Below are 144,179 nucleotides of genomic sequence, written 5' to 3'. Positions count from 1 at the left end.
TCAAGGGGGAGAGCCCGGTGAGGCTTCACGAGATGGCCCCCTTTCTAAATAGGTACCCCGATCAGTTGAAGGCAGGTATTATTTTCAATGGTTTTGCGGATGGTTTTAGGATTCCTCCCCCGAGTCACGAGGTTCCTTTTTCGGTTAAGAATTTGCGGTCGGCAATGTTGCATGCCGAGGTTGTTGATGTTAAACTCAAGAAAGAAGTGGAGTTGGGAAGGATGTCGGGGCCGTTTTTGCATCCGCCGACGGAGGGTATGGTGGTTTCCCCTTTGGGGGTGGTGCCTAAAAAAGAGCCGAATAAATTTCGGTTGATTCAGCATTTGTCGTATCCAAAGGGTCGGTCGGTAAATGATGGCATCGCCCAAGAGCTGTGCTCGGTTGAGTATACATCATTCGATGCAGCGGTGCAGTGGGTGAGAAGGCATGGCCCTGGGGCGCTGTTGGCAAAAACGGATATTGAATCGGCCTTCCGTTTGCTTCCGGTGCATCCGGACAGCGTTCCGTTGTTAGGTTGTTTTTGGAATGGTGGTTACTATTTGGATAGATGTTTGCCAATGGGCTGCGCCATTTCTTGTTCATTGTTTGAGACGTTTAGTACTTTCCTGGAGTGGGTGGTTAGGGACGTTTCGGGAGTTCAGTCGGTTATCCATTATTTGGATGATTTTTTGTTTATCGGGCCGCCTGATTCCGCAGTTTGCCGTAATACGTTAACGGCTATGTTTTGGGTCGCAGACCTTTTTGGAGTTCCATTAGCGGCGGATAAGACAGAAGGTCCCAGTACGGTATTGAGTTTTTGGGGAATTTTAATTGACTCCGAGAAAATGGAGTGTCGGTTGCCGGAAGATAAGTTGGCCATGTTGCAGCAGGAGGTTGAAAGAGCTAGAAGGAAGCGGAAGCTGACTTTCAAAGAGTTGCAGTCTCTTTTGGGTAGATTGAATTTTGCATGTCGGATCATACCCATGGGCAGGATATTTTGTCGCAGGTTGTCGGTCGCGACGGCAGGCGTAAAGGAGCCACACCATTTTATTCGCCTGAGCAAGGAACACAAAGATGACTTGCTAGTGTGGCAACGTTTCCTGTGCAACTACAACGGGCGGTCGTTGATTCAGCAGGAGGTCTTAACAAACTTTGATTGCGAGATATATACGGATGCAGCCGGTTCGGCTGGTTACGGGGCCTATTGCGGTGGTCGTTGGTGTGCCGGACGGTGGCCGGGCCAGTGGAGGGAGTTGGGCCTTACCAAAAACCTGGTCTTGTTGGAATTGTTCCCTATCGTGGTCGCGGTTTCCATTTGGGGGGAAATGTTTGCTAACAGGAGGATTCATTTTCATTGCGACAACATGAGCGTCGTGTCAGTGATGAACAGTTTGTCGGCCTCATCTCCCCCTGTGATTAAGTTGGTGAGGGAGTTGGTTTTTCGGTGCTTGGAGCTGAATGCTTGTATTTCGGCGGTGCATGTGCCGGGTGTGCAGAACTCAATAGCAGATGCATTGTCTCGTTTCCAGTGGGACCGTTTTCGGGAATTGGCGCCGGACGCGGAGATCTCGGGAGAGGAATGCCCTTTGCATCTTTGGAGCGTGATTATGGATGAGCGGGCCGGTTGATTCAGGAGTCTGTTACGAGACAAACATAGGCATCATACGAAGCATCTTGGCGAGTATGGCAAAGTTGGGTGTCGGTGTGGGGCCAGTTGGTGTCTGACGAAGATAGGATGTTGGCAGTGTTATTTTTGATCGGGAAGGCGGCCGAAGAAGGTTGGTCGATTTCGAAGGTGAATAAATTTGTTGCTGGATTGGCTTTTGCTTTTAAGTTGCAGGGGTTGGTGGACGCGACGAAACATTTTTTGGTCAGACAGGCACTTAGGGGTTTTAGGAGAGGTAATCAGACGATTGACCGTCGCCGCCCCATTTCGTTTAGCCTTTTAGAACGGTTGGGTGGAGTCTTGGAGATTATTTGTGGTTCGAGTTTTGAGTTGGCGTTGTTTCGTCTCGCTTTTTCCTTAGCATTTTTTGGGGCTATGCGCGTTGGGGAGCTGGTGTCAACGTCCAAAGTTAGAGCAGGGGGTTTGTTGGCGGAGGATGTGGAATTTTGGACGGGGGGTATCGTTTTTTGGATTCGGCGTTCAAAGACTGACCAAATTGGGAGAGGAAAACGTGTGGTGCTGGGGAGGGTTCACGGGTCTCTAATGTGCCCTAGAGGTTGTCTGGAAGCATACTGGCAGTTATGGTCAGGCAGATCCGGCCCTTTGTTGTGTCACGCAGAGGGGTCTTTTTTGTCATGCTTTCAATTCATTGCGGTATTAAGGAGGGGCTTGCGGGAGTTGGGCCTTTCTCCGGAGTTGTTTGGGTCGCATTCATTTCGTATCGGGGCGGCATCAGAAGCGGATAGTTTGGGTTTGGGCGCGGAGGACATTTGCAGAATTGGCAGGTGGACTTCGAATCGGTACTTAAGTTACGTCCGTCATTAATTTAGTAGTGCGGTTATGTTTTTGTATTTGACCCCAGTGTTTTTCTTCATACATTTTGTTGCAGGTGTGTCCCCTTACTTAGCCTGGATCTTCGGACATTCGTTCGTTCACTGGGGGGCGCTGCGGTCCGAGGTCAGGCCGGACGGTAGGCAACTGGGGTTTAGTAGGCGTCAGGTTGTCATTCGGTGGTTGGGATATAGGGGGATGGTGTGGAACAGGGCCCTTCCTGAATTTTCTAAGGCGGTTCGTTTAGACAGACAACCTGACATTTTAGTTGTGCATTTGGGGGGGAACGACTTGGGTGTGCGGCCTGTCAGGGAGTTGATTAGGGTCATACGGTTCGATTTGTTGAGGTTGCAAGTATCATTTCCTGGGGTGTTGATTGTGTGGTCAGATATTGTGCCTAGAAAACGGTGGAGGGGGGCTAGATCTTTGAAAGGTATTAATAGGGCTAGGGTTAAGTTGAATAGGGCAATAGGGGGTTTTGTTTCCAGAAGCGGGGGGATTAGCGTTAGACATTTTGAATTGGAGTCAGGGCTTGGTAACTACTGGATGGAGGACGGAGTTCATTTAAACGCGATTGGAATTGATTTGTGGACTTTGTCATTGCAAGAAGGAGTTGAACGGGCGTTGGTGGCGTTGGGGCACTCACGAGCCTGAGGTGGTCAGGGCTGTTCGTGTGTGGTGGGGGGGTGGGGGTTCTTGGAGTTGACGCTGATTGGTTGGGGGAAGGAATTAGAGCATAATTACAGGCAATTTAAAATGTGGTGGGGTTGGATCTGGCTTTTTGGTATGGGCTCTGGACGGGGTCTTTACCCTGGGAGCTGTTGGTGGTTTTTTCTCTTCCCGGAACGGGATGTACGGTGCCCTCGAGCTGGTTTTCACGGCTGAGGGTAATATGGTGGTCGATCTTCTTTTGTGGGGTTTGCCAGATCTTTTTAGCTCCAAGAACCCTCCCCTCGAATTTATACTGTTGTATTTATGTTTATGTTAATTTTTGTTAATAAAAGTTGGCCGCTGTGGCCAAAATATCCAAAAGAATAATTAGTCATGTTTTTATTCAGGGTAAGGGTTGGGTCGGTGGGCAGGTGTTGGTGGTTAGGTTACATACGTAAGAAGAGACCGTACTCGGCATACGCGGTCAAGATGGGGGCTGGAACAAAGCGTAGCTGGGTGAAGGCCCCCCATGACTGCTTTGAGCCGGGCGGTCTTTTTAAATAATGCTGTGGCTAGGGATAGGAGGATGGCAAGGGGGGGAGGAGTTAGGATAGGGGGAGGTAGGAGGAAAAGTGAGGGAAAACCGCCATTCCTTACCTTACTTCAGGACGAAGAAGGCCCACCCACCCTCCCTTGTTGGCTTGTATTTAGGGGTTTTTTAATGAAAGGGGGGGAGAATTGTTGTGAAGAGTTTATACACTCACTGGCCACTTTATTAGGTACACCTGTCCAACTTCTTGTTAACACTTAATTTCTAATCAGCCAATCACATGGCGGCAACTCAGTGCATTTAGGCATGTAGACATGGTCAAGACAATCTCCTGCAGTTCAAACCGAGCATCAGTATGGGGAAGAAAGGTGATTTGAGTGCCTTTGAACGTGGCATGGTTGTTGGTGCCAGAAGGGCTGGTCTGAGTATTTCAGAAACTGCTGATCTACTGGGATTTTCACGCCCAACCATCTCTAGGGTTTACAGAGAATGGTCCGAAAAAGAAAAAATATCGGATTACGTACCGGTAATGCTCTTTTATAGAGCCCACGACATCACCCACTGAGAGAGGGGATCCGCCCCTGGGAACAGGAAACCTACAGAGAGATAAAAGGGGCGGCCCCCCCTCGCTCCTCAGTTGTTTTACAGAGAATAAGGAGGAACCGCCGCCAGGCTTATTAGTTCAACAGGTTCAGTTATATATACATATTTACAACTTCATAGCCTCTTACTCTATTATATACATCTCCCTACAAGACACCACGTGCAACTAAATAAAGAAAAGGGAGGGAATCGAATGGGTGCTGTCGTGGGCTCTATAAAAGAGCATTACCGGTACGTAATCCGATATTTTCTATTCGCCACGACAGCACCCACTGAGAGATTTACAGAGATTGTAGATTGGGTGGGTTAACTGAGTCAAGAACCGAAACCCCAAAGGTTAGATCAGAAGCAGCAGATAGGTCTAGTCTATAGTGCTTATAGAAGGTATTAGGCGAAGACCAAGTTGCAGCCTTACATATAAGGTGTATTGGCACGTTCGCTCTTTCTGCCCAGGAAGTCGACACGGCCCTAGTGGAGTGTGCTCCGATATGCAGAGGAGGATCTCTTCCCTTAGATTTGTACGCCAAGATTATAGCATCCCGGATCCAGCGCGACAGTGTGCACTTTGTGACTCTGGATCCTTTGTTTTTCCCCTGGAAAGACACAAAGAGAGACCTACTCTCCCTCCAGTCCCTAGTTCTTTCTATATAGGTTAGAATAGCTCTTTTAACGTCTAGGGTATGAAGCCTAGCTTCTTCTGGAGTCGAGTGGTTCTCATAAAAGGTAGGTAACAAGATCTCCTGAGACCTATGAAAACTAGTGGCCACCTTAGGGAGATAACATGGATCTGTTTTTAAAACTATTCTGTCAGAAGTCACTGATAGGAATGGAGGATCTACTGATAAGGCATGGAGATCACTCACCCTTCTGGCAGATACTAATGCCACTAGTAATATCGTTTTTAATGAGATATGCTTCAGAGAGGCTGTCTGAAGAGGCTCAAAAGGGCTTTGTGTCAATGCATCCAGGACTAACGTCAGATCCCACTGAGGAATCTGTGGTACTCTAATAGGTTTTGATCTCTCGCAAGCAGAAATAAACCTAGATATCCATCTATTGCCTGCAATATCAGAATTAAATAGAGCTCCTAGAGCCGAAATTTGGACCTTTAATGTGCTAACCGAGAGTCCCAAGTCCAGACCCTTCTGTAGAAATTCTAATATTGAGAATATAGGAACTTCCGAAGAGAGTTGTGCAGTATGGAATTCAAGAAATTTCTTCCAAATCCTAACATAAATTCTGGTAGTGGAAGGCTTTCTACTCCTCATGAGGGTATTTATTAGCCCCCTAGAGAACCCTCTAAGCTCTAGTAATTGCCTCTCAAATTCCAGACAGTCAAGTTCATTCCTTTCACTTGAGGATGTAGGAACGGCCCCTGAGATAGAAGGTCTTTGGTCTGAGGCAGAATCCAGGGGTCTGAAATTGACATCGCTCTGAGCCACGAAAACCATGGCCTCTTGGGCCAGAATGGGGCTATCAGAAGGACTCTTGCTCCTTCTTCCCTTATCTTTCTTATGACCACTGGCAGTAGATTCCATGGAGGGAATGCATAGGCTAGGTCGAATGCCCATGTTATATGGAGGGCATCGAATATGTCTGGATTGTCCTCTCTGCATAGAGAGGCGAACATCCTCACCTGACGGTTTGCTCGTGTGGAGAACAAGTCTATCTGGGGTACACCCCATTTGGCTGTTATTAACTTGAACACTTTCCTGTTGAGCATCCATTCCCCCTGATGCAGAGTGTGGCGGCTGAGGAAGTCTGCACGAAGATTGTCTATGCCTCTGATATGAACTGCCGACAAGGATAGTAGGTGACCTTCGGCTAGCTCCATGATGTCTGAAGCAACTCCCATAAGATTTTCTGACCGAGTACCTCCTTGACGGTTCAGATAGGCCACTGCGGTTGCGTTGTCGGAGAAGACCCTTGTGTGAGAGCCTCTCAGCTGAGGGAGAAAGTGGAGCAGGGAATAAAATATAGCCTTCAACTCTTTTACATTAGAGGAATTCTCAAGCTCTGCATAAGACCAGAGACCCTGGGCTACCTGATCCTGAAAGTGTGCTCCCCAGCCATCGGGACTAGCGTCCGTGGTAACGTTAGTGGATGAAGTGATAACCCATAAAACTCCCTTAGATAGATTGTCCCAATCTAACCACCATGCAAGGGAGTGTATTACATCTGACGTTAGAACGACTGTGTCATCCAGCTTTCCTTCCCTCCTAATGTCCTCTTGTAATACAAATTTCTGTAGCTGTCTAGTGTGGAATTGCGCCCATTGGACAGCGGGAAGACAGGAAGTCAGGGAACCTAATAAAGACATGGCATTCCTCAATGACATACTACGCTTACTGATGGCTATACTCACTTTATGATTATGGTGGTCTTTTTCTCATCAGGAAGCCTACATATCTGGTCAACTGAGTCCAATAGGAGCCCCAGAAATTTCTGACATGTCACAGGCTGGAGCCTGGATTTTTCCCAGTTTATAATCCAGCCCAGTTTTTGCAAAGAAAATACTACTTCCCCCAACCTCCTCTCACACTGTAGGGAATCTCTACCTACAATCAACAGGTCATCTAGATACGGAATTACTAGTGTGTCCCTTACTCGTAGGAAGGACATTACCTCTGATAGTAATTTGGTAAAAACCCTTGGAGCCATGGATAAACCAAATGGCATAGCCCGGTATTGTAGGTGACAGACCTGCCCCTCTATAACCACTGCTACCCGGAGAAATTTTTGGTGTAACTGGTGTATGGGGAGATGGTAGTAAGCATCCTTAAGATCCAATACTACCATGTAACAATTTGGAAACAAATTTTTAATAGCTGAACGAATAGATTCCATTTTAAATGTTCTGGGTTTTATAAAGGAATTTAATTTTCTCAAATTGATTATGGTTCTGAAAGAGCCGTCCGGCTTAGAAATTAGAAATAAGGGGGAGTAGAAGCCCTTCCCTATCTGGGATGGTGGTACTTTTATTAATACGTGTTTGGATATGAGGGATTTAATTTCCGTTTCAAGGGCCTCCTGCTGAGGCCTAGATTTTAAGGATGTAAGAAGGAAGGAATCCGGAGGTGTTTGGATGAAATCTAAAGCGAGGCCTGAAGAAACTAAATTGATGGCCCACGGATTGACCGTTATTTCCTTCCATTGCTCTGCAAAGTGTAGAAGTCTAGCTCCCACTGGCAGAACCGGGTCAACGGAATTTATCCGCTGGCTTAAAGGGACGTTTATTGAATAGATTTCCTTTTTGTTTGAATTCTTTATTATTATTCCATCGGTCTTTAAAGCCTCCCTTCTTGCCGAATGGTGGCTTCCTGAACGCCCTTCTGTAAGAAGGAATAAAGGGATTAGGGAACCCCTTCTTCCTTTCACCCGCCTTAGTGAGTATTTCGTCTAATACTGTTCCGAAGAGGTACTCACCCTGACAGGGTATGGCACACAATTTAGACCTGGACTGGGCATCTCCTTTCCAGTTTTTTAGCCATAAGGCTCTACGAGCCGTGTTAGTAAGACTGGCCGTTCTGGCCGCTAGACGGAGTGAGTCAATAGAGGCATCAGAAATAAATGCCGCAGCCCCCTTAATTAAAGGAATAGCGGAGCGCAATTTTTCCCTGGATACTCCGGTTTTAATGTTTTGGTCCAGCTGGTCAAGCCAAACTAGCATAGACCTGCTAGTAGAAGTGGCTGCAATTGCAGGTTTAAAGGCCGTTACACAGGCTTCCCATGACTTTTTAAGTATTGTGTCAGATTTCCTGTCCATAGGATCTGATAAGGAACCTGCATCTTCAACTGGCAGGGAAGAACGGCGGGAGGTGGATGCCACCGCCGCATCCACTTTAGGTACTTTGGACCAAGTGGTCAAGTCCTCATCATCAAAGGGGTACCGCCTTTTACACGAGACTGGCACAAACCCCTTTTGTCCTTTACTCCATTCCCGTTTAACCAGGTCCTTGATGGCCTGATTCACTGGAAACACATGGCCTTTTTTCTGTGAAAGACCAGCAAACATAGCGTCCTGAGGTGTCTGAGGTTCCTTAGACTCTGCTACCCCCATAGTACCTCTCACTGACTTAATCAGATTATTTACACTGTCTGTGGGGAAACAGACGTAATCCTCCTCATCCGAGGAGCCTGATTTCTGAGAAACGTCTGAGCTGACCTCCCCACTTTCTGCTGACGTGTCTGCTGCAGGTGAAGGCGCCTTCCTGGTTCTTTTCTCAACATTCACCGCCGGACTACCTCCCAAGGACTGAAGCTCTTCCCTGATCATGAGACGAATCTCCTTCATCCTGACCGAACTCTCCTGCTGCAAGGTGTAATCTATGCAACTCTGACATAATTTTTTAATATAGGAGTCCGGCAGGGGCTCAATACACATCGCACACTGCTTGTGCCTAGATTTCTCCGTCCGCTTACCCTATAAGATAGAAGTAGGAGAACTACCATTAGCCCCCATAAAGCCAGCTACACATTTACCCAGGAGTAAGGTTAAATACCGTCTGCCGGGTTGTACGATCAGCTTTCGGTGCAGAGCGGCCTGACTTTTTCACAGATTTCTCAGCGGAGTCACTTCTCTTTGAGTGTCCACTGCCTTTCTCTTTGGCATCACCACTAGGCAGGATTAAATCCTCCAGTGGGCGCTCGATATCCTCCTGGGACGACATGTTGCGCAACCAGGAGAGCTCTAAACTGCCTTATATAGCACCGCCTGTGCTTCACAGCTGAGAAAGCACTCCCCCCTTTTTTTTTTTTTTTTTTTGTACCTGACCATAGAGGAGATTAGCGATTAGTCCAGGTGTGTGGCCCGCAGTCTCCTTCTCCAGCCGCAGATGCTTGTAGTAATTACCGGCAACCGCAATGGCGCCTATAGCCGAGCCCAGGCTGACCTCGCGACCTCGGAAGTTCCACTAAGCATTTCCGGGACGCCGATGCTACTGCGCATGCGCCGGCGTCCCTGCTACATGCTGGAAGACGCCGCACCTGCAGCCATGTCAGACCTTCAGTATCTCCGCTCCGGAGCACCAGGAGGGGAACCAACCACCGGGGAGACGCCAGCACCACCGCAGCTCCATATTTCTTAGGAGTATATCCTCTTACCTGCCCAGGACCCCGGGCCGGACGAGGTAGGTGCCGCTCCGCATCATTGGTGGCCCATACAACAGTGTCCCAGCAGGGAGACTGTTGACAGCATCAGCAGACGAGGGGTCCACAGGATCATCCCCCGTCTCTGTTCTACCCGCTCTGGAGCCCCTGCCGCTCAGCAGAGTCGTACAGGCGGCAGTCCAGGCGGGTTTTTCCTCTTCATACTCCATAGAGTCTTCTCTGTGGGTTCCCGTCTAGGAACAGGAAACCAACTGAGGAGCGAGGGGGGGCCGCCCCTTTTATCTCTCTGTAGGTTTCCTGTTCCCAGGGGCGGATCCCCTCTCTCAGTGGGTGCTGTCGTGGCGAATAGAAAAAATCCAGTGAGCGGCAGTTCTGTGGGCGGAAATGCCTTGTTGATGCCAGAGGTCAGAGGAGAATGGGCAGACTGGTTCGAGCTGATAGAAAGGCAACAGTGACTCAAATCGCCACCCGTTACAACCAAGGTAGGCCTAAGAGCATCTCTGAACGCACAGTGCGTCGAATTTTAAGGCAGATGGGCTACAGCAGCAGAAGACCACACCGGGTACCACTCCTTTCAGCTAAGAACAGGAAACTGAGGCTACAATTTGCACAAGCTCATCGAAATTGGACAGTAGAAGATTGGAAAAACGTTGCTTGGTCTGATGAGTCTCGATTTCTGCTGCGACATTCGGATGGTAGGGTCAGAATTTGGCGTAAACAACATGAAATCTTTGGGATGTGGTGGAACGGGAGATTCGCATCAGGGATGTGCAGCCGACAAATCTGCGGCAACTGTGTGATGCCATCATGTCAATATGGACCAAAATCTCTGAGGAATGCTTCCAGCACCTTGTTGAATCTATGCCACGAAGAATTGAGGCAGTTCTGAAGGCAAAAGGGGGTCCAACCCGTTACTAGCATGGTGTACCTAATAAAGTGGCCAGTGAGTGTATATCGATATGGCGAGGGAAGTTATGTATGTGTATATGTATGTATATGTGTGTGTATGTATATATATATATATATATATATTTATTTATTTATTTATGTTTAAAAAAAAAAAAAAAAATTGGGATTGCACTTTGTATGCGGGTGTTTGGTTCATTATTTACATGTTATTTGTATTGTCACAGTGGCTGTGGGGGGGTGGGGGTTCTTGGAGTTGACGCTGATTGGTTGGGGGAAGGAATTGGAGCATAATTACAGGCAATTTAAAATGTGGTGGGGTTGGATCTGGCTTTTTGGTATGGGCTCTGGACAGGGTCTTTACCCTGGGAGCTGTTGGTGGTTTTTTCTCTTCCCGGAACGGGATGTACGGTGCCCTCGAGCTGGTTTTCACGGCTGAGGGTAATATGGTGGTCGATCTTCTGTTGTGGGGTTTGCCAGATCTTTTTAGCTCCAAGAACCCTCCCCTCGAATTTATACTGTTGTATTTATGTTTATGTTAATTTTTGTTAATAAAAGTTGGCCGCTGTGGCCAAAATATCCAAAAGAATAATTAGTCATGTTTTTATTCAGGGTAAGGGTTGGGTCGGTGGGCAGGTGTTGGTGGTTAGGTTACATACGTAAGAAGAGACCGTACTCGGCATACGCGGTCATGAGGCTTCCCTTCCACACATGCAGCCCAGGTTTTGGTCTCCTTACTGCTTCAGCTGATAATCAGGAGCTGCTGGGATCTCAGTCTCTCATCTGCTGGTCTGGGAAGCTGACACAGTAAGGCTGCATGAACTTCTCTGTTATTGTGTAGGTATTTTTGTAGTTAGAAACTTATTGTTAGTTAGTGGCCAGACGGCCTTAGACATTTTATTTCATGTTTGGCATGTGTAACATTGTACGGCAAATGTGTACAATAAATACGCCTGGTGCATACCTGTGTGGAACTCGCTAGCCTGCTACTGTCCGATGTGACTCCATAGCCACCTGCTTTGGCCAAAGCAAAGATCCCTGTTGAGCTATATTCCCACAGTATCCATATGACATCCGTATGCAGTGCAATTGTTATCTAATTGTAATGCGATTTTAACATGAGCTTTTACATACAGTAAATTCTCTATCATTAAAAAATAGTTTTCAAATGAAATATTCGTCAAAACACACACACACACACACACACACACACACACACACACACACACACACACACACACACTGCTCAATAAATAAAGGGAACACTAAAATCCCACATCCTAGATATCACTGAATGAAATATCCCAGTTGTAAATCTGTATTCATTACATAGTGGAATGTGTTGAGAACAATAAAACCTACAAATGATCAACGTTAATCACAACTAATATCCCACGGAGGTCAGGAGTTGTAATGATGCTCAAAATCAAAGTGGAAAATGAAGTTACAGGCTGATCCAACTTCAGCAGAAATGCTTCAAGACAAGGAAATGATGCTCAACAGTGTGTTTGGCCTCCACGTGCCTGTATGATCTCCCTACAATGCCTGGGCATGCTCCTGATGAGGCCGTGGATGATTACCTGAGGGATATCCTCCCAGACGTGGACTAAAACATCCGCCAACTCCTGGAAAGTCTGTGGTGCAACGTGACATCTGTGGATGGTGCGATACATGATGTCCCGATGTGTTCAATCGAATTCAGGTCTAGGAAATGGGCGGGCCAGTCCATAGCTTCAATGCCTTCATCTTGCAGGGACTGCTGACACACTCCAGCAACATGAGGTCTGGCATTGTCCTGCATTAGGAGGAACCCAGGGCAAACCGCACCAGCAAATGGCCTCAAAAGGGGTCTGAGGATCTCATCTCGGTAACTAATGGCAGTCAGGCTACCTCTGGCAAGCACATGGAGGGCTGTGCAGCCCTCCAAAGAAATGCCACCCCACACCATTACTGACCCACTGCCAAACCGGTCATGCTGAAGGATGTTGCAGGCAGATCACTCTCCACGGCGTCTCCAGACTCTGTCATGTCTGTCACATGTGCTCAGTTTGAACCTGCTTTCATCCATGAAGAGCACAGGGTGCCAGTGGTGAATTTGCCAATCGTTGTGTTCTGCGGCAAATGCCAAGTATCCTGCAAGGTGTTGGGCTGTGAGCACAACTCCCATCTGTGGACGTCGGGCACTCATGCCAACCTCATGGAGTCTGTTTCTTACCGTTTGTGCAGACACATGCACATTTGTGGCCTGCTGGAGGTTATTTTGCAGGGCTCTGGCAGTGCTCCTCCTTGCACAAAGGCAGAGGTAGTGGTCCTGCTGCTGGGTTGTTCCCCTCCTACGGCCCCCTCCACGTCTCCTGGTGTACTGGCCTGTCTTCTGGTAGTGCCTCTAGCCTCTGGACACTACGCTAACAGACACAGCAAACCTTCTTGCCACAGCTCGCATTGATGTGCCATCCTGGATGAGCTGCACTACCTGAGACACTTGTGTGGGTTGTAGAGTCCATCTCATGCTACCACGAGTGTGAAAGCACAACCAACATTCAAAAATGAACAAAACATCAGCCAGAAAGCATTGGTACTGAGATGTGGTCTGTGGTTCCCACCTGCAGAGCCACTCCTTTATTGAGTGTGTCTTGATAATTGCCAATAATTTCCACCTGCTGTCCATTCCATTTGCACAACAACATGTGAAATTGATTGTCAAACAGTGTTGCCTCCTAAGTGGACAGTTTGATTTCACAGAAGTTTGATTTACTTGGAGTTATATTCTCTTGTTTAAGTGTTCCCTTTATTTTTTTGAGCATTGTATATGATAGAAAGGTTAAAAGCTGGCAAATCATATGCCGAGTACAGTATAATCACAGAGTGACAAGTTAAAATAGAATACATAGAATATATTTATACACATAGAATAGATGTATATATAGAGTACAGAGCAAAAGTTTGGACACACCTTCTCATTTAAAGATTTTCTGTATTTTCATGACTATGAAAATTGTAAATTCACACTGAAGGCATCAAAACTATGAATTAACACATGTGGAATTATATACTTAACAAAAAAGTGTGAAACAACTGAAAATATGTCTTCTATTCTAGGTTCTTCAAAGTACCTACCCTTTGCTTTGATGACTGCTTTGCACACTCTTGGCATTCTCCTGATGAGCTTCAAGAGGTAGTCACCGGAAATGGTCTTCCAACAGTCTTGAAGGAGTTCCCAGAGATGCTTAGCACTTGTTGGCCCTTTTGCCTTCACTCTGCGGTCCAGCTCATCCCAAACCATCTCGATTGGGTTCAGGTCAGGTGACTGTGGAGGCCAAGTCATCTCGCGTAGCACCCCATCACTCTCCTTCCTGGTCAAATAGCCCTTACACAGCCTGGAGGTGTGTTTGGGGTCATTGTCCTGTTGAAAAATAAATGATGGTCCAAGTAAACGCAAACCGGATGGAATAGCATGCCGCTGCAAGATGCTGTGGTAGCCATGCTGGTTCAGTAAGCCTTCAATTTTGAATAAATCTCCAACAGTATAACCAGCAAAGCACCCCCACATCATCACACCTCCTCTTCCATGCTTCACGGTGGGAACCAGGAATGTAGAGTCCATCCGTTCACCTTTGCTGCGTCGCACAAAGACACGGTCGTTGGAACCAATGATCTCAAATTTGGACTCATCAGACCAAAGCACAGATTTCCACTGGTCTAATGTCCATTCCTTGTGTTCTTTAGCCCAAACAAGTCTCTTCTGCTTGTTGCCTGTCCTCAGCAGTGGTTTCCTAGCAGCTATTTTACCATGAAGGCCTGCTGCACAAAGACTCCTCTTAACAGTTGTTGTAGAGATGTGTCTGCTGCTAGAACTCTGTGTGGCATTGACCTGGCCTCTAATCTGAGCTCTGTTAACCTGCGATTTCTGAGGCTGGTGACTCGGATAAACTTATCCTCAGAAGCAGAGTTGACTCTTGGTCTTCCTTTCCTGGGGCGGTCCTCATGTGAGCCAGTTTCTTTGTAGCGCTTGATGGTTTTTTCAACTGCACTTGGGGATGAGCGAAACGGATCGGACAAATTCAAAAATCGCCAACTTTCGGCAAAGTCGAGTTTCATGAAATCCGACCCGATTCTAGTGTGGGATCGGCCATGCGGTCGGTGATCTTCGCGCCAAAGTCGCGTTTCGTATGACGCGTTCAGCGCCATTTTTCAGCCAGTGAAGGAGGACGCAGAGTGTGGGCAGCGTGATGACATAGGTCTCGGTCCCCACCATCTTAGAGAAGGGCATGACAGAGATTGGCTTGCTTTCTGCAGCGTCACAGGGGCTATAAAGGGGCGTGCACGCCGACCGCCATCTTACTTCTGCCAATGTTAGCATAGGGAGAGGTTGCTGCAGCTTCATCAGATGAAGGGACATAGTTAGGGAGGGAAGATTAACCCCGAAACTTCTTGGGCTGTAGCGATTTCCACTTGAATTGTACTACAGTCCTTGTATTTTTTCATATATCTTCCAGCCACTTGCTGCCACTTACATTGCGTTGTTTTATACACTGTACCTGAGTTTAGGTTCAGTCTACCCCCCCCAAAAAGGGAGATTCAAATTCTCACACAGTGGATATATTTCAATCCTGTTAGTTTGTCGTATATCAGCCAGCCACTTGATGCCACTCACATTGCGTTTTTATACACTGGACCGGAGTTTGGGTTTAGTCTCCCCCCAAAAAAGGGAGATTCAAATTCTCACAAAGTGGATATATTTCAGTCCTGTTAGTTTGTCGTATATCAGCCAGCCACTTGCTGCCACTCACATTGCGTTGTTTTATACACTGGGCCTGAGTTTGGGTTCAGTCTCCCCCCAAAAAAGGGAGATTCAAATTCTCACAAAGTGGATATATTTCAGTCCTGTTAGTTTGTCGTATATCAGCCAGCCACTTGCTGCCACTCACATTGCGTTGTTTTATACACTGGGCCTGAGTTTGGGTTCAGTCTCCCCCCAAAAAAGGGAGATTCAAATTCTCACAAAGTGGATATATTTCAGTCCTGTTAGTTTGTCGTATATCAGCCAGCCACTTGCTGCCACTCACATTGCGTTGTTTTATACACTGGGCCTGAGTTTGGGTTCAGTCTCCCCCCAAAAAAGGGAGATTCAAATTCTCACAAAGTGGATATATTTCAGTCCTGTTAGTTTGTCGTATATCAGCCAGCCACTTGCTGCCCCTCACATTGCGTTGTTTTATACACTGGGCCTGAGTTTGGGTTCAGTCTGCCCCCCAAAAAAGGGAGATTTAAATTCTCAACAAGTTTATATACACCATCTACTTTGTTTTACAGTACCATATAACGGTTGTTATTTTGGTTAGATTTTACAAAAAATTAGGAAGTCTGGTGGAAGAGGCCGTGGGCATAGGTTGCCAGCTGGTACTGATGGTGGTGGAGGTGCATCTGGTAGTAGTGGGAAAAGAACAATAGCACCTAAGGCTGGAGGTGTTGAGCCAGCGTCATCATCTGGCAACACAAGGCCTCGAAGGCTCCCTTATCTGGGAGTAGGAAAACCGCTTTTAAAGCCGGAGCAGCAGGAAAAGGTTTTGGCTTTCCTTGCTGACTCAGCCTCTAGCTCTTTCGCCTCCTCTTCAGAAAGTTCCAAATGTAAAAGCAGCGAGTCGTCAGTGGATGCTCCCGGTCAGGAACAAGACATTTCCTTGTGTCCTTCACCCAAACCAAAAGTGAAGGATGCGTCAGGCGACACTACAGGTTACTCCATGGAGCTCTTTACACATACCGTGCCTGGGTTAGAAAGGGAAATTGTTAACTGCCCTTTACAAGATGAATCGGACATGGAGTGCACTGGTGCACAGTCACAGGTAGATTATTATGCTGTTCCATTGACTCAAATCACTACATTGCCCTCGCAGTGTACTGAGCCAGAATCTGACCCTGATGAGAATATGGTGCCCCGTCCCGAACGCTATAGCACCTTACACGGTGACACAGAGGAAGGTGCACATGACATTGAAGAAGAGGTGATGGATGACCCAGTTGTTGACCCAGATTGGCAGCCATTGGGGGAAGAGGGTGCCGCTGCCAGTAGCTCAGAAGCGGAGGAGGATGATCCGCAGCAGCCATCTACATCGCAACAGCTGTCATCTGGCAGGCCCGTATCAGGCCAAAAACGTTTGTCAAAAACAAAAACATTTTTTGGACAGCGTGGCCATCCGGTGAAAGTAGCACAGCGTGCAATGCCTGAAAAGGTATTCCATAGTAGGAAGAGTGTAGTGTGGCAATTTTTTAACCTAGATCCGAATGATCAGTGCAAAGTTATCTGCAAGAAATGCTCAAAGACCTTTAGCAGAGGGAAGAATCTTCAAAATTTAAAGGGACTCTGTCACCTGAATTTGGAGGGAACAATTTTCAGCCATAGAGGCGGGGTTTTCGGGTGTTTGATTCACCCTTTCCTTACCCGCTGGCTGCATGCTGGCTGCAATATTGGATTGAAATTCATTCTCTGTCCTCCGTAGTACATGCCTGCACAAGGCAATTGTGCAGTACATGATAACCCCGCATTATCAAAATGATGACCGATGATGATTACTGGTTGGCCTGCCTCCTGGATCCACGATCTAAAGGAAAATTACAAAATATCATGCCACATGAGAACCTTGAGCAAATATTGGCTACCAAACAAGCAACTCTTGTAGACCATTTGGTTCAAGCATTCCCAGCACACAGCGACGGTGATGGTTCTCACACGAGCCGTAGGGGGCAACATGGCAGAGGTGTTAGAGGTGCACAAATCCAAAGTGGCGTTGGACAGAGGGGTTTTATGACCAGGTTGTGGAGTGATTTCGCAATGACCGCTGACACGACAGGTACTGCTGCATCGATTCAAAGCGACAGGAGACAGCATTTGTCCAGTATGGTTACGAACTACTTTTCCTCCCTTATTGATGTTCTCCATCACAGGTCATTCCCCTTTGATTACTGGCCATCTAAAATAGACACCTGGCCTGAATTGGCAGAATATGCATTACAGGAGCTCGCTTGCCCTGCTGCTAGTGTGCTATCAGAAAGAGTCTTCAGTGCTGCTGGTTCAATACTGACCGAAAAAAGGACACGTCTGGCTATCCGAAATGTTGATGATCTAACCTTCGTTAAAATGAACCAATCATGGGGCAAAATAATTTGAAATCCATCTTCCCCTGCTGACACATAGCTTGCCTGAAAAATGTCTTGCTTTTGGCCTTCTCTTACTGACTTCTCCAATTCCTCCATTTGCAGCTTCTGAATGTCCACCATAGGCCATTTTTATACCTCCATAAATGGGCTGACTCCCCCCACAGGGCTCTGGTCACCACCTGGCGCAAGCACCCGAGTGCCGTTTGCCTGGACAGGTGGGTGTGCCCACTCTTGGGCGACGGCACTGGCACAGGGTCCCTCATAGTACAATGAAGTGTCTCTGACGGTGGTGGAGCACAACCAACGTCAGACACCCCGACGTAATATGAGGGGCCCTGTGCCAGTACCGCCTCCCACGAGAGTGTTCCCCCCAGCTCGAACAGTGCTCTACCACTTGCAATACTTACCTCTCCCTGCTCCACCACTGTGTAGTCTGTGCTGTTAAATCCTTCAATGGCACTACCAATACAAATTTGTAGAAATGATAGATAGTTAAAATATACAGGGGCCCTGGCCTCTATTTAGACCAGTTAATACTTTGCGCCTACTACCACTGTCTGCTACTCAGCAGAGGAGCCCACCCCTGTACCTAGCTATGCCACCTGTTTATTTATTTGTTGGCAGACATTTTGCCCACTTTATTGTTTGGGCCTACTAACTGTGTCTGCCACTCCTTACAGTTGTCCTCCGCTGAACAAAGCAATGCCACCTGTTTAGTCCTGTTACCAATTTTGAACTGCATTTAGGCCACTTTATTATTTGGGCCTACTAACTGTGTCTACCACTCCTTACAGTTGTCCTCCGCTGAAAAAAGCAATGCCGCCTGTTTAGTGCTATTACCACATTTGAACTGCATTTAGCCCACTTTATTATTTGGGCCTATATCTCTGTTTCCTTCTCATCCTGCCCATTGCCAAGCCACTGCTAGATGAGTCTGCTGGTACATTGACCCAGACCACTACATTCCCCTTGTACTCTACACAGCCAGAAACTGACCCTGCTGAAAGTCAGGTTCCCCTTCCCGCATGCTATACCACCTTACACAGGGACAAAGAGGAAGGTGCAGATGAAAGTGCAGGTTCCTTCATCAGGTGGGGGGGCATACTCGTTGGCGACGTCACTGGCACAGGGCCCCTCATAGTACGCAAAAGTGTCTCTGCCAGTGGGAGGCGCCACCCGCCATCAAACACACCGCCGTACTATGAGGGGCCCTGTGCCAGTTCCAACGAGTGGGCCCCCCTGCTTGCTCAGGATCACAGCACTTGCAAAGTTGAAATACTTATGGAGCACCCCCACTGCCGCAGGGCCGAGGGGTACCCGGTACCGGGCCTCTGAGTCTCTGTTCTGGGGGGTTGTCACAGTGGCTAGGCCCGGTCCGTGGCCCTGCCTGTCAGGGGGACGTCCGGTGAAAGAGTGGTGAATGATGGTGTGGTTGTGAAGTGCCGGTCGCAGTAAATAACGAGGACACCAGGTTGCAGTCTCTTTACCTCTTTACTGAAGATCTCTGGGTCCTCAGTCCGGAATCCGGATAACCAGGCTGCGCAAGTCCGGCCGGTCCAATGGCACCTCCAGAGTTCTCTTTGCAGGTGGAAATCTATGCCTTCCCACTAGCGCTATGTGTTGTGGTCCTTCCCTGCTGTGCTTACGGAAAGTCCCCACAACTGTTGTGTCTGTTTCTGATGTTTCCTCACAACTCGATTAGATGATGTTCTGCTAATCCTCCGTCCCTCCCGGTGTTATGGTTGGGACGCACCCGTATGACGGGTAGGCTCGGAGCTCTTCCGGGACCCTAGAGTCGCCCCTCTCCACAAGTTGCCCCCTATGTCTTCTTAGGTGATTGGTGTGAGACAGCCAGTCTATGACTGACTGTCCTGCCGTTGATTTGAAGTATTGCTTGGAGCTAGATATATAAATACTTCCTCGGCGTTCCGGCCACCGGTTGTGCGCCTCAGTAGGATGTTGCCTCGGTCTTACAGCACGACTCCTACTGGTATTCTCCTTGTTGCTTTGATCTCGTTTCTCACTCAGCACAATCTATCTCGCTTCTGATCCTTTCTTAGGGCACCGCCGCTATGCTGAGCAGGCACGGTCCCGTGACGTTCTTCCTTGTTGCCAGGCCTCTGTCAGGGTCCCAAACCTGACAGAGACCCTACCGAATCTTCCCCCACAACACCCGCTGCCACAAGGTGTTGCCTGGTTCCAACCACATAAAGCTCCTGACATTCCTAGTGACAATCCATAGGTCACTCCCACACATAAGGGGGCGGTCTGGCCCATATAATTCAGTGTGGAACGCAAGGACCACTCGGCTGTGGAACGCAAGTGATTACACCCCCATGCATGCGTCACTTCCGCACATGCGCGGTCAAGCGCAGCCGACGCTATTCTATGTGGAACACATAGACCACTCGGCGGTGGAACGCAAGGAGTGACTGCTCTACATAGACGTCACTTCCGCACATGCGTAGTATACCCCGACCTGCGTCTGTAACCGGAAACTACTTTCCGGCCGGATCCTCCATACCACGGCATAAAAGAGCCCGTCTCCTCGTGTCCCCTCCACAGCGGTGGATACCGCGGCACCACAGGACACAGGTATGCACAACCCGGCTTTTATACGTGCCTTGACTATACTAGCATGCACTAATATAGTGCATAGATGTTCATATAGGTGCCTTTATGTATGCCATATCTCAATCCCTGCTAATACATCCTCATATATAGGCCTTGTCCCTACCTTAAGTGGAAACCCTCGCTTCTTATCCATGCTAATAGGTAAGACCATACCAACTCTTTATCACGACTCAAAATCACTTATAGGCGCTTAAAATACCACCATAATCTCTTTCTCACAGGCTTCCATAGCCGTCCTCCTCACCACACATCCCTCTGTACGGTATGTTCTATACTAAATATGTTGCGTTGTGCCATGATTTGTTACAGCTCTCTATAGTAAATATATCATTGTCTGCAATTCTGCCACTACCAATATGGTCTTGTGATATTTGCTTGTATATACTTTTGTTTCCTTTGATATTCCCTCTGCTTTTCTGTTCTATTTTTGTTTATGTTGGTTGTGATATTGTATATTTCTGTATGCAATCTTTTAGTTACTGATGAAGGCCCCGTGTAGGGACCGAAACGTCTTATCACGCATTGGGATCAATAAATTCTATAGTTGCTCACCACAAAGTTGAGTGCTGGGTTTTGTTTAATTTATCACTACGGTTTGGGAACCTACCCATGCACCTTACAGTTGCTGTGCACACGCTTCTTTGTTATCAGACATACCATAGCTCCCCTTAGCGGCGGACCCACAGTACTGCAACGACCAGGACTCTGGGGCGCTGCACTTACCTCTCCCTGCTCCACCGCCGTGACGTATTCCGCGTTTCCTGGGTCCATGAAAATCTTGAGCCAGCCCTACCCCCCACAACTTTAGCCAAATGACCCCCAGTTTTCAATGCCTAACTATTATTATAAAGTAAATTAAGATTGACAAGCTTCAGTAACAAGAATTGATGTTTTTGGCATTAACCCCTTACCGACATCGGACGTACTATACCGTCCGATGTCGGCTCCTCTGCTTTGATGCAGGGCTCCGCGGTGAGCCCACATCAAAGCCGGGACATGTCAGCTGTTTTGAACAGGCGATCTGCCCGCACCTATTAACTAGTTAAATGCCGCTGTCAAACGCAGACAGCGGCATTTAACTACCGCATCCGGCCGGGCGGCCGGAAATGACGCCATCGCCGACCCCCGTCACATGATCGGGGGTCGGCGATGCATCAGGAAGGTAACCATAGAGGTCCTAAAGACCTCTATGGTTACTGATCCTCGGCAGCTGTGAGCGCCACCCTGTGGTCAGCGCTCACAGCACACCTGCAATTCTGCTGTGTAGCAGCGATCTTATGATCGCTGCTACATAGCAGAGCCGATCGCGTTGTGCCTGCTTCTAGCCTCCCATGGAGGCTATTGAAGCATGGCAAAAGTAAAAAAAAAAAAAAAAAGTTAAAAAAATGTGGAAAAAATAAAAAAAACATAAAAGTTTAAATCACCCCCCTTTTGCCCCAATCAAAATAAATCAGTAAAAAAAAATCAAATATACACATATTTGGTATCGCCGCGTTCAGAATCGCCCGATCTATAAAAAAAAAAGCATTAACCTGATCGCTAAACGGCATAACGAGAAAAAAAATCGAAATGCCAGAATTACGTTTTTTTGGTCGCCGTGACATTGCATTAAAATGCAATAACGGGCGATCAAAAGAACATATCTGCACCAAAATGGTATCATTAAAAATGCTGTCTCAGCACGCAAAAAATAAGCCCTCATCCGACCCCAGATCATGAAATATGGAGATGCTACGAGTATCAGAAAATGGCACAATTTTTTTTTTTTAGGAAAATTTGGAATTTTTTTTCACCACTTAGGTAAAAAATAACCTAGTCATGTTAGGTGTCTATGAACTCGTAATGACCTGGAAAATCATAATGGCAGGTCAGTTTTAGCATTTAGTGAACCTAGCAAAAAAGCCAAGCAAAAAACAAGTGTGGGATTGCACTTTTTTTGCAATTTCACCGCACTTGGAATTTTTTTCCCGTTTTCTAGTACACGACATGGTAAAACCAATGATGTCGTTCAAAAGTACAACTCGTCCCGCAAAAAATAAGCCCTCACATGGCCATATTGACGGAAAAATAAAAAAGTTATGGCTCTAGGAAGGTGGGGAGCGAAAAACGAAAACGAAAAAACGGAAAAAGCTCCGGGGTGAAGGGGTTAAAATGGGCACTGTAGGTGTTTTCCTGTCCTCCACTCACTGCCGACTTTGATTCCCCATTGACTTGCATTGTGTCTCGTGTTTCAGTCGGCCCCCGACTTTTCGCAATAATTGGCCGATTTCACCCGACCCGACTTTTCACAAAGTCGGTTATAGCGAAACCCGACTCGATCCTAAAAAAGTAAAAGTCGCTCAACTCTACTTGGGGACATTTCAAAGTTTTCCCAATTTTTCGGACTGACTGACCTTCATTTCTTAAAGTAATGATGGCCACTCGTTTTTCTTTACTTAGCTGATAGTGATAGTGCTGTGCAGAGAGTCTCTGCGCTGCAATACATTTCAATTGCATGTGCGTCCAAGGGGTAGTTTCAACTGAAATAAACGGCTGCCTGCGGCGGCTCCTGTATCGGGCCGCGAACATCAAGGGTTCTACAGCGCCTGCGGCCACATGTACAGTATGGATGCGGAGGGAAGATAAATTTCTCTTTTTTTTCTCTTTTATGTGTATATGAAGAACAGCACAATAGGGCACATACCTAAATATGGGAACCTGGATGGGGACATATCTACAATATTAGGATCTGGATGGGGACATAACTACAATATGAGGAAATAACTACAATATGAATGCACATTTGTTATCAACACATCCATAACGACCCAAGCTTTAAAAACAATAAAATAAACACAGCAAAAATGTTCAAAAGGTATACAGAAAAAAAATGGTATCACTTTGTCCCCCAAATTCAATTTTTTTTATATGCGGCCCAAATACCCAGCTGAGTTTGAGACCCCTGCTCTAGATCATCTGTTAAGAATAATTAAGTAATATATATATATATATATATATATATATATATATATATATATATATATATATATATATATTTTTTTTTTTTTTTTTGTGTACTTTTTCAGCTTTAGCACAATACAGATTGGGTCCTTAGGCCGGAGTCATACTAGCGTATAATACGGATGAGTGCTATGCGATAAAAAAAAAATCACATAGCTCTCGGACCAGTATTAATTTATGAGGAAGCTCACACATTTTCGCACACATTTTCCTCATTTCAGCCCATTGAGCCATTGAATTCAATGGGGAAAAGCAGTGAGAAATATAAAGCCATACGCATTTCATACGGATACATAGATGCGAGGAAATCGCATCATCGCATTGCAAACGGATTACACACGGATGACCATAAGGAGAACACTTGTGTGACTCTCGGAAGAGAGAATCGGACCGATTTTTCATACATTAACCCCTTCCCGACCTGTGACACAGCGTATGCGTCATGAAAGTCGGTGCCTTCCCGACCTGTGACGCATATGCTGTGTCACAGAATGATCGCGTCCCTGCAGATCGGGTGAAGGGGTTAACTCCTATTTTACCCGATCTGCAGGGAGAGGGGGAGTGGTACTTCAGCCCAGGGGGGGTGGCTTCACCCCCCCGTGGCTACGATCGCTCTGATTGGCTGTTGAAAGTGAAACTGCCAATCAGAGCGATTTGTAATATTTCACCTATGAAAATGGTGAAATATTACAATCCAGCCATGGCCGATGCTGCAATAGCATCTGCCATGGCTGGAGACCCCGATCTGCCCCCACCCCAGCCCACCGATCGCCCCCCCCAGTTGTCCTTTTTGCCCCGATCTCCGTTCCGCTCCCCTCCTCCCTCCTGTCGGCTCCCCCGGTCCTCCTGTCCGCTCCCCAGGTCCTCCGATCCCCCCCCCGTGTTCCGGTCCCACCCCCCCATACTTACCTAGCTCCGATGTCCCTCCCGGTGTCCGGCCGTCTGCTTCATGGGCGCCGCCATCTTGGAAAATGGCGGGCGCATGCGCAGTACGCCCGCCGAATCTGCAAGCCGGCAGATTCGTTCCTGCACATTTTGGTCGCTGTGATAAGTTCTATCACAGCGATCAAAATAAAAAAAATAGTAAATAAATCACCCCCTTTATCACCCCCATAGGTAGGGATAATAATAAAATACAGAAAATATAATTATTTTTGTTTTTCCATTAGGGTTAGGGTTAGGGGTAGGGTTAGGGGTAGGGTTAGGGGTAGGGTTGCACTTAGGGTTGCACTTAGGGTTGCACTTAGGGTTGCACTTAGGGCTAGGGTTGCACTTAGGGTTGCACTTAGGGCTAGGGTTGCACTTAGGGTTGCACTTAGGGTTGCACTTAGGGCTAGGGTTGCACTTAGGGTTGCACTTAGGGTTGCACTTAGGGTTGCACTTAGGGCTAGGGTTGCACTTAGGGTTGCACTTAGGGTTGCACTTAGGGCTAGGGTTGCACTTAGGGTTGCACTTAGGGTTGCACTTAGGGCTAGGGTTGCACTTAGGGTTGCACTTAGGGTTGCACTTAGGGCTAGGGTTGCACTTAGGCTTGCACTTAGGGTTGCACATAGGGTTGCACTTAGGGCTAGGGTTGCACTTAGGGTTGCACTTAGGGTTGCACTTAGGGCTAGGGTTGCACTTAGGGTTGCACTTAGGGTTGCACTTAGGGTTGCACTTAGGGCTAGGGTTGCACTTAGGGTTGCACTTAGGGTTGCACTTAGGGTTGCACTTAGGGTTGCACTTAGGGCTAGGGTTGCACTTAGGGTTGCACTTAGGGCTAGGGTTGCACTTAGGGTTGCACTTAGGGTTGCACTTAGGGTTGCACTTAGGGCTAGGGTTGCACTTAGGGTTGCACTTAGGGTTGCACTTAGGGCTAGGGTTGCACTTAGGGCTAGAATTAGGGTTAGAATTAGGGTTAGAATTAGGCTATGTGCACACGGTGCGGATTTGGCTGCGGATCCGCAGCGGATTGGTCGCTGCGGATTCGTATCAGTTTTCCATCACGTTTACAGTACCACGTAAACCTATGGAAAACCAAATCCGCTGTGCCCGTGGTGCAGAAAATACAGCGCGGAAACGCTGCGTTGTATTTTCCGCAGCATGTCAATTCTTTGTGCAATTCCGCAGCGTTTTACACCTGCTCCATAATAGGAATCCGCAAGTGAAATCCACACAAAAAACACTGGAAATCTGCGGTAAATCCGCAGGTAAAGCGCAGTGCGTTTTACCTGCAGATTTTTCAAAAACTGCGGAAAAATCCACACAAATCTGCAACGTGAGCACATAGCCTTAGGGTTGGAATTAGGGGTAAGACTAGGGTTAGGGGTGTGTTGGGGTTAGGGTTGTGGTTAGGGTTGGGATTAGAGTTAGGGGTGTGTTGGGGTTAGTGTTGGAGTTAGAATTGAGGGGTTTCCACTTTTTAGGCACATCAGGGGGTCTCCAAACGCGACACGGCGCCACCATTGATTCCAGCCAATCTTGCGTTGAAAAAGTAAAATGGTGCTCTCTCCCTTCCGAGCCCCGACGTGTGCCCAAACAGTGCTTTACCCCCACATATGGGGTACCAGCGTACTCAGGAGAAACTGATCAACAACTTTTGGGGTCCAATTTCTCTTGTAACCCTTGGGAAAATAAAAAATTGCGGGCTAAAAAATTATTTTTGAGGAAAGAAAAATGATTTTTTATTTTCACGGCTCTGCGTTATAAACTTCTGTGAAGCACTTGGGGGTTCAAAGTGCTCACCACACATCTAGATAAGTTCCCTTGGGGGTTTAGTTTCCAAAATGGGGTCACTTGTGGGGAGTTTCTACTGTTTAGGCACATCAGGGGCTCTGCAAACGCAACGTGACGCCCGCAGAGCATTCCATCAAAGTCTGCATTTCAAAACATCACTACTTCACTTCCAAGTCCCGGCATGTGCCCAAACAGTGCTTTACCCCCACATATGGGGTACCAGCGTACTCAGAAGAAACTGATCAACAACTTTTGGGGTCCAATTTCTCCTGTAACCCTTGGGAAAATAAAAAATTGCGGGCTAAAAAATTATTTTTGAGGAAAGAAAAATGATTTTTTATTTTCACGGCTCTGCGTTATAAACTTCTGTGAAGCACTTAGGGGTTCAAAGTGCTCACCACACATCTAGATAAGTTCCCTTGGGGGTTTAGTTTCCAAAATGGGGTCACTTGTGGGGGGTTTCTACTGTTTAGGCACATCAGGGGCTCTGCAAACGCAACGTGATGCCCGCAGAGCATTCCATCAAAGTCTGCATTTCAAAACATCACTACTTCACTTCCAAGTCCCGGCATGTGCCCAAACAGTGGTTTACCCCCACATATGGGGTATCAGCATACTCAGGAGAAACTGGACAACAAATCTTGGGGTCAAATTTCCCCTGTTACCCTTGGGAAAATAAAAAATTCAGGGCTAAAAAAAAATTTTTGAGAAAAGAAAAAATATTTTTTATTTTCATGGCTCTGCGTTATAAACTTCTGTGAAGCACTTTGGGGTTCAAAGTGCTCACCACACATCTAGATTAGTTCCTTGGGAGGTCTAGTTTCCAAAATGGGGTCACTTATGGGGAAGCTCCAATGTTTAGGCACACAGGGGCTCTCCAAACGCGACATGGTGTCCGCTAATGATTGGAGCTAATTTTCCATTCAAAAAGCCAAATGGCGTGCCTTTCCTTCCAAGCCCTGCCGTGCACCCAAACAGTGGTTTACCCCCACATATGGGGTATCATCGTACTCAGGACAAACTGGACAACAACATTTGGGGTCCAATTTCTCCTGTTACCCTTGGGAAAATAAAAAATTCTGGGCTAAAAATCATTTTTGAGGAAAGAAAAATTATTTTTTATTTTCACGGCTCTGCGTTATAAACTTCTGTGAAGCACTTGTTGGTTTAAAGTGCTCACTATGCATCTAGATAAGTTCCTTGGGGGGTCTAGTTTCCAAAATGGGGTCACTTGTGGGGGAGCTCCAATGTTTAGGCACACAGGGGCTCTCCAAACGCGACATGGTGTCCGCTAACGATTGGAGCTACTTTTCCATTCAAAAAGTCAAATGGCGCGCCTTCCCTTCCGAGCCTTGCCATGCGCCCAAACAGTGGTTTACCCCCACATATGAGGTATCAGCGTACTCAGGAGAAATTGCCCAACAAATTTTAGGATCCATTTTATCCTGTTGCCCATGTGAAAATTAAAAAATTGAGGCTAAAAGAATTTTTTTGTGAAAAAAAAGTACTTTTTCATTTTTACGGATCAATTTGTGAAGCACCTGAGGGTTTAAAGTGCTCACTATGCATCTAGATAAGTTCCTTGGGGGGTCTCCTTTCCAAAATGGGGTCACTTGTGGGGAAGCTCCAATGTTTAGTCACACAGGGGCTCTCCAAACGCGACATGGTGTCCGCTAACGATGGAGATAATTTTTCATTCAAAAAGTCAAATGGCGCTCCTTCCCTTCCGAGACTTACCATGTGCCCAAACAGTGGTTTACCCCCACATGTGAGGTATCAGTGTACTCAGGAGAAATTGCCCAACAAATTTTAGGATCCATTTTATCCTGTTGCCCATGTGAAAATGAAAAAATTGAGGCTAAAATATTTTTTTTGTGAAAAAAAAGTACTTTTTCATTTTTACGGATCAATTTGTGAAGCACCTGGGGGTTTAAAGTGCTCACTATGCTTCTAGATAAGTTCCTTGGGGGGTCTAGTTTCCAAAATGGGGTCACTTGTGGGGGAGCTCCAATGTTTAGGCACACGGGGGCTCTCCAAACGCAACATGGTGTCCGCTAAAGATTGGAGCCAATTTTTCATTCAAAAAGTCAAATGGCGCTCCTTCCCTTCCGAGTTCTGCCGTTCGCCCAAACAGTGGTTTACCCCCACATATGAGGTATCAGCGTACTCAGAACAAATTGGACAACAACTTTCGTGGTCCAGTTTCTCCTTTTACCCTTGGGAAAATAAAAAAATTGTTGCTAAAAGATCATTTTTGTGACTAAAAAGTTAAATGTTCATTTTTTCCTTCCATGTTGCTTCTGCTGCTGTGAAACACCTGAAGGGTTAATAAACTTCTTGAATGTGGTTTTGAGCACCTTGAGGGGTGCAGTTTTTAGAATGGTGTCACTTTTGGGTATTTTCAGCCATATAGAACCCTCAAATTGACTTCAAATGTGAGGTGGTCCCTAAAAAAAATGGTTTTGTAAATTTTGTTGTAAAAATGAGAAATCACTGGTCAAATTTTAACCCTTATAACTTCCTAGCAAAAAAAAATGTTGTTTCCAAAATTGTGCTGATGTAAAGTAAACATGTGGTAAATGTTATTTATTAACTATTTTGTGTCACATAACTCTCTGGTTTAACAGAATAAAAATTAAAAATGTGAAAATTGCAAAATTTTCAAAATTTTCGCCAGATTTCCATTTTTTTCACAAATAAACGCAGAAATTATCGACCTAAATTTACCACTAACATGAAGCCCAATATGTCACGAAAAAACAATCTCAGAATCGCTAGGATCCGTTGAAGCGTTCCCGAGTTATTACCTCATAAAGGGACACTGGTCAGAATTGCAAAAAACGGCAAGGTCATTAAGGCCAAAATAGGCTGGGTCATGAAGGGGTTAAGTGTGACGCCGGCCTCATATTGATATCATCATGAGAATAGAAATAAAGAACCAGCAAGGGATTGTTTGCTGCGTATTTAGGATAGATGCATTGCGTAATTGCAGCTTTATACAGTGTTACAACGTTTTGGTAAAGAATGGTAGTTTTGAACAGGGCGAGCTGACACGCTTCATACCTTCCAAATAATGAGCAGTACACTGAAACATTCATTATCTTTTATTTTATTCTTTGCTTTAATTAAAGCTAACATTAATTATGCTATTGTCAGCTTTGCCTTCTCCATGTTTTGTAATCAAATTTACTCTAACTACTTTTATTGGAGATGTGCCATTTTAAAGGCATCAGATAAATAGCTCTGTAAAAAGACCCCGCTTTGTCTTCTTTGTTATCATGATTAGAGAATACGCAGAAATATTCTCTTGTTAACTGTGGGGTTTTTTTTGCAAATAATTAGGAAGAAATATTATCAAAGGCACATTCAAAAATATAATGAAGCTACAAAAATATGTATTATATTATACTGCTGTGACCACCGCTGGTGCCTAAAACAAATACTCAGGCACCCAATAAAGTCCAGTGGTATATATAGGCAAATGATTAAAGACCCTCATACACATTGGCTAAAAGTAGGCCAAACTTAGCGACTCTTGTGGTATGGTGATCTCACGACTTGTCCCCCAAGATAATAAGGATACGTTGTCTGGAAATCAATTGCCCCACTATCTTGTTTTGAAGGCAGATAAAACTTTTGCCAGAGATTTAGGGTATGTGCACACGTTGCGGATCTTGCTGCGGATCCGCAGCGTATTGGCTGCTGCAGATTCGCAGCAGTTTTCCATGCGATTACAATACCATGTAAACCTATGGAAAACAAAATCCGCAGTGCACGTGCTGCGGAAAAAAACACACGGAAATGTAGCGTTAGTTATTCCGCAGCATGTCAATTCTTTGTGCGGATTCCGCAGCGGTTTACACCTGCTCCATAAGGCTACTTTCACACTAGCGTTAACTGCAATACGTCGCAATGTGTCGTTTTGGCAAAAAAATGCATCCTGCAAAAGTGCTTGCAGGATGCGCTTTTTTACCATTGACTAACATTAGCGACGCATTGACACACGTCGCAACCGTCGTGAAACGGTTGCGCCGTGTTGTGGCGGTCCGCCGGGAGCAAAAAACGTTACATGTAACGTTTTTTGCTCCCGACGGTCCGCTTTTTCCGACTGCGCATGCGCGGCCGGAACTCCGCCCCCACCTCCCCCGCACCTCACAATGGGGCAGCGGATGCGCTGGAAAAATGCATCCGCTGCCCCCGTTGTGCGGCGCAGAGAACGCTAGCGTCGGTAACCTCGGCCCGTCGCTAGTGTGAAAGTAGCCTAATAGGAATCCGCAGGTGAAATCCGCACAAAAACCGCAAAAAAAAGCGGTAAATCCGTGGTAATTTCGCAGTGTGGATTACATGTGGATTTACCAAAATCAGTCCGGAGTAATCCGCAGCGTGTGCACATAGCCTCAAGGCCCTGGCGCACATTAGACTAACACCTGCCGATGATGCTGGAGACCATAAGATTCATGAATGTAGGATTTCAGACTGACAATTGTTCTTTTTGAGACCAGCCACAGACAGAGGCTCCCAGGAGTGCTCGGCAGAGCTCAGTAGCACTTAGCAGAGCCCAGCGCACGTGTGTACAGAGGCGTCTGAAGAGATATAATATATATAGTTATGCATACGAAAAAAAACATTCAAAATGTTTTAAACTCTCTAATTATAGCTGTGGATACATATTGTGCTACTCCCTCCCAAGGCAGAAGATTGCACCTGTATACAGAGACCAAGGCAACCTGACAACAGAAGACTTTCCTGACACGCCGCAGTAAATACTTGTATTACCTATGAAATCAAATAAATTCTGGACCATCTTCAGTTCTATTGCTCCTGTCAGGGCGGCATGGCGCCACAGTCTTACACTGTCCGAGAGCTGAAGTGTCTGACAGACTGTCATGACAAGGGAAATAAGAATACCCAGGTGTTATATATTTATATTTTTCCAGGAGGAATAATAGATGAGCAGCACAACGCGCACACAATGTGATCTGGGCGAATAGATATTTACTGACTGCTCCAAGGCACGGACACAAAGATTTATTTTAAGGGTATGTGTCCACGTTCAGGAAACGCTGCGTTTTTGACGCAGCGCTGAGCCGCAGCGTCACAAAAGCAGCGTCCAGATGTTACAGCATAGTGGAGGGGATTTAATGAAATCCCGTCTCCACTGTGCATTAAAAAAACGCATGCGTTTTTCCCGCGAAAACGCACATGCGGTGCGTTTTTTCAGAACGCAGCATGTTGCTACAATGAGCAAAACAAGCAGTAACACCGCAGGTGACCTGCCAGTGACCTCAGGTGCATTTTTGGTCAGGATTTTACCTGCATAAAATCCTGACCAAAGCCTGAAGCAAACCTGAACGTGGACACATACCCTAAAGGGAACCTGTCACCCCGGTTTTTCATTCGGAGATAAAAATACCGCTACATAGGGCATGAGCTGTGCTTTACAAAAGTGTGTTTTTTCTACCCCGATTCCCCACCTAAGCTGCCGAAATTACTTACCAAAGTCGCTGTTTTCGCTTGTCAATCATGCTGGTCTGGTCATATGGGCGTGGTGACAAAGCTGTTTCTTCCCCCAGATCTTGCTTAGGTTTCCGTTGGTGGCGTAGTGGTTTGCGACTGCGCAGGTGACGAAAAACAGCGCGCTCTGCGCTATATCCCTGGTGATCCGTGGGGGAGGCCATCTTCCTGTGGCCGCGCGTGCGCAGTTGGAGTGCTCTGCTGCCCGGGCTTCAGGAAAATGGCCGCGGGCTGCCGCACGTGCGCAGATGGAGATCGCGGCGGCCATTTTCCTGAAGCTGAGTTCGCATCTCGGCCACCACCATTATTAAGCCTCTCTTGTATGGACATTTTGAGGAACCATATGAAACAGACCCCAGTGCGCATACAATTACTGAAATGGGGCGATATTTAATGCAAAATCTGTCACAGACGATGGTCTAATATACAGATTTTGAATTTATACAATGTTCACGGTTAGTAGATCAAAGAGCAAAAAAGAAACAAACGGGGTCTCTTTCAAGACTGACAATGGTGAAAATCTAGTTATACTCTTTTGTGGTTCCACAGGCCACCCTCATTAAATCTCCAATTGCATGAACCATTTTAAAACCTGTATGAGACAGCCCCCGCTCCAAAAAAATATGTCTAACAGAGGGGGATGTGATATGTCAGCCTTTAAACAGTGTTCACAATTCATAAGGTATTCTTAGAGAATATCAGAAACCATCCTGGTTATGAAAGTCTAAGGCTAAGTGCACACGGTCCAGAATTGCCGCGGAAATTTCCGCAGCAATTCTGCAACTTCTGCCACAGGTATATCTCATGCGGAATTGGCATGCTTATTCCCGCTAAACACTAGCGTTTTGCAAGCGATCTGTAGCATCAGTTGGAAAACTGATTGACAGGTTGGTCACACTTGTCAAACATAGTGTTTGAGAAGTGTGACCAACTTTTTACTATTGATGCTGCCTATGCAGTAAATGCAGTCAATAATTGGTCAGGGCGTTTTTGTTGCATCAGTTAGGCTATGTACACACAGTGCATTTTTTATGCGTTTTCTTTGCGCAGAAGTAGGCCAGAAATGCTATGGAATCCTTATGCAAGCTTATTCCGTGACAATCCTGAAGTGTTATGCACATGATCAGTAAATTTCGGTGCTTATTTGCAGTGCGTTTTTTTTTCTGCAGGATGTCGATTCTTTTTGTGTTTTTGCACCCATTGACTTCAATTGAAGTCAGCAAAAATGCAGGTATAAAAATGTTTGTGGATTTGATGAGTTTTTGTTTTGTGCTCTACTGACTTCCTATTGTGTTTCCCATGCTGTCATCTGTGTGACAGTGTGGGAAACACCTGCGTGGTGGTTCTTATTGGCGGTAATGCCACCACCGGTAAGACTGTCGGTCACAGAGCTGCGGGGTCATGCTGTCAAATGTCAGCATGACCCCGCAGCTGTGACGGTGTGACCCGCAGGCGTGGGCTGATGAGGCTACTGCTCCCATCAGGCTACGTCTGCTGTCGCTGATAACGGTGACAGCAGGTGCCACTGATGGGAGACGTAGTCTCATCTGCCGGCGCCTGTGCTCAGTTTTTTTTTTAAAAGTAAATTTACATACATATTTAAATAAAAATAAAAACCCACTATGCTCACCTAACACCAATTGCCCGATGCCCTCGTCTCCTAGAAAGAATGTAAAATAATAAACCAACATATACTCACCTGTCCGCTGTAGTCCACGTAATCCCGAGTGTCCCACAGCGATCTCACGTTTAGAACAATCACATTGGGAGATGTCACCGCTCTACCCGGCCCCTGGCGATAACACTGACAGGTGAAGTCGCTCCTGCAGTATATCACTGAGCTGCCGTGAGTTCACTGGAGTTCATCAGCTCCAGTGCTCTCACTTGCGGCACCACTGCGTGAGAACTTTCCAACGCAGCAGTGGTGCCGTAAGGGAGATCACCGGAGCTGATGAACTCCTGTGAACTCCCACGGCAGCACAGTGATACACTGCAGGAATGATTACTTCCTGTCAGTGAATCGCCGGCTGTCTCTAAGGCTGTGTTTCCACGGTCAGTAAACGCTGCTTGTTTGACGCTGCAGCGTCAAACAAGCAGCGTCCAGATGTTCCAGCATAGTGGAAAGGATTTGATGAAATCCCGTCTCCACTATGCGTGGAAACCCGCACGCGGAGGCCCTGCGACTCCGGACATGCTGCGCGTCTTTTCAGAACGCAGCATGTCCGTACACCTTGCGGGGACGCAGCGTCCCCGCAAGGTATATCACAGGGCCCTATGGCGAGGGGTGCGATGATCCCGGATGTGTACTGTACACATCCGGCACCATCGCGTCCCAGGAAGGGGGCGGGGCTTAGCGCCGAGCGGCTTCGCCGCTGCGACGATAACGCCGCGTCTCCGGACAGTGGAGACATACCCTTAGAGAATTCACATCACTGATGTGACTGTTCGCAAAGTGATCAGGATCGTTGTGAGACAACGATGCCGAAGTCCCCGGGTAACCAGGGTAAACATTGGGTTACTAAGCGCAGGGCCGCGCTTAGTAACCCGATGTTTACCCTGGTTACCAGTGTAAATGTAAAAAAAACAAACACTACTTACTTACATTCCGGTGTCTGTCGCGTCTGCTTCCCTGCACTGTGTAAGCGCCGGCCCTAAAGCAGAGCGGTGACGTCACCGCTGTGCTCTGCTTTACGGCCGGCCGGCGCTGACACAGTGCAGGGAAGCGGACGCCGGGGGACGCGACAGACATCAGAAGGTGAGTATGTAGTTTGTTTTTTTTTTTACATTTACAATGGTAACCAGGGTAAATATCGGGTTACTAAGCGCGGCCCTGCGCTTAGTAACCCGATGTTTACCCTGGTTACCAGTGAAGATATCGCTGGATCGGTGTCACACACACCAATCCAGCGATGTCAGCGGGAGATCCAGCGACGAAATAAGGTGCTGGCCTTCTAGCTCTGACCAACGATATCACAGCAGGATCCTGATTGCTGCTGCGTGTCAAACACAACGATATCGCTATCCAGGACGCTGCAACGTCACGGATCGCTATCCTTATCGTTGCAAAATCGTTTAGTGTGAAGGTACCTTAAAGCTGTCCATGACAGCTGGTGACACCAAGCCTTGCTACTGCATCAGTAGAGATGTAGCAAATAAGTGGTAATATAAAACTTAGCTTTTAATGAAGCCTAAATATAAAAATAAATATTTATGTACAAAAACACACTAAAGTGCAAAACAGTGCAGTGCCACACAGACAATAACAACACATAAGGAATGTTAGCAAACACTGACCAACAAATAGAATCCTTGTGCACACGTTGCGGATTCTCTGCGGATCCGAAGCGTTTTTGCGGTGCAGAAATGCTGCAGATCCGCAATTGATTTACAGTACAATGTAAATCAATGAGAAAAAAAAAAGCTGTGCACACGTTGCGGAAAATCCGGTGCGGAAACGCTGCGGATTAAAAGTAGCAGCATGTCACTTCTTTTTTGTGGATCTGCAGCATTTTTGTACCCATTCCATTATAGAAAAACGCACAAAAAACGCACAAAAATGCGACAAATCCGCAGCTGCGTTTTCTGCCAGGAGAGGCAAAATCTGCACCAGAAATTCCTAAGGCTAATCCGCAACGTGTGCACATACCCGTAGATCCTGGCAGTGTTTAATCTCACAATGCTATTAATACAATTAATGATCAAGGCATATTGAAAACCTATTACCAGTAGGTATTCATATTCACACTGGTATACATTGTTTTTTCCTGGGGTATGATGGTGGGAGGTTTTCTTTTCCCCGCCCCCCTCTTAACAAACGATGTACACGTTACCATAGGCACCATCCGGACCTTATCTGTGCAGCGCATGACCTTCTGCACTGTGTTCATCATGTGATAATCTGGACCGGATTTGATGTCAATCCCAGAAGTGACGTCTGAGTGACACTGGCTGGGAGCGGTGTTCCATCAACCGGAAGCATGTGCTGTAACTCCCGGCGGTGATACCGGCAAGTTCTATTTAAGCACATTTGCGCTATAGAGTGCAGACAGTGACGCTGCACCGCTTTGTGGGCTGTTTTGCTACCAGGGTTTGACTGAAAATGATGGTGGGTTGTTTCCATCTTACAGGTTCTTACTCCTCTGATGAATCTTGATGAGAGGAAACACGTTGGGAGTTGGGTACCCGTTATCTTCGGATCTCCGGTCATCACTGTATGAACTTGACAGTCCCAATCGTCTGACTGGGTGAGAAGGTTCTAAATGTTTGTACACCGTGATGGTTATTTGTGTATGTTTACCCTATGGGCATTGACCCTTAGGCTATATACATATGAATACATGTTGGTATTAGGTTTTCAATATGCTTTGATCCTTAATTGTATTAATAGCATTGTGAGATTAAACACTGCCAGGATGTAAACTTTAGGATTCTATTTGTTGGTCAGTGTTTGCTAACATTCCTTATGTTGTTATTGTCTGTGTGAGCTGCACTGTTTTGCACTTGTGTGTTTTTGTGGATACTGTGAGGCAGCGACTGGTGTGATTTGTGAGGGTCACTATGTGTCCCCCAGGATGCGCTCAGAAGCGTATTAGATTCACTGGAGAGCCTTGTGGTCACAGCAGGACGCCTGTGAGGCACAAGGCAGAATAAAAGTAAGCTTGATCCTGGTCAAGTTATTTGACCAAGGAATTGTTCAGGAAAACCCGGTATGGGCTTTTATTTTTGAAACGGACTGCAGGAAGGTAGTGAGGCCGATCCGTTTCCTCCTGGCCGGATCTTACAAGTGGCCCATGGCCACAGAGTCCAGTTTAGAGAAAACAAACCCTGCAGGAATGGTTTGGGTGTGTCAGTTTGGAGTTGGCAACCTGTGGAGCAGTCGGCTCCGCACAACCAGCAGAGAGTGAACTCCTGGCACCCCGCAGCGTGATACAGTGGTGCAGTAGCCTTCGGTAACTGGGCATTTCTGAACTGTCCTGTTAACCAGCTGTAATCCGGAGGATACCGTGTGCTGATCGCAGTGTGAGGGTGGACAATTAAACACGTTTTGCTGTGAACTGTTCCTGTGGTCCCTGTCTGTCACACTGACCCAACCCCGCTGCACTACAATACATATTTTTTTATTTTTAGGCTACATTAAAAGCGAAGTTTTATATTACCACTTACTTGCTACATCTCTACTGATCCTTAGTGGTACTTTTGTTCCTAACCAGTTGTTTATAGCCCTAATACTACATCAGCATGAAAAAGGTGGTGAACCAAGGAAATACATCTCACAACCTTTTTTTTTTTAAATATATTTATTTAGCTCAAAAAAGCATTCATTACTATACAAAAACACATACAAAATATGCACTAAAAATGCCCGTTTTTTCCAGTGTTTTTGCTGCCAAGAGATGCAGTAACCTTGCTGAAATTTCTTCAAGCAAATACTCAACGTGTGTACATAGCTTTACTGTATCAATGCAGTGTGGCATGGAGGCAATCAGCCTGGTGCACTGCTGAGGTGTTATGGAAGCGCAGGTTGCTTTGATAGCAGCCTTCAGCTCGTCTGCATTATTGGACCATTATCTCAGACTAGATGGTAGCCTGATTCTAACGCGTCAGTTATTCTAGAATATGTATGTAGTTTTATTTATGAAGATTTTAGAATAATACATTGAATACACAAGATTCGGCCGGCCGTGACCAATTAGCGAAGCGTGGTTCAAATCGGACTACGCCTGTCGCTGATTGTTCGCAGCCGGCCACATAGTATATGACAGCCCAGCCCACGGAGTGTATAGCCCAGCCCACGGAGTGTATAGCCCAGCCCACGGAGTGTATAGCCCAGCCCACGGAGTGTATAGCCCAGCCCACGGAGTGTATAGCAATGTGGCCATCATATCCCTGTTAAGAAAAAAAAAAAAAGAATTAAAATAAAAAAATAGTTATATACTCACCTTCCGTTGGCCCCCGGATCCAGGCGAGGCGTTTACCGATGCTCCTCACGACGCTCCGGTCCCAAGAGTGCATTGCGGTCTCGTGAGATGATGACGTAGCGGTCTCGCGAGACCACTACGTCATCATCTCGCGAGATTGCAATGCATGGAGCGTTCACCGGAGCGTCGCGAGGAGTGGGAAAGGCCTGTTCTGGATCCGAGGGGCCGACGGACGGTGAGTATATACGGTAACTATTCTTTATTATTTTTAACATTAGATCTTTTTACTATTGATGCTGCATAGGCATCATCAATAGTAAAAAGTTGGTCACACGGGATTAATAGCAGCGTTAACTGAGTGCGTTACACTGCGGCATAACACGGTCCGTTAACGCTGCCATTAACACTGTGTGAGTGCTGACTGGAGGGGAGTATGGAGCGGGCACTGACTGTGGGGAGTAAGGAGCGGCCATTTTGCCGCCGGACTCTGCCCGTCGCTGGTTGGTTGCGGCAAAAGAGCGGCGACCAATCAGCGACTTGGGATTTCCGTGACAGAAGGACAGACAGAAAGATGGAAGGGACCCTTAGACAATTATATAGTAGATTTTGCATGTTCTGTATTTATATACATTGCATAGTACCACACCTTCTTTCCTGTGTATAAACACACTGCTGAGCACCACTTCTCCTGCCCTGTGTATATATACACACTGTACAGTACCACTTCTTCTGTCCTGTGTATATACACACTGCATAGCACCACTTCTCCTGCTGTGTATGTGTACACACTGTACAGTACCACTTCTGCTGCCCTGTGTATACACACTGTACAGTATCACTTCTTCTGCCCTGTGTATATATACACACTGCATAGTACCACTTCTCCTGCCCTGTATGTATGTGTGTATATATATATATATATATATATATATATATATATATATATATATATACTCACTGTGCAGTACCACTTCTGTCCTGTGTATACACACACTGCACAGCAGTACCACTGCTTCTGTCCTGTCTATACACACACTGCACAGCAGTACCACTGCTTCTGTCCTGTGTGTACACACACTGCACAGCAGTACCACTGCTTCTGTCCTGTGTGTATACACACACTGCACAGCAGTACCACTGCTTCTGTACTGTGTATACTAGATAGAGGCCCGATGCTATCGCACGATGGGGGCTGGCTTTCCCCGCATGTGCTCACCCACCTATCCACTCTCTCTTTCCCCATGAGCTGACATCTCCAGTCTGTTCTCTTTTCTTTGACCTGTCTACCCATGTGCTATCCTCCTTGTCTGCTGTCTTTCTCCTTCCTGTGCTGTGTTCTCCCCTCGTGTGCTGTCCCATTTGAGCTGTCTCCCAGCCCCCCCCCCCGTGCTCTGTCTCTCACCCATGTGCGCTTTCTCCCACCCCTGTGCACTTCACAACATGCCACAACTCCTGGGCAGGGGGAGGAAGCAAAAGACAATACTGACACATTACAGCAAGAGATTGCAGAGGATACACTTTGTGAGGTAAAATATTGTTTTTAAAACAGTCCGTGAAATATTTTACCTGCCAAAATGTATCCTCTGTGATCTCCTGCTGTAATGTCAGTATTGTCTTTTGCTTCCTCCCTTGCCCAGCAGATGTGGTATGCTCCGTACACTGTCAGACACAGACAATTTTTAAAATGAACTTTCGTTCGTGGGAAAACCCCTTTAATGTGACCGGCTTCCTCTGCCTGTAGACACGTCGCGCATCTGCCGCCAGGATCAGCTGAATGATTCACTGTGCCTGCGCGGAATTCACACAGGCGCAGTAAATCAAACTGCCGCCATCTTTGTGCAGACAGATAGCGGCGCTCACATTAAAACTGCGCATGCGCTCCTCCTGTACAAAGATGGCGGCAGTCAGTAAATCATTTTGGCTGATCCCGACGGTGTTCCGCTGGTGGTACCGTGCAAGAGGCTGCGTACGGCGTATACAGTAGGTGTGGTGCGTACGGCGTATACAGTGGGTGTGTGGTGCGACAGTGTTCCGCTGGTGGTACCTTGCAAGAGGCTGGGTACCACCTGCAGTTTCCATATTGAGACACCCATCACTTTGGGTGTCCCAATATGGCGGTCGGTGAACTTCCGCCGCTTGGAATTCTGGGATCCGGACACATCTGGACGGAACAGGATGTGAACACATTACAAGGTAAGTACTGTATTTTTCGGACTATGACGCCTCGGACCATAAGAAGCACCTAGGTTTTAGAGGAGGAAATTAGGAAAATAAAAAACTGAAGCAAAAAAGTGGTCAATTCTGAACTCAAGATCACCTATCCTGGTAAATATGGTCCCCTCATCCCTAAATTGATATGCATGGCCCCATCCTTATTCTGGTATGACTGGCCCCATCCCAGTCCTGGTATGCATGGTCCCATTCTTATTCTGATATGATTGACTAGATGGTGGCCCGATTCTAACGCATCGGGTATTCTAGAATATGTATGTAGTTTATTTATGAAGATATTAGAATAATGCAATGAATACACAGGATTTGGCCGGCCGGGCGCGACTAATCAGTGAAGCGTAGTTCAAATCCCGCACCAATTTGCAGCCGGATTGCACCGGACCGCCACGTGATCTCTGGTCATTGCCGCAATGCATTCCAGGGACCGGAGCGTCGCGAGGAGCGGGAAAGGCTGGCGCGGAAGGTGAGAATATAATGTTTGTTGTTTTTTTTTATTATTATTTTTACCATATGTTTTTACTATTGATGCTGTATAGGCAGCATCAATAGTAAAAAGTGAAGCGGTAAATCCCGCCCCAATATGGCTGATGGTCGCGCCCGGCCGACCGCAACCAAATCAGCAGCCCGGGATTTCCGTTACAGACAAACAGATGGAAGTACTCCTTAGACAAATATATATAGAGATAGATTGATTGTCCCCATCCCGTTCCTGGTATGATTGATTGGCCCAATCAGAAAAGATAAAAATAAAATACAAACCTTTACTCTTACCTTCCTCGGCTCCCTCGCAGTCGCAGCGTCCTGCTCCGGTGCCAGCAGCTGCTTAATGCTTGTAAGCAGGGCATGGCAGGGACATCATGCGCTGCTCACAAGGAGAGCACAGCTGCAGGAATACTCACCGGGTGTTCATCAGAGATTGCCGTGAGTATCCATTCCACTTCAGTAGCGCGCACTGTCAGCCGCCTGCTTCCTGTTGGGGCCGGCGGTCACGTGTGCTGATACTTAAGAGAAATGAATATTTTGAATATTCACATGTAGATCTTCAAATAACTCATAAAGGAAATCAGTAGGACCTCAGAGGCGGGGCCTCACTGTCAGTCATATACTGAGCTCTGATGTAATGCCCCTACAGCCCCTTTTTGCTCTTTCTCAATGGCAAGACATGTCCCCTATTGTTGAACTGAAAGCAAGTTTTTTTTTTTTTTGCATGTTCGCAAAGTATTTTATGATAAACTTCTCAATCGTATCTTAATTGGATTTATTACTTCATATAGAGATATTTTGCACTAGCATCTTACATTTCTACTTCATTTATTTATTCTTTCCAGTTTGGGCTATTTGACTTTAACAAGTGCACTTTGGCAATGTTTAGATAATTTTTACTTTTATTCCCATAGTATAATTTAGAGGTACTATGCACCAGCATACATTTATACTTACACTTCTTCCTCATTTATTTTTATTTTATTTCCACCAGGAGGTTTATTATACCAAAATTGCACCTTACGTACTCTGGCAATATTAATATGTTTATATATATAATGGAATTATGTTGAGGTCTTTTCTTGTTACGTGTTCACAACCATGCATATGACTAATTTTTGTGCTAATACTCACTAAATACACTTAAAAGACTAATCATTTAGAGTGTGCCTAAAATGTGGATTTTTTTTATTCTGATGATCCACACTAGATATTCAATTGTTTTTGACACCACTGTGCCCTAACATTAGTAAGGAACATTTTGCTTGTCACTATTCTATATGGAATTATATTTTAAAGTATTTTGAATAAATGTGTGAATTTAATATTGAATTTTCTTTACCCTTTCATTTGTCTCTCTGGAATTTTGCATGTCTCCCATGAGAGCCCATATTGCTTGATTTATCATACTTGGTTGGATACTGCTATTTTAATTGGATTTTGGTTTATGGTATATGAGAATGATGAAAAAAAAAAAGTGAAGCCAAAGATTTTAAAAATATTTATTGCTGGCTGGAGTCTGGCTGCACGGCTGGAGTCTTGCTGCACGGCTGGAGTCTTGCTGCACGGCTGGGAGTCTTGCTGCACGGCTGGGAGTCTTGCTGCACGGCTGGGAGTCTTGCTGCACGGCTGGGAGTCTTGCTGCACGGCTGAGAGTCTTGCTGCACGGCTGGGAGTCTTGCTGCACGGCTGGGAGTCTTGCTGCACGGCTGGGAGTCTTGCTGCACGGCTGGGAGTCTTGCTGCACGGCTGGGAGTCTTGCTGCACGGCTGGGAGTCTTGCTGCACGGCTGGGAGTCTTGCTGCACGGCTGGGAGTCTTGCTGCACGGCTGGGAGTCTTGCTGCACGGCTGGGAGTCTTGCTGCACGGCTGGGAGTCTTGCTGCACGGCTGGGAGTCTTGCTGCACGGCTGGGAGTCTTGCTGCACGGCTGGGAGTCTTGCTGCACGGCTGGGAGTCTTGCTGCACGGCTGGGAGTCTTGCTGCACGGCTGGGAGTCTTGCTGCACGGCTGGGAGTCTTGCTGCACGGCTGGGAGTCTTGCTGCACGGCTGGGAGTCTTGCTGCACGGCTGGGAGTCTTGCTGCACGGCTGGGAGTCTTGCTGCACGGCTGGGAGTCTTGCTGCACGGCTGGGAGTCTTGCTGCACGGCTGAGAGTCTTGCTGCACGGCTGAGAGTCTTGCTGCACGGCTGAGAGTCTTGCTGCACGGCTGAGAGTCTTGCTGCACGGCTGAGAGTCTTGCTGCACGGCTGAGAGTCTTGCTGCACGGCTGAGAGTCTTGCTGCACGGCTGAGAGTCTTGCTGCACGGCTGAGTCTCTTGCTGCACGGCTGAGTCTCTTGCTGCACGGCTGAGAGTCTTGCTGCACGGCTGAGAGTCTTGCTGCACGGCTGAGTGTCTTGCTGCACGGCTGAGTGTCTTGCTGCACGGCTGAGTGTCTTGCTGCACGGCTGAGTGTCTTGCTGCACGGCTGAGTGTCTTGCTGCACGGCTGAGTGTCTTGCTGCACGGCTGAGTGTCTTGCTGCACGGCTGAGAGTCTTGCTGCACGGCTGAGAGTCTTGCTGCACGGCTGAGAGTCTTGCTGCACGGCTGAGAGTCTTGCTGCACGGCTGAGAGTCTTGCTGCACGGCTGAGAGTCTTGCTGCACGGCTGAGAGTCTTGCTGCACGGCTGAGAGTCTTGCTGCACGGCTGAGTGTCTTGCTGCACGGCTGAGTGTCTTGCTGCACGGCTGAGTGTCTTGCTGCACGGCTGAGTGTCTTGCTGCACGGCTGAGAGTCTTGCTGCACGGCTGAGAGTCTTGCTGCACGGCTGAGAGTCTTGCTGCACGGCTGAGAGTCTTGCTGCACGGCTGAGAGTCTTGCTGCACGGCTGAGAGTCTTGCTGCACGGCTGAGAGTCTTGCTGCACGGCTGAGTCTCTTGCTGCACGGCTGAGAGTCTTGCTGCACGGCTGAGAGTCTTGCTGCACGGCTGAGAGTCTTGCTGCACGGCTGAGAGTCTTGCTGCACGGCTGAGAGTCTTGCTGCACGGCTGAGAGTCTTGCTGCACGGCTGAGAGTCTTGCTGCACGGCTGAGAGTCTTGCTGCACGGCTGAGAGTCTTGCTGCACGGCTGAGAGTCTTGCTGCACGGCTGAGTCTCTTGCTGCACGGCTGAGAGTCTTGCTGCACGGCTGAGAGTCTTGCTGCACGGCTGAGAGTCTTGCTGCACGGCTGAGAGTCTTGCTGCACGGCTGAGTCTCTTGCTGCACGGCTGAGTCTCTTGCTGCACGGCTGAGAGTCTTGCTGCACGGCTGAGAGTCTTGCTGCACGGCTGAGTGTCTTGCTGCACGGCTGAGTGTCTTGCTGCACGGCTGAGTGTCTTGCTGCACGGCTGAGTGTCTTGCTGCACGGCTGAGTGTCTTGCTGCACGGCTGAGTGTCTTGCTGCACGGCTGAGTGTCTTGCTGCACGGCTGAGTGTCTTGCTGCACGGCTGAGAGTCTTGCTGCACGGCTGAGAGTCTTGCAGCACGGCTGAGAGTCTTGCAGCACGGCTGAGAGTCTTGCAGCACGGCTGAGAGTCTTGCAGCACGGCTGAGAGTCTTGCTGCACGGCTGAGAGTCTTGCTGCACGGCTGAGAGTCTTGCTGCACGGCTGAGAGTCTTGCTGCACGGCTGAGAGTCTTGCTGCACGGCTGAGAGTCTTGCTGCACGGCTGAGAGTCTTGCTGCACGGCTGAGAGTCTTGCTGCACGGCTGAGAGTCTTGCTGCACGGCTGAGAGTCTTGCTGCACGGCTGAGAGTCTTGCTGCACGGCTGAGAGTCTTGCTGCACGGCTGAGAGTCTTGCTGCACGGCTGAGAGTCTTGCTGCACGGCTGAGAGTCTTGCTGCACGGCTGAGAGTCTTGCTGCACGGCTGAGAGTCTTGCTGCACGGCTGAGTCTCTTGCTGCACGGCTGAGAGTCTTGCTGCACGGCTGAGAGTCTTGCTGCACGGCTGAGAGTCTTGCTGCACGGCTGAGAGTCTTGCTGCACGGCTGAGAGTCTTGCTGCACGGCTGAGTCTCTTGCTGCACGGCTGAGTCTCTTGCTGCACGGCTGAGAGTCTTGCTGCACGGCTGAGAGTCTTGCTGCACGGCTGAGTGTCTTGCTGCACGGCTGAGTGTCTTGCTGCACGGCTGAGTGTCTTGCTGCACGGCTGAGTGTCTTGCTGCACGGCTGAGTGTCTTGCTGCACGGCTGAGTGTCTTGCTGCACGGCTGAGTGTCTTGCTGCACGGCTGAGTGTCTTGCTGCACGGCTGAGTGTCTTGCTGCACGGCTGAGAGTCTTGCTGCACGGCTGAGAGTCTTGCAGCACGGCTGAGAGTCTTGCAGCACGGCTGAGAGTCTTGCAGCACGGCTGAGAGTCTTGCAGCACGGCTGAGAGTCTTGCTGCACGGCTGAGAGTCTTGCTGCACGGCTGAGAGTCTTGCTGCACGGCTTTGAAAAGTTGCTAAATTTTGGAACAGCTTGGAGTTGCGCAATAATTTGGGAACTTTGAAGGATCAAAAAGGTCATGTATTGTGAGGGCCCTTAGTCTTCTATCACAGTAGAAGAGCCCCGTATATGCCCCACCCCCACAGTATAAATTCCCCAGTGTAACCCTCACAATGCCCCCAGTGATGCATTCCCACCCATAGAACACCCCCAACACCCATACATTATGATGTACCTTCACATGATATTCTAAAATGTTGCACCCCACCCCCCATGCAGTATGTTGCCCTAAGGCATCCCCTTGGCGCTATGACACCCCCACAGTATAATGAAACAAGGTGCTCCTTCTCACTCAGTACAATGCCTCTAAATGCCCTCCCCAGTGCCCACCTCACAACATTCAGTTGCCGGAGCTGACGTTGCCAGAGCTGACGTTGCCAGAGCTGACGTTGCCAGAGCTGACACCTAAGGGTATGTGCACACGATGCAGAATTGGTGCAGAACTGCAGCAGATTTTTCTGCTGCAAAAAAGCTGCAGAACTGCACTGTGATTTACAGTACAATGTAAATCAATGTGAAAAAAAAGCTGTGCACATGGTGCAGAAAAATCTGCGCCGAAACGCTGCAGATTTCAAAGAAGTGCATGTCACTACTTTTGTGCGTTTCTGCAGCGTTTCTGCACCCCTCCATTAATAGAAATCTGCAGTGGTAAAATCTGCACAAAAAACGCACTAAAAACGCACCTGCGGATTCTGCCAGGAGATGCAGATTTAGTGCAGAAAATTCTGCACCACATTTCCTATGTGTGCACATAGCCTAAGGGTATTAGATTCAGAGCCCACTCCACAGCGGGCAGCTGGTTGTATTATATGAATGCCATCTTCCTCTAAGGCTATGTGCACCGTTGCGGATTAGGCTTAGGAATTTCTGGTGCGGATTCTGTCTCTCCTGGCAGTAAACGCACCTGCGTTTTTTTGTGTGGTTCCGTAGCGTTTTTTAAGCGTTTTTGCTGCGGTTTTTACCCCTGCGGTTTTCTATAATGGAGTGGGTAAAAAAACACTGCAGATTCACAAAAAGGAAGTGACATGCTACTTCTTTTAAACCGCAGCGTTTCCGCAGCGGATTTTCCGCAAAGTGTGCACAGCATTTTTTTTTTCTCATTGATTTACATTGTACTATAAATCAATTGCGGATCTGCAGCGTTTCTGCACCTCAAAAAACATGTGCACATACCCTTACAGCAGTAATTAACGTGACCACCGATTGCCGCTGTTAACCTGTTCAATGCCGCTGTCAGTTGCTGACAGCAACATTTAAGCGTGATGTGATGACAGGGAGCCGATGGGTTGCTATGACAGGCAGGGGTCGGCTAAATGCCCTCATCTCCCCTTCACCCCGCCTCTACCCCCTGCGCCGGTCATGTGACGACCTTATGTGACATCCAGCCAGTAGTTGGGCATAGAAGACAGTGATTGTTCCTATATACCACAATACTGCTGTATATAGTACAAGCGATCAGACGATCGCAGCTTCAAGTCCTGTAAGGGAACTAATAAATAAAATAAGTAAATTAAAAAAAAAAAAAAGTTTTTAAAAATGTAAAAAAAAAAAATAAAAAATTTGAATCCCCCTGTTAAAATTAAACAGTTAAAAAAATGAAAAAAATATGCACATATTTGGTATCGACGTGTTCAGAAAAGTCCAATATGAAAATATAATATTGATCCAATCTGTAAAAACTGTAAAGTAGAAAAAAAACTTAAAATACCAAAATTGCTTGTTTTTTGTTGCTACAATAAAAAAATGCATTAAAAATCTATAAAAGCTTTGTAACTATCAATAAAAACATCCGCTCACTACCCAAAAAAAAACAAGCCCTCACACTCCTCCATTATCCAAAAAATAAAAATGTTACTGGTATTTGAAAATGGCGACTCAGGCTATTTCCTGGGGGCTTTTATGAAATTCAGAATTTTTTTGCCACTTTAATAAAAAAATGCAGGTTTGGTATTGTCCTAATCGTGTTGACCTGATTGGTCCAGGCAGTTGTCTGTACGTGAAGAACGGACATCAGACAACAGAAAATAATTTTTATATCCATGTATAGAGATAGCATTACAATCACTATTCTGAATTCTATGGCTTTTCTAATTTCGGACTTACATAGATTGTGTTCCAATTTTTGCGCGTCATTTTTCACAAATAAATAACTGCAAATATCTGAATTAGAGAGAGAGAGAATTCCTTATAAGTAGCCTAACATTAAATACCAATTGTATCAATAGTACATATTACTAGATGATTAACAAATATAAAGTTTTCTAAATAAAAATGTACAGGATATTAGAATTGGGAAGTAGAGGAAGCTTGACATAAGAAATCAGAACCTTTTACAGCTAGGAAATGTGGAATAATGACAGGACAGGACAGGGGTATAACACGCACATACTCACTACTAAACTCCTACGGAACAACCCTCAACGGAATTCTGGGTGAGCGGTTGCTTATATATTCCTCATGATGTCATAATATCCAGGCCAGAGGTGACCATGGCGACGATCCTGTGATGTCACAACATTAAAGAATGTGCTAGAACAAGCCCTGCAGCCAATGAGATCCAAGATAATAATGTGTAATAAAGTCTATGGAGGGTTTATAATAGTATGTAATATAAATAATCTGATACAGTAAATTGTTACAAATGATAAACACCTCCACGCACACAGATCCATGAAAACATATATGCAGAAGCTTGTTATAATCCTATTTTTTAACTTGTATTGTTCTTATACATATCCACTGTATGGACATAAGTATAGGGATATAGAATTTTGTAACATCCCACTCTAAATCCATAGGCATTAATTTGGCTGGGGTTGGTCCCCGAAGATTTTGGAGGAGTCTTTGGGATTTTTTGCTCCTTCATTCAGAAGATTATTTGTAACGTCAGACACTGATGCTGGATGGGTCAGGGCTAGCAATCTATATTCTAGTTCATCCCAAAGGTGTTGGTTGAGGTTCAGACTCTGTGCGGACAGTCAGGTTCTTCCAAACCAAACTCCCCCCAACCTTGCCTTTATGGACCTTGCTTGGTGCACTGGAGCATAGCCGTGCTGGGACAGAAAAGGACCTTATTCAAACTGTTCCCACAATGTTGGAAGCATATATTTGTCCATAATTTATTCTATACTGAAGAATTAGGACTTCCCTTCACTGAAACTAATATGCCAAAGCCGACCCATAAAAAACAACCCCAGCAGACTGATTCCAGATCACTACACTCCTAAGCCATCATTCCCATCCCATTTGGAACAGAAATGGTGGCTAGTGTGGGGAGTACTGTGAAGGCCAGTATATAGCATGAGAACCATTATACAGCGTGGAGGCCATTATACAGTGTGGGTCCTACTGTGGGGGCCATGATACAGTGAGAGAGCTTTTGTTGGGACCATTATACTGTGTATAAGGAATCTATGCGGACATCATATGCTGTATAAAGGTGCCTTAGGGACATCGTACTCTGTATAAAAGAGCTGTGGACCCACCATATGCTATGTAAAGAAGCTGTGGGACCACCATACTGTATATAGAGGAGCTGTACATTGCGAGACTCTGGGGATATTATCAAATGTTAAGCATTATTGTTACGCAAGCACGAGTATTGTGGCCGTCAAAGGGGCAAAATTTGAACACTGTTTTTTTTAAGGCCTTTGCACAGAGCATTAATATTTTTTCATAGAGGGCAGAAAGGAGGCATTATTACTATTTAAGGGGCTCAGGGGTTTGCAGTATTATGTGGGGCACTAAGAGGAGCGCTGTTATTGTGCCAAACAGCAGGTGTAGTAATAGGGACACATACGGCAGCAGTGGCTCAGTATTTGGGTATCCGTAGGATGAGGCATTTGTGCCGGTTGAGAATAGATGGTGCCATTCTGGAAATGTGAGAAGTCAAATGTCTTTGTTGTATTCTCTGCAGACGAGTCCTGGCTGGAAGAAGTTGTCATGTTGGTCTGGGTCCAGGCTCGGACTGGCCCACCGGAGACCCGGAGGATCCTCCGGTGGGCCCAGGCACTGACACCTGCTGGCTCCGGGCGGCCGGGGGGGGGGGCCCTGGAGCAGTGGGGGCCCCTGGAGCAGAGGGGGACGCTGGGGGGGGGCAGAATGCTGGAGACACACTGGGGCAGAATGCTGGACACACACTGGGGCAGAATGCTGGAGACACACTGGGGGCAAAATGCTGGACACACTGGGGGCAGAATGCTGGACACACTGGGGGCAGAATGCTGGACACACTGGGGGCAGAATGCTGGACACACTGGGGGCAGAATGCTGGACACACTGGGGGCAGAATGCTGGACACACTGGGGGCAGAATGCTGGACACACTGGGGGCAGAATGCTGGACACACTGGGGGCAGAATGCTGGACACACTGGGAGCAGAATGCTGGACACACTGGGGGCAGAATGCTGGACACACTGGGGGCAGAATGCTGGACACACTGGGGGCAGAATGCTGGACACACTGGGGGCAGAATGCTGGACACACTGGGGGCAGAATGCTGGACACACTGGTGGCAGAATGCTGGACACACTGGGGCAGATTGTTGGACACACTGGGGGTAATATGCTGGACACACTGGGGCAGATTGCCGGACACACTGGGGGCAATACTGGACACACTGGGGCAGATTGCCGGACACACTGGGGCAGATTGCCGGACACACTGAGGCAGATTGCCGGACACACTGGGGGCAATGCTGGACACACTGGGGCAGATTGCTGGACACACTGGGGGTAATATGCTGGACACACTGGGGGCAGGACTGGAGGCATGGGCAGAATGTAGATATAGGGCATGATTGGAGACACGGGGCAGAATGAAAGACATGGGGCAGGATTGGATCATGGGGCAGGATGGATACGATGGAGACAGATGGGGCAGGATGGGGAGATCATATGGGGTAGAATGGATACTCATGAGGGCAGGATGCGAGAACATATGCCTGGAGCCAGGAATGAGATAAACGGGGCCAGGGTGGGGAATATTATTACCATAGGGGCTAATTAACCCCTTCATGACCCAGCCTATTTTGGCCTTAATGACCTTGCCGTTTTTTGCAATTCTGACCAGTGTCCCTTTATGAGGTAATAACTCAGGAACGCTTCAACGGATCCTAGCGATTCTGAGATTGTTTTTTCGTGACATATTGGGCTTCATGTTAGTGGTAAATTTAGGTCGATAATTTCTGAGTTTATTTGTGAAAAAAATGGAAATTTGGCGAAAATTTTGAAAATTTTGCAATTTTCACATTTTTAATTTTTATTCTGTTAAACCAGAGAGTTATGTGACACAAAATACTTAATAAATAACATTTCCCACATGTCTGCTTTACATCAGCATAATTTTGGAAACAATTTTTTTTTTTGCTAGGAAGTTATAAGGGTTAAAATTTGACCAGTGATTTTTCATTTTTACAACAAAATTTACAAAACCATTTTTTTTAGGGACCACCTCACATTTGAAGTCAGTTTGAGGGTTCTATATGGCTGAAAATACCCAAAAGTGACACCATTCTAAAAACTGCACCCCTCAAGGTGCTCAAAACCACATTCAAGAAGTTTATTAACCCTTCAGGTGTTTCACAGCAGCAGAAGCAACATGGAAGGAATAAATTAACATTTAACTTTTTAGTCACAAAAATGATCTTTTTGCAACAATTTTTTTATTTTCCCAAGGGTAAAAGGAGAAACTGGACCAAGAAATTTGTTGTCCAATTTGTCCTGAGTACGCTGATACCTCATATGTGGGGGTAAACCACTGTTTGGGCGCACGGCAGGGCTCGGAAGGGAAGGAGCGCCATTTGACTTTTTGAATGAAAAATTGGCTCCAATCTTTAGCGGACACCATGTCGCCTTTGGAGAGCCCCCGTGTGCCTAAACATTGGAGCACCCCCACAAGTGACACCATTTTGGAAACTAGACCCCCCAAGGAACTTATCTAGAAGCATAGTGAGCACTTTAAAGCCCCAGGTGCTTCAAAAATTAATCCGTAAAAATGAAAAAGTACTTTTTTTTCGCAAAAAAATTATTTTAGCCTCAATTTTTTCATTTTCACATGGGCAACAGGATAAAATGGATCCTAAAATTTGTTGGACGATTTCTCCTGAGTACGCCGATACCTCACATGTGGGGGTAAACCACTGTTTGGGCACATGGTAAGGCTCGGAAGGGAAGGAGCGCCATTTGACTTTTTGAATGAAAAATTATCTCCATCGCTAGCGGACACCATGTCAGGTTTGGAGAGCCCCTGTGTGCCTAAACATTGGAGCTCCCCCACATGTGACCCCATTTTGGAAACTAGACCCCCCAAGGAACTTATCTAGAAGCATAGTGAGCACTTTAAACCCTCAGGTGCTTCACAAATTGATCCGTAAAAATGAAAAAGTACTTTTTTTTCACACAAAATTTATTTTAGCCTCAATTTTTTCATTTTCACATGGGCAACAGGATAAAATGGATCCTAAAATTTGTTGGGCAATTTCTCCTGAGTACGCCGATACCTCATATGTGGGGGTAAACCACTGTTTGGGTGCAAGGCAAGGCTCGGAAGGGAAGGCGCGCCATTTGACTTTTTGAATGGAAAATTAGCTCCAATCGTTAGCGGACACCATGTCGCGTTTGGAGAGCCCCTGTGTGCCTAAACATTGGAGCTCCCCTACAAGTGACCCCATTTTGGAAACTAGACCCCCCAAGGAACTTATCTAGATGCATAGTGAGCACTTAAAACCCCCAGGTGCTTCACAGAAGTTTATAATGCAGAGCCATGAAAATAAAAAATTATTTTTCTTTCCTCAAAAATGATCTTTTCGCAACAATTTTTGTTATTTTCCCAAGGGTAATAGGAGAAATTGGACACCAAATGTTGTTGTCCAGTTTGTCCTGAGTACGATGATACCCCATATGTGGGGGTAAACCACTGTTTGGGCGCACGGCAGGGCTCGGAAGGGAAGGCACGCCATTTGGCTTTTTGAATGGAAAATTAGCTTCAATCATTAGCGGACACCATGTCGCGTTTGGAGAGCCCCCTGTGTGCCTAAACATTGGAGCTCCCGCACAAGTGACCCCATTTTGGAAATTAGACCTCCCAAGGAACTAATCTAGATTCATAGTGAGCACTTTGAACCCCCAAGTGCTTCACAGAAGTTTATAACGCAGAGCCATGAAAATAAAAAAATTATTTTTCTTTTCTCAAAAATGATTTTTTAGCCCACAATTTTTTATTTTCCCAAGGGTAACAGGAGAAATTGGACCCCAAAAGTTGTTGTCCAGTTTCTCCTGAGTACGCTGATACCCCATATGTGGGGGTAAACCACTGTTTTGGCACACGTCGGGGTTTGGAAGGGAAGTAGTGACGTTTTGAAATGCAGACTTTGATGGAATGCTCTGCGGGCGTCACGTTGCGTTTGCAGAGCCCCTGATGTGCCTAAACAGTAGGAACTCCCCACAAGTGACCCCACTTTGGAAACTAGACCCCCCAAGGAACTTATCTAGATGTGTGGTGAGCACGTTCAACCCCCAAGTGCTTCACAGAAGTTTACAACACAGAGCCGTGAAAATAAAAAATCATTTTTCTGTCCTCAAGATGTTTTAGCAAGCAATTTTTTATTTTCACAAGGGTAGCAGGAGAAATTGGACCCCAATATTTGTTGCCCAGTTTGTTGTGAGTACGCTGGTACCCCATATGTGGGGGTAAACCACTGTTTGGGCGCACGTCAGGGCTTGGAAGGGAAGTAGTGACATTTGAAATGCAGACTTTGATGGAATGGTCTGCGGGTGTCACGTTGCATTTGCAGAGCCCCTGATGTGCCTAAACAGTAGAAATACCCAACAAGTGACCCCATTTTGGAAACTATACCCCCCCAAGGAACTTATCTAGATGTGTGGTGAGCACTTTGAACCCCCAAGTGCTTCTCAGAAGTTTATAACGCAGAGCCGTGAAAATAAAAAATAATTGTTCTTTCCTCAAAAATTATGTTTTAGCAAGCAATTTTTTATTTTTGCAAGGGTAATAGGAGAAATTGGACCCCAACAGTTGTTGCCCAGTTTGTCCTGAGTATGCTGGTACCCCATATGTGGGGGTAAACCACTGTTTGGGCACACGTCGGGGCTTGGAAGGGAGGGAGCACCATTTGACTTTTTGAAAGCAAGATTGGCTGGAATCAATGGCGGTGCCATGTTGCGTTTGGAGACCCCTGATGTGCCCAAACAGTGGAAACCCCTCAATTCTAACTTCAACACTAACCCCAACACACCCCTAACCCTAATCTCAACTGTAGCCCTAACCCTAATCACAACCCTAACCCCAACACACCCGTAACCCTAATCCCAACCCTAACCCTAATCCCAACCCTAACCACAACTGTAACCCCAACACACTCCTAACCCTATCCGTAACCCTAACCACAAGCCTAATCTTAACCCTATTTCCAACCCTAGCCCTAATTCCAACCCTAACCCTAATTCCAACCCTAACCCTAAGGCTATGTGCCCACGTTGCGGATTCGTGTGAGATTTTTCCGCACGATTTTTGAAAAATCTGCAGGTAAAAGGCACTGCGTTTTACCTGCATATTTACAGCGGATTTCCAGTGTTTTTTTGTGCGAATTTCACCTGCGGATTCCTATTGAGGAACCGGTGTAAAACGCTGCGGAAACCACACAAAGAATTGACATGCTGCGGAAAATACAACGCAGCGTTTCTGCACGGAATTTTCCGCACCATGGGCACAGCGGATTTGGTTTTCCATAGGTGTACATGGTACTGTAAACCTGATGGAAAACTGCTACGAATTCGCAGCAGCCAATCCGCTGCGGATCCGCGGCCAATCCGCTGCGGATCCGCGGCCAATCCGCTGCGGATCCGCGGCCAATCCGCTGCGGATCCGCAGCCAAATCCACACTGTGTGCACATGCCCTAACCCTAACCCTACCCCTAACCCTAGTTCTAACCCTAGTTCTAACCTTAGTTCTAACCCTAGTTCTAACCCTAACCCTAGTGGAAAAAGAAAAAAAAAAAAATTTCTTTTTTGTATTATTGTCCCTACCTATGGGGGTGATAAAGGGGGGGTCATTTACTATTTTTTTTATTTTGATCACTGTGAAGTTTTATCACAGTGATCAAAATGTACATGGAACGAATCTGCCGGCTGGCAGATTCGGCGGGCGCACTGAGCATGCGCCCGCCTTTTTGGAAGATGGCGGCGCCCAGCGAGGAGACGTATGGACACCGGGAGGATCGGTAAGTATGAAGGGGTGGTGGGGGGGTGGATCGGAGCACAGGGGGGGTGATCGGAGCACAGGGGGGGTGGATCTGAGCAAGGAGAGAGCGGACAGGAAGACGGGGGAGCGGGCAGGCTGACGGAGGGGACCGGACCCCATAACGGAGGACTGGGGGGGCGATCGGTGGGTGTGGGGGGGCAGATCAGGTTTTCCAGCCATGGCCGATGATATTGCAGCATCGGCCATGGCTGGATTGTAATATTTCACCAGTTTTTTTAGGTGAAATATTACAAATCGCTCTGATTGGCAGTTTCACTTTCAACAGCCAATCAGAGCGATCGTAGCCACGGGGGGTGAAGCCACCACCCCTGGGCTGAAGCACCAATCCCCCTGTCTCTGTAGATCGGGTAAAATAGGAGTTAACCCTTTCACCCGATCTGCAGGGACGCGATCATTCCATGACGCCACATAGGCGTCATGGGTCGGATTGGCACAGGTTTTCATGACGCCTACGTGGCGTCATGGGTCGGGAAGGGGTTAAGGGATATTATTACTGCAGTGATGTATTTATTTTATTTTTTGAGTATACTGTTTTAATTGGGGGGCGGTCCTGTTACTGTGTAGAGTGACACTATGTCGCCTTTTTTTCTTCATGTGGTGTAATGTAGAAGTTGTGAAAAATTAAGTAATGTGTTCTGCAAGCGGAGCTCGAGATAACTGTGTTATTTCCTGCAGAAATGAGTCCTGGCTGGAAGAAATGATGGCGGTCTGTGCTGGATGAAAGATGAAGGATTTCACCTAGAGACGTCACTGGTGAGTCAGTGTTACCTATACACTGACACTATACACTGTATACTATATACAGAGCTCCTGTGTATAATGTCACCAGTGATCACTGTATTACCTATACATTATATACAGAGCTCCTGTGTAGAATACCACCAGTGATCTCTGTATTACCTCTACACAGACACTGCATACTAAGTACAGATCTCCTGTGTATAATGTCACTTAGGCTGCCGTCTCACATTCAGTATTTGGTCAGTATTTTACATCAGTATTTGTAAGCCAAAACCAGGAGTGGGTGATAAATGCAGAAGTGGTGCACATGTTTCTATTATACTTTTCCTCAAATTGTTCCACTCCTGGTTTTGGCTTACATATACTGATGTAAAATACTGACCAAATACTGCTAGTGTGACAGCAGCCTTATGGTGATAGTATTGTGTTTGTTTTTTTTTGTTTTTTTTTTTATTTCTGATCAGTATTGTAGTATTCAGTCACTATGTGGTGGTAATATGTGGTCTGGAAATGGTGTTGTGGTATTTGTCCCTTGTATGTGCTATTTGGTCGCCAAGTGGTGGTAATATGTGGTCTTGACATGGTGCGGTGGTATTTGTCCCTTGTATGTAGTATTATTCGGTCACTATGTGGTCTGGTCATGGTGTGGTGGTATTTCTTCCTGTATGTGGTAATATTGGTCTTGGTATAGTGGATTGTGTTGTGTATGGCGGTCATTTGTTCTCTCTGATATTAATTAGGAGAAGATTCTTTATTTCCATTAGAGTTTTAATGCTTTGTACACAGCGGCGGAGATGCGCTTACAGGGGTTTCCTGTGGAAAAAAGTAATCACCTCTCCACAGGATAAGTGATAACATATTGATTGGTGGGGGTCTGACTGCTTGGACCCACTCAGCAAAATGTGGAACTTTTTATCCCCATTAGACTGGAGTGGCATGTCCGACTAGATCACTGATCCATTCATTCCCTCAGTGGCTGCACTTGTTTTTTTCTGGAAGCCCCAAAGAGAATGAATGGAGCTGCGGTCAGAAATCCCACCTGCCGCTGCATTTTAAAATGGTGATAAAAGTGTCCTGTCAGGGATAAAACTTCCCCAGTTTCTAATGGTCGGATCTAAGCGATCACCAATCCTGTGGAGCCCATGGATCAGTGATAACTTGTTTTACCAAGAACCACATTAATGTAAACTACCGTAATTATACATCCCAGTTATTGGGGCACACGGTAGATGTGCGGCAGCCGCCGGTGTTTTACAGCCGATGCTCCACTATAATGACAGATATTTGCATATAGCTGTAGGGTGGGCCCCTAGAGTCCATTCCTCTGGTGGGCCCCAGACACCCCAGTCCGACGCTGTCTCCTTGTAATGCCTCCTGCCTTATGTCTGTGCTGACAGCATGCACATTTTTGTACTTTATACATTTATGATTTATATATTGATGTATTAAGGTGACTTTAATAAACATTTTTGAATATTTTTATATAATTATGTTGAAGTGGACTTTTTTGCTCCGTTTTCTTGTGGTAATTGTATTTTGGAGTGGTCCAAAAAGGGCATCCGTAGGGTGCCTTGGGAGAGTTGGGACCACCTGCTCACCATCATTGGAAATATTGGTGCTTCATGATTATTGTAATAAATGGTTTGGTTGATTGTTCAGCCTCCAGCTATCTCATCCAACTCTCCCATACACAGGAGGGCTCGAGACAGTCGGTGTCAGACTTATCCTGGCAGCGGCTTCTCTCCATGAGAACTAAAGAATCAGGATTCTGAAATCAGACATGACATATTCCTATCTACCCCGATATTATATTTCAGGGGAAAATCGGGCGCCCCCATACACATTGGCCTATGGGCTGAACTTCTCCATACTGGTGAGTTTGGAAGACGTTAGTTTTATTTCTAAGGGGACCTTTAGAGTGCTCCAGTAAAATCATAGGTCCAAACTATCCCGGATATCGTAGGACAGTCCAGGATTTGGGCCTTTGTGCCACTGCCTCAGTCTCTGGGCCAAGTGTTCTTCACTATATTACAGTCACTGCCACCATTGCTCCTCCTGCTTCAGGATACGCCTCCTCTGTCACATCCTCCTATGGTCATCAGTATACAGTGCTCCGCATTCTGAGCATGTCACTATGACTTGGGGAGCTCATCATCTCCTGTACTTCATGCAGATAATTGGAATCAGCAGTCATGCAGGTAATTGGAGTCAGCAGTGTCAGTGTGTATTTCATTCTGGCTTCTTTCTCTAGTCCCCATGTTTGCCTGCTTTTTCTTTTAACTTTGGGCTTTGCAGTCTACTGCAGGCATACACACGAACCCTGAGGAAAAGACAGAAGTGGTTTATTACCGCTTCTGTCTTCTCATTTGCAGAAACATAGCTCTCAGTCAGTGCTATGGAGAGAAAAAGTGCAGTGCCAAAGCATCTATTAGACCCAATGACCTACAGAGCAGCGCTGCTTGTGCAGCGCCCCAGAGTCCTGGTCGTTGCAGTAATGTCGCTCTGCCACTAAGGGGAGTGATGTTACATCTGATTGTGCAGCGCCCCAGAGTCCTGGTCGTTGCAGTACTGTGGCTCCGCCACTAAGGGGAGCTATGGTACGTCTGATGGCACTGAAGGAGTTCATCTGATCAGGTATCACAGACACCAATACATTTCACAGTCGGGCCTCCGGGGGGAGCTAAGGGTTCTATTCACTAGGCCACTCCCCACCATAGTGGGTAAACTGGGGGTCAGACAGGAAGTTAGATCAGAAAGCTGACTGGGTTGGAACCAGGCAACACCTTGTGGCAGAGGGTGTTGTAGGGGAAGATACAGTAGGGTCTCTGTCAGGGGTGGGATCCTGACAGAGGCTTGGCAACTTGAACGAACGTAACGGGACCGTGCCTGCTTCGGGTAGCGGCGGTTCCCAAGGAAGGATTAGAGGAGAGATAGATTGTGCTGAGTGAGAAACGAGATCACGCAAAAGGAGAAATACCAGTGGGAGTCGTGCTGTAAGACCGAAGCAACATCCTACTGAGGCGCACTACCGGTGGCCGGAACGCCGAGGGAGTATCATAACATTCAGCTTCAAGCAATACTCCAAACAGCAGCAGGGCAGTCAGTCTAAGGCGGGCTGTCTAACTTTAATCACCTATGCAGTCTTGGGGGGCAACTTGTGGAGAGGGGCGACTCTAGGGTCCCGGAAGAGCTCCGAGCCTACCCGTCAAACGGGTGCCGTCCCAACCAGAACAACAGGGAGGGACGGAGGATTAGCAGAACATCATCTAATCGAGTTGTGAGGGAAATTAAGAAACAGACACAACAGTTGTGGGGACTTTCCGTAAGCACAGCAGGGAAGGACCACAACACCTAGCGCTAGAAGGAAGGCACCGATTTCCACCTGTGAAGAGAACTCTGGAGGTGCCATTGGACCGGCTGGACTTGCGCAGCCTGGTGAACCGTGTTCTGGACTGAGGACCCAGAGACCTTCAGTAAAGAGGTAAAGAGACTGCAACCTGGTGTCCTCGTTATTTACTGCACTGCACCATCTACATCACGCACACCTATCATTGTACGCCCCTCAGCAGGGTCACGGACCGGGTCTAGCCACTGTGACAACCCCAGAACAGAGACTCAGAGGCCCGGTACCGGGTACCCCTCGGCCCTGCGGCAGTGGGGGCGCTACAACTTGGCGTCACGAACAGGATCTACTTAAGCCTGAAGAATCAGGTCATGTGTGCCTTGGTACTGTGATTTGTTGTGTTTGGACTGTACTTTATTGCCAAGACTGTGCTGCGCCATTTACCGCCAAAATCCGCCGCCATTATAGCGCTGAGGAGAGCGCAGGAGAAGAGGAGGGGCGTGGAGTAGGCGTAGGCAAGCTGGAGAGCGCGAACAACAATGGCCGCCCAGTCTAAATATTTCTGTGTCCTACGGACGTGTCCGTCAACAGCCGAGGTCCGCCTCCTGATCCTGTTTGGAGGGTGGAGACCATGGAGACGGGGCCGCCCACGAAAGAGACCGCGGGAAGAAGACATTGGAGAGGAGATAAAGATGGCGACGCCGGGAGCACCGCGTGGGGATAACCTGACTCGGCATGGAGCCGCACCACCAGACACAGCCTCGGAGACGCCATCGTTGCGGGAGCTGGCCCTTACGGAACTACCGACGGGTCGACCCAACTGGCAGATGTCCGAGGAGTGTGTGGCCGCAGCCGAGGCCCGACAAATAGCACGCCGCTTGGAGGCTGATGCCCGCGTGCTCGCTCGGCTGGGCCAGCCCACGGAGATCCGTCTATCCCCGGTGTCCCCGACTCCTCCTAACCCGGCCGCGGCTGAAGATACGCTGCAAACCCAGAGTATGAGGATCTTGCCAGAGGCCGAACACCTGCGGCACCTGATGACGGCGTGGCGGAGCCGGCCCCAGCCTGCAGCTCGGATTGATCTGACCAGCGTTGCAGAGGTCCCATCGCCCCACTGGGGTGTAGTGGTCTCCTTTAACCCCCGATATGGAAGAGGGGTTATACAGGAGATCGGGGAGCCGCTACAAGTCCACGTGGACCGAGAGGAGGTGGAACCCTGCAGTGGAAGGTTCGCTCGCGACCTGGAGCCAGGTGATGCCGTAACCTACACCAGGTGGAGGAGAGCAACAGGCGAAGCTGGCTGGATGGCGCGGGGCGTCCAGCGGTGCATCGCGCTCCAGGCCGCCGCTGCAACCTCCGAAGATGAACTTCCCGCCGAGAAGGCAGCGGAACCTGACCCTGTGGAGCAGCGGGGAACCCGGACCCACCATGTACCTTGGGGGCGTGCAGGATCCTCGGCGAAAAGAACATCCCGGCGAGGGATCCTGTCGTTATTGGGGCGGGACCCACTCCTTGAACCAGCAGGACGACCCGTTGGTCTGGTGAGGCCCGGGAGGAAACCACCCTCTTCCCCGAAGAACGAGTAAGCATAATGCTTTAAATATGTAAATAGTTCTTTGACTGTTTGTTCGTGTCCTGTTTTGCTGCTAGACCCGTTCAGGGTTAACTCTTAAAGGGGTCCCTTTGTTGACCCGGGATCCCTATTGTTTTGTTTGATTTTCCAAAGTTTTTGCACAAGTTTTTAGTTGAAAAGAACTGCTGAAATCATGAACAGTGCATGATACGAACTTTTTGTACATAGTTTGCACCTTATTAAAGGTGCTCCCTACTGGTTTTACTTAAAGAAGGACTCTTTGTGAAGATACCACACTGGAACCTTTGCCGAGTATGGACTGGTAGCTTGAGAAGACGTGCTACCTCATAGAGACTTGGTCTCCTCTTAAAGGGGATGTTCATTTGTCGCACTTAAACGGTGATATTGCTTTAAGCCAGGTAGCAATAATGTTTCGACGAAAGACAATGATGATAATGTTTACATGAGTAAGTTATATGTGTTCAACTAGTTAATTGTGAAGGAATGCTGATGATGTTCTCTGAAAAGAAGAAGTGAAAGATAGCAGAAGGATGCAGTGGGCCCGTAGGGGTAGACGTGGTGTCCAGCATGCATGTTGGTGAGAAAGATAATGAGAAGGTTTGATGTTATATAAAGAAAATGGTTGATAACGTTGATAGATAATTAGGATAGAAGGTAAACCCTGAGTCCTCATAGGAGTCATGTAGAGATGGCTCAGTGCTCTTAAACTGAAAGTAATGTTATGCTCTATACTGTGTATAGTAGTGGAAAAGGCAGTAGGCCCGGGCTGAACGGGGCGGTCCTGCATAGAAAGGAGAGGCAGTAGGTCTGGTGCCGTTAGGACAGGCGGTCCTGCAGATTTAAAGAAGGAGAATGGAAAAGTTAAATTACCTTATAATGTGATTATAGGAAGGTCTTTAGTGGATTCAGAGTGTATGTCCTTAAAGGCAATGTTAAATTATTGTTCAACAATTTTGCACTTAGTAGAATACCCGGTTGGGTAAGAAAAGTTAATTATAGCATGTTGCTATGATATCTAACCATGTTTGTAACGTTCAAGTGTCCTCACCTCCCATAAAGGGAAGCTCTGTTTAAGTATACTTATTGTTATTGCACTCAACAAAATTGTATGTCTTTTTGCTGACTTGTATTGTTGTTTTCTTCTCAGTCCCGGAGTACTGTGTTTAACCAGGGGGGAGTGCAGCGCTCCAGAGTCCTGGTCGTTGCAGTACTGTGGCTCCGCCACTAAGGGGAGCTATGGTACGTCTGATGGCACTGAAGGAGTTCATCTGATCAGGTATCACAGACACCAATACATTTCACAGTCGGGCCTCCGGGGGGATCTAAGGGTTCTATTCACTAGGCCACTCCCCACCATAGTGGGTAAACTGGGGGTCAGACAGGAAGTTAGATCAGAAAGCTGACTGGGTTGGAACCAGGCAACACCTTGTGGCAGAGGGTGTTGTAGGGGAAGATACAGTAGGGTCTCTGTCAGGGGTGGGATCCTGACAGAGGCTTGGCAACTTGAACGAACGTAACGGGACCATGCCTGCTCCGGGTAGCGGCGGTGCCCAAGGAAGGATTAGAGGAGAGATAGATTGTGCTGAGTGAGAAACGAGATCACGCAAAAGGAGAAATACCAGTGGGAGTCGTGCTGTAAGACCGAAGCAACATCCTACTGAGGCGCACTACCGGTGGCCGGAACGCCGAGGGAGTATCCTAACATTCAGCTTCAAGCAATACTCCAAACAGCGGCAGGGCAGTCAGTCTAAGGCGGGCTGTCTAACTTTAATCACCTATGCAGTCTTGGGGGGCAACTTGTGGAGAGGGGCGACTCTAGGGTCCCGGAAGAGCTCCGAGCCTACCCGTCAAGCGGGTGCCGTCCCAACCAGAACAACAGGGAGGGACGGAGGATTAGCAGAACATCATCTAATCGAGTTGTGAGGGAACTTAAGAAACAGACACAACAGTTGTGGGGACTTTCCGTAAGCACAGCAGGGAAGGACCACAACACCTAGCGCTAGAAGGAAGGCACCGATTTCCACCTGTGAAGAGAACTCTGGAGGTGCCATTGGACCGGCCGGACTTGCGCAGCCTGGTGAACCGTGTTCTGGACTGAGGACCCAGAGACCTTCAGTAAAGAGGTAAAGAGACTGCAACCTGGTGTCCTCGTTATTTACTGCACTGCACCATCTACATCACGCACACCTATCATTGTACGCCCCTCAGCAGGGTCATGGACCGGGTCTAGCCACCGTGACAACCCCAGAACAGAGACTCAGAGGCCCGGTACCGGGTACCCCTCAGCCCTGCGGCAGTGGGGGCGCTACAACTGCACTAAAGGAGTTCACCTGACCAGGTATCACACACACACTACACTTCACACTCCGGCCACCAGGGGAGTGGCCTACTAGATAGAACCACTCCCTCACGCTATGGTAAAACTGGGGGTTGGACAGGAAGTTAGGGAGAAAGCAGCCCGGGAGAGTTCGGGAGAGGACCTGTCAGGGGTGGGATCCCGACAGTGGCCTAGCGAAAAGGACAGATTGTTACGGAGCCGTGCCTGTAGGATAAAGCGGCAGGCTTCTTAGAAAGGACACGAAGCAAGGTTTATTGTAGAGAAGTGAGATCACAGCACAAAGGAGAATAGAACCAGTACGAGTTGAGCACTAACAAATACTTGGAGACCACCCGAGCGTGCTCGGGAAAACCCGAGCAACGAGCATACTCGCTCATCACTATTGAGCACCCCTGCTATACAGAAATCACCTTACCGAGTAAGGTGATGAGCTCCGGTGAACTTTCTCATGCAGCAGTGGTGCCGTGAAATCACCGGCGCTCATCAGCTGATGAACTTATGTGACCTCTCTCACGGTAGCTAAGCAATATACAATGTGGGAGGGATGACGCTCCTGTGAGCGTGTAGGCAGCAGCCGGTTGTGGCTGTTCTACAAGTGATATCGCCGTGGGACACTCTGGATTATGTAGACTATACACAACTAATCCCACTTTTATTAATGTGAGAAGAAAGAAGCGATCCCATATATAAAATTAATGTTTATTGATGTTAATTTAAAAACTTACAGAATAAAAAAGCAAAATTACCGTAGGGGACACCATAATACCAGGCAATACATAAATTAATCATAAATAGCCACACAACAATACCGGTGGTTAACTATACTGAACTAAGACCGCAGTCTGGTTTACCAATCAATGCCCAATGACATCATAAATCAAAGAAGGTGGTCTATTGGTACACATAATTCCTCATACCTACGCTGCCCTTAAACAATGTATAACTTAAGTATTAGCCAAATGGCTTAATATACAGGCAGTACTACAATACGAGATACTCAGAGACCACCCTATAAGGCCGCCAAAGAACAGTATCTGAATCCACTCAACAATAGTCCAAAACGAAATTAAGCATATTACCTTATGATGATGGCGTCCCCTCACCCCGACGCGCGTAGGTATGAGGAATTATGTGTACCAATAGACCACCTTCTTTGGTTTATGATGTCATTGGGCATTGATTGGTAAACCAGTCTTAGTTCAGTATAGTTAACCACCGGTATTGTTGTGTGGCTATTTATGATTAATTTATGTATTGCCTGGTATTATGGTGTCCCCTACGGTAATTTTGCTTTTTTATTCTGTAAGTTTTTAAATTAACATCAATAAACATTAATTTTATATATGGGATCGCTTCTTTCTTCTCACATTAATAAAAGTGGGATTAGTTGTGTATGATATTGTGGAGTGCCCAAGTGATTGGCATAGGACATAAGTGGAGCTAATTATGTAGACTATGTCAGATAGAATATATGGTTATTATTTTTATTAGCTTTACAGGAGCCATGTTTTTTTTATTTTACTTTTTTTTTTATAGAAGACAAGGGCATTGGGGATTTGATGTTAGGGGAGTATAATGTGTATTTTATTTGCTTATGTATTTAATTATTTTAAAATGTTTTATTTTTTTATTTTAAGTTTGAGCAAATAGATGGCGGCTCATGAGAGACTACATCTCCCATCATGGTGAGAAGCAGGGAGAGGGACAAAGGAGCTTACCACGCTGAGAATGTGTAGCTGGAAATTTGGCACAGAGTTCCACCTGAGGGTGCAGTTTCCACTGGTGATCAAAAGAAGGTAGACTAAAAATGGAGAAAAGCCGGATTGCTCACCGGTAATGCTCTTTTAATGAGTCCACGACAGCACCCCACATGAGTTTAGTAAATGTGTGCTGTCGTGGCGAAGGGTAAAAGATTCTGGTACAACCATCCAGGGATAAAAATGGATTCTTTATTCAAATGTAGTTAAAACATTAAATGCGAGCTCTCGTACCTGACTCGTTTCATAGGCTAACTGAGGCACAAGTATAACAATCCAACCGTATATACTCGTGCATAAGTTGAGATTTTCAGCACTTTTTTTGTGCTTAAAATGTCCCCCTCGGCTTATACACGAGTCATTGTCCCAGAAAGTCAGCAGGGGAGGGGAGCGGAGGAGCAGCAGCAGGAACCGGCAGCTGTGACATCATACTCACCTTCTTCGGTCCGTCGCTGAACGTCCCTGCATCTCCGTTGTCCTGGCGCAGCAGTTCTTCCGGTTTTGAGCGGCCACATGGTACCGCACATTAACGTAATGAATATGGACGCGACTCCACTCCCATAGGTGTGGAGGGCATATTCATTACCTTAATGAGCGGTACCACGTGACCGCTCAGCACAGGAGAGCTGCCAGTGCCATGCTGGGACAACTGAGATGCAGGGACGTGCAGCAATGCACCGAGGAGGGTGAGTATGACGGGGAGCCACGCACACGAGGGGACCGAGAGAGCCATGCATATGATGGGGGAGCTACGCATGTTACGGGGGAGCCACGCATATGATGAGGGGAGGAAGGGGGAGCCACTCATATGACGGGGAGCCACATATATGATGAGGGAGGACGGGGGATCCACGCATGATGGGGGTGGAAGGGGGAGCCACGCATACAATGAGGGGACCAGTGGAGCCACACAGAGCAGGACAGGACGGGGGGGGGGAACCACACAGAGCAGGATAGGGATGAGGGAACAATTCGTACCCAGCTTATACTCGAGTCAATAAGCTTACCCAGTTTTCCGTGGCAAAATTAGGTGCCTCGGCTTATACTCAGGTCAGCTTATAGTCTAGTATACATTGTCTAAACATAAGGACAATTACGGTCATCAATGCATTTATCATTTGTGATATTTTTTATATAATGATTTTGTTTCCAATTTTTGCAGTTTTTTTAATTCATTTATTTTTCTAGGTTTTTCCCATGATTTTTTTTCTCTCTCATTATAAAAGTATGGGCAGTGCACATTGTTTGCACGGTCACCAAAGCATCTGTGGTTTGTGACTTTGTTTATATCTTTTGATCTGGGAATGATCTTGTGTTTTGCATTCATTTCTTTCTCTGAGGTTTTTCCACGTTTCCTGAAATGTATATGTTTCATGTTACATCTTCCACCTAATGTTTTCCGGTGCCAGATCTTGTCATAGTGTAGCCTCCATTTTTTCCATCCAAGTCTGTAAGGTTTTTTTTTTTGTCTTTATATAGGGTAGAAACATTTTTGTGCCTTTTCATGTATTTTATGCTTTTGTTTACATTTTTTTTTTTTTTTACTTCTGAGTTCTGACCATTAGAATGTGGATCTTATGTGCACTTCAGTGCGTGCATTGCTTTTATTCTATTACCATTATGTGCGTTCCTCTCTCACAGCCACAGGTTCCAACTTATGGGCGTTGACTTTGTTCTAACCTATTATAATTGTCCTTATGTTTAGACAATGTATATATGTTGGATTGTTACACTTATGCCTCAGTTAGCCTATGAGTAAGGCCAGGGTCACACTTAACATATGGAAAATCGGTCCGAGTCTCCCTGCTGAGAGTCACAGGAGTGTAATGGTCATCCGTGTGTAATCCGTTTGCAATGCGATAATGCTATTTTCTCACACCTATGTATTGTGAGGTACCAAGGGGAGAAGTACTAGAAAACAGATATGTTTCTCCCCGTTTCATTTCATATGTCTCCCAGTATTGATTGTGAAGCTGTTTATTTCACTGTAATCCGGTCCTGGTTTCTTTAGTGATCAGCGTGGAAAGGACTGAGGCTTCCCTTCCACACATGCAGTCCAGGTTTTGGTCTCCTGACTGCTTCAGCTGATAATCAGGAGCTGCTGGGATCTCAGTCTCTCATCTGTTGGTCTGGGAAGCTGACACAGTAAGGCTGCATGAACTTCTCTGCTATTGTGTAGGTATTTTTCTAGTTAGAAACTTATTGTTAGTTAGTGGCCAGACGGCCTTAGATATTTTATTTCATGTTTGGCACGTGTAACATTGTACGGCAAATGTGTACAATAAATACGCCTGGTGCATACCTGTGTGGAACTCGCTAGCCTGCTACTGTCCATTGTGACTCCATAGCCACCTGCTTGGGCCAAAGCAAAGATCCCTGTTGAGCTATATTCCCACAAATGGTGTTTCGAATGCGGGCAATTGTGGCTATTGGACTGTGACTGCAGAGAAAATGCTCTGTGTATGTCCTGGCTGAAAGCTTCTGTGCTTTTGAAGAGCCAAGAGTCCAGTAATATGGAGGAACTAGTGAAACAGTTACTGCAGGCAAATGTTCAACAACAGCAGACTAATACTTACTTCCAGCAAGCCCTGGACCAGCAAAATCAGATTCAGCAAGACCAATTGAATGCAATAAAGCAGGCTTTGCTTCGGCAGCCCCAAGATGAGAGGAATCGTGCACAAAGTGTTGCTAGTGCACAGAAAGCCATACAAAAGACTTTGCTTAAAATGACTGCTGACGATGATGTAGAAGCGTATCTCACCGTATTTGAACGTATTGCAGAACGTGAGCATTTACCGGTGGACAGATGGGCTGAAGTGGTTGCTCCATTTCTGAGCGGAGATCCACAAAAGGCCTATTACGATTTAAGTGGAGTGGATGCTATGGACTACACCAAATTAAAAGGCGAAATCCTGGCAAGGCTGGGAGTAAACACATATGTACGAGCACAGAGGGTACACTTGTGGACTTTTGTGGAGCATCAGCCAGCCCGCTCACAAATGCATGATCTCATCCATCTAGTAAAAAAATGGCTGCAACCAGAGACTTTGACATCCGCAGAGATGGTGGAACGGGTTGTTCTAGACAAGTACATGCGGTCCTTACCCGCTAAGATACAGAGGTGGGTTGGTCAGGGTGACCCATCTACAGCCGACCAGTTGGTGAATATGGTCGAACGCTACAATGCTTCTGAAAGCCTACTCCAAGGGATGCTATCACCTCGCTGCGCTCCCAATAAATCGCCAGAAAATTCTGTGAAACCTACTTCATCTTCAAAAGAAGAGAACCTTGCAATAAAGGGTAGCAGACCTACAAAGGACTGTGGAGGCGGTACGGTCTCACAGCAAGCCAGCAGACCTTATCTGGGGTCCCCAACGAGGAGGCAAGGGCCTATACAGTGTTGGCGATGTCGCGGGCTCGGCCATGTAGCAGCTAACTGCCCAATGACTACAGAGCCAATGGACTGTAACGCTATGAAGCGTCTTTCGTTATATGTACAGTCGGTCTGTGTTGCAGAGGTCCTCACAGGAAATGAACGACATGTGTCTTGCCTTGAGATCGACGGTCATAGTGTGAATGCCGTCTTGGATTCCGGCAGTCAAGTAACTCTGGTACACGCCAGTCTGGTGGACCCTAGAGCCCTAACGAACTTAACCGTGAGCATTAGTTGCATCCATGGCGATATAAAAAACTACCCCACTGCCTGGGTCACCCTTGCCATGCCAGTAGGAACCAAAAGACACCAAGAGGCAGTCCTAAAGTCTATGGGACATGATGTAATATTGGGGAGAGACTTTCCCTTATTTTGGGACTTGTGGAGCCTTAAAAATGGCATGAACAGTCTAGTTGAGGACGATGCCGTGGAGCTAACCCCTGAGCCATTGCAGCAAGATGAAGGGGGGGCCCATCTCAGAGGAAACTCCAGAATCTGTAGACTCTCCTCTGGCTGTATATGCAGGCGACGCAGATGAACTAGAGGAGCCTATAGAAATGCCAGGTCTTGAGGTGGCCCGTGGTAAATTCGGGACCGCTCAACACCAGGATCCTACTCTGGCAAGGGCATGGGAAAATGTAAAGGTCTCTGAAGGAAGACCATTGTACCCAGGGGCTCAAAATGAGTTCCCACATGTGGCGGTGCAACAGGATATGCTGTATCACATAGACAAAGTACGAGGTGTGGTGGTAGAACAACTAGTGGTGCCCAAGTCCTTCCGCCAGGTAGTTTTGGAACTGGCCCATAAACATCCCTTGGGGGGACACCTGGCCGCAGAAAAAACAAAACACCGTATTCTACAACGTTTCTTTGGCCGGGTCTAGCGGGAGACGTGACCCAGTATTGTCAGTCCTGTCCTACGTGTTAATTGACCGCACCTATGTCACATTTTAGAAGCCCCCTTGTGCCCTTACCAATAATAGAGATGCCCTTCGAGAGGGTAGCAATGGATATAGTTGGTCCACTAGTTAAATCTGCCAGGGGTCATCAGTACATTTTGGTAGTACTAGATTATGCCACTCGTTACCCTGAAGCAGTACCCCTGCGGAATGCCAATGCGAAAGCAATTTCAAAGGAGCTTGTTAATATGTTTTCTCGCACCGGCATTCCGAAGGAAATACTAACGGATCAGGGGACCCCCTTTATGTCTCGTATACTTAAAGACTTATGTAAACTACTAAAAATCTCCCACTTGCGTACTTCAGTATATCACCCTCAGACTTACGGATTGGTGGAGCGATTTAATAAAACCCTGAAGGGAATGTTGAAAAGGGTGGTAGATAAGGACGGGAGGGATTGGGATGCTCTCACCGTATCTCCTGTTCGCTATACGTGAAGTACCCCAATCCTCCACAGGCTTTTCACCTTTTGAGTTAGTTTATGGGCGGAGTCCTAGAGCCCTATTAGATATTGCTAAAGAGACTTGGGAACAAGAGGTGACTCCTTATCATAGTGTAATTGAACACGTAATGCTTATGCAAGATAGAATTGAGGCAGTCATGCCAATAGTCAAGGAATGTTTAGAACATGCACAACATGCCCAGAGCACGGTATACAACCGAGCGGCTAGAACACGAGTCTTTCAACCCGGAGACAGGGTGTTAGTATTAGTACCTACTGTAGAAAATAAATTTCTTGCGAAGTGGCAGGGCCCATACGAGGTGTTGGAGAGAGTAGGTGAAGTGAATTATAAGATACATCAACCAGACAAAAGGAAAACTGAGCAAATCTACCACATAAACTTGCTTAAGGCCTGGCGGGACAGGGAGAGTCTAATGGCAGGAGCTGCCCTTGGTGATGGACCTCGAAGGGCACCACCATCTTTGGTAAATGTCCCCCAGGTAACACTGCCCGAAGTGGGTATTGCAGAGACACTGTCCGAAAGTCGAAAACAAGAGACCAAGGAATTCATACAGAAAAACGCAGAGGTTTTCTCAGAACTTCCTGGCCGTACTCACTTAATTAAACATGATATTGTTACTGATCCACAGGTGCGCGTACGGCTAAAACCATATCGAATTCCGGAGGCTCGGAGACAAGCCATTGCCCAAGAAGTTGAGAAAATGTTAGAGATGGGAGTCATTGAGGAGTCCCGGAGTGGGTGGGCTAGCCCAATTGTGTTGGTGCCCAAGCCCGATGGGACTATTCGGTTTTGTAATGATTTTCGGAAACTAAATGAGGTATCGAAATTCGATGCCTACCCGATGCCGAGAGTTGACGAACTTATAGAGAGACTGGGTTCGGCCAGGTACATATCCACTATTGATTTAACAAAAGGTTATTGGCAGATTCCCCTCACGGATTCAGCCAAAGAGAAAACGGCCTTTGTAACGCCTCAGGGACTGTTCCAGTACCGTGATATGCCATTTGGGTTGCATGGTGCTGCAGCCACCTTCCAACGTCTAATGGATATTGTCCTAAAACCCCATGTCCAGTATGCGTCCGCATACTTGGACGATATCATTGTCTTTAGTGACGACTGGGACACACATTTGTCAAAAGTACAAGCTGTTTTAGACTCGGTAAAAACTGCTGGGTTGACTGCCAATCCCAAGAAATGTACCTTGGGATTGGAAGAGGCTCGCTATCTGGGATATAGCATAGGGCGAGGAGTCGTAAAGCCACAGACCAATAAGGTGGACGCTATTCGGAATTGGCCACAACCGGTCACCAAAAAACAAGTTGGAGCTTTTTTTAGGGATTGTCGGTTATTATAGGCGGTTCATCAAACATTTTGCCACCATCGCGGCCCCTCTCACAGATCTTACCAAGGGGTCGAAGTCGATCACAGTAAAGTGGAGCGCAGAAGCAGAGGAGGCTTTTCAACATTTGAAAACGGTCCTCTGTGACCAACCAGTGTTGGTTGCCCCTGACTTTAAACGGGAGTTTATTGTCCAAACGGACGCCTCGGGTGTTGGCCTCGGTGCAGTGTTGTCACAGGAAGTGAATGGCGAAGAACACCCAGTGGGCTATGTAAGCAGAAAGCTTACAAAGGCAGAAAAGAATTACAGTGTGGTTGAGCGGGAAGCCCTGGCTGTAAAATGGGCCCTATACACCTTACGCTATTATTTGCTAGGTCGCCAATTTAGGCTAGTGACGGACCATTCACCCCTAACGTGGATGGCCAGGGCAAAAGAGGGCAATGCGAGGGTGACACGCTGGTTCTTAGCATTGCAACCATTTAAATTTTCCGTTGAGCACAGGGCGGGCGCAGCACACGGGAATGCAGATGCGTTGTCTAGAACGCACTGCTTAGTGACTCGTCGTGTCCGACCCTACGAGCTCGAACAGAGGAAGGGGGTGTGTGAGGTACCAAGGGGAGAAGTACTAGAAAACAGATATGTTTCTCCCCGTTTCATTTCATATGTCTCCCAGTATTGATTGTGAAGCTGTTTATTTCACTGTAATCCGGTCCTGGTTCCTTTAGTGATCAGCGTGGAAAGGACAGATGGGGGCTGGAACAAAGCGTAGCTGGGTGAAGGCCCCCCATGACTGCTTTGAGCCGGGCGGTCTTTTTAAATAATGCTGTGGCTAGGGATAGGAGGATGGCAAGGGGGGGAGGAGTTAGGATAGGGGGAGGTAGGAGGAAAAGTGCGGGAAAACCGCCATTCCTTACCTTACTTCAGGACGAAGAAGACGTACAGGATGGCGTCGGCGGAGTCCATGATGTCCCAGCTTCGGGAGATGGCCAGGTCCAGGAGAGGGGGCTGGCTCGAGGCCCAGCTGGCCTCCATCATTGGTGCCGCAGGAGGATCCGGTCAGAGCTCACGGGGCAGGAGGACCAGGCCCCCAGTGAGACTATCTCCAGATCTCCCGGCGCGTGGCAGGCGCAGGCTCCGGAGCCCCTCCAGGGACCCTGCGGGCGGTGAGTCCGGCGGCGCTGCCTCCCCCGGTCGCTCCCGCTCCGGCAGGAATCCAAGTACCCGGCCTGCACGCGCCGGGCGTCAGACCCAGGACATCGCCGCTGCTGCCGGGAGCGCCGGACCGGAAGTGCGGCCTGCGCGATCCAGGCAGAGCGCAGCCGCAGCTTCCCCCGCTCCTGGCAGGTCCCCGGCTCACAGTGGGCGCACGGCCGCTGCTTCACCGGCTCCTTCCAGTGTACCGGTGTCCAGAGGGAGAGCGGCCGCCGCTTCCCCTGCCCTCATCAGATCCACAGCGCCCAGGGGGCGCGCGGCGGCAGGAAGAAGTAGAGCAGCGCTGCCAGGAAGGGCAGCTCAGCCAAGAAGAGCGGCACAGCCAGGAGGAGCAGCAAGAGGAGCAGCAAGTCCAGGAGGTGCAGCACGGCCAGGACAAGCAGCAGCAGCAGCAGCCAGGAATCCGGCCCCTTTACCTGCGGCAGGCACTCACAGCCCATCACCTCCCAGGGTGCCTGCTCAGATGACCACAAGGAGTACACAGGCGGCGGATGGTCAGCGGTCAGGAGGTCTTCTACGTCCCGCTTGTACAGAACGGCGCAGCGGAGGGAGAGATGCAGGCAGCAGTGTCGAGCTCCCTGCCCGGGAGCGAAGATCGTTACACGACCAGGCGGGCTCGCCCGGGTTGGAACACGGGGATCAGTCGCGGTCGCCCAGGAGGTCTCCGGAACACAGAGCAGCGTTTACCCGTTACCCATCGGACGGTGAGGTGGCGGGGGATACTGACCACAGACGGAGGAGTGGGTCCGTACAGCAGCTACAGCACGCTCGGGTCCCCCCTGGTGACGAGGAGGCCAGGGGCGCGGGCCTGGGGCAGAGAGGGCTAGCGGCGCAGCAGTTTCAACACGCTCGGGTCCCCCCTGGTGACGAGGAGGCCAGGGGCGCGGGCCTAGGGCATCGACGTGGCGAGGAGGTGTCGGAGTCCAGCGGTGATCGTCACGGGAGGCCAGAGCAACAGGGATCCGGAGGTCCGGCTGGCGGGGACACAGCACCCGCGCAGCGTTGTGAGTATGAGTCTATGTCCGGTTTGTCGCCCGCAGGGGCCGAGTTACAGGAAGCTAGGAGTGGTCGGGTGGTGGTGTGTGAGGAACGGCATAGGAGTGGGCCGATTGTGGCGGAGGTACCAGGTATGCAGGATTTATTGCAGGGTATGTCGCAAATTTTGCGTAGATTGGAGGGAGGGTCAGCAACTGGGGTTGCCGCATCGCTGGTTGAGGCGTGGTTGTCTGGGCGGGGGGTGGAACCCCCGTTGGGGAGTGGTTTGGTAAGCCCTGGTCGGGTATTGGAGGTTGCATCGTCGGGTGTATCGGTTTCGGTTCAGACAGAGAAGGAAAAAGGCGATACGGTCAAATTAGATGACAGAGCGAAAGGGGAAGTTTATGTGTGCTTTGAAGGGCCGTTGGGAGCGCATTTAAAAAAGGAGGTGAAGGAAAAGATTTGGAGAGACGAGTATGTGGAAATTTTTTCCCTGCTCCCGTTGGAGAAGTTCAACTTGGATAAAGGGAAAAAAGACGATAGCAAAAAGGAGGAGGAAGAAAAGCGGAGGTGGCGGCTAATTCCGCAGACATTTGTGAATTGGTTGCAGGCGTTTGCGATATTGGCGAGTGTAGTGGGGGAGAAGGCTCCTGAGAATTGCTCGGGTTTATTTTGCTATTTAGATGCGATTGGGGAGGCGCATCGTTCTTATGGCGGTCAGACGTGGCTGCGGTATGATGAGCAGTTCAGGCAGCGAAAGGCGGTAAGGCCAGAAATTAGGTGGGACCAGAAGGATATAGGCCTTTGGCTGAAGGTTATGGCCCCAGCTAGGCATGGGCAGTCCTTTCATGGGTCCGGGGGTGGTGGCAGCCAGCAGTCGGGACACGGAAGCAGTAGTCAGGGTGCACAGGGAGCGAAGGAGAAGTCTGGAACCTGCTGGCAGTTTAATGACGGTCAGTGTAAATACGGTAGCACCTGTAAATTTAAGCATGTGTGTTCCCACTGTAATGGAAGTTCACACGGGGCTTCAAAGTGTTTCAAGAAAGGAAAAGGAAAGCCAGCCTTGGATGCCGGTCAAGGGGGAGAGCCCGGTGAGGCTTCACGAGATGGCCCCCTTTCTAAATAGGTACCCCGATCAGGTGAAGGCAGGTATTATTTTCAATGGTTTTGCGGATGGTTTTAGGATTCCTCCCCCGAGTCACGAGGTTCCTTTTTCGGTTAAGAATTTGCGGTCGGCAATGTTGCATGCCGAGGTTGTTGATGTTAAACTCAAGAAAGAAGTGGAGTTGGGAAGGATGTCGGGGCCGTTTTTGCATCCGCCGACGGAGGGTATGGTGGTTTCCCCTTTGGGGGTGGTGCCTAAAAAAGAGCCGAATAAATTTCGGTTGATTCAGCATTTGTCGTATCCAAAGGGTCGGTCAATGATGGCATCGCCCAAGAGCTGTGCTCGGTTGAGTATACATAATTCGATGCAGCGGTGCAGTGGGTGAGAAGGCATGGCCCTGGGGCGCTGTTGGCAAAAACGGATATTGAATCGGCCTTCCGTTTGCTTCTGGTGCATCCGGACAGCGTTCCGTTGTTAGGTTGTTTTTGGAATGGTGGTTACTATTTGGATAGATGTTTGCCAATGGGCTGCACCATTTCTTGTTCATTGTTTGAGACGTTTAGTACTTTCCTGGAGTGGGTGGTTAGGGACGTTTCGGAAGTTCAGTCGGTTATCCATTATTTGGATGATTTTTTGTTTATCGGGCCGCCTGATTCCGCAGTTTGCCGTAATACGTTAACGGCTATGTTTTGGGTCGCAGACCTTTTTGGAGTTCCATTAGCGGCGGATAAGACAGAAGGTCCCAGTACGGTATTGAGTTTTTGGGGAATTTTAATTGACTCCGAGAAAATGGAGTGTCGGTTGCCGGAAGATAAGTTGGCCATGTTGCAGCAGGAGGTTGAAAGAGCTAGAAGGAAGCGGAAGCTGACTTTCAAAGAGTTGCAGTCTCTTTTGGGTAAATTGAATTTTGCATGTCGGATCATACCCATGGGCAGGATATTTTGTCGCAGGTTGTCGGTCGCGACGGCAGGCGTAAAGGAGCCACACCATTTTATTCGCCTGAGCAAGGAACACAAAGATGACTTGCTAGTGTGGCAACGTTTCCTGTGCAACTACAACGGGCGGTCGTTGATTCAGCAGGAGGTCTTAACAAACTTTGATTGCGAGATATATACGGATGCAGCCGGTTCAGCTGGTTACGGGGCCTATTGCGGTGGTCGTTGGTGTGCCGGACGGTGGCCGGGCCAGTGGAGGGAGTTGGGCCTTACCAAAAACCTGGTCTTGTTGGAATTGTTCCCTATCGTGGTCGCGGTTTCCATTTGGGGGGAAATGTTTGCTAACAGGAGGATTCATTTTCATTGCGACAACATGAGCGTCGTGTCAGTGATGAACAGTTTGTCGGCCTCATCTCCCCCGGTGATTAAGTTGGTGAGGGAGTTGGTTTTTCGGTGCTTGGAGCTGAATGCTTGTATTTCGGCGGTGCATGTGCCGGGTGTGCAGAACTCAATAGCAGATGCATTGTCTCGTTTCCAGTGGGACCGTTTTCGGGAATTGGCGCCGGACGCGGAGATCTCGGGAGAGGAATGCCCTTTGCATCTTTGGAGCGTGATTATGGACGAGCGGGCCGGTTGATTCAGGAGTCTGTTACGAGACAAACATGGGCATCATACGAAGCATCTTGGCGAGTATGGCAAAGTTGGGTGTCGGTGTGGCGCCAGTTGGTGTCTGACGAAGATAGGATGTTGGCAGTGTTATTTTTGATCGGGAAGGCGGCCAAAGAAGGTTGGTCGATTTACGAAGGTGAATAAATTTGTTGCTGGATTGGCTTTTGCTTTTAAGTTGCAGGGGTTGGTGGACGCGACGAAACATTTTTTGGTCAGACAGGCACTTAGGGGTTTTAGGAGAGGTAATCAGACGATTGACCGTCGCCGCCCCATTTCGTTTAGCCTTTTAGAACGGTTGGGTGGAGTCTTGGAGATTATTTGTGGTTCGAGTTTTGAGTTGGCGTTGTTTCGTCTCGCTTTTTCCTTAGCATTTTTTGGGGCTATGCGCGTTGGGGAGCTGGTGTCAACGTCCAAAGTTAGAGCAGGGGGTTTGTTGGCGGAGGATGTGGAATTTTGGACGGGGGGTATCGTTTTTTGGATTCGGCGTTCAAAGACTGACCAAATTGGGAGAGGAAAACGTGTGGTGCTGGGGAGGGTTCACGGGTCTCTAATGTGCCCTAGAGGTTGTCTGGAAGCATACTGGCAGTTATGGTCAGGCAGATCCGGCCCTTTGTTGTGTCACGCAGAGGGGTCTTTTTTGTCATGCTTTCAATTCATTGCGGTATTAAGGAGGGGCTTGCGGGAGTTGGGCCTTTCTCCGGAGTTGTTTGGGTCGCATTCATTTCGTATCGGGGCGGCATCAGAAGCTGATAGTTTGGGTTTGGGCGCGGAGGACATTTGCAGAATTGGCAGGTGGACTTCGAATCGGTACTTAAGTTACGTCCGTCATTAATTTAGTAGTGCGGTTATGTTTTTGTATTTGACCCCAGTGTTTTTCTTCATACATCTTGTTGCAGGTGTGTCCCCTTACTTAGCCTGGATCTTCGGACATTCGTTCGTTCACTGGGGGGCGCTGTGGTCCGAGGTCAGGCCGGACGGTAGGCAACTGGGGTTTAGTAGGCGTCAGGTTGTCATTCGGTGGTTGGGATATAGGGGGATGGTGTGGAACAGGGCCCTTCCTGAATTTTCTAAGGCGGTTCGTTTAGACAGACAACCTGACATTTTAGTTGTGCATTTGGGGGGGAACGACTTGGGTGTGCGGCCTGTCAGGGAGTTGATTAGGGACATACGGTTCGATTTGTTGAGGTTGCAAGTATCATTTCCTGGGGTGTTGATTGTGTGGTCAGATATTGTGCCTAGAAAACGGTGGAGGGGGGCTAGATCTTTGAAAGGTATTAATAGGGCTAGGGTTAAGTTGAATAGGGCAATAGGGGGTTTTGTTTCCAGAAGCGGGGGGATTAGCGTTAGACATTTTGAATTGGAGTCAGGGCTTGGTAACTACTGGATGGAGGACGGAGTTCATTTAAACGCGATTGGAATTGATTTGTGGACTTTGTCATTGCAAGAAGGAGTTGAACGGGCGTTGGTGGCGTTGGGGCACTCACGAGCCTGAGGTGGTCAGGGCTGTTCGTGTGTGGTGGGGGGGTGGGGGTTCTTGGAGTTGACGCTGATTGGTTGGGGGAAGGAATTGGAGCATAATTACAGGCAATTTAAAATGTGGTGGGGTTGGATCTGGCTTTTTGGTATGGGCTCTGGACGGGGTCTTTACCCTGGGAGCTGTTGGTGTTTTTTTCTCTTCCTGGAACGGGATGTACGGTGCCCTCGAGCTGGTTTTCACGGCTGAGGGTAATATGGTGGTCGATCTTCTTTTGTGGGGTTTGCCAGATCTTTTTAGCTCCAAGAACCCTCCCCTCGAATTTATACTGTTGTATTTATGTTTATGTTAATTTTTGTTAATAAAAGTTGGCCGCTGTGGCCAAAATATCCAAAAGAATAATTAGTCATGTTTTTATTCAGGGTAAGGGTTGGGTCGGTGGGCAGGTGTTGGTGGTTAGGTTACATACGTAAGAAGAGACCGTACTCGGCATACGCGGTCAAGATGGGGGCTGGAACAAAGCGTAGCTGGGTGAAGGCCACCCATGACTGCTTTGAACCGGGCAGTCTTTTTAAATAATGCTGTGGCTAGGGATAGGAGGATGGCAAGGGGGGGAGGAGTTAGGATAGGGGGAGGTAGGAGGAAAAGTGAGGGAAAACCGCCATTCCTTACCTTACTTCAGGACGAAGAAGACCCACCCACCCTCCCTTGTTGGCTTGTATTTAGGGGTTTTTTAATGAAAGGGGGGGAGAATTGTTGTGAAGAGTTTATACACTCACTGGCCACTTTATTAGGTACACCTGTCCAACTTCTTGTTAACACTTAATTTCTAATCAGCCAATCACATGGCGGCAACTCAGTGCATTTAGGCATGTAGACATGGTCAAGACAATCTCCTGCAGTTCAAACCGAGCATCAGTATGGGGAAGAAAGGTGATTTGAGTGCCTTTGAACGTGGCATGGTTGTTGGTGCCAGAAGGGCTGGTCTGAGTATTTCAGAAACTGCTGATCTACTGGGATTTTCACGCCCAACCATCTCTAGGGTTTACAGAGAATGGTCCGAAAAAGAAAAAAAATCCAGTGAGCGGCAGTTCTGTGGGCGGAAATGCCTTGTTGATGCCAGAGGTCAGAGGAGAATGGGCAGACTGGTTCGAGCTGATAGAAAGGCAACAGTAACTCAAATCGCCACCCGTTACAACCAAGGTAGGCCTAAGAGCATCTCTGAACGCACAGTGCGTCGAACTTTGAGGCAGATGGGCTACAGCAGCAGAAGACCACACCGGGTACCACTCCTTTCAGCTAAGAACAGGAAACTGAGGCTACAATTTGCACAAGCTCATCGAAATTGGACAGTAGAAGATTGGAAAAACGTTGCTTGGTCTGATGAGTCTCGATTTCTGCTGCGACATTCGGATGGTAGGGTCAGAATTTGGCGTAAACAACATGAAATCTTTGGGATGTGGTGGAACGGGAGATTCGCATCAGGGATGTACAGCCGACAAATCTGCGGCAACTGTGTGATGCCATCATGTCAATATGGACCAAAATCTCTGAGGAATGCTTCCAGCACCTTGTTGAATCTATGCCACGAAGAATTGAGGCAGTTCTGAAGGCAAAAGGGGGTCCAACCCGTTACTAGCATGGTGTACCTAATAAAGTGGCCAGTGAGTGTATATCGATATGGCGAGGGAAGTTATGTATGTGTATATGTATGTATATGTGTATGTATATATATACATATATATATATATATATATATACACATATATATATATATATATTTATGTTTAAAAAAAAAAAAAAAATTGGGATTGCACTTTGTATGCGGGTGTTTGGTTCATTATTTACATGTTATTTGTATTGTCACAGTGGCTGTGGGGGGGTGGGGGCTCTTGGAGTTGACGCTGATTGGTTGGGGGAAGGAATTGGAGCATAATTACAGGCAATTTAAAATGTGGTGGGGTTGGATCTGGATTTTTGGTATGGGCTCTGGACAGGGTCTTTACCCTGGGAGCTGTTGGTGGTTTTTTCTCTTCCCGGAACGGGATGTACGGTGCCCTCGAGCTGGTTTTCACGGCTGAGGGTAATATGGTGGTCGATCTTCTGTTGTGGGGTTTGCCAGATCTTTTTAGCTCCAAGAACCCTCCCCTCGAATTTATACTGTTGTATTTATGTTTATGTTAATTTTTGTTAATAAAAGTTGGCCGCTGTGGCCAAAATATCCAAAAGAATAATTACCGTATTTTCCGGCGTATAAGACGACTGGGCGTATAAGACGACCCCCCAACTTTACCAGTTAAAAAATAAAATCTTCTTAAAAGTTGGGGGTCTTCTTATACACCGTATGTCGTCTTATAGGGCCGGTGAATATGTGCCTTTTGGGGGGGGGGGGAGTGATCCTGATGAGGACGAGGGGGCGTCTCACAGGAAAGTGAGTATCCCCCATTACCTTATCATAGCGCTGCAGCGTGGGGTCTCTGTGCTGGGAGCGGCGGCTGCTGTGCTGTGGCGGCTCCTCTTCTGCAGTGTGGGGCCTCTGGTGCTGTGGGGCAGTGGCGGCGGCGTATCTTCATGCAGTCGGGGCTCCTCCGGCATCTCAGCCTGGAAGCCCCGCCGGCAACTCCATCGGTACAATGCGGTCAGGTGGCCTCCGGGAAAATGGCCGCTGCTCAGATTCAGATCTCGTCCCGAGATCTCGGGAGACGAGATCTGAATCTGAGCAGCGGCCATTTTCCCGGAGGCAGCTCAATAGGTGCGATGCGGTGGCCCGGCCGCTGGGGGCTGTGCATGCTCAGATTCAGATCTCGTCCCGAAATCTCGGGACACGAGATCTGAATCTAAGCAGCGGCCATTTTCCCGGAGGCCAGCGCATTACACCGATGGAGTTGCCGGCGGGGCTTCTAGGCTTTGAGATGCCGGAGGAGCCCCGACTGCATGAAGATCCGCCACCGCCCCACAGCACCAGAGGCCCCACACTGCAGAAGAGGAGCCGCCACAGCACAGCACAGCAGCCGCCGCTCCCAGCACAGAGACCCCACGCTGCAGCGCTATGATAAGGTAATGGGGGATACTCACTTTCCTGTGAGACGCCCCCTCGTCGTCATCAGGATCACTCCCCCCCCCACCCACCATATACACCCGGCGTACAAGGCGATTCCCGGCGTACAAGACGACCCCCGACTTTTAAGAAGATTTTCAGGGGTTAAAAAGTCGTCTTGTACGCCGGAAAATACGGTAGTCATGTTTTTATTCAGGGTAAGGGTTGGGTCGGTGGGCAGGTGTTGGTGGTTAGGTTACATACGTAAGAAGAGACCGTACTCGGCATACGCGGTCATGAGGCTTCCCTTCCACACATGCAGCCCAGGTTTTGGTCTCCTTACTGCTTCAGCTGATAATCAGGAGCTGCTGGGATCTCAGTCTCTCATCTGCTGGTCTGGGAAGCTGACACAGTAAGGCTGCATGAACTTCTCTGTTATTGTGTAGGTATTTTTGTCAATTTTGCCAATATTTTTGGCCAAAGCAAAGATCCCTGTTGAGCTATATTCCCACAGTATCCATATGACATCCGTATGCAGTGCAATTGTTATCTAATTGTAATGCGACTTTAACATGAGCTTTTACATACAGTAAATTCTCTATCATTAAAAAATAGTTTTCAAATGAAATATTCGTCAAAACACACACACACACACACACACACACACACACACACACACACACACACACACACACACACACACACACACACACACACACACACACACTGCTCAATAAATAAAGGGAACACTAAAATCCCACATCCTAGATATCACTGAATGAAATATCCCAGTTGTAAATCTGTATTCATTACATAGTGGAATGTGTTGAGAACAATAAAACCTACAAATGATCAACGTTAATCACAACTAATATCCCACGGAGGTCTGGAGTTGGAATGATGCTCAAATTCAAAGTGGAAAATGAAGTTACAGGCTGATCCAACTTCAGCAGAAATGCTTCAAGACAAGGAAATGATGCTCAACAGTGTGTTTGGCCTCCACGTGCCTGTATGATCTCCCTACAATGCCTGGGCATGCTCCTGATGAGCCCGTGGATGATTACCTGAGGGATATCCTCCCAGACGTGGACTAAAACATCCGCCAACTCCTGGAAAGTCTGTGGTGCAACGTGACATCGGTGGATGGTGCGATACATGATGTCCCGATGTGTTCAATCAGGCTACCTCTGGCAAGCACATGGAGGGCTGTGCAGCCCTCCAAAGAAATGCCACCCCACACCATTACTGACCCACTGCCAAACCGGTCATGCTGAAGGATGTTGCAGGCAGATCACTCTCCACGGCGTCTCCAGACTCTGTCATGTCTGTCACATGTGCTCAGTTTGAACCTGCTTTCATCCATGAAGAGCACAGGGTGCCAGTGGTGAATTTGCCAATCGTTGTGTTCTGCGGCAAATGCCAAGTATCTTGCAAGGTGTTGGGCTGTGAGCACAACTCCCATCTGTGGACGTCGGGCACTCATAACCAACCTCATGGAGTCTGTTTCTTACTGTTTGTGCAGACACATGCACATTTGTGGCCTGCTGGAGGTTATTTTGCAGGGCTCTGGCAGTGCTCCTCCTTGCACAAAGGCAGAGGTAGTGGTCCTGCTGCTGGGTTGTTCCCCTCCTACGGCCCCCTCCACGTCTCCTGGTGTACTGGCCTGTCTTCTGGTAGTGCCTCTAGCCTCTGGACACTACGCTAACAGACACAGCAAACCTTCTTGCCACAGCTCGCATTGATGTGCCATCCTGGATGAGCTGCACTACCTGAGACACTTGTGTGGGTTGTAGAGTCCATCTCATGCTACCACGAGTGTGAAAGCACAACCAACATTCAAAAATGAACAAAACATCAGCCAGAAAGCATTGGTAGTGAGATGTGGTCTGTGGTTCCCACCTGCAGAGCCACTCCTTTATTGAGTGTGTCTTGATAATTGCCAATAATTTCCACCTGCTGTCCATTCCATTTGCACAACAACATGTGAAATTGATTGTCAAACAGTGTTGCCTCCTAAGTGGACAGTTTGATTTCACAGAAGTTTGATTTACTTGGAGTTATATTCTCTTGTTTAAGTGTTCCCTTTATTGTTTTGAGCATTGTATATGATAGAAAGGTTAAAAGCTGGCAAATCATATGCCGAGTACAGTATAATCACAGAGTGACAAGTTAAAATAGAATACATAGAATATATTTATACACATAGAATAGATGTATATATACAGTACAGAGCAAAAGTTTGGACACACCTTCTCATTTAAAGATTTTCTGTATTTTCATGACTATGAAAATTGTAAATTCACACTGAAGGCATCAAAACTATGAATTAACACATGTGGAATTATATACTTAACAAAAAAGTGTGAAACAACTGAAAATATGTCTTCTATTCTAGGTTCTTCAAAGTAGCTACCCTTTGCTTTGATGACTGCTTTGCACACTCTTGGCATTCTCCTGATGAGCTTCAAGAGGTAGTCACCGGAAATGGTCTTCCAACAGTCTTGAAGGAGTTCCCAGAGATGCTTAGCACTTGTTGGCCCTTTTGCCTTCACTCTGCGGTCCAGCTCACCCCAAACCATCTCGATTGGGTTCAGGTCAGGTGACTGTGGAGGCCAAGTCATCTTGCGTAGCACCCCATCACTCTCCTTCCTGGTCAAATAGCCCTTACACAGCCTGGAGGTGTGTTTGGGGTCATTGTCCTGTTGAAAAATAAATGATGGTCCAAGTAAACGCAAACCGGATGGAATAGCATGCCGCTGCAAGATGCTGTGGTAGCCATGCTGGTTCAGTAAGCCTTCAATTTTGAATAAATCTCCAACAGTGTCACCAGCAAAGCACCCCCACATCATCACACCTCCTCCTCCATGCTTCACGGTGGGAACCAGGAATGTAGAGTCCATCCGTTCACCTTTGCTGCGTCGCACAAAGACACGGTCGTTGGAACCAATGATCTCAAATTTGGACTCATCAGACCAAAGCACAGATTTCCACTGGTCTAATGTCCATTCCTTGTGTTCTTTAGCTCAAACAAGTCTCTTCTGCTTGTTGCCTGTCCTTAGCAGTGGTTTCCTAGCAGCTATTTTACCATGAAGGCCTGCTGCACAAAGTCTCCTCTTAACAGTTGTTGTAGAGATGTGTCTGCTGCTAGAACTCTGTGTGGCATTGACCTGGCCTCTAATCTGAGCTCTGTTAACCTGCGATTTCTGAGGCTGGTGACTCGGATAAACTTATCCTCAGAAGCAGAGTTGACTCTTGGTCTTCCTTTCCTGGGGCGGTCCTCATGTGAGCCAGTTTCTTTGTAGCGCTTGATGGTTTTTGCAACTGCACTTGGGGATGAGCGAAACGGATCGGACAAATTCAAAAATCGCCAACTTTCGGCAAAGTCGGGTTTCATGAAATCCGACCCGATTCTAGTGTGGGATCGGCCATGCGGTCGGTGATCTTCGCGCCAAAGTCGCGTTTCATATGACGCGTTCAGCGCCATTTTTCAGCCAATGAAGGAGGACGCAGAGTGTGGGCAGCGTGATGACATAGGTCTCGGTCCCCACCATCTTAGAGAAGGGCATGACAGTGATTGGCTTGCTTTCTGCAGCGTCACAGGGGCTATAAAGGGGCGTGCACGCCGACCGCCATCTTACTTCTGCCAATGTTAGCATAGGGAGAGGTTGCTGCAGCTTCATCAGATGAAGGGACATAGTTAGGGAGGGAAGATTAACCCCGAAACTTCTTGGGCTGTAGCGATTTCCACTTGAATTGTACTACAGTCCTTGTATTTTTTCATATATCTTCCAGCCACTTGCTGCCACTTACATTGCGTTGTTTTATACACTGTACCTGAGTTTAGGTTCAGTCTACCCCCCTCAAAAAGGGAGATTCAAATTCTCACACAGTGGATATATTTCAATCCTGTTAGTTTGTCATATATCAGCCAGCCACTTGATGCCACTCACATTGCGTTGTTTTATACACTGGGCCTGAGTTTGGGTTCAGTCTCCCCCCAAAAAAGGGAGATTCAAATTCTCACAAAGTGGATATATTTCAGTCCTGTTAGTTTGTCGTATATCAGCCAGCCACTTGCTGCCACTCACATTGCGTTGTTTCATACACTGGGCCTGAGTTTGGGTTCAGTCTCCCCCCAAAAAAGGGAGATTCAAATTCTCACAAAGTGGATATATTTCAGTCCTGTTAGTTTGTCGTATATCAGCCAGCCACTTGCTGCCCCTCACAGTGCGTTGTTTTATACACTGGGCCTGAGTTTGGGTTCAGTCTGCCCCCCAAAAAAGGGAGATTTAAATTCTCAACAAGTTTATATACACCATCTACTTTGTTTTACAATACCATATAACGGTTGTTATTTTGGTTAGATTTTCCAAAAAATTAGGAAGTCTGGTGGAAGAGGCCGTGGGCATAGGTTGCCAGCTGGTACTGATGGTGGTGGAGGTGCATCTGGTAGTAGTGGGAAAAGAACAATAGCACCTAAGGCTGGAGGTGTTGAGCCAGCGTCATCATCTGGCAACACAAGGCCTCGAAGGCTCCCTTATCTGGGAGTAGGAAAACCGCTTTTAAAGCCGGAGCAGCAGGAAAAAGTTTTGGCTTTCCTTGCTGACTCAGCCTCTAGCTCTTTCGCCTCCTCTTCAGAAAGTTCCAAATATAAAAGCAGCGAGTCGTCAGTGGATGCTCCCGGTCAGGAACAAGACATTTCCTTGTGTCCTTCACCCAAACCAAAAGTGAAGGATGCGTCAGGCGACACTACAGGTTACTCCATGGAGCTCTTTACACATACCGTGCCTGGGTTAGAAAGGGAAATTGTTAACTGCCCTTTACAAGATGAATCGGACATGGAGTGCACTGGTGCACAGTCACAGGTAGATTATTATGCTGTTCCATTGACTCAGATCACTACATTGCCCTCGCAGTGTACTGAGCCAGAATCTGACCCTGATGAGACTATGGTGCCCCGTCCCGAACGCTATAGCACCTTACACGGTGACACAGAGGAAGGTGCACATGACATTGAAGAGGAGGTGATGGATGACCCAGTTGTTGACCCAGATTGGCAGCCATTGGGGGAAGAGGGTGCCGCTGCCAGTAGCTCAGAAGCGGAGGAGGATGATCCGCAGCAGCCATCTACATCGCAACAGCTGTCATCTGACAGGCCCGTATCAGGCCAAAAACGTTTGTCAAAAACAAAAACATTTTTTGGACAGCGTGGCCATCCGGTGAAAGTAGCACAGTGTGCAATGCCTGAAAAGGTATTCCATAGTAGGAAGAGTGTAGTGTGGCAATTTTTTAACCTAGATCCGAATGATCAGTGCAAAGTTATCTGCAAGAAATGCTCAAAGACCTTTAGCAAAGGGAAGAATCTCCAAAATTTAAATACAACGTGCATGCATAGACATTTAACCAGCATGCACTTGCAAGCCTGGACTAACTACCAAACATCCCGTACCGTTGGTGCACCCGCTCAGAATGAAGGTAGTCAGCAACGCTACATTGCTTCCCTCACTGTAAGCCCACCGGTTAGGACACCACCAGCAGCAAATGTGGAGGTATCGTCGCAAGGCCAAAGCAGTCAGGGAATCACAAGGTTCTTGGTAGGAAACACTGTATGTAGGCCAACATCAAGAATACCATCACCAACCCTCTCTCAATCTGCCATGTCCATCAACACCCCCGCTAGTTCCGCCATATGCAGCTCTCCAGTCTAGCTCACCCTACAAGAGATTCTCGTTAGGAAAAGGAAGTACTCATCCTCTCATCCGCGTACACAGGGTTTGAACGCCCACATTGATAGACTAATCTCGTTAGAGATGATGCCCTACCGGTTGGTTGAAAGCAAAGCTTTCAAAGCCCTGATGGCCTACGCAGTACCACGCTATGACCTACCCAGTCGACACTTCTTTGCGAGAAAAGCCATCCCAGCCCTCCACCAGCATGTCAAAGACCGCATTGTCCATGCACTGAGGCAATCAGTCAGTAGAAAGGTGCACCTCACAACAGATACATGGACCAGTAGGCATGGCCAGAGACGTTACGTGTCCATCATGGCGCACTGGGTTAATGTGGTGGATGCAGGGTCCACAGGGGACAGCCATAGTGGGACAATTCTGCCTAGTCCACGGTCTAGGAAACAGTTGGCTGTAGGCGTTCACCACCCCTCCTCCTCCAGAAGCGAAAGCTCGTGCACAGAGCGCAGTCGCACGACCACTCCATCCGCAGCTGCCAGTGTTGCACACGAGGTGTCCCATTATGGAACAGCTAGTGGTAAGCGTCAGCAGGCTGTGTTGGAAATGAAGTGTTTGGGCGACAACAGACACACCACGGAAGTACTGGCCGAGTACTTGCAGCAAGAAACTCAGTCATGGCTGGGCAGTGTACATCTTGAGGCAGGCAAGGTATTCAGTGATAACGGAAGGAATTTTATGGCTGCCATAGCCCTTTCAGAACTGAAACACATACCTTGCCTGGCTCACACCTTGAACCTGGTGGTGCAGTGCTTCCTGAAAAATTATCCGGGGTTACCAGCCCTGCTAATGAATGTGCGAAGACTTTGCTCGCACATCCGCCGGTCGCCCGTACACTCCAGCCGTATGCAGAACCATCAGCGATCGCTGAAGCTTCCCCAGCACCGCCTAATAATCGACGTTGCAACAAGGTGGAACTCCACACTGCACATGCTTCAGAGGCTGTGTGAACAGAGGCGTGCTGTAATTTATTTGTGGGAGGATACACATACACGGGCAGGCAGTTGGATGGCAGACATGGAGTTGTCTGGTGTGCAGTGGTCGAAGCTACAAGATCTCTGTCAAGTCCTTCAGTGTTTTGAGGAATGCACATGGCTGGTAAGTGCAGACGACGCCATCATAAGCATGAGCATCCCACTAATTTGTCTGCTGATGCAAAGTTTGACACACATTAAGGAGCAGGCATCTGCAGCTGAGGAGGAGGGAAGCCTTGATGACAGTCAGCCATTGTCTGCTCAGGGAACTCTCCTGGATGAGGTGGCAGACGAAGAGGAGGAGGATGATGGGGATGAATATTTATGGGAGGAGGATGCTTCTCAGGGAGCAATAGAAACTGGTGGCGTTGCAAGGTCAGGTACAGGGTTTTTGCGGGACACAATTGATGTTGATTTGCAAGAAAGTGCTCCTCAACCCAGCACAAGCAGTGAATTGACACCTGGAACATTGGCCCACATGGCTGAGTATGCCTTGCGTATCCTAAAAAGGGACCCCCGCATTATCAAAATGATGACCGATGACGATTACTGGTTGGCCTGCCTCCTGGATCCACGATATAAAGGAAAATTACAAAATATCATGCCACATGAGAACCTTGAGCAAATATTGGCTACCAAACAAGCAACTCTTGTAGACTGTTTGGTTCAGGCATTGCCAGCACACAGCGGCGGTGATGGTTCTCACACGAGCTGTAGGGGGCAACATGGCAGAGGTGTTAGAGATGCACAAATCCGAAGTGGTGTTGGACAGAGGGGTTTTATGACCAGGTTGTGGAGTGATTTCGCAATGACCGCAGACACGGCAGGTACTGCTGCATCGATTCAAAGTGACAGGAGACAGCATTTGTCCAGTATGGTTACGAAGTATTTTTCCTCCCTTATCGATGTTCTCCCTCACAGGTCATTCCCCTTTGATTATTGGGCATCTAAAATAGACACCTGGCCTGAATTGGCAGAATATGCATTACAGGAGCTCGCTTTCCCAGCTGCTAGTGTGCTCTCAGAAAGAGTCTTCAGTGCTGCTGGTTCAATACTGACCGAAAAAAGGACACGTCTGGCTAACCGAAATGTTGATGATCTAACCTTCATTAAAATGAACCAATCATGGATTTCAAATTATTTTGCCCCACCTTCCCCTGCTGACACGTAGCTTGCCTGAAAAATGTCTTGCTTTTGGCCTCCTGTTACTGACTGCTCCAATTCCTCCATTTGCAGCTGCTGAATGTCCACCATAGGCCATTTTTATACCTCCCTAAATGGGCTGACTCCCCCCACAGGGCCGTGGTCACCACTTGGCGCAAGCACCCGTGCAAGTGCCGTTTGCCTGGACAGGTGGGTGTGCCCACTCTTGGGCAACGGCACTGGCACAGGGTCCCTCATAGTACAGTGAAGTGTCTCTGACGGTGGTGCACAACCAACGTCAGACACACCGTCGTAATATGAGGGGCCCTGTGCCAGTACCGCCGTCCACGAGAGAGTGTTCCCCCCCCAGCTCGAACAGTGCTCTACCACTTGCAAAACTTACCTCTCCCTGCTCCACGGTGTAGTCTGTGCAGTTAAATCCTTCAATGGCACTGCCAATACAAATTTGTTGAAATGATAGATGATAGTAAAAATATACGGAGGCCCAGGCCTCCATTTAGACCAGTTAATACTTTGCGCCAACTACCACTGTCTGCTACTCAGCAGAGGAGCCCACCCCTGTACCTAGCTATGCCACCTTTTTATTTATGAACATTTTTTTGGCAGACATTTAGCCTACTTACTTATTTGGGCCTAGTAACTGTCAGCCAGTCCTTACAGTTGTCCTCCACTGAACAAAGCTATGCAGCCTGTGTACTCCTGTTATGAATTTTGAACTGCATTTAGCCTACTTTTTTATTTTAGGCCTACTACCTGTGTCTGTCTGCGCCACTCCTTACAGTTGTCCTCCACTGAACAAAGCAATGCCGCCTGTGTACTCCTGTTACCAATTTTGAACTGCATTTAGCCTACTTATTTATTTGGGCCTAGTAACTGTGTGAGCCAGTCCTTACAGTTGTCCTCCACTGAACAAAGCTATGCCGCCTGTGTACTCCTGTTACCAATTTTTAACTGCATTTAGCCTACTTATTTGGGCCTAGTAACTGTGTCAGCCAGTCCTTACAGTTGTCCTCCACTGAACAAAGCTATGCCGCCTGTGTACTCCTGCTTCCAATTTTGAACTGCATTTAGCCTACTTACTTATTTGGGCCTAGTAACTGTGTCAGCCAGTCCTTACAGTTGTCCTCCACTGAACAAAGCTATGCCGCCTGTGTACTCCTGTTACCAATTTTGAACTGCATTTAGCCTACTTACTTATTTGGGCCTAGTAACTGTGTCAGCCAGTCCTTACAGTTGTCCTCCACTGAACAAAGCAATGCCGCCTGTGTACTCCTGTTACCAATTTTGAACTGCATTTAGCCTACTTACTTATTTGGGCCTAGTAACTGTGTCAGCCAGTCCTTACAGTTGTCCTCCACTGAACAAAGCTATGCCGCCTGTGTACTCCTGTTACCAATTTTGAACTGCATTTAGCCTACTTACTTATTTGGGCCTAGTGTCATGGTTCTCAATGGCAAGAGAACTTCAGAAAAGCATAAATCAGGACTAGCTCTTGGATGATGGAATCTAGAGCTGACCGTGAGCTAAACCTACCGCACAACTAACAGTGGCCGGGTAGCGTGCCTACGTATATCCCTAGACGCCCAGCGCCAGCCGGAGGACTAACTAACCCTGGCAGAGGAAAAACAGGCCTGGCTTACCTCTAGTGGAAATTCCCCAAAAAGGTGACAGAAGCCCCCCACATGTATTGACGGTGAGTTCAGAGGGAAAAGACATACGTAGTATGAAGGCAGGTTCAGCAAAGCGAGGTCCACTTACTAGATAGTAGGAAAATAAGAAAGGGAACTTCACGGTCAGCTGAAAACCCTATTTACAAAACCATCCTGAAATTACTTTAAACTCAAGTATCAACTCATGAGACTGGAGTGGTAATTTCAGCTCACAAGAGCTTCCAGCTACAGAAATATACCATAACTGTGAACTGGAACAAAAATGCAAAATAATACTCAGGACAAAAGTCCAACTTAGCTGATCAGAAGACTAGGAGCAGGAACATGCAACAGAAAGCTCTGGTTACATTGATGACCGGCAAGGCAATGACTGAGCAGCAAGGCTAAATAGGAAACTCCCATATCCTGGAGGAAACAGGTGAACAGAGAAAGTGAAGACAAGTCCAGTACCACCAGTGACCACCGGGGGAGCCCAAAACCAAATTCACAACAGTACCCCCCCCTTAAGGAGGGGGCACCGAACCCTCACAAGAACCCCGAGGGTGATCAGGATGAGCCCTATGAAAGGCACGGACCAGATCAGAGGCATGAACATCAGAGGCTGTCACCCAAGAATTATCCTCCTGACCGTAACCCTTCCACTTGACCAAATACTGAAGTTTCCGTCTGGAAACACGGGAGTCCAAGATCTTCTCCACGACGTACTCCAACTCACCCTCAACCAACACCGGAGCAGGCGGCTCAACGGAAGGCACAACAGGTACCTCATACCTGCGCAATAATGACCGATGGAAGACATTATGAATAGAAAAAGATGCAGGGAGGTCTAATCGAAAGGACACAGGGTTAAGAATCTCCAAAATCTTATACGGGCCGATGAACCGAGGCTTAAACTTAGGGGAAGAAACCCTCATAGGGACAAAACGGGAAGACAACCACACCAAGTCCCCAACACGAAGATGAGGACCAACACGACGACGGCGGTTGGCAAAACGCTGAGTCTTCTCCTGAGACAACTCCAAATTGTCCATTACCTGCCCCCAAATCCGATGCAACCTATCCACCACAGCATCCACTCCAGGACAATCCGAAGACTCCACCTGACCGGAAGAAAAAAGAGGATGAAACCCCGAATTGCAAAAAAATGGAGAAACCAAAGTGGCAGAACTAGCCCGATTATTGAGGGCAAACTCTGCCAACGGCAAAAAGGCAACCCAGTCATCCTGATCCGCAGACACAAAACACCTCAAATAAGTCTCCAATGTCTGATTAGTTCGTTCGGTCTGGCCATTAGTCTGGGGATGGAACGCAGACGAAAACGACAAATCAATGCCCATCCTAGCACAGAACGCCCGCCAAAATCTAGACACGAAGAAACGATATTCTCCGGAATGCCATGCAAGCGAACCACATTCTGAAAAAATAGAGGAACCAACTCGGATGAGGAAGGCAATTTAGGCAAGGGAACCAAATGAACCATCTTAGAGAAACGGTCACACACCACCCAGATGACAGACATTTTCTGAGAAACAGGGAGATCAGAAATAAAATCCATAGAGATGTGGGTCCAAGGCCTCTTCGGAATAGGCAAGGATAACAACAATCCACTGGCCCGAGAACAACAAGGCTTGGCCCGAGCACAAACATCACAAGACTGCACAAAAACTCGTACATCTCGAGACAGGGAAGGCCACCAGAAGGACCTAGCCACCAAATCCCTGGTACCAAAGATTCCAGGATGACCTGCCAACGCCGAAGAATGAACCTCCGAGATGACTCTATTGGTCCAATCATCGGGAACAAACAGTCTACCAGGCGGGCATCGATCAGGTTTATCCGCCTGAAACTCCTGCAAGGCCCGTCGCAGGTCCGGGGAGACAGCAGACAATATTACACCATCCTTAAGAATACCAGTAGGTTCAGAATCACCAGGGGAATCAGGCTCGAAACTCCTAGAAAGGGCATCCGCCTTCACATTTTTAGTACCCGGTAGGTATGAAACCACAAAATTAAACCGAGAGAAAAACAACGACCAGCGCGCCTGTCTAGGATTCAGGCGCCTGGCAGACTCAAGATAAATCAAATTCTTGTGATCGGTTAATACCACCACCTGATGTCTGGCCCCCTCGAGCCAATAACGCCACTCCTCAAAAGCCCACTTCATAGCCAAAAGCTCCCGATTACCAACATCATAATTTCGTTCAGCAGGCGAAAACTTTCGAGAAAAGAAAGCACAAGGTCTCATCACGGAGCAGTCGGAACTTTTCTGCGACAAAACTGCCCCCGCTCCAATCTCGGAAGCGTCGACCTCAACCTGAAAAGGAAGAGTAACATCAGGCTGACGCAACACAGGGGCAGAGGAAAAGCGGCGCTTAAGCTCCCGAAAGGCCTCCACAGCAGCAGGGGACCAATCAGCAACATCAGCACCCTTCTTGGTCAAATCAGTCAAAGGTTTAGCAACATCAGAAAAACCAGTAATAAATCGACGATAAAAATTAGCAAAGCCTAAAAATTTCTGAAGGCTTTTAAGAGAAGAAGGCTGCGTCCAATCACAAATAGCCCGAACCTTGACAGGGTCCATCTCAATGGACGAGGGGGAAAAAATGTACCCCAAAAAAGAAATTTTTTGAACCCCAAAAACACACTTAGAACCCTTCACACACAAGGAATTAGACCGTAAAACCTGAAAAACCCTCCTGACCTGTTGGACATGAGAGTCCCAGTCATCCGAAAAAATCAAAATATCATCAAGATACACAATCATAAATTTATCCAGGTATTCACGGAAAATGTTATGCATAAAGGACTGAAAAACTGAAGGGGCATTTGAAAGACCAAAAGGCATTACTAGATACTCAAAGTGGCCCTCGGGCGTATTAAATGCGGTTTTCCACTCATCCCCCTGCTTAATTCGCACCAAATTATACGCCCCACGGAGATCAATCTTAGAGAACCACTTAGCCCCCTTTATTCGAGCAAACAAATCAGTCAGCAGTGGCAGAGGATACTGATATTTGACTGTGATTTTATTCAAGAGTCGATAATCAATACACGGCCTCAAAGAGCCATCTTTTTTAGATACAAAGAAAAAAACGGCTCCTAAGGGAGAGGAAGATGGACGAATATGTCCCTTTTCCAGGGACTCCTTAATATATTCTCGCATAGCAGCATGTTCAGGCACAGATAGATTAAATAAACGACCCTTTGGAAATTTACTGCCCGGAATCAGATCTATGGTACAATCGCAATCTCTGTGAGGAGGTAGTGAACCAAGCTTAGGCTCCTCAAAAACATCACGATAATCAGATAAAAATTCCGGAATCTCAGAGGGAATAGATGACGAAATGGAAACCAAAGGTACGTCCCCATGAGCCCCCTGACATCCCCAGCTTAACACAGACATTGCTTTCCAGTCAAGGACTGGATTATGGGCTTGCAGCCATGGCAATCCAAGTACCAGAACATCATGTAGATTGTACAACACAAGGAAGCGAATCGTCTCCTGATGGTCCGGATTCATACGCATAGTCACTTGTGTCCAGTATTGTGGTTTATTACTAGCCAATGGCGTAGAATCAATACCCTTCAGAGGTATAGGAACTTCCAGAGGCTCTAAATTAAACCCACAGCGCCTGGCAAAGGACCAATCCATAAGACTCAAAGCGGCGCCAGAGTCGACATAGGCGTCCGCGGTAATTGACGACAAAGAACAAATCAAGGTCACAGATAAAATAAACTTAGACTGCAAAGTGCCAATTGAAATAGACTTATCAACTTTTTTTGTACGTTTAGAGCATGCTGATATAACATGAGTTGAATCACCACAATAGAAGCACAACCCATTTTTTCGCCTAAAATTCTGCCGTTTGCTTCTGGACAGAATTCTATCACATTGCATATTCTCTGGCGCCTTCTCAGGAGACACCGCCAAATGGTGCACAGGTTTGCGCTCCCGCAAACGCCGATCAATCTGAATAGCCATTGTCATGGACTCATTCAGACCTGTAGGCACAGGGAACCCCACCATAACATCTTTAATGGCATCAGAGAGACCCTCTCTGAAATTCGCCGCCAAGGCACACTCATTCCACTGAGTAAGCACAGACCATTTGCGAAATTTTTGGCAGTATATATCAGCTTCCTCTTGCCCTTGAGATAGGGCCATCAAGGCTTTTTCAGCCTGAATCTCTGAATTAGGTTCCTCATAAAGCAAGCCCAAAGCCAGAAAAAACGCATCCACATTGAGCAACGCAGGATCCCCTGGTGCCAATGCAAATGCCCAATCCTGAGGGTCACCCCGCAGTAAGGAAATTACAATCCTGACCTGCTGTGCAGGGTCTCCAGCGGAGCGAGATCTCAAAGACAGAAACAACTTACAATTATATTTGAAATTCTGAAAACGAGATCTATCCCCGGAGAAAAATTCTGGTAAAGGAATTCTAGGTTCAGATACAGGAGCATGAATAACAAAATCCTGTAAATTTTGAACCTTCATAGTAAGATTATTCAAACCTGTAGCCAAACTCTGAGGATCCATTTTAATTAGGTGAGATCAGAGCCATTCAAGGATTAGAAGGAGAGAGAGACAAAGGCTGCAATTTAAGCAGAAATGCTAAAGAGCCAACTATTGAGCAAGCTCAGAAAAAAAAAAAAAAAATCTGCAGACTTCTTTTTCTCTCCTTTCTTCTGCCAATAGTTTTAACACATGGCCGGTCATACTGTCATGGTTCTCAATGGCAAGAGAACTTCAGAAAAGCATAAATCAGGACTAGCTCTTGGATGATGGAATCTAGAGCTGACCGTGAGCTAAACCTACCGCACAACTAACAGTGGCCGGGTAGCGTGCCTACGTATATCCCTAGACGCCCAGCGCCAGCCGGAGGACTAACTAACCCTGGCAGAGGAAAAACAGGCCTGGCTTACCTCTAGTGGAAATTCCCCAAAAAGGTGACAGAAGCCCCCCACATGTATTGACGGTGAGTTCAGAGGGAAAAGACATACGTAGTATGAAGGCAGGTTCAGCAAAGCGAGGTCCACTTACTAGATAGTAGGAAAATAAGAAAGGGAACTTCACGGTCAGCTGAAAACCCTATTTACAAAACCATCCTGAAATTACTTTAAACTCAAGTATCAACTCATGAGACTGGAGTGGTAATTTTAGCTCACAAGAGCTTCCAGCTACAGAAATATACCATAACTGTGAACTGGAACAAAAATGCAAAATAATACTCAGGACAAAAGTCCAACTTAGCTGATCAGAAGACTAGGAGCAGGAACATGCAACAGAAAGCTCTGGTTACATTGATGACCGGCAAGGCAATGACTGAGCAGCAAGGCTAAATAGGAAACTCCCATATCCTGGAGGAAACAGGTGAACAGAGAAAGTGAAGACAAGTCCAGTACCACCAGTGACCACCGGGGGAGCCCAAAACCAAATTCACAACAGCCTAGTAACTGTGTCAGCCAGTCCTTACAGCTGTCCTCCACTGAACAAAGCTATGCCACCTGTGTACTCCTGTTACCAATTTTTAACTGGTTTTAGCCTACTTTTTTTATTTTGGGCCTATATCTGTGTTTCCTCCTCATCCTGCCCATTGCCCAGCCACTGCTAGAGGAGTCTGCTGGTACATTGACCCAGACCACTACATTCCCCTTGCACTCTGCACAGCCAGAATCTGACCCTGCTGAAAGTCAGGTTCCCCTTCCCGCATACTATAGCACCTTACACGGGGAAAAAGAGGAAGGTGCAGATGAAAGTGCAGGTTCCTTCATCAGGTGAGGGGGCATACTCGTTGGCACTGGCACAGGGCCCCTCATAGTATGCAAAAGTGTCTCTGGCAGTGGGAGGCGCCGCCCGCCGTCAAACACACTGCCGTACTATGAGGGGCCCTGTGCCAGTGCCAACTAGTGGGCCCCCCTGCTTGCTCAGGATCACAGCACTTGCAAAGCTGAAATACTTACCTCTCCCTGCTCCACCGCCGTGACGTATTCCGCGTTTCCTGGGCCCAAGAAAATCTTGAGCCAGCCCTACCCCCCCACAACTTAAGCCAAAATGACCCTGTTTTCAATGCGTAACTATTATTATAAAGTAAATTAAGTTTGACAAGCTTAAGTAATAAGAATTGATGTTTTTGGCATTAAAATGGGCACTGTAGGTGTTTTCCTGTCCTCCACTCACTGCCGACTTTGATTCCCCATTGACTTGCATTGGGTTTCGTGTTTCAGTCGGCCCCCGACTTTACGCAATAATCGGACAATTTCACCCGACCCAACTTTTGAGAAAGTCGGGTTTCGCGAAACCCGACTCGATCCTAAAAAAGTAAAAGTCACTCAACTCTAATATGATGTAATCTAAATTTTTATGGTCAGTGATAACCGTAATAGGATGAGCCGCTCCCTCCAAAAACTGCCTCCATTCCTCAAACGCCAATTTAATAGCCAGAAGCTCTCTTTTGCCTGCGTCAAAATTTTTCTCCGCCGGAGAACATTTCTTAGAAAAATAGGCACAGGGCCTGAGATTAGTCAGAGAAGCTGGTCCTTGTGGCAAAACTGCCCCCACCCCCACCTCGGATGCATCCACCTCGACCACGAATGGTTTGGAAGGATCCGGTTGGACCAGGATAGGAGCAGATGAAACAGTTTTTTAGCATTAGAAAGGATTGTTTAGCTAATGAGGACCAGTTTCTGACATCTGCCCATTTACAAGTGAGGTCCGTGAGAGGCTTAGTCACGTGTGAAAAACCTTTAATAAACTTGCAATAATTCACGAATCCCAAGAAGCGCTGAAGTCCCCTAAAGTCCCAGGGCTGAACCCACTCCACAATAGCTTTCTTGGGATCCATGCGAAACCCCTGAGGTGAAATTATCAGACCTAAAAATGACAATTCCTGAGCAAAAAATGAACATTTCTCGAGTTTGACGAACAATTGGTTTTCTCTGAGCCTCTGAAGCACTGTTTTAACAGGCAACAAATGGGAAACTCTGTCAACAGAATATATCATGATATCATCTAGGTATACCACTACAAAACGGCCAATGAGATCCGAAAATACCACATTGATAAAATTTTGAAACACTGCGGGTGCGTTGGTTAGTCCAAATGGCATTACTAGATTTTCAAACAACCCCACAGACGTAAGGAAAGACGTTTTCCACTCGTCCCCTTCTAGTATTCTTATTAAGTTGTATGCCCCTCTCAGATCCAGTTTAGAAAACCATTTGGAGCCAGAGAGCTGGTTACAGAGATCAGGAATCAACGGTAGGGGATATGTGTTCCTGACAGTAATTTTATTTAGTTCTCGAAAGTCGAGGCAGGGACGTAGGCGCCATCTTTTTCCTTAACAAAGAAAACCCCCGCAGCTACCGGGGAAACTGAGGGTCTTATGTGCCCCTTACGGAGACTTTCAGAAATATACTATTTCATAGCTAAGCGCTCGGGGCCTGACAGATTGAACAGGCGAGCTTTGGGCAATTTGGATCCAGGAGTCAGATTGATGGCACAATCAAATGGCCTATGAGGGGTAACGTCTCAGCCTCACTCTCAGAAAACACATCCTCAAAGTCTTTCAGGTACTCCGGAATACCCTCCAGACTATTAGAAGACAAAGAGACAGGTTTTGCGATTTTCACATGACAAATTAATTTATGGTAACAGTCAGCACACTTGGACCCCCACTTAATCTCCCCAGATTCCCAATCAATCACTGGGTTATAGCACCGAAGCCACGGCATGCCCAGCACCAGCCCTTCTGGTAATTTGTCCATGACAAAACATTCAATCTCTTCCTTGTGAGAAGAATCAATTTTCAACACAAACTTTTCAGAAACAGAAATGATCCCAGTTCGAGTAATAGGACATCAGTCGATAGCCACGACTTTAAGTGGTGTAGGAAGCCTGACTGTCCCCATCTGGTGTTGGGAAACGACATCAGAGCTGACCAGGTTGAGTGATGAACCACTGTCCACCAGTTCTGTAGATTAAAAACGGACAATGTCTACCAGCAGTTCAACCCTTAGAAAAACTTTAGGACTTGAGGAAGAAAGTACCTGCAGGTCTGGGCAGCCTCCTCGACCACTACTCAGACCTAGTCGTTTCCCGCCACCTTGGAGGACGATGGGCACGAGGGGCAATCCTTTTCTCAATGACCAGACTCCCCGCAATAAAAACAGAGCTGCTTCTCCCGGCGGCGTCTCCTCTCCATCTCCTTGAGCGAAGTGGCGCCAATCTCCGTGGGTTCAGGAGTGACACCAGTCTCTTTGCTGCCGGAGAATAGGGATGTCTCAGACTACATGATACCCCTAGCCCGAAGCCTGCGGTCCATGCGCACGGCCTGAGTAATGGCATCCTCCAATGTGTCAGGTGGTGGATGGAGGGCCAGAGCATCTTGGAGGCGTTCGGACAGGCCTCTGCGGAATAAGCCCCGAAGGGCGGCATTCCATGAGACCTCTGCTGCCCAGCGTTGAAACTCCGCACAAAACCACTCAGCCGAATGTTTACCCTGATGCATACTCATGACCATATCTTCAGCCATACGTACTCTGTCAGGCTCATCATATATGCGGCCCAAAGCTTCAAAGAAGGCATCGACTGTCATTCTCTTGGGGGCAGTGGGAGACAGAGAAAAAGCCCATGCTTGGGGGACACCCCGCAGTAAAGAAACAAAGACCCCCACCCTCTGGAACTCGTCCCCAGAGGAACAGGGCCATAAAGAAAAAAAAAAAGCTTACATCCCTCCCTGAAGGACCTAAACTCCTTTTTATCCCTTGAAAAGGAGTCAGGCAATTTGACCGGAAATTCAGGGGATACCACAGATACATCCCTACTCCCAGAAGACCCTGCCATAACGGCCCCCTGCACGGTGTCCACCAACTGCTGTTGGGTATGGGCTATCGTGCACTGTTCCACATAGAACTTTTGGAACATTTGGGTTAGATGCTTGACCTGATCGGCCAAAGCCTACAGGGGATCCATGCTGCTAATTTGTATAGAAAAACACTCAACTTTCCCCAACCTAAAAAAATGTATGGTCGCTTATAATATCAAGATCCTGTCAGCACCAGCGCACTGCCACGGCTGAGCAGGGTGACTCACACAGAATGCGGGAGAGCCCGGGGTCAGATGCCGTGGGGAAAGCTCAGGCAGACGGGTCCTGAGCAGCGTGGTGAGAGGAGACGCTGAGGATGGCAGAAAACAGAAGGACCTGCGATCATGTGACCTCAGGGGGTGGGGCTTAGCGTCCTGCTGCTGGAGATGAGTGCAGGATGCTACAGGGACCCTGAAGTAGAGGAGAGGGGAACTCAAGTCATACAAACGGGGGTCATACAAGGAGAGGGCGGCGCAGTACAGGAGGGGCGAGCAGAGAATAGTCAGAACGTAGGCAAGGATTCATGCACGGAGATAGCAGCGTAGTACATGAGGGACAGGCAGAAATCTAAACGGGGACAGAACCAGATCAGAACCAGACAAGCAAAGCACAGGCACAACAGGATCACACACACTCGGCCAAGGGTCAGAGTATAAGCGATGAGGAATGACCCCACAATGAGGCTATAAGAAGCCTCCCAGAATCCCACAGTGAGGCCATCCAGATTAACCTCTGAACTACCTAATCCCACAAACTAAGCAGATCATGACAAGTGTGTTTCCTAATATCCCGTACCAGCGGTATCCGAGAAACAGATTACTGCTTAACCGAGGCACATAGCCAAATCGTGTTTAGTCTTAAATGTACATTTATTTCACGCTGAGAAACATGATAATTTTGTCAGCCTTCTACGGGCTTCTCCCCAGGAGTTATGGCTGATAGCCAGATTTCATTACTGTTGGAAAGGGGAGTGGAGTCCATGGCGCAGCCCACTCAGTGATGTCACAACCAGGGGGGGTATAAGATAGTGGGACCTCATTTTGCACTAGTCTTTGCCCAGGGAGCCAGCTAAGAGACACTCTGTGATGCATTTTTATGTCACCCCTCCCCCATGCTGCATGGTCAGCCATGATATGAGAGACCTGTAAGTTTCTTTTCTTCTTTTAATCCTTTTTATTTGTAATTGTCTTGTGCATACTATGATTGTCTCATTTTGGTAATATATTGTTATATAATTTTTTAAACACTGCCTAATCTTTGAGTAAAAGTTATAATATTTAATAGCTTTGTCTTCCTTGCTCTAAAACGTACCCTAAGTCCTCCGACCTTAGCCAGTACTACTGATTGGGTTGGCACCTGACCAGCTATTAGTCATAGGAATAGAAGCTGGTGACAGATCGTACTAAGCTTGTTGGGAAATGCTGGCAGTGACGGAATGGGGTTTATAAGTGTATCGCCTGGCTGCGGCTGGGAATAGTTATATCGCACTCACTGCAGTGTGTGCCCAATAGCCAGTACATAGCAGGCAGGCTTTCTGGTGACTAATTATCCTAGGTGCAGTTCCCGTACTGACTTGAGGGTAAAGGGGGCACCAGAGAGCTGCAAATTCCAAACCTGAACTGGGAAGTGGGGTATAAATAAAACCCTGAAGAAAGAACTGGGGGGCAACCAAATGACATATTGGTGGAAGCGTTGGGATAATCAAAAATATTCCCCCTGTGATTCAGGAGTTTTATTTAAAGTGTCAGGCTATTTTGCCTGACCCTATTTATCTATATTAGGTATTACACCTATGGCCCTGTGAGCTTTAAGTCTACTGTTTTTGTCTACTTGTTTTTCGTATTGCAGATGTTGCTTAAGGACACGCGTTTTTCTTACCAGTGCACCCTCACTTTCTTCATGAACTTTTTTTTTAGCTGCTGCTATTCTGCTCATTCTAATGCCATGTTTTCGTCTAGTATAATTGTTTTATAAACTTTGTATTGATTTGTACTAAACCCCTATTTTTGGATGGATTCTGTGTCATTACCTATCCTTCTGAGTAATTGATTATACTGACACCATTGACTCAGATATCCTATTTGCATGTCGGTTTTCATTGCTAAAGAAGCTGGCTGTTCAGAGTGCTGTACCCAAGCATATTAATTGAAAGTTGAGTGGAGGGAAAAAGTGTGGTAGAAAAAGGTGCACAACCAACCGGGAGAACTGCAGTATTGAAAGGATTGTTAAGAAAAGGCCATTCAAAAGTTTGGGGGAGATTCACAAAGAGTGTATTACTGCTGGGGTCATTACTTCAAGAGCCAACACACACAGGCATATCCAGGACATGGGCTACAAGTGTCACATTCCTTGTGTGAAGCCACTCTTGACCAATAGACAACGCCAGAAGCGTCTTACCTGGGCCAAGGAGAAAAGAACTGGACTGTTGCTCAGTGGTCCAAGGTGTTGTTTTCAGATGAAAGTAAATTTTTCTTTTCATTTGGAAATGAAGGTCCCAGAGTCTAGAGGAGGAGTGGAGAGGCCACAATCCAAGCTGCTTGAGGTCTAGTGTGAAGTTTCCACAATCAGTGATGGTTTGGGAGCCATGTCATCTGCTGGTGTAGGTCCACTGTGTTTTATCAAGACCAAAGGAAGCACAGCTGTCTAGCAGGAAATTTTAGAGCACTTTATGCTGCCCTCTGCCGACAAGCTTTTTGGAGATGGACATTTGATTCTCCAGCAGGACTTGGCACCTGTCCACACTGCCAAAAGTGCCAATACCTCGTCTAAAAACAACAGCATCACTGTGCTTGATTGGCCAGCAAACTCGCCTGACCTTAACCTCATAGAGAATCTGTGGGGTATTGTCAAGAGGAAGATGAGACACCAGACCCAAAATTGCAGATGAGCTGAAGGCTGCTATCAAAGTAACCTGGGCTTCCATAACACCTCAGCAGTGCCACAAGCTGATCGCCTCCATGCCATGCCTCATTGATGTAGTATTTGATGTACAAGGAGCCCAAGCAAGTATTGAGTGCATTTTGAACCTATAATTCAGTAGTGCCACATTTCAGATTTTAAAATCATTTTTCAAGCTGGTGTTATAAAGTATTCTAATTTACTGAGATAATGACGTTTGGGTTTTCAATGGCTGTAAGCCATAATCATCAACATTAACAGAAATAAACACTTGAAATGTCTGTGTGTAATGACTCTATATAATATGCAAGTTTAACTTTTTGTATTGAAGAACTGAGAAATTAACTTTTTGATATTCTAATTTACTATGAAGCACTTGTATCTATACACTTGACTCTCCACTTGTTTACAGGTGTTCTTCCTTTCCTTTTCTTCCCCTCCTCCCTCTTAAATGTATATATATATATATATATATATATATATAATCTTCTTTTTACTGTAAATTTGTTTTATTAAAGAGTTATTAATTGTCTACAATTACAGAAAGGTCAAAAACAACTTTTACAATACATTACAAAAGGGATGGGATGATTAACAAAATCCCTCCAACCCACTTATTGGAAAGACCTATAGCCAATTAACAAACATGTATCACTAATATGGACATAGAAAAAGACAAGACGCACACCAAAGGGAAGGGAGAGAGCAGAGACCAGGGGAGGGTGGAGATTCAAGGTTCAGATATTGATCAAATCTGGATTCTGTGCCCAAACGTAGTCCCAGGGAGACCAAACCGAATCAAAGTTTAACAGTTGAATTTAGGATCGCGGTCATATACTCCAGGAATATCATTAATTTTATGTAGGAGATGGAGGAAGGGCTGAGGAGTCACCTGCTTCCAATTAAGGGCAATCAGACATCTATCTAGCCAGGGTAAGAATGTTTAAGAGCAGTTTAGCTGACCTTTTCCCCATCCCTTTAGGGGTAAGATTTAGCAGATGAGTAGTCGGGTCTAAACCCATCTCAGCATAGAGCACCTTAGATATCAGCGTACCCACTTCCCTCCAGTAATTCTGAATCCTCAAACACGTCCAGAAAATATGATACAGCATACCCATTTTCAGGCCGCATCGCCAGCACAGATCTGGAATTGCGGGATTCAGTCTGTGTAGGAGATCAGGGGTGTGGTACCAGAACAGAAAAATCTTATACTGGTTCTCTTTGTAGAGGGTGCAGATAGATGACTTGGCCGCCTTTTCCCATATGATATGCCAGCTTTGGGGCGAGAGTTCTTTTCCCAGGATAGATTCTCACCTGCTTATATAGGGATGTTTTGGCTGACAACCATCTCGAAGGGAATAGAGAATTTTATAAATATCTGAAATTAAGCCTTAGGTCGCCAACCTTCCCTTACAAATCCTTTCAAAGTCTGTTGGCAGGGAGATTCCTGAAGAGCTGAAAAGGCAGAGGGCAAAGTGTTTAATGTGTAAGTACTGGTAGAATTCTATGTTAGAAACAGAGAATCTGAACTTGTCAAAGGGAAGAAGCCCAAGCGTGTCCTCGTCTACCACGTCCGAAAATCTAAACAGGCCTGCAGAGGACAAGGGTGAGCCATTACATCTTCTAGACTGCTTGGAAGCAGAGGCTGGACTATAAAAGAAATCATAGGCAACTTTGGAGAAGCCAAGCCAAACTTCTTCATACATGGGAGCCAAATTTCCCTTGTGATTCAGATGAGACCCAAAAGGGGCTTCGGGACCACCGTGGTTCTCCTCAGCCATAATACAGAATTTGGATGGATTGGAACTAGCCATAGTTTCCCTATTTCAGTCCATTTATTGAATGCCCATGAAGAGATTCTACGAAGGTGAGATGCCCAATAGTATTTAGTAATATCTGGAACTGATAATCCTCCCAGAGACTTATGGGAGATTAGGACACACTTAGAGACCGGTGACGACCATCCCTCCAGAGTCCAGAGGAACCTCATCATGGCCTCTTGGAGAGATGTGAGCTCACTCATGGGAACCCTGACCGGGAAGGAAGAGGACAGTCTAACCCCCAGGTATTTAATATCATCCACTTTACATCTGAATTTGAAATTCAGTTTTAGATGGTCTAGTACTTCGGGGCGGGGGGGGGGGGGTATTCAATGGAAGGGCCTCTGTTTTTGAAGTGTTCAACTTATACCCCGAAAAGTCACCATATTTTTTAAGGACAAATAACAAGTTAGGTAGCGTAACATGAAGGTTGGTTAGGGTTAAAAGGAAATTGTCCGCCAAATAAGGAGATCTTGAATATCTTATCACGAACTTCTATCCCAGAAATGTTTGGGTTTTGTCTAATCATTGCCACTAGCGGCTCAATGCATAAAACATATAATAGGGGCGATAAAGGGCAACTCTGCTGTGTCCCATTGTGTATTTTAAATGAAGAGGACGTGTGGAAAGGAAGCCTAATTGAGGCAGAAGGGGTGCTGTACAGTACTCTTATTGCTGCTAGAAAAAGGACCAAAAAGCCAAAGCCCTGTAAGGCTATGTGCACACTTTGCGGGGTCCTCTGCGGGTTTCATAAATCTGCAGGGCAAAACCGCTGCGGTTATCCCTGCAGATTTATCGCGGTTTGTTTTGCGGTTTCCGCTGCGGATTTACTCCTATACTATTGATGCTGCATATGCAGCAATATGCAGCATCAATAGTAATGTTAAAAATAATAAAAAATGGTTATATACTCACCCTCTGACGTCCCGATCTCCTCGGCGCTGCACGCGGCGGTCCAGTTCCAAAGATGCTGTGCGAGAAGGACCTTCGTGACGTCACGTTCATGTGACCACGGCGTCATCACGGTCATGTGACCGCGACGTCACCGCAGGTCCTGCTCGCACACCAACCCTGATACCGGACGGCCGCGTGCAGCGCTGAGAGGTGAGTATATCATTATTTTTTATTTTTATTCTTTTTTTTACACTAACATGGTTCCCAGGGCCTGGAGGAGAGTCTCCTCTCCTCCACCCCGGGTACCATCTGCACATTATCCACTTACTTCCCGCATCGTGGGCACAGCCCCATGCGGGAAGTTAGCGGATCAATGCATTCCTATGGGTGCAGAATCGCAGCGATTCTGCACAAAGAAGTGACATGCTGCGGAATGTAAACCGCTGCGTTTCTGCGTGGTTTTTCCCACAGCATGTGCACAGCGGATTGCGGTTTCCATAGGGTTTACATGTAAATGTAAACGCTATGGAAAATGCTGCGGACCCGCAGCATCAAAATCGCCGCGGATCCGCGGTAAAACCCGCAAAGTGTGAACATGGCCTAAAGTCTCAAGCATGAAGGACCAGTTGAAACGTTCAAATGACTTTTCAGTATCTAGAGTCAGTATCAGGGACTGTAGTTTGTTTTTATTAGCGACATCTATCAAGGGAGAGTTGGGAGATTTAAACCTGATAGGAATTGTCGCAAAGGACCCTTTGTGTCGGTCCTATTTAAAAGGGTGGGGTCCTGTAATTTATATAATTTATTATAGAAATTATAGAATAGGTCCACAATTACCGTAGGTTCATAATGAATTGTGTCGTCAGAGCCTCTCGGAGCATGAGTGGGAATTCAGGGCTCTATCCTTCAGCATCGTGGTCAAAAGTGTGTGGACTTTGTTACCCTTTTCATAGTATTTTTGTTTATAATAAAGGAGTTTTTCAATCCTACGTGATGTTATATCTTTCAGTTTATTTCTAAGCACCACTACTTTGTTTAGGGTCCTTACGGAGGGCGAAGCTACCAACTTACGTTCTTCAACTAGCAGTTGAGAGGTCAATTTGTCAAACTCCGCTTTAACATTTCTTTTTAATCTGGAGCCTTCCTTAATACAGAACCCCCTCATAATAACCTTATGGGCTTCCCTTATCACTGCAGGGGATGAAACTGAGCCCTCATTCAGACGGAAAAAGTTAGAGAGATTGTCCAGCAAGTTGCGCCTAATTGTCGGATCATTTATCAAAAACTCATTCAACCACCAGTGACATCTTCTGTTAAGCGGTTGAGAGGATTTAAGGTCTAGAATCAACGGAGCATGATCGGACCAAGTGATGAGTCCCATCTCTGCCTTCGCCATCATCCTGAGGACCGGGGTATTCGCAAAAAAGTAATCTATTCTAGAGTGGATGTGATGAGGGGGAGAGTAGAAAGAGAAGGTCCTGCCCCTGGGGTGATCTATACTCCACAGGTCAAATAGGGAATTAGTCCTAATTAGTTTTCTAAAATCTCTTGCTAGGTTGATCAGATTTTGTGTAGGGGGTTTACCATCTAATGAGAATCTGTCAAATTGCTTAAAAAAAGGGACATTAAAGTCTTCCCCCACCAGTAAGGCAGATGTCAAAAGTTTTTGGATTATGGACAAAATTTTCCTCAAAAATTTAATCTGACCCGAATTTGGAGCGTAGAGATTACATAGAATGATTGGGATGCCTCTCAAAGAAGCCTCCAGTATAATGTATCTGCCTCCAGGGTCTGTATGTGTCTTATTCAGGACATCAGGAGGAGATCAAAATAGCAACTCCCCCTCTATTATTGTTTGAGAACGCATACCGTCACACGGAGGAGCCAGAGGCAAATCTGAAGGAGCCCGCATTGTCAAAGTGTGTTTCTTGGAGGAAGGCAATATCTGCTTTTTAGGACCTCAATTCCCATAAGGCAAGACCTCTCTTTCTAGTGGAGTTAAGGTTCTTAACTAGTGATGAGCGAATATACTCGTTACTCGAGATTTCCTGAGCACGCTCGGGTGTCCTCAGAGGTTTTTTTAGTGTTCGGAAATTTAGTTTTTATTGCCGCAGCTGAATGATTTACATCTGTTAGCCAGCATAAGTACATGTGGGGGTTGCCTGGTTGCTATTGTCCAAATCCTCAACTTGAGCAAATCTCTGATCACCTTCACCTGCAGAGTAGATGTCTGGTGCAAGGCAGCCACATGTAATCTAGTTTCATCATGCTCTCCTTCCATTCTGCCCGCTAGGAGCTGCGGGTCCTGTCTCACACATGTAGTCTCTGACTTGCAAGTGCACTTGACCTCAGATAATAACGCCTTAAAGTCCTCTCTTAAAGGGAAACGAGAAAGGAATTTTTGCCACCTTGGGGGGGAAATGATCGTCTGGTGAACCATCCTCTTCATCTGAGGGCCCTCCATATAATCAGACCCGTCGCCAGTGCAGGGATAGCTAGGGGTTAATTTAGGAGGTTCTCCTTTGGCAGCAGAGTCCCCTGTTGTGAACTCTGTTTTTGGGCTCCCTCTTGTGGTCACAACTGGTACTGTGTGAGTGCTGTCTTTGGGCTCCCTCTGGTGGTTCTTTGTGTCATTCTGCAGGTCTGAGGCTGATCAGCTGTCTCGTTATCTGTTAGCTGGTTCCTATTTAGTTCACCTGGACTCTCAGTTGTTGCCTGCTGTCAATGTCTTCAGTGCTATTTTGGAGCTCTCCTGCAGTCCTTCGTTATCAGTCTCTTCAAGAGAAGCTAAGTTTTGCCTGGTTTATTTCTTGACCATCAGTGGTCATGTTTCTTGGTTTATTTATGTTTCTTGTCCAGCTTGCTAATATGTGATTTCCTTGCTTGCTGGTAGCTCTAGGGGGCTGAGTTTCTCCCCTCACACCGTTAGTTGGTGTGAGGGTTCTTGTATTCTCAACGTGGATATTTTGCATGGGGTTTTTTTTACTGACCGCACAGTTCCCTATCTGTCTTCTGCTATCTAGTATTAGTGGGCCTCATTTGCTGAATCTGTTTTCATTTCTACGTTTGTGTTTTCCCCTTACCTCACCGTTATTATTTGTTGGGGGCTTCCTATATCTTTGGGGTGATTTCTCTTGAGGCAAGTGAGGTCTTACTTTCCCTCCAGGAGTAGATAGTTTCTCAGGCTGCGTCGAGACGTCCAGGATTTTAGGCACGTTCACCGGCTACCTTTAGTGTGTTGGTTAGGATCAGATTTGCGGTCAGTCCAGTTACCACCTCCCTAGAGCTCGTGTCTATGTTCATAAACTTAGCTAGTCCGTTTTGTGATCCTCAGCCACTAGGATCATAACAGTACAGCAGGCCATAAAGTGTTTAACGCATCACAGAAGTGGGATAAGAGAAGCCCTGAGTACAATTTTTTTTTTCCTCTCTATCTTTGCTGCAGTCTGTCCAGCTTCTCTCATCCCCTTAATCTCTGGGTGGTTTTGTGTTCAGCTGCAGACATGGATATTCAGAGTCTGACTTCTAGTGTGGATCATCTTGCTGCAAGGGTGCAAAGCATTCAGGATTTTGTTGTTCATAGCCCTGTCAGAGCCAAAAATACCTATTCCTGAGTTGTTTTCTGGAGATAGATCTAGGTTTCTGAATTTTAAGAATAATTGTAAATTATTTCTATCTTTGAGACCTCGTTCCTCTGGTGATTCCGCTCAGCAAGTTAAAATTGTTATCTCCTTGTTACGTGGCGACCCTCAAGATTGGGCTTTCTCTCTCGTGCCAGGAGATCCTGCATTGCTGAATGTGGATGCGTTTTTTCTGGCGCTTGGACTGCTTTATGAGGAACCTAATCTTGAGAACCAGGCAGAAAAGGCCTTGCTGGCTCTTTCTCAGGGCCAGGATGAAGCTGAGGTATATTGTCAAAAATTTCGGAAATGGTCGGTGCTTACTCAATGGAATGAGTGTGCTCTGGCTGCAAATTTCAGAGAAGGTCTTTCTGAAGCCATTAAGAATGTTATGGTGGGGTTCCCCACGCCTGCAAGTCTGAATGACTCAATGGCTTTGGCCATTCAGATTGATCGGCGTTTGCGGGAGTGCAAATCTGCGCACCATCTGGCGGTGTTTTCTGAACAGAGACCTGAGTCTATGCAATGTGACCGAGTTCTGACCAGAATTGAGCGGCAAAATCATAGACGTCAAAATGGGTTGTGCTTTTACTGTGGTGATTCAACTCATGTTATCTCAGCATGCTCTAAGCGCGTTAAAAAAATCCCTAAACCTGTCACCATTGGTACTATTCAGCCTAAATTCATTTTGTCTGTTACTTTAATTTGTTCTTTGTCGTCCTACTCAGTTATGGCTTTTGTGGATTCAGGTGCTGCCCTGAATCTGATGGATTTGTCGTTTGCCAGGCGCTGTGGTTTTGTCCTGGAGCCTTTGGAATTCCCTATTCCACTGAGGGGAATTGATGCTACACCATTGGCTGAGAATAAGCCTCAATATTGGACTCAAGTGACCATGTGCATGACTCCTGTGCATCAGGAGGTGATTCGCTTTCTTGTGCTGCATAATTTGCATGATGTTGTCGTGTTGGGTCTGCCATGGCTGCAGGCCCATAATCCAGTTCTGGATTGGAAAGCTATGTCTGTGTCAAGTTGGGGTTGCCAGGGGATTCATGGCGATGCTCCTTTGGTATCAATTGCTTCTTCCACTCCTTCTGAGGTCCCTGAGTTTTTGTCGGACTACCAGGATGTATTTGATGAGCCCAGATCCGGTGCCCTGCCTCCTCACAGGGATTGTGATTGTGCTATAAATTTGATTCCTGGTAGTAAGTTCCCTAAGGGACGACTTTTTAATTTGTCTGTACCATAACATGCCGCAATGCGGAGCTATATAAAGGAGTCTTTAGAGAAGGGACATATTCGCCCGTCCTCCTCCCCTCTTGGTGCAGGATTCTTTTTTGTGGCCAAGAAGGATGGTTCTCTGAGACCTTGAATAGATTATCGTCTTCTAAATAAAATCACGGTCAAATTTCAGTATCCTTTGCCATTGTTGTCTAATCTGTTTGCTCGGATTAAGGGGTCCAGTTGGTTCACCAAGATAGATCTTCGTGGTGCGTATAACCTTGTGCGCATTAAGCAGGGGGATGAATGGAAAACAGCATTTAATACGCCCGAAAGCCATTTTGAGTACTTGGTGATGCCTTTTGGACTCTCTAATGCTCCTTCTGTGTTCCAGTCCTTCATGCATGACATCTTCCGAGAATATCTGGATAAATTTATGATTGTGTATCTGGATGACATTTTGGTCTTTTCTGAGGACTGGGAGGCCCATGTGAAGCAGGTCAGGATGGTATTTCAGGTCCTGCATGCTAATGCCTTATTTGTGAAGGGCTCAAAATGTCTCTTCGGAGTACAGAAGGTTTCCTTTTTGGGTTTTATTTTTTCTCCTTCTACTATTGAGATGGACCCAGTCAAGGTCCAGGCTATTCATGACTGGACTCAGCCTACATCTGTTAAGAGTCTTCAGAAGTTCTTGGGTTTTGCTAATTTTTACCGTCGCTTCATTGCTAATTTTTCTGGCGTGGTTAAACCCTTGACGGATTTGACCAAGAAGGGTTCTGATGTGACTAACTGGTCTCCTGCGGCCGTGGAAGCCTTTCGGGAGCTGAAGCGCCGGTTTTCTTCGGCTCCAGTTTTGTGTCAGCCTGATGTCTCTCTTCCTTTTCAGGTCAAGGTTGATGCTTCTGAGATTGGAGCAAGGGCTGTTTTGTCGCAGAGAAGCTCTGATTGCTCTGTGATGAAGCCTTGTGCTTTCTTTTCAAGAAAGTTTTCGCCTGCCGAGCGGAATTATGATGTTGGTAATCGGGAGTTGTTGGCTATGAAGTGGGCATTTGAGGAGTGGCGACACTGGCTCGAGGGAGCTAAGCATCGTGTAGTGGTCTTAACTGATCACAAAAATCTGATTTATCTCGAGTCTGCCAAGCGGCTGAATCCTAGACAGGCTCGTTGGTCGTTGTTTTTCTCCCGTTTCGATTTCGTGGTCTCGTACCTGCCTGGTTCAAAGAACGTGAAGGCTGATGCTCTTTCTAGGAGTTTTGTGCCTGACTCTCCGGGAGTTTCAGAGCCGGCTGGTATCTTCAGAGAAGGAGTGATTTTGCCTGCCATTTCCCCAGATTTGCGACGAGTGCTGCAGAAATTTCAGGCGGATAGACCTGACCGTTGCCCACCAGAGAGACTGTTTGTCCCAGATAGATGGACCAGCAGAGTTATTTCCGAGGTTCATTCTTCGGTGTTGGCAGGCCGTCCTGGGATTTTTGGTACCAGAGATTTGGTGGCTAGGTCCTTCTGGTGGCCTTCCTTGTCGCGGGATGTGCGTTCCTTTGTGCAGTCCTGTGGGATTTGTGCTCGGGCTAAGCCTTGCTGTTCTCGTGCCAGCGGTTTGCTTTTGCCTGTCCCGAAGAGGCCTTGGACGCACATTTCCATGGATTTTTTTCGGATCTTCCAGTCTCTCAGAGAATGTCTGTCATCTGGGTGGTGTGTGATCGTTTTTCCAAAATGGTCCATTTGGTGCCTTTGCCTAAGTTGCCTTCCTCCTCCGATTTGGTTCCTCTATTTTTTCAGAATGTGGTTCGCTTGCACGGCATCCCTGAAAATATTGTGTCTGACAGAGGATCCCAGTTTGTGTCCAGATTTTGGCGGATCTTTTGTGCTAAGATGGGCATTGATTTGTCTTTTTCGTCGGCCTTCCATCCTCAGACGAATGGCCAAACCGAGCGAACTAATCAGACCTTGGAAACTTATTTAAGATGTTTTGTTTCTGCTGATCAGGATGATTGGGTGACTTTTTTGCCATTGGCCGAGTTTGCCCTTAATAATCGGGCTAGTTCTGCTACTTTGGTTTCGCCTTTTTTCTGCAAATCTGGTTTTCATCCTCGTTTTTCCTCGGGTCAGGTTGAGCCTTCTGACTGTCCTGGGGTGGATTCTGTGGTGGATAGGTTGCAACAGATTTGGAACCATGTGGTGGACAATTTGAAGTTGTCACAGGAGAAGGCTCAGTGCTTTGCCAACCGCCGTCGCGGTGTGGGTCCCCGACTTCTTGTTGGGGATTTGGTATGGCTGTCTTCTCGGTATGTTCCTATGAAGGTTTCCTCTCCTAAATTCAAGCCTCGCTTCATCGGTCCTTATAAGATTTTGGAAATCCTTAACCCGGTGTCATTTCGTTTGGACCGCCCAGCGTCATTTGCCATTCATAACGTGTTCCATAGGTCTTTGTTGCGGAGGTATGTGGTGCCTGTGGTTCCTTCTGTTGAACCCCCTGCTCCGGTGCTGGTTGAGGGCGAATTGGAGTACGTGGTGGAGAAGATCTTGGATTCTCGTATTTCTAGACGGAGGCTTCAGTATTTGGTTAAGTGGAAGGGCTATGGTCAGGAGGATAATTCCAGGGTTGTCGCCTCTGATGTTCATGCGGCCGATTTGGTTCATGCCTTCCATGTGGCTCATCCTGATCGCCCTGGGGGTTTTGATGAGGGTTCAGTGACCCCTTCTCAAGGGGGGGTACTGTTGTGAACTCTGTTTTTGGGCTCCCTCTTGTGGTCACAACTGGTACTGTGTGAGTGCTGTCTTTGGGCTCCCTCTGGTGGTTCTTTGTGTCATTCTACAGGTCTGAGGCTGATCAGCTGTCTCGTTATCTGTTAGCTGGTTCCTATTTAGTTCACCTGGACTCTCAGTTGTTGCCTGCTGTCAATGTCTTCAGTGCTATTTTGGAGCTCTCCTGCAGTCCTTCGTTATCAGTCTCTTCAAGAGAAGCTAAGTTTTGCTTGGTTTATTTTTTGACCATCAGTGGTCATATGTTTCTTGGTTTATTTATGTTTCTTGTCCAGCTTGCTAATATGTGATTTCCTTGCTTGCTGGTAGCTCTAGGGGGCTGAGTTTCTCCCCTCACACCGTTAGTTGGTGTGAGGGTTCTTGTATTTTCAGCGTGGATATTTTGCATAGGGTTTTTTTTACTGACCGCACAGTTCCCTATCTGTCTTCTGCTATCTAGTATTAGTGGGCCTCATTTGCTGAATCTGTTTTCATTTCTACGTTTGTGTTTTCCCCTTACCTCACCGTTATTATTTGTTGGGGGCTTCCTATATCTTTGGGGTGATTTCTCTTGAGGCAAGTGAGGTCTTACTTTCCCTCCAGGAGTAGATAGTTTCTCAGGCTGCGTCGAGACGTCCAGGATTTTAGGCACGTTCACCGGCTACCTTTGGTGTGTTGGTTAGGATCAGATTTGCGGTCAGTCCAGTTACCACCTCCCTAGAGCTCGTGTCTATGTTCATAAACTTAGCTAGTCCGTTTTGTGATCCTCAGCCACTAGGATCATAACAGTCCCCCCTAAATCCCTGGGTAGCCTTTCCCACTACTCAGGGTTTAGAGCAGGACTGATGTGTCATGGCTGCAGCAGGGAGGTGAAGGTGATGGCTGCTCCCCCCAGGGTGTACAGAGCCCAGGACTGCTGTATGGCAGTCAGGAGAGGAGACCTCCTGCAATGATTCAGCAGGGGAGCACAGGGTAGGGGCATCTCCCTGATATGAAGACACGGACCCTGGATTCCCCTCCCCGGTCCGGCCTGAAGGCTCCTCACCGCCCAGCCTGGCGCCCGCTCTGATATCCTCTGCCCACTCCTGAGCTGGCACCTTTGTGGGGCAGGATGACTCCTGGACTCCAGCGGTGTCCTGGTCCCGGAGGAGAAAGGCATCCAGGGCCGTCACGGGACCCGCGGATGCTGCCCAAGGCTGGGCCTGGCTCTTGAGATGTCTGGGGCCCATCCGGTATGTGTGAGATCTTTTGGATCAACTGGAGTGGACCCGCAGATCCATGACAACGAACCTCCCAAGGGTTAGCTTACCAGGTAGACCACCCCCTATACAGGGAGCATTAGGGGCAGACCCAAGGGAGACTATTGCCGCAGAAGCTGGAACCCGGAGACAGGTAGTAGGAGGTACAAAATAGAGAAGCTGGGCATAGGACGGACAGAGCGGGGTAAGATGAAGTACAGTTTGGTAAGAGCTGAGTACAGGCGAGACCAAAGGAGCACTGGGAAGGGGAAGACACAAAGGAAACAAAGGAAGCAGGACAGGACAGAGACACCAGACTAACAGAGTACGGAGCGGACAATGGGAAGGCTGGACTGGATGAGGAGACAAGGAAGCCTGGGAAAGGCAGAGAAGCTGAACTGGCTGGACAGAGCGGAGACTCAGAAAAGGCAGTGCAAAGACAAAGGTGGACCTGAGTCACAGAAGCACAAATGACAGGCAAGGAGCAGAGGAAGGAATCACAGAGAGGAGATACAGAGTGCCTGTAAATCAGAAAGAGGTGCTGGAGTGGGTGGTGTGCACGCGCACCCGAGGAGAACCAGGGAGCGGAGAGGAATGAAGGAGAGGACGCGCGCCTACAGGAGGAGCACGCCACAGCGGGTAAGTATGAGCGGGAGGAGCGGCGGTGGTCCCGGCAGCGGGCACGGCCGCAGAAGGAGTGGCTGTGACAGTGTGTATAATTAGCGCCGATGTAGGATGCTTTGGCCGCGGATTTAGTGTGCCCAGCGAGAGCTCCTCAGCGATGCAACCGCTCATTCCGGCATCAGGTCACGCCCCCCATATATAAGGTATCTTATATATGTATTGTCACCCCTTTCCCTTGCCTATCCTGTACATACCAATCTTTTTCATTTTCGTTCTATCCTTTTATTTTTTATTTTTCCTTCCGTTTCTCATCTTTAACCCTTTCTAGTTCAATAATTTTTATTGAATTTTCTCACATAACAAACAGACATTTTACAAGAAACATAAGAATCCTGGCCGCGCAGGGCCCTAACAAAGTCAATCAAGTCAAGATATTGCCAAAAATATGTCAAAACAATATGAGTAAGTGAAGAGAGAGAGGGAGATCATGTTTCATCCGTTTATCGCTGGAACCGTCACTTGGCGTTTTTCGCCGGACAGAAAAAACATTCCTATGAATGCTGGAAAACTAATTTTAGATGGATCAGGCAAAAACAGATGAAACGTTTGGCCATGAGGTGCAATCCAGTGCAATCCGGCGGAAAAGAAAAGGATCCGTTTTTTTCTAAACTCGCCGGATTGTGCCTGATGGCAAAAACGTGATGTGTGAAAGTAAACTTAGGGTCATCGGCCCAGAACACAATATTGACCCAATAACTGTATATCCTGAATGATTTTACTGAGATAAAATAATAGTACAAATGGAAGGGAAAGGAAGAGGGGAAAAAGAGCCTTCGCACCCTTTATTTTTTCTATGTCTTTCATCCCTTTAAATTTGGCTTTTTTGCTTTTATTTTGGTCTCGTTTGCGTCTTTGTTACTGTGGATTTATAATATATCTCTCCCTTTTTCTTTACTCCATTTATGTAAAACTGTGCGGTTTTGGTTTTTTTTTTTCTCTCGTCTTCTATGAGGAGCCTAAAAAAACACTTGTAAAAAACTGCAGATACTTTATTAAGTGCAGAATCAAAAGGTTTTCTGTTCTATAAAATGCACATGAAAAACGCGGCTTCACATCTGCACCAAAAACGCATCAAATAAGGGAGAAAAAATTGTTATTGTGTAGTTTGGTGCGGATCCTGCAGAAAACAAAAAACAGTATTTCTGGAATATTTGAACACGGCCTTATAGACACAAAAAAAACCGGATGTCGTATAGTGAAGCTACATAAAGATGAGAAAGTTCTGGCGGCTCCGATTATGAATTAAGGAACAAAAATAAATCCACAGCCGGTCCCAACTAGAGATGAGCAGGAAGCACAGATGACGTCCCACTGGCCCTGAGTAATCAAGAGTTGCTGCAGGGACGCCGGAAGGTTAGAGATTCGCGGCCTCCCGTCCAGTCGCCAGGTAGCACTGACCTGCACAGTGGACCTGAGACCCGTGATTCCAATTGCTCATATCTAGTCCCACCTGTCCCAGATACAGCAGACAGTCCTGGATTTGGGTTACGCCCTGCAGTTTCAGGGGTCTGCTGAATGTTCCTCACTGCCAGTGCCCCTCTGACAACTCCTCCTGCCGGGGGAGAATGGAATGGTAAATGGGAGTGGATTGGGGTGTGGCAAGGGGCGAGGCCAAAACCTTGCCAAAACCAAAAACACAGCTTGCGTAGCGCCTCACATCTGTCCCTCTTTCTGTTCAAAAATTGGGAGGTATGTATCAATGCACATCAGCCATGACAATGTGATCATCGGCCTGATATTATGTGTCTCCTCCTCTGACCTGTGAATGGCCGGACTCTGGAGTGCTGTGGTATTGGGTCTTGTGTGTTGCTCAGTTCGGCCCCGCTATATGCTGGAAACGCCCTGAAACCTCGCTGGGGACATTTCCTGTTTTTGTTCTACTTTCTTGTGTCCTCATGTAGAGTGAAATGTAATGGTGACTGTCACAGTATGAGCTCCCCCCTCGGCCTGTCACTGCCAGAGAATGGCAACCATGATGAGATTCTGCAGCAGCTGTGGTGTATTATGAGGTTTTGCAGCAGCTGTGTATTATGTTCTGCAATAACTGAGGTGTGCATTATGAAGTTCTGCAGCAGCTGAGGTGTGAGGAGGTTCTGCAGCAGCTAAAGTGTGTGTGGAGGTTCTGAAGCAGCTGAGGTGTGTGATGATCAAGGTTGCCAACTTGATTTTATACTTTTTCAGGACAGCTTCCCAAAAAAAAAATCATAGAATTTTTTTATGGACACATTTATATGAACACAATAAGTGATTGTTATTCTCTGCGATATAGTGATACAGTAATATAGTGATTTACAGAGGCTGGCTGGCACTTTTCAGCCTGGGGGGCAATCACAAGGCAGTAGCCCTTCAGTTGCGGTGCTTTTGCCCTGCTTATCTCTGACCGCTGCATTAAAGCAGCAGAGATAACAGGCTTTAAAAACAGGCTGGTACATACAGTTATGTCCATATATATTTGGACAGAGACAACATTTTTCTAATTTTGGTTATAGACATTACCACAATGAATTTTAAACAAAGCAATTCAGATGCAGTTGACGTTCAGACTTTCAGCTTTCATTTGAGGGTATCCACATTAATATTGGATGAAGAGTTTAGGAGTTTCAGCTCCTTAACATGTGCCACCCTGTTTATAAAGGGACCAAAAGTAATTGGATAGATTCAATAATTCTAAATAAAATGTTCATTTTTAGTACTTGGTTGAAAACCCTTTGTTGGCAATGACTGCCTGAAGTCTTGAACTCATGGACATCACCAGATGCTGTTCCTCCTTTTTGATGCTCTGCCAGGCCTTCACTGTGGTGGTTTTCAGTTGCTGTTGGTTTGTGGGCCTTTCTGTCTGAAGTTTAGTCTTTAACAAGTGAAATGCATGCTCAATTGGGCTGAGATCAGATGACTGACTTGGCCATTCAAGAATATTCCACTTCTTTGCTTTAATAAACTCCTGGGTTGCTTTGGCTTTATGTTTTGGGTCATTGTCCATCTGTAGTATGAAACGACGACCAATCAGTTTGGCTGCATTTGGCTGGATCTGAGCACACAGTATGGCTCTGAAGACCTCAGAATTCATTCGGCTGCTTTTGTCCTGTGTCACATCATCAATAAACACTAGTGACCCAGTGCCACCGGCAGCCATGCATGCCCAAGCCATCACACTGCCTCCGCCGTGTTTTACAGATGATGTGGTATGCTTTGGATTATAAGCTGTACCACGCCTTCACCATACTTTTCTCTTTCCATCATTCTGGTAGAGGTTGATCTTGGTTTCATCTGCCCAAAGAATGTTCTTCCAGAACTATGCTGGCTTTTTTAGATGTTTTTTTAGCCTTTTTATTCTTGATGCTTATGAGTGGCTTGCACCGTGCAGTGAACCCTCTGTATTTACTTTCATGCAGTCTTCTCTTTATGGTAGATTTGGATATCGATACTCGATACCTCTTGGAGAGTGTTGTTCACTCGGTTGGCTGTTGTGAAGGGGTTTCTCTTCACCATGGAGATTATTCTGCGATCATCCACCACTGTTGTCTTCCGTGGGCGCCCATTTCGTTTAGCATTGATGAGTTCACCAGTGCTTTCTTTCTTTCTCAGGATGTACCAAACTGTAGATTTTGTCACTCCTAATATTGTAGCAATTTCTCGGATGGGTTTTTTCTTTTTTCTGTTTTCGCAGCTTAAGGATGGCTTGTTTCACCTGCATGGAGAGCTCCTTTGACCGCATGTTTACTTCACAGCAAAACCTTCCAAATGCAAGCACCACACCTCAAATCAACTCCAGGCCTTTTATCTGCTTAATTGAGAATGACATAACAAAGGGATTGCCCACACCTGTCCATGAAATAACCTTGGAGTCAATTGTCCAATTAATTTTGGTCCCTTTAAAAACAGGGTGGCACATGTTAAGGAGCTGAAACTCCTAAACCCTTCATCCAATTTTAATGTGGATACCCTCAAATGAAAGCTGAAAGTCTGAACTTCAACTGCATCTGAATTGTTTTGTTTAAAATTCATTGTGGTAATGTCTATAACCAAAATTAGAAAGATGTTGCCTCTGTCCAAATATATATGGACGTAACTGTAGACATGGGAACAGAACGGAGCTAGCTGCATATATATGGAAGCAGAACCAAGCTTGCTGCCTACATAATAATAATAATCTTTATTTTTATGTAGCGCTAACATATTCCACAGCGCTTTACAGACATTATCATCGATGTCCCCAATGGGGCTCACAATCTAAATTCCCTATCAGTATGTCTTTGGAATGTGGGAGGAAACCGGAGTGCCCGGAGGAAACCCACGCAAACACGGAGAGAACATAAACTCTTTGCAGATGTTGTCCTTGGTGGGAATTGATCCCAGGACTCCAGCGCTGCAAGGCTGCAGTGCTAACCACTAAGCCACTGTGCTGCCCCATAGATACTGTAACAGAAGCTGACTAAATAGATATGAGACCGGAACCAAAATTGCTACGTAGACAAGGAAACTGACTGGAGCTTACTACAGAGATATGGGAGCAGAACCGAGCTTACCACAGAGATATAGGAGCAGAACTGAGCTTACTAGAGATATAGGAGCAGAACGGAGCTTACTACAGAGATATGGGAACAGAACGGAGCTTACTATAGAGCTATGGGAGCAGAACCGAGCTTACTACAGAGCTATAGGAACAGAACGGAGCTTACTACAGAGCTAAGGGAGCAGAACTATGGAGCTATGGGAGCAGAACCAAGCTTACTACAGAGATATAGGAACAGAACTTACTATAGAGCTATGGGAGCAGAACTGAGCTTACTACAGAGATATAGGAACAGAACGGAGCTTACTAGAGATATGGGAGCAGAACAGAGCTTACCACAGAGATATAGGAGCAGAACAGAGCTTACTATAGCGCAATGGGAGCAGTACTGAGCTTACTACAGAGATATGGGAGCAGAACAGAGCTAACTACAGAGCTATGGGAGCAGAACAGAGCTTACCACAGAGATATAGGAGCAGAACTGAGCTTACTACAGAGATATGGGAACAGAACAGAGCTTACTGTGGCAGTATGGAAGCAGAACCGAGCTTAGTACAGAGCTATGGGAGCAGAACGGAGCTTAATACAGAGCTATGGGACCAGAACGGAGCTTACTACAGAGCTATGGGAGCAGAACTGAGCTTACTACAGAGATATAGGAACAGAACAGAGCTTACTAGAGATATGGGAGCAGAACAGAGCTTACCACAGAGATATAGGAGCAGAACAGAGCTTACTATAGCGCTATTGGAGCAGTACCGAGCTTACTACAGAGCTATGGGAGCAGAACAGAGCTTACCACAGAGATATAGGAGCAGAACTGAGCTTACTACAGAGATATGGGAACAGAACAGAGCTTACTGTGACAGTATGGAAGCAGAACCGAGCTTAGTACAGAGCTATGGGAGCAGAACGGAGCTTAATACAGAGCTATGGGAGCAGAACGGAGCTTACTATAGAGCTATGGGAGCAGAACGGAGCTTACTACAGAGCTATAGGAGAACCGAGCTTACTACAGAAATAAAGGAGCAGAACTGAGCTTACTACAGAGATATGAGAGCAGAACAGAGCTTACTACAGAGCTATGGGAGCAGAACAGAGCTTACCACAGAGATATAGGAGCAGAACAGAGCTTACTATAGCACTATGGGAGCAGTACCAAGCTTACTACAGAGATATGGGAGCAGAACGGAGCTTACTACAGAGCTATGGGAGCAGAACGGAGCTTACTACAGAGCTATGGGAGCAGAACAGGGCTTACTACAGAGATATGTGAGCAGAACGGAGCTTACGACAGAGATATAGGAGCAGAACGGAGCTTACGACAGAGATATAGGAGCAGAACTGAGCTTACTACAGAGATATGGGAACAGAACAGAGCTTACTGTAGCAGTATAGAAGCAGAACCAAGCTTAGTACAGAGCTATGGGAGCAGAACGGAGCTTAATACAGAGCTATGGGAGCAGAACGGAGCTTACTACAGAGCTATGGGAGCAGAACGGAGCTTACTACAGAGCTATGGGAGCAGAACTGAGCTTAGTACAGAAATATAGGAGTAGAACCGAGCTTCCTACAGAGATATGAGAGCAGTACAGAGCTTACTACAGAGCAATGGGAGCAGAACAGAGCTTACTACAGAGATATGGAAGCAGAACGAAGCTTACTACAGAGCTATGGAAGCAGAACCGAGCTTACTGCAGAGATAAGGGAGTAGAACTGAGCTTACTACAGAGCTATGGGAGCAGAACAGAGCTTACCAGAGATATAGGAGCAGAACAGAGCTTACTATAGCGCTATTGGAGCAGTACCGAGCTTACTACAGAGATATGGGAGCAGAACGGAGCTTACTACAGAGCTATGGGAGCAGAACGGAGCTTACTACAGAGCTATGGGAGCAGAGCGGCGCTTACTACAGAGCTATGGGAGCAGAACAGGGCTTACTACAGAGATATGGGAGCAGAACCGAGCATACTACAGAGATATGGGAGCAGAACCAAGTTTATTGCAGAGATAAGGGAGCAGAACCGAGCTTACTATGTCTACTACAAGATACGGAAACAGAACCAAGCTTACGGCATACATATCGTACCAGAATCTAGATTACTACATTGATACAGTACCAGAACCAAGGTTACTGCTTATATATGGTACCAAAACTGAGCTTACAAACATACATACAACTCCAGAAACACGGACATGTAAACACACAGTATGGCAGGGGCTTTGCTAGGGACCTTAAAGATCAAGGGCCGAAGCCAGAAAGTGCATGTCTCCCCATACGACCACCACATAGCCATTTAAAATGGCATGTATATATAATTAATTACAGTATACCACTGTTGCTAACCAAAAACACACAATGCAAATACCAATATTATCAACTAGCTATTGAACCCGTTCTATGCCTGGGTGTCGAGCATTTATATTGGTATATGGTCTCCATCTTGGTATGTGCTGCTACCATCTTGCGCACCCCATAGGCAGACCCTGTAGCATAAGACAGCAGCCCATAGGCAGACCCTTTAGTCTGTAGTATAAGACAGCACCCCATAGGCAGACCCTGTAGTATAAGACAGAACCCCATAGGCAGACCCTGTAGTAAAAGACAGCATCCCATAGGCAGACCATGTAGTATAAGATAGCACCCCATAGGCAGACTCTGTAGTACAAGACAGCACCCCATAGGCAGACCCTCTATTGTAAGGCTGCCCCCCATAGGCAGACCCTGTAGTATAAGACAGCACCCCATAGGCAGACTCTGTAGTATAAAACAGCACTCCATAGGCAGACACTATAATATAAGGCAGCACCTCATAGGCAGACCCTGTAGAACAAGACAGCACTTCATAGGCAGACTCTGTAGTATAAGACAGCACCCCATAGGCAGACCCTGTAGTATAAGGCAGCACCCCATGGGCAGACCCTGTAGTATAAGGCAACACCCCCCCACAGGCAGACTCTGTAGTATAAGGCGGCACCCCCCCAAGTAGACTCTGTAGTATAAGGCGGCAGCCCCCCACAGGCAGACTCTGTAGTATAAGGTAGCACCCCCCCACAGGCAGACTCTGTAGTATAAGGTAGCACCCCCCACAGGCAGATTCTGTAGTATAAGGCAGCACCCCCCACAGGAAGACTCCGTAGTATAAGGCAGCACCCCACCACAGGCAGATCGATTCTCCCTGCTCTGCCGCAGACTGCAACTGTATTGGCGCGTTGTGCACGCCAATACAGTTACAGTAGCGTAGCTCCGGGTGGGCCCCCTCTGCCCCCCAGGTAGCTACGCTACTGAGACAGACTGTGATGTGCGCCGCACGGCCGTGTCTGCTACCGGCCGCATCACAGCACAGCAGACACGGCCACATGCAGTTTGCTGTGCATGGCCATCAGGCGGCACAGTGATACAATATAGTGATACAGTAATATAGTGACACAGTAATATAGTGATATAGTGACACAGTGATATAGTAATAGTGTTACAATAATATAGTGATATAGTAATAGTGACACAGTAATATAGTGATACCGTAATATAGTGATACAGTGACAGTGATACAGTAATATAGTGATACAGTAATATGGTGATATAGTGACACAGTAATAGTGATACAGTAATATAATGATACAGTAATATAGTGATACAATAATATAGTGATACAGTAATATAATGATACAGTAATATAGCGATACAGTAATATAGTGATAGTGATACAGTAATATAGTGGTAGTGATATAGTGATATAGTGATACAGTAATATGGTGATATAGTGATACAGTAATATAGTGATATAGTGACACAGTAATATAATGATACAGTATTATGGTGATATAGTGATACAGTAATATGGTGATATAGTGACACAGTAATATAGTGATACAGTGATCTAGCTAGAAAAATTGGAACAGCACCAGAAAATACCTTAACAGTGTTAACGCATCCCCAATCAGCAATCAAGAGGCTCCTTATGATAATAGCAAAAAAAAAAGGGAAACCGCACAAAAAATTAAAAAAAGGTGATCTTTAATGCCAAACAGCGTGGCAATGTTTTTGATATACAATCCTTTCTCAAGCAATGAATACAATAATGATGCATATATATAGGGTGCACAAGTCATCAGTTTAGTGAATCAATTAATCATAAAACATTAAAAATATACAGTGTACATAGAAATATTCACATAATACATAAAGTGCTCAGTGCATGTATAAGTGATCATCCATAGAATGATATTATTAAAATAGTACATCTTATACAGTCATGGCCAAAAGTATTGACACTAGTGTTGAGCATTCCGATACCGCAAGTATCGGGTATCGGCCGATACTTGCGGTATCGGAATTCCGATACCGAGTTCCGATACTTTTGTGGTATCGGGAATCGGTATCGGAACCATATTCATGTGTAAAATAAAGAATTAAAATAAAAAATATGGATATACTCGCCTCTCCGGAGGCCCCTGGACCTTACCGATGTAAGCGGGAGTCTCCGTTCCTAAGAATGAGCGCGTGAAGGGCCTTCGATGACGTTGCGGCTTCTGATTGGCGCGTGACCGCTCACGCGACCAATCAGAAGCCGCGACGTCATCGCAGGTCCTTCACGGGCTCATTCTTAGGAACAGAGGCTCCCGGTTACATTTCGGTAAGGTCCAGGGCCCGCCGGAGAGGTGAGTATATCCATATTTTTTATTTTAATTCATATACTCACCTCTCCGGCGGCCCCTGGACCTTACCGATGTAACCGGGAGCCTCGGTTCCTAAGAATGAGGAGTTTAGGACCTTCGATGACGTCGCGGCTTGTGATTGGTCGCGTGAGCGCTCCTGTGACCGCTCACGCGACCAATCAGAAGCCGCGACGTCATCGAAGGTCCTAAACTCCTCATTCTTAGGAACGGAGGCTGCCGGTTACAACCAGGGCGCGTCAGAGGGTGAGTATATCCCTATTTTTTATTTTAATTCTTTATTTTACACATAAATATGGATCCCAGGGCCTGAAGGAGAGTTTCCTCTCCTTCAGACCCTGGGAACCATCCAGGGATACCTTCCGATACTTGTGTCCCATTGACTTGCATTGGTATCGGGTATAGGTATCGGCGATATCCGATATTTTTCGGGTATCGGCCAATACTATCCGATACCGATACTTTCAAGTATCGGACGGTATCGCTCAACACTAATTGACACCCCTGCAATTCTGTCAGATAATGCTCAGTTTCTTCCTGAAAATGATTGCAAACACAAATTCTTTGGTATTATTATCTTCATTTAATTTGTCTTAAATGAAAAAACACAAAAGAGAATGAAGCAAAAAGCAAAACATTGATCATTTCACACAAAACTCCAAAAATGGGCCAGACAAAAGTATTGGCACCCTCAGCCTAATACTTGGTTGCACAACCTTTAGCCAAAATAACTGCGACCAACCGCTTCTGATAATCATCAATGAGTTTCTTACAATGCTCTGCTGGAATTTTAGACCATTCTTCTTTGGCAAACTGCTCCAGGTCCCTGATATTTGAAGGGTGCCTTCTCCAAACTGCCATTTTTAGATCTCTCCACAGGTGTTCTATGGGATTCAGGTCTGGACTCATTGCTGGCCACCTTAGAAGTCTCCAGTGCTTTCTCTCAAACCATTTTCTAGTGCTTTTTGAAGTGTGTTTTGGGTCATTATCCTGCTGGAAGACCCATGACCTCTGAGGGAGACCCAGCTTTCTCACACTGGACCCTATATTATGCTGCAAAATTTGTTGGTAGTCCTCAGACTTCATAATGCCATGCACACGGTCAAGCAGTCCAGTGCCAGAGGCAGCAAAGCAACCTCAAAACATCAGGGAAACTCCGCCATGTTTTACTGTAGGGACCATGTTCTTTTCTTTGAATGCCTCTTTTTTTTCTCCTGTAAACTCTATGTTGATGCCTTTGCCCAAAAAGCTCTACTTTTGTCTCATCTGACTAGAGAACATTCTTCCAAAACGTTTTAGGCTTTTTCAGGTAAGTTTTGGCAAACTCCAGCCTGGCTTTTTTATGTATCGGGGTAAGAAGTGGGGTCTTCCTAGGTCTCCTACCATACAGTCCCTTTTCATTCAGACACCGACGGATAGTATGGGTTGACACTGTTGTACCCTCGGACTGCAGGGCAGCTTGAACTTGTTTGGATGTTAGTCGAGGTTCTTTATGCAACATCCGCACAATCTTGCGTTGAAATCTCTTGTCAATTGTTCTTTTCCGTCCACATCTAGGGAGGTTAGCCACAGTGCCATGGGCTTTAAATTGCTTGATGACACTGCGCACGGTAGACACAGGAACATTCAGGTCTTTGGAGATGGACTTGTAGCCTTGAGATTGCTCATGCTTCCTCACAATTTGGTTTCTCAAGTCCTCAGACAGTTCTTTAGTCTTCTTTATTTTCTCCATGCTCAATGTGGTACACACAAGGACACAGGACAGAGGTTGAGTCAACTTTAATCCATGTCAACTGGCTGCAAATGTGATTTAGTTATTGCCAACACCTGTTAGGTGCCACAGGTAAGTTACAGGTGCTGTTAATTACACAAATTAGAGAAGCATCACAAGATTTTTCGAACAGTGCCAATACTTTTGTCCACCCCCTTTTTTATGTTTGATGTGGAATTATATCCAATCTGGCTTTAGGACAATTCTTTTTGTGTTTTTTTCATTTAAGACAAATTAAATGAAGATAATAATACCAAATAATTTGTGTTTGCAATCATTTTCAGGAAGAAACTGAGTATTATCTGATAGAATTGCAGGGGTGTCAATACTTTTGGCCATGACTGTATACAGTGCAAAAATACAAGTGATAATTCATAAATAATTAGTTTCAGGTGTCACATCCTAATAGGAACCGCACTCACATTTTCAAAACACCCGGCGTCCATACAATCTAATTGCGCATGTCTGTGATGTCACAGTAACTTTCCCATAGTCCCGTGCATGGGCACCTGCGCACAAGTATATTCAAGTTCCATATCGCCATATTGGAAGAGGTTCAACTAGCAATGCATGCCCACAGATTTCAGGTCAATGAATTGATCTAAAATGGACAAATCTTTTTAATACAAAGAGTAAAAATGGCAATGATTAGTTAATAAAGGCTAAATAGCAGATACAGTGGGGCAAAAAAGTATTTAGTCAGTCAGCAATAGTGCAAGTTCCACCACTTAAAAAGATGAGAGGCGTCTGTAATTTACATCATAGGTAGACCTCAACTATGGGAGACAAACTGAGAAAAAAAAAATCCAGAAAATCACATTGTCTGTTTTTTTATCATTTTATTTGCATATTATGGTGGAAAATAAGTATTTGGTCAGAAACAAAATTTCATCTCAATACTTTGTAATATATCCTTTGTTGGCAATGACAGAGGTCAAACGTTTTCTGTAAGTCTTCACAAGGTTGCCACACACTGTTGTTGGTATGTTGGCCCATTCCTCCATGCAGATCTCCTCTAGAGCAGTGATGTTTTTGGCTTTTCGCTTGGCAACACGGACTTTCAACCCCCTCCAAAGGTTTTCTATAGGGTTGAGATCTGGAGACTGGCTAGGCCACTCCAGGACCTTGAAATGCTTCTTATGAAGCCACTCCTTCGTTGCCCTGGCGGTGTGCTTTGGATCATTGTCATGTTGAAAGACCCAGCCACGTTTCATCTTCAATGCCCTTGCTGATGGAAGGAGGTTTGCACTCAAAATCTCACGATACATGGCCCCATTAATTCTTTCATGTACCCGGATCAGTCGTCCTGGCCCCTTTGCAGAGAAACAGCCCCAAAGCATGATGTTTCCACCACCATGCTTTACAGTAGGTATGGTGTTTGATGGATGCAACTCAGTATTCTTTTTCCTCCAAACACGACAAGTTGTGTTTCTACCAAACAGTTCCAGTTTGGTTTCATCAGACCATAGGACATTCTCCCAAAACTCCTCTGGATCATCCAAATGCTCTCTAGCAAACTTCAGACGGACCCGGACATGTACTGGCTTAAGCAGTGGGACACGTCTGGCACTGCAGCATCTGAGTCCATGGTGGCGTAGTGTGTTACTTATGGTAGGCCTTGTTACATTGGTCCCAGCTCTCTGCAGTTCATTCACTAGGTCCCCCCGCGTGGTTCTGGGATTTTTGCTCACCGTTCTTGTGATCATTCTGACCCCACGGGGTGGGATTTTGCGTGGAGCCCCAGATCGAGGGAGATTATCAGTGGTCTTGAATGTCTTCCATTTTCTAATTATTGCTCCCACTGTTGATTTCTTCACTCCAAGCTGGTTGGCTATTGCTGATTCAGTCTTCCCAGCCTGGTGCAGGGCTACAATTTTGTTTCTGGTGTCCTTTGACAGCTCTTTGGTCTTCACCATAGTGGAGTTTGGAGTCAGACTGTTTGAGGGTGTGCACAGGTGTCTTTTTATACTGATAACAAGTTTAAACAGGTGCCATTACTACAGGTAATGAGTGGAGAAAAGAGGAGACTCTTAAAGAAGAAGTTACAGGTCTGTGAGAGCCAGAAATCTTGATTGTTTGTTTCTGACCAAATACTTATTTTCCACCATAATATGCAAATAAAATGATAAAAAAACAGACAATGTGATTTTCTGGGTTTTTTTTTCTCAGTTTGTCTCCCATAGTTGAGGTCTACCTATGATGTAAATTACAGACGCCTCTCATCTTTTTAAGTGGTGGAACTTGCACTATTGCTGACTAAATACTTTTTTGCCCCACTGTAACCATAATCACAGACAATATTCCTTACATAATCATCACTTATGGAAAATATAGTACACAGTGCCTGAAGTATATTGTAATAATGGACCTATCATATCGGGTTAGTCAGGACATAAGTCCTAAATTGCCACTTGGTAAGGAAATATCCCAGCAATCTAGTGGGACATCCCATACCTAAACGTGGAAAAGGTGGAGTGGAAAGGAGTGTGAATCCCCACCATCCACCCACCACAAAGTCAAGACCCAAACCTTTTTAACAATTTATTAATTCTTTCTCTGTATCAGGTAGTACAAGTCCAATAGTGAAATCTGTGACACAAAATAATACAAGACTCATCATTGCCATATAGTTCTTTATCTTCCATATCAATTGACACATATTAATAGTCCGAAAAAAATATATACAGGATAACAAGTCACAGACAAGCTCAATGAACAAAAAATAAATATGAATATATATATATATATATGTGTGTATATATATATATATATATATATATATATACCACAAAAACAGGCCGAAACGTTGCATGGAGATGTGGGCTCAATAAACACCTGCATATCAACTTAAGAACATGGAGTGCTGCCTGTTTTTGTGGTCTATATGAAGTGGCAACAACCAAGGACGGGTTGTCTGGGCTTTGCACCCGAAGATAAGTAAAGAAGTAGTGCTGTTCCATTTTTTTCTATAATTATACATACATATATATATATATATATATATATATATATATATATATATATATATATATATATATATATATATATATATATATATATATATATATATACACACACACACACACACACAGTTACGTCCATATATATTTGGACAGAGACAACATTTTTCTAATTTTGGTTATAGACATTACCACAATGAATTTTAAACAAAACAATTCAGATGCAGTTGAAATTCAGACTTTCAGCTTTCATTTGAGGGTATCCACATTAAAATTGGATGAAGGGTTTAGGAGTTTCAGCTCCATAACATGTGCCACCCTGTTTTTAAAGGGACCAAAAGTAATTGGACAATTGACTCCAAGGCTATTTCACGGACAGGTGTGGGCAATCCCTTCGTTATATCATTCTCAATTAAGCAGATAAAAGGCCTGGAGTTGATTTGAGGTGTGGTGCTTGCATTTGGAAGGTTTTGCTGTGACGTAAACATGCGGTTAAAGGAGCTTTCCATGCAGGTGAAACAAGCCATCCTTAAGCTGCGAAAACAGAAAAAAACTATCTGAGAAATTGCTACAATATTAGGAGTGGCAAAATCTACAGTTTGGTACATCCTGAGAAAGAAAGAAAGCACTGGTAACTCATCAATGCAAAAAGACCTGGGCGCCCACGGAAGACAACAGTGGTGGATGATCGCAGAATTATCTCCAAGGTGAAGAGAAACAACTTCACAACAGCCAACCGAGTGACCAACACTCTCCAGGAGGTCGGCGTATCAATATAATAATAATATTTTTTTATTTATATAGCCCCAACATCTTCCGCAGCGCTTTACAACTTATAGAGGGGACTTGTACAGACAATAGACATTACAGCATAACAGAAATCACAGTTCAAAACAGATATTAAGAGGAGTAAGGGCCCTGCTCGCAAGCTTACAAACTATGAGGAAAAGGGGAGACACGAGAGGTGGATGGTAACAATTGCTTTAGTTATTTGGACCAGCCATAGTGTAAGGCTCGGGTGTTCATGTAAAGCTGCATGAACCAGTTAACAGCCTAAGTATCCAAATCTACCATAAAGAGAAGACTGCATGAAAGTAAATACAGAGGGTTCACTGCACAGTGCAAGCCACTCATAAGCATCAAAAAGAAAAAGGCTAGACTGGAATTTGCTAAAAAAATATCTAAAAAAAGCCAGCACAGTTCTGGAAGAACATTCTTTGGACAGATGAAACCAAGATCAACCTCTACCAGAATGATGGAATGAGAAAAGTATGGCGAAGGCGTGGTACAGCTCATGATCCAAAGCATACCACATCATCTGTAAAACATGGCGGAGGCAGTGTGATGGCTTGGGCATGCATGGCTGCCGGTGGCACTGGGTCACTAGTGTTTATTTATGATGTGACAGAAGCAGCCGAATGAATTCTGAGGTATTCAGAGCCGCCATACTGTGTGCTCAGATCCAGCCAAATGCAGCCAAACTGATTGGTCGTCGTTTCATACTACAGATGGACAATGACCCAAAACATGAAGCCAAAGCAACCCAGGAGTTTATTAAAGCAAAGAAGTGGAATATTATTGAATGGCCAAGTCAGTCACCTGATCTCAACCCAATTGAGCATGCATTTCACTTGTTAAAGACTAAACTTCAGACAGAAAGGCCCACAAACAAACAGCAACTGAAAACCACCACAGTGAAGGCCTGGCAGAGCATCAAAAAGGAGGAACAGCATCTGGTGATGTCCATGAGTTCAAGACTTCAGGCAGTCATTGCCAACAAAGGGTTTTCAACCAAGTACTAAAAATGAACATTTTATTTAAAATTATTTAATCTGTCCAATTACTTTTGTTCCCTTTAAAAACAGGGTGGTACATGTTAAGGAGCTGAAACTCCTAAACCCTTCATCCAATTTTAATGCGGATACCCTCAAATGAAAGCTGAAAGTCTGAACTTCAACTGCATCTGAATTGTTTTGTTTAAAATCTATTGTGGTAATGTCTATAACCAAAAGTAGTAAAATGTTGTCTCTGTCCAAATATATATGGAATATACATATATATATATATATATATATATATATATATATATATATATATATATATATATATATATAGACTATATATATATATATATGAGAACAAAACCAGACAACATATTTGATACAGGAGGGGTGAAAGCACTAGGTAGTATAGCACAACCCCCTACCAAAAGAAAAAACCAGCTCCATAAGAGGCATTGGAAAAAGGAGAACAATAGGAGACAGTGGGTATAAATAAATGAAGAATACTTTATTAAATATCATATAGTTCACACGCTTAGTAGCAAAAATATATACATAGAAGCATTCAAAAGATGACTACAGTGCTCAAGGAAGTTAAAAGAGAGTGGAATGCCACCCACCGGTGTGCGCTGAAAATGGAGACTACTAATATAACTTGACCACATGTGTGATCTGCTGCTATAAGGTGCACGTCTACCTGTAATAGCAATGAAACGCCATGTGGCAAACAGATAAAAAGATGCAAGTTGCAGCACTTACCAATAGAGAACTCCGAGACAGGGCACACCGGATGGGGTCCACAAAAAACGCCCCGACGCGCGTTTCGCCCGCAAGAAGATGGCTTTATCAAGGGGAGATATATATATAAAAAGAAAAAATTAATAAAAACATGTGAGTGCGTCAACCTCAAGGATGAAGAACTGTCACAGATTGCGGGGAGGATACCCTTAGCTTCCCCACCACTCACACCAATTTGTCATGAACCGGGGTTGTTTGGTTGCCCCTGGTTCCTTTCTGAAGGGAATTTATCTATATCCCACTTCCTAAGTTCCAGATTGAAACTTGAAGCTTTCTGGCGCCCCCCTTACCCTCAGGTCAGACAGGGTACTCCAGAAAGGCTGCCTTACTTTGTACTGGCTATTGGGCACACTGCAGCGAGGGCGATATAACTACTCCCACTCAGGCGGGAACAATAATTATGAACTCCGTCAGTCGCTACAAAGCCTCCCAAACGCACAGGACAAATCTGCTGCCATCAGCTCCGATTTCTTAATTAATAACGGGTCCGGAGCCAACCCAAATTAGTAGCGTAATTCACTTCAGAGGACGTGACAGTATGTTATAGAGCAAGGAGAAACAAAACTAGTAATTTTATATATTTTACTCCAAAAAGGTAGGCAGTGTTTACAGAAGTATAAAAAGGTATTATAAGAGTAGACAAGTATCGTATGTACAGTACAATTACAAATAAAATGGGATTAAAGTTTGAAAAACACTTACAGTTCGTTCATATAATTTCATCTCATGGCTGACCATGTATTGTGCGGGATGGGCACACATCTAGATACATCACAAATGCATCTCGCAGCTTGACCCGGGACAAAAGACTAGTGAAGACTGATGTCTCCCTCATTTATCTCTGTGCCTAAAGCCTAAAACCAAGGCACTCCCCCTGTGGTGACCTCACTCAGAGGCTGAATTCTCCCCTTAGGGTTATGACAAACCATTTCTATACATAACTCGCTGTATGAACCTCGTAGAAGAATGACACAAGGATCGTGATGCTCACCACGTCAGGAGGGTTAGTTTAAGTTTAAACACGGCGTAGGTACAGTATATGACCGGCTTACAGAGAAATCTGCTCCTGGCATTTTGTTTGGTTTAGCTCCTAGAGATTTCAGTGAGTTATAGATCTCTCGGTGGCCATCCGGAATATGTAACTTTAATCTCGCTATCCCTGATCGGTGCCAGTATGCATAACTTTTCAAGAACAAAAGAGTCCCATGCAGTTTGGGAAAGTTGCTGTACCTGTTTTAGCTGCTATCGGGCGAGAGGGGGGAGATGAGGGGTTTAGACACAGACTGGCTTTCGCAGCACAGAGCCATAAAAATTTATCCGTGGATGTTGTTAGCATGCTGGTCTCACATTACAGCCATATAGCAGGGGAGAGGGAGTTGCCTGCAGGCAAAGAGAGAACTTTCTAGGCAGAGTGAAGAGGAGGCGTCAGAAAAGCCCACAGCGTGTGTCTGAAAAGCCATGGACCTTTTAGGCATATACCCAAAACATGGCATATTCATATTATCGTGACATATAGTAATACAGTAATAGTGATACAGTAATATGGTGATACAGTAATAGTGATATAGTGATACAGTAATATAGTTATATAATATGGTGATTATAGCGATACAGTAATATAGGGACACAGTAATATAGTAATACAGTAATTTATTAATAAAGTAATAGTGACACTGTAATATGTGATATAGTGATACAGTAATATAGTAATATATTAATACACTAATATAGTGATACAGCAATATGGTGATATTGTGATACAGTAATATAGTGATACAGTGATGAGGGGTTTAGACAGAGACTGGCTTTCGCAGCACAGAGCCATAAAAATTCCTCCGTGGATGTTGCTAGCACCCTGGTCTCACATTACAGCCATATAGCAGGGGAGAGGGAGTTGCCTGCAGGCAAAGAGAGAAGAAGAGCTTTCTAGGCAGAGTGAATAGGGGGCGTCAGAAAAGCCCACAGCGTGTCTGAAAAGCCATGGACCTTTTAGGCATATACTCAAAACATGGCATATTCATATATTCATATTATCGTGACATATAGTAATACAGTAATAGTGATACAGTAATATAGTGATATAATATGGTGATTATAGCGATACAGTAATATAGTGATACAGTAATAGTGATATAGTGACACAGTAATTTAGTAATACAGTAATATAGTGATACAGTAATCTGGTGATATAGTGATACAGTAATATAGTGATACAGTAATATAGTGACTGTAATATAGTGATACAGTAATAGTGATAAAGTAATATCGTGATAGTGATACAGTAATATAGTAATACAGTAATATAGTGATACAGTAATGTAGTGACTAATATAGTGATACAGTAATACAGTGGTACAGTAATATAGTGATATAGTAATAGTGATACAGTGATACAATGATATAGTAATATAACAATATAGTGATACAGTAATATAGTGATATAGCAATATAGTGATATAGTAATACAGTGATACAGCAATATAGTGATACAGCAATATAGTGATACAGTAATAGTGATATATTGATACAGCAATATAGTGATACAGTAATAGTGATATATTGATACAGCAATATAGTGATACAGTAATATAGTGATATAGTGACAGTGATATATTGATACAGTAATATAGTGATATATTGATACAGCAATATAGTGATACAGTAATATAGTGATACAGTGATAGTGATATATTGATACAGCAATATAGTGATACTGTAATATTGATACAGTAATATAGTGATACAGTGATATATTGATACAGCAATATAGTGATACAGTAATATAGTGATACAGTAATATATTGATACAGCAATATATTGATACAGTAATATAGTGATATATTGATACAGCAATATAGTGATGCAGTAATATAGTGATACAGTAATATAGTGATATAGTAATATAGGGATACAGTGATATATTGATACAGCGATATAGTGATACAGTAATAGTTATACAGTAATATAGTTATTCAGTGATATATTGATACAGCAATATAGTGATACAGTAATATAGTGATACAGTAATATAGTGATACAGTAATATATAATTATTCAGTGATACAGTAATATAGTTATACAGTGATAGTGATATAGTGATAATAGTGATACAGTGATTCGTGCCTGCAGCCCATAGATCCTATATGAAGCATCAACTGCAGTCATGGTGAACTGTAAGGCCAGGTTCACATTGCATTAAAGCAGCCCGTTGAACGCATAGCATTCACGGGCTGCGTTAACGCTATAGCATACACGCCATTGCATTATGCTATACCGCTAGCGCAGATGATTCATCTGTGCTAGTGGTGACGGAGCCTCAGACGCTGCAGCCCGCGTCCGAGGCTCCGTCACTGAATGACGGCACATCGCCAGCACATGCCAATTATGGCATGCGTTGGTGATGCGCCTGATAATAGGGGTTAATGGCAGCGTTAACGGACTTCATTAACGCAATGTGAACCCAGCCTAAAACTTGAGACATACAGTGATATAGATCTATAGACATTTCTTCAGTTTGAAGAAATTCACAGATGTATCAAATTTTTTTACAAATGGAAAAAAAAAGTGACCTTTTCTTATGGACTGTCCAGGAATTTACATTTGGCAACCCTGGTGATGAGGTTCTTCAGCAGCTGAGGTGTGCATTATGAGGCTCTGCAGCAGCTGAGGTGTTATGTAGTTCTGTAGAGTTCAGCAGGGCAACAGAACTTAATAAAATATAGCTTTTAATTGTTACCGTAAAATGTTTGTAGCCAGTAATAGATCATGCACAATCAAGACATCGTATAAAGTGCTAGTGCTCAAAATAACCAGTGCTCATAATAAAAATTGGTCTGATCTCACCAATGTAGTTCTTCTTTGTCCCTGGTTCACAAGACAGGAGCAGTAGAGGAACACTAGTAGTGGGAGGGAGAAGTTGCTCTTATCCTCTAAGGGTATGTGCAAATGATCAGTAATTGGCACCAATTTGGACTCAGCACATGTCCGCTGCATCCAGAGCGCTGCCGGCTATTGAACGCAGGTGAATCCGCATGTGATCACTGAACCGTGCAGAACTATCGCAGCCCATACATTGTACGAGTGATATTTATCTTGCAGAGACTGAGCGTCTCCGCAAGATAAATAGACATACTGCAGTCTGGAGAGAGACGCGCCGCATGTCCATCTCCACAGGTGATCCGCAGGTGTCTGTGCATGCATAGTGGGCATGGGATTTCTTGAAATCCCATCCACTATGCTGCAACATCTGAACGCTGCACAAGTACACAACGTCCAACCCACAGCGGTTACTGACCGTGTGCACCTACCCTCACACTCCTTGTCGTGCCCCTGCATTGCTCCTGCCATAACAAGGGCAGTCCCCAAGTGTAAACCTACTCACAATTTACCCATATGGATTGTATGGCCTCCCAACGCGTTTCCCCCTCTGTTCGGGGGGTTAGTGTATGGGAATATAGAAATAGATTGGTCTCTTGCAGTGGCGAGCAGTGCCAAACTGAGCCTGACTAGTTGTGTCAGTGCCGATACATAGGAGTTCGCCCATTATTGGTAGTGTATCCTCTATTATTGGCTACAAACATTTTATGGCAACAATTAAAAGTTATATATTGTTAATCTCCTTTGCAGCAGCTGTGTGTGATGAGGTTCTGCAGCAGCTGTGTGTGATGAGGCTCTGCAACGGCTGTGTGTGATGACACTCTACAGCGGCTGTGTGTGATGAGGTTCTGCAGCAGCTGTGTGTGATGAGGTTCTGCAACGGCTGTGTGTGATGAGGTTCTGCAGCAGCTGTGTATGATGAGGCTCTAAAACGGCTGTGTGTGATGAGGTTCTGCAGCGGCTGTGTGTGATGAGGTTCTGCAGCGGCTATGTGTGATGAGGTTCTGCAGCGGCTGTGTGTGATGAGGTTCTGCAGCGGCTGTGTGTGATGAGGTTCTGCAGCGGCTATGTGTGAGGAGGCTCTGCAGCGGCTGTGTGTGATGAGGTTCTGCAGCGGCTATGTGTGATGAGGTTCTGCAGCGGCTGTGTGTGATGAGGTTCTGCAGCGGCTATGTGTGAGGAGGCTCTGCAGCAGCTGTGTGTGAGGAGGCTCTGCAGCAGCTGTGTGTGATGAGGTTCTGCAGCAGCTGTGTGTGATGAGGCTCTGCAATGGCTGTGTGTAATGACGCTCTGCAGCGGCTGTGTGATGAGGTTCTGCAGCGGCTATGTGTGAGGAGGCTCTGCAGCAGCTGTGTGTGAGGAGGCTCTGCAGCAGCTGTGTGTAATGACGCTCTGCAGCGGCTGTGAGTGATGAGGTTCTGCAGCGGCTTTGTGTGAGGAGGTTCTGCAGCGGCTGTGTGTGTGTGATGAGGCTCTGCAGCGGCTGTGTGTGAGGAGGTTCTGCAGCGGCTGTGTGTGAGGTTCTGCAGCGGCTGTGTGTGATGAGGCTCTGCAATGGCTGTGTGTGATGAGGCTCTGCAGCGGCTGTGTGTGAGGAGGTTCTGCAGCGGCTGCGGTGATTGATCAGTGACCCCTGTATGGACTCTTCTGTACACACAGGACCCCGGACTCTTGGCTCTCGCAATATGACACAGGATCAGCCGCCATGTTGTGGGCGGAGGCTCCGCTGCCTTGTAGGTAAATACCGGCCATCGGCCGTGCTTCATTTCCGGGGCGGGGCCAAGCTGTTGGCGGCAGTTAGTAGCTGTAACGCGAGGCCGGGGACTGAGCGGAGCACGGAGGCCTCGGGGGCTGAGTTGACGCCATGGCGGAGGAGGGCTGACCCTGCGGGCAGGAGGAGGGTGAGGGCCGTCGGTGTGGGGCAGCAGGGCGGGTATTGGGGTATACTGTACACATTACGGTGGGCTGTGCTTTGTCCTCACCTATAGCTATAGAGTTCCTAGCCTGCGTGGTGTGCCCGTCTCTGGTGTGGATTATGGCGGCTCATGTGTATAATGGACGCCATGACCGCTACCTCATGGCCGTCCGCCTGCGCTGCCCCTCAGAGGCGTGTTTGCCGGTCCCCATTACTGCCCCTGCAGCCGGAGATGCTTTCTGGCTCTGGATTGTCATGGCGACCGTCCTGTCCAGCGTCCCTTGCTATGTCGCCATGAGTTTTGTTTGCCCCGCCATGTATGTGGAACCTCATGTGACGGCTCCAAGGCTCAGTGCTCATTCCCAGTACTGACTGGTATTACTGGTCTGCAGTGTCATCTGTGCTGCTGGGATCAAGGCCCAAAATGCACCAGGTGTGCCGCCCCTTATCACGGTGTTACTCACTGTCCTTATCCCCTGACCCCCAGGATAATGACCAAAAACCAAAAAACAAGGATCCCTAAAATATAACTTTTAATAATTATAAAAGCTAAAAACAGTTTGCTCCAATGTGAGAGACAATAATAGTTAGAAAAATAACTCGGGGTAAGTTAGATTTTATTATTTGTCAGGTATCCTATTTCTGCTCCCTACCTGACAGCGGAGGTTGACACCCTAAGTTTCTGCGGTAGGCGCCCCCGCTCCTCGATGACTGGCCCTAATAGCCCTAATTACACCCTATATTCCCTAAATGAGACCTACTGATTACCAGAAAAAATGAAACAAATATAAAAAATCTAAAAAATTAGAATAAAAAAGCAAGAAAATGAACTCAGCAAAAAACCCACAATTGTTATTTAGTACCAGACTAGAAGGTCCCTAATGGGGCGTAACAAATCACAACTATTGGGTGAAAATATCAGTGTCTCGTTTATCCAAAAAATATATCAGCGGGCCACTCCATCCCACATTCCTATATATAGTCATGTGTATCCAGAATTTTCAAGTGGTCAAATGACACCCAAATATGTGGTGTCCTTAATAGGACTGCAGCCCACAAAAACAAAGACATCCCCACAAGGGACCACCAGAGCAGGTTAAACAACCAAAAAGACAGCACCCCATAGTATAGTACTATGATATACGCTTCTACTCATCTGCATCCCAGAGGCGTTGTGGGTGATCATACAGTCATACAGCTCCGCTACTCTCCTGCCGGGATATCCTCCCTATACTGCCCGACGCGTTTTCCCCCCCGTGGGAATCCTGGGGGTTCATCAGGGGACATGGAGCAATGCCACAGAAGGATAAAGATGCAGGAGTCCCTTGTGGGGATGTCTTTGTTTTTGTGGGCTGCAGTCCTATTAAGGACACCACATATTTGGGTGTCATTTGACCACTTGAAAATTCTGGATACACATGACTATATATAGGAATGTGGGATGGAGTGGCCCACTGATATATTTTTTGGATAAACGAGACACTGATATTTTCACCCAATAGTTGTGATTTGTTACGCCCTATTAGGGACCTTCTAGTCTGGTACTAAATAACAATTGTGTTTTTTTGCTGAGTTAATTTTTTTGCTTTTTTTTTTATTCTAATTTTTGAATTTTTTTGATTTTTTTTAGATTTGTTTCATTTTTTTCTGGTAATCAGTAGGTCTCGTTTAGGGAATATAGGGTGTAATTAGGGCTATTAGGGCCAGTCGTCGAGGAGCGGGGGCGCCTACCGCAGAAACTTAGGGTGTCAACCTCCGCTGTCAGGTAGGGAGCAGAAATAGGATACCTGACAGGGTAAATTAGATTTTATTCTTCGAGTTATTTTTCTGAATATTATTGTCTCTCACATTGGAGCAAACTGTTTTTAGCTTTTATAATTATTAAAAGCTATATTTTAGGGATCCTTGTTGTTTTTTGGTTGTTTCTAGGATTCTACTAATATCTGTTTTGAGTGGTCCTTTTTTTTCCGCAGGATAATGAGCACGTGCCGCTGGTGCACGCCAGGGGGTTCTGTCGCTGCAGAGCTGCTGAAGAGCTATGCCGCCAGGGAACTGCAGAGCGATGACCTCACCGGAGCTGACGATGACCTCTCCTACTGTATGGAGTGTGTGGTGGAGTACCACCGTGTCCGTGAGGAGGCGCCGCAGCTGCACAAGGTGGATGCTGACCCTTAATATACACCCCCACCCTGTAATAATTTCTGCTTAAGATTCTCATTCATTGTTTCCGTCCCCTCAGGCATTATGGAGCATGGAGACGTCGCGGATCACTGCTCAGCTGGAGAAGTCCATGGGTGAGGAGATAGACGAGGGCGACGAGCTGTTTCTGGTGGAGGAAGATGGAGAGAAGCAACTTTTTGGGTACACCGGCCCCAACTTCGAGAGCTGCGTACGGGTCCCGCTGCTGGAAATACTTAAGTATCCGTACCTGCTGCTCAACAAGCTCGTTAGTAAGTACCGGGCGAGGACGCCGGAATCATCACGACCTGGATTTACATTTGTTGGTCATCGTCGTTTTAGGAGCTTTTGCCCCCCCTAACACATTAGTCCTTCAAGCACATCCTAATAAGGCCCAAAGAATGGATCAAAGCGGAAAAAATACCCAACGGGCTAGATGCCACGACCAAGTATTTTTGGGCCAAAATTTTACTGTGTGTATACACAAGCATGCACGCTTATAAACATTTTTTTTTTCATTTAAAAAAAAAAAAAACCTTTCGGGACCCAATATTTTTACTTTAACCCGAGTCCACAATTTACAGACTGCAGCGAAGGAACATCACAATAATTTCTCGAAGGATTGATAGGACAAGAATGGAATTTTGAATATTTTTTTTTTTTTTTTTTTTTTTTGTATATAGTGCCAGCATACTCTGCTGCTGCACATTACAGAAGTCGCTGCCATTCACATCAGTCTGTCAAAATCTACATTTCGATTCCATCTGCAAGTTTCATACCGAGCTATTTTATTAGAACTATGAGTGTGCAACTACACTCCGGAAAGTTGGAGATGGAAACTCCATACACACTATGCTCCTGGTGCAATATGAACCCATAGATACCCCCTGTAGCCTACTGAACCCCAGGACTGTCCATAGGATCCTGTCGTCGTCATCGGTAGGAAATTGCCCTCCTTGGAGGTGTTTACCCCAAGTATTGGATTGCACAGAATTTACGTACAAGATTTGATTCTTGATTTTTGTCAACTTTCTCCGAAGTCCTGAGCATATGTGACCTACGAAGCCGGTGTGCAGGCAGGATTACTCTTTCCTGACAACTCAGTTTTCATTATTTTTTTTTTTCCTATTTTTGGTTGGGTTTTGCTACGACTTTGATGTTGGATTGTTATTTGTTTGCCTTGGATCTTTGGCAATGTGGTGCTTGTGGCAATGCCCGTTGTCTCACAGATGCGCAGTTTCCCAGCAGGAGTCATTATCATTTGGCTGGTTTTGTTCTTCGCACCTTGTGCTGAGATCCTGATGTACTTTGTTTTGGAGCCTCCTGCTAAAATACTTCTGTTCTTTATTTCTGCGCAGTGTACCTTGTCTCCTTTTTAGTTTCGAGAACTTCAGAACCTCGTGTACTATTCTTTACCTTGTGCTGAGATCCTCATGTACTCTTTAATGTGCTTTTACCGCTCCATCGCTTCTGTCACTTGGCTGTTATAATCATACAGCCTCCCTGTGCTTTTCAAAACACAAAAGAATACCTTGAATTCCTATGGATGGCCACTTGCTGTGCAATAGAAGATGAGACCGGTCATTCAATGTTATCACGGGGAGATGGATAGGAAAGAGAATTGCACATGTGTGTGACTGGTATTGTGATTCCGATGTAATTCAAGGGTTGACTAAAGTATCCAGTAAATGGCGGCTTTTGTCAGCAATGGTGCAGTTGTGAATGTAAGGATACATTCCTTACATTCCTGATTTGTGAAATCAGTATTTCTCAGTCGCCCATGACAGCACCCCACATGAGAGAGAGGGGATCCGCCCTTCAGGGACAGGAAACCTACAGGATAAAAGGGCGGTACCTCTCCCCTGCATCAGTTTTGGTTTCCTGTCCCTGACGGGGAACCTCCTTGGACGGTACCTGCTGAAGACCGACCGACGAGGACCGGGGCCGGCCAGTCCGACTTCTGGCAGCGGGGACGCCCCTGCCACGGCTGGTCCGGTATCCGAAGCCGCCACAGCTCCGACTGATGGGTCCAGTAGTGTGTGCGGGGGGAAGCGCAGCCGCCGCTCTGATGGGAGCCTGGGACTTCATCATGCTGTGTGAATGCCGGAATCCAAGATGGCACCGCACCGGAAGTAGTAATGGAACTTACGGTTCGGGGGCGCCGCTCTGAGTGACTGTACCAAGATGGCGCTGCCCCGGAACCGGAATACTCCATTTCCGGGTTGCTGGCTGCGGGCATGCGCATTAAAAAAAAAAAAAATGGACGCTTCCTCTTTCGGCAGCCACAGGTGAAGGGGGTTAATAGCGTTTATATGGAGAAGGCGATGGAGGCTCCTGGCTGCAGGCTGTTCCACGGTAATACCATGGAGGACAGCGACCAGCAGCTCCATCCGCCGCCGCAGTAGCAACAACAGCGCCGTCGGCAGAAATCGGACGTTCAGGAAAAACTGATTTCTGCAGGCAACCGAAGCTCTCGGTCTGATAGCCGTTCCACTCAGCGCAGTAAAAGCTCCAGTGTGGTAAATCGTCTGCCTCCCACGGATGCTTCTCAGGCGACCCCTCCAGAACTGGTACCTGTGGCTGCGTCAGAGTGGTGAGTGATCTTCGTGAAAGTTCACCTTTTGTAATTAGGGTTCCCCTTCTCTATTTATCTTAGGCAAGGAAGAGAACGGGGAAGATGAAGCATAGAACCTGCCCCCTATGTGAAAAAGCTTTGTCACAGACGTGGGATAAAAAGCTATGTGGGTCTTGTATAGAACGAGTCCTCTGTGAGGAAACCCCAAACTTTGCCTCCGAATTACGGTCCGTAATTAAATCGGAAGTTGAGACCGCGTTTAATTCCTTTAAAAGTGGGAAGACTACTAAAAAACAACCCATTTCCCCTGCGGATTCTGACCCTTCCTACTCTGGGAGTAAGAGGTCAGATACGCATGACTCCTCATCCTCTTCTTCGGATAACGAGAGTGGAGGTCATCATTGTTTCCCCCTAGAGGAGGTCGATAGCCTTGTTAAGGCGATAAGATCTACAATGGGGGTTCTGGACCCCCGTCCTGACAAAACTGTTCAGGACATTATCTTTGGGGGACTATCTCAAAGGAAGCGTAAAGTATTCCCCCTTAACGAAAATATACAGGCATTAATTAAAAAGGAGTGGGAGAAACCGGAAAGGAAAAACGCATCGGTCCCCTCTATTAAAAGGAAGTACCCCTTTGAAGATGAGGCTTCTGCTACATGGGATAAAGCCCCCAAACTAGATGTTGCGGTGGCTAAAGCCTCTAAAAAGTTTGCCTTACCGTTCGAGGACATGGGAACCCTGAAAGACCCTCTCGATAAGAGGGCAGATACTTTTCTCAAAGGGGCCTGGGAGTCAGCAGGAGGATGCTTAAGGCCTACCATAGCGGCAGCTTGCACGTCACGGTCCCTAATGATCTGGGTTGATAACCTAGAAAAACAGCTCAGAGATGGGGTCCCGAGAAATAAAATCTTAGAGTCTATCCCTATGATTAGAGGAGCTACGGCGTTCCTGGCAGATTCTTCGGCTGATTCAATTAAATTGACATCCAAATCCGCAGCACTTTCAAATGCAGCACGTAGAACTTTGTGGCTGAAAACCTGGCCAGGAGACTTGCAAACTAAACAAACTTTGTTCCATCCCGTGTGAGAGCAAATTCCTCTTTGGGGAAACTCTGGATGATATCCTGCAAAAAGCGGGTGATAGAAAGGGTTTCCCGTCCTTGCCCCAATATATAATAAGCGGCCCTTTCGGAACAGAAAATTCTTTAAAAGGAGACCACCAAGAGAACAAACCCGATGGGATGACGGGAGAAGGAAGGATAGAGGGTCCCTTTTTGGTAACTCCCCTCGCGATAAAAAACCCCCCTCCAAGTGACATCTCTCCCAGGGTGGGAGGGAGATTATCTCAATTCCTCCCGGCCTGGGAGAAAATTTCGTCCAGCCCTTGGATTATAAATCTAATACGGGAAGGGCTTCACATAAACTTTCTATCCTTACCCCCAAGGAACTATGTGGTAACACCGCTGAGGTCGTCTCCCCTACAGCAAGAAGCCCTGGAGATAGAAATCGTAAAACTACTAAACAAATCTGTCATCCAAGAGGTCCCCCCTCTGGAGAGGGGAATGGGATTTTATTCTCCATTGTTTCTGGTGCCCAAACCAGACGGAACCTTCCGAACCATAATAAACTTACGGAAGTTGAATACCTATGTAAAAAAACAGAGGTTCAAAATGGAGTCAATAAAGTCAACGATAAAAAATCTGTTTCCAAACTGTTTTATGGTAGTTCTAGATCTCAGCGATGCATATTATCACGTCCCCATCCACAAGACTTCTCAGAAATTCCTCAGACTAGCGGTAGTCCTGAAAGGACAGACAAAGGAATACCAATACAAGGCTCTCCTATTCGGTATATCAATTGCCCCTCGCGTCTTCACCAAGCTGATAGCAGAGATGATGGCGCATCTGAGGGAGGAAAACGTCTTGATTATCCCATATCTAGACGACTTTTTGATTGTGAGCAATTCGGCCGAACTCTGCTGCCAGCAACGCGACAGTCATAGACGTTTTAAAAAAATTGGGGTGGTTAGTGAACCCTCCAAAAGTCGAAGCTGGAACCAGCCAGGGTTCAAGAATTTTTGGGTCTCATCTTAGACTCAAATTCTCAAATGTGTCTCCAGCCACACGAGAAAAAACAAAAAATAATTCACTTAGTGTAAGAAGCACGTGCGAACCCTACCATGACCCTAAGGAAGGCGATGTCACTACTGGGGTCCCTCTCTGCTTGCCTTCCAGCAGTTCAGTGGGCGCAACTCCACACAAGACCCCTCCAGTGGGATGTCTTAAAAAACCAGAAACTACTGGGAGGGCGGTTAGAAGGTCGCGTGACTCTAGATTTGCCTACTATTCGTTCCCTAGCCTGGTGGTTAAATCCCAGCAACTTGTCAAAGGGAGTTCCTTGGGTGATAGAGACATCTCAGATAGTCACTACAGACGCAAGTCCCACAGGGTGGGGGGCTCACCTGGACAACAGAATCGCTCAGGGGTTATGGACAAATCAGGAGCTACTGTCTTCCTCAAATCAAAAAGAACTGAGAGCGGTAAAGCATGCCTTACTGTACTTTCTAAACGAGTTACAAGGTCACCATGTCCGAGTATTCTCGGACAACAGAGTAGTGGTAGCTTACTTAAACCACCAGGGGGGAACCAGATCCCAAACACTAATGAGGACCACCTCCGAAATTTTCAGCCTGGTTCAAAACAACTTTCTTTCCCTATCGGCCCTACACATAAAGGGAGTAGAAAACCAGAAAGCGGACTTCTTGAGTCGTACCCAATTAAGACAGGGAGAGTGGTCTCTAAATCAGGGGATTTTCAACAAAATCACAGATCTATGGGGAGTCCCTGTGATAGACCTCTTTGCCAACTCTCACAACAGGAAGGTGGAAGCCTTCTGCTCCCTAGATCCCGGGGGGAACCCTCAGGCTGTGGATGCTTTCACAATTCCCTGGACACAAACACTGGCGTATGCTTTTCCCCCCACCATTCTCATTCCAGCAGTCCTGCGGAAGGTCAGGCAGGACAGATCCAGTCTCATCCTAATAGCCCCCTTCTGGCCCAGGAGAGCCTGGTTCTCATGGCTGAGGATGCTATCAATCACCGATCCCTGGGTCCTTCCGGACCTCCTGTCTCCGGGACCGGTGTTCCACCCTCAGTCAGAGAATTTACATCTGACAGCATGGTATTTGAGAGGTCACTATTGAGGGAAAGAGGTTTTTCTGACAAACTAGTGTCCACTCTAATGAAAAGTAGAAAACCTGTGACTACAAAAATTTACGGTAAAACCTGGAAAAAATTTCTATCATCCTCGGGGGTAAGATTGCAGGACGGGGTCCCAATCACTGAAATACTAGAGTTTTTACAAAAAGGGTTAGACCTAGGCCTTTCAGTAAGTACATTAAAGGTACAAATAGCAGCCCTAGGAGCATTATACTGTGAAAACATATCAGCCAACCCTTGGGTAGTACGATTCGTCAGAGCAGCCGCAAGATCTAAACACGTAACTATACGGAGGTTACCATCTTGGGATTTGAACCTAGTATTGTCAGCCCTAACAGAATCCCCGTTCGAGCCTTTAGAATCACTCCCTCTTAAGATTCTTTCACTTAAAACGGCCCTCCTAATAGCCCTGACTTCGGCCCGTAGAATAAGTGACCTCCAAGCCCTATCCGCAAACCATCCATTTACACAAATCCTGGATGATAGTTATATTAAAAACAGACCCTGCCTATTTGCCAAAAGTTGCATCCTCATTTCATAGATCTCAGGAAATAATACTTTCTTCTTTTTGTCCAGACCCTAGAAATAAGAAGGAAGAGAAATTCCACACACTAGATGTGAAAAGGTGTCTAGCCCAATACCTTAAAATCACCCAGCAGCATAGGAAGGAAGGGTCTCTTTTTATCTGCTTCCAGGGGCCTAGAAAAGGACTCAAAGCTTCTAAAGGCACTATTGCTCGATGGGTGACAGACGCAATAGCCTTGGCGTACTCATCCACCGGAAACGCTGTTCCAGAGGGACTGAAGGCCCACTCTACGAGGGCTATGGCGACCTCCTGGGCCGAAAGGTCAGAGGTACCATTAGATCTAATCTGTAAAGCGGCCACCTGGTCATCACCTTCAACCTTTTTCACACACTACCGCTTAGACCTAGCCTCTTCATCTGACCTGACCTTCGGAAGAAGGGTTCTACAGGCTGTGGTCCCTCCCTAAGCAATATCTCTGAAATTCTCGCTGGTAGTGCTGTCATGGGCGACTGAGAAAGTCATAGTTACTCACCGATAACGGTGTTTCTCAGAGCCCATGACAGCACCTGCTTATTCCCCCCCTCATCACGTGTGCGGTGAGCACATTATTTTGTGTGAAGTGGTTTTCCATATAGACACGGTGTTTACTTACTAAGAGATACGTTAAATTGTATATTTTTTTGTTGTTGTGACTAACCTGGAGGACCTCCGATGCTCTGTAAACAAAACTGATGCAGGGGAGAGGTACCGCCCTTTT

The 144,179-nt window shown here is 46.5% G+C and overlaps 1 protein-coding gene and 1 long non-coding RNA gene across 3 annotated transcripts in view; one reads left to right on the top strand and one right to left on the bottom strand.

The window, feature by feature from the left end:
• Positions 1 to 46,467: 46,467 nt before the first annotated feature.
• Positions 46,468 to 121,451, bottom strand: LOC143805400 (uncharacterized). Its single transcript, XR_013221234.1, has 2 exons — positions 121,065 to 121,451; positions 46,468 to 46,993 (listed from the first exon to the last, which is right to left on the bottom strand). It is a non-coding gene; the product is annotated as an uncharacterized LOC143805400 (long non-coding RNA).
• A 13,311-nt stretch (positions 121,452 to 134,762) lies between these two features.
• SETX (senataxin) overlaps positions 134,763 to 144,179 on the top strand; it is a 41,133-nt gene continuing 31,716 nt past the window's right edge. For both annotated transcript variants that reach the window (XM_077284677.1, XM_077284679.1), the window contains exons 1-3: positions 134,763 to 134,912; positions 136,900 to 137,083; positions 137,166 to 137,376. In XM_077284677.1, the coding sequence (XP_077140792.1) occupies positions 136,904 to 137,083; positions 137,166 to 137,376 (391 nt within the window). In that variant the 5' untranslated portion in view covers positions 134,763 to 134,912; positions 136,900 to 136,903. The remainder of the gene's footprint in view (positions 134,913 to 136,899; positions 137,084 to 137,165; positions 137,377 to 144,179) is intronic.

The sequence above is a fragment of the Ranitomeya variabilis genome, chromosome 2 (genome assembly GCF_051348905.1).
Source record: "Ranitomeya variabilis isolate aRanVar5 chromosome 2, aRanVar5.hap1, whole genome shotgun sequence".
NCBI lineage: Eukaryota > Metazoa > Chordata > Amphibia > Anura > Dendrobatidae > Ranitomeya > Ranitomeya variabilis.
This window is presented reverse-complemented; position numbering and strand designations above follow the sequence as displayed.